This window comes from Zootoca vivipara, chromosome 9 (assembly GCF_965207765.1).
Source record: "Zootoca vivipara chromosome 9, rZooViv2.hap1.1, whole genome shotgun sequence".
NCBI classification, from domain to species: domain Eukaryota; kingdom Metazoa; phylum Chordata; class Lepidosauria; order Squamata; family Lacertidae; genus Zootoca; species Zootoca vivipara.
In genome coordinates, this window is record NC_142592.1 from 41,318,521 (window position 1) to 41,444,622 (window position 126,102).

The 126,102-nt window shown below is 43.7% G+C and overlaps 7 protein-coding genes across 14 annotated transcripts; 3 read left to right on the forward strand and 4 right to left on the reverse strand.

Annotated features, from left to right (window-relative positions):
• Positions 1–1,892: 1,892 nt before the first annotated feature.
• MEI1 (meiotic double-stranded break formation protein 1) lies at positions 1,893–33,652 on the reverse strand. Its single transcript, XM_088676612.1, has 26 exons — positions 33,241–33,652; positions 32,294–32,424; positions 30,292–30,406; positions 29,673–29,789; positions 28,358–28,457; positions 27,640–27,774; positions 27,229–27,343; positions 25,940–26,031; positions 23,500–23,641; positions 22,159–22,270; positions 20,600–20,660; positions 20,190–20,287; positions 18,514–18,688; positions 18,263–18,410; positions 16,809–17,093; positions 15,385–15,550; positions 14,170–14,274; positions 13,305–13,415; positions 11,599–11,780; positions 10,252–10,333; positions 8,928–9,118; positions 7,737–7,818; positions 6,316–6,422; positions 4,707–4,838; positions 3,362–3,471; positions 1,893–2,119 (listed from the first exon to the last, which is right to left on the reverse strand). Exons 1-26 carry the CDS (start codon positions 33,527–33,529, stop codon positions 2,074–2,076), a joined length of 3,429 nt encoding a protein of 1,142 aa, XP_088532738.1. The 5' UTR covers positions 33,530–33,652; the 3' UTR covers positions 1,893–2,073.
• Positions 33,653–34,658: 1,006 nt separating this feature from the next.
• On the reverse strand, positions 34,659–39,867 carry LOC148684612 (meiosis inhibitor protein 1-like). Its single transcript, XM_088676613.1, has 5 exons — positions 39,608–39,867; positions 38,585–38,708; positions 37,330–37,380; positions 35,187–35,260; positions 34,659–34,900 (listed from the first exon to the last, which is right to left on the reverse strand). The coding sequence occupies exons 1-5, from the start codon at positions 39,743–39,745 to the stop codon at positions 34,778–34,780; spliced, it is 510 nt and encodes a 169-aa protein (XP_088532739.1). The 5' UTR covers positions 39,746–39,867; the 3' UTR covers positions 34,659–34,777.
• Positions 39,868–40,982: 1,115 nt separating this feature from the next.
• SNU13 (small nuclear ribonucleoprotein 13) lies at positions 40,983–44,567 on the forward strand. Its single transcript, XM_035127670.3, has 3 exons — positions 40,983–41,087; positions 42,491–42,611; positions 43,842–44,567. Exons 1-3 carry the CDS (start codon positions 41,085–41,087, stop codon positions 44,102–44,104), a joined length of 387 nt encoding a protein of 128 aa, XP_034983561.1. The 5' UTR covers positions 40,983–41,084; the 3' UTR covers positions 44,105–44,567.
• A 557-nt stretch (positions 44,568–45,124) lies between these two features.
• On the reverse strand, positions 45,125–75,284 carry XRCC6 (X-ray repair cross complementing 6). Of its 8 annotated transcripts, none has more exons than XM_088676615.1 (14): positions 75,136–75,282; positions 59,205–59,223; positions 58,696–58,789; positions 56,773–56,885; positions 55,135–55,273; positions 53,115–53,369; positions 52,199–52,382; positions 51,754–51,940; positions 50,377–50,545; positions 49,266–49,427; positions 47,859–47,988; positions 47,629–47,729; positions 45,756–45,869; positions 45,125–45,536 (listed from the first exon to the last, which is right to left on the reverse strand). In XM_088676615.1, exons 3-14 carry the CDS (start codon positions 58,772–58,774, stop codon positions 45,334–45,336), a joined length of 1,836 nt encoding a protein of 611 aa, XP_088532741.1. In that variant the 5' UTR covers positions 58,775–58,789; positions 59,205–59,223; positions 75,136–75,282; the 3' UTR covers positions 45,125–45,333. The 8 variants fall into 8 exon arrangements, with proteins under 8 accessions (XP_088532741.1, XP_034983553.1, XP_034983558.1 ...); XM_035127662.3 differs by lacking the exon at positions 75,136–75,282 and adding an exon at positions 60,843–61,012; XM_035127667.3 differs by lacking the exon at positions 75,136–75,282 and adding an exon at positions 60,843–60,994 and having other exon boundaries at positions 45,125–45,533.
• On the forward strand, positions 62,208–73,066 carry DESI1 (desumoylating isopeptidase 1). Its single transcript, XM_035127668.3, has 6 exons — positions 62,208–62,585; positions 65,866–65,887; positions 66,328–66,397; positions 67,700–67,809; positions 68,441–68,563; positions 70,059–73,066. The coding sequence occupies exons 1-6, from the start codon at positions 62,495–62,497 to the stop codon at positions 70,150–70,152; spliced, it is 510 nt and encodes a 169-aa protein (XP_034983559.1). The 5' UTR covers positions 62,208–62,494; the 3' UTR covers positions 70,153–73,066.
• Positions 75,285–79,518: 4,234 nt separating the features above from the next.
• Positions 79,519–94,862, forward strand: PMM1 (phosphomannomutase 1). The gene is made up of 8 exons (XM_035128346.3): positions 79,519–80,094; positions 84,042–84,159; positions 85,988–86,064; positions 86,829–86,920; positions 87,976–88,075; positions 88,413–88,488; positions 89,894–90,009; positions 93,808–94,862. Exons 1-8 carry the CDS (start codon positions 80,020–80,022, stop codon positions 93,928–93,930), a joined length of 777 nt encoding a protein of 258 aa, XP_034984237.1. The 5' UTR covers positions 79,519–80,019; the 3' UTR covers positions 93,931–94,862.
• Positions 94,863–99,222: 4,360 nt separating this feature from the next.
• Positions 99,223–114,882, reverse strand: CSDC2 (cold shock domain containing C2). Its single transcript, XM_035128440.3, has 4 exons — positions 114,794–114,882; positions 105,759–106,002; positions 104,808–104,930; positions 99,223–104,565 (listed from the first exon to the last, which is right to left on the reverse strand). The coding sequence occupies exons 2-4, from the start codon at positions 105,932–105,934 to the stop codon at positions 104,403–104,405; spliced, it is 462 nt and encodes a 153-aa protein (XP_034984331.1). The 5' UTR covers positions 105,935–106,002; positions 114,794–114,882; the 3' UTR covers positions 99,223–104,402.
• Between the last annotated feature and the right edge of the window lie 11,220 nt (positions 114,883–126,102).

A 126,102-nucleotide genomic window follows, 5' to 3' on the forward strand; every position in this document is an offset into this window, starting at 1 on the left:
GGTCCAGTCGTGACCGACTCTGAGGTTGCGGCACTCACCTCGCATTATTGGCCGAGAGAGCCGGCATACAGCTTCCAGTTCATATGGCCAGCATAACAAAGCCGCTTCTGGCGAACCAGAGCAGCACACGGAAATGCCGTTTACCTTCCCGCTTGGAGCGATACCTATTTATCTACTTGCACTTTGATGTGCTTTCGAACTGCTAGGTTGGCAGGAGCTGCGACCAAGCAACAGGAGCTCACCCCGTCACAGGGATTCGAACCGCCGACCTTCTGATCAGCAAGCCCTAGGGCGGCTCTGTGGTTTAACCCACAGCGCCACCCGCGTCCCTCTACTACAATAGCCATACGCTATTCTCTCAATGGACAAATCCCCATTTTTTCAAAAAAAACCACTTTCTCACATTCTTGGTAATGTTGATCTTCTCAAGTTCAGAACCATGGAACACGAATAACTGCTTGATTCTTCTAAAAAGGTTTTTCTTATGCTAATTCTGCCTTACGTCAAGTCGGCAATTGGACCGTCTAACTCAGCAACCGGATCCCCTCCAGATGCTGCTAGACTCCATCTCCCCTCAGCCCCAGCAAACATAGCCATTAGTGAGGGATGATGGGAATTGTAGTCCAACATATGAGGGGCACCAGATTTTACAAACTTGTCTACACTGACTTGCAACAGCTGCCCAGGGGCTCAGACTGGTCTCTCCTAACCCTACCTGGAGATGCCAGAGGTTGAACCTTGGAGCTTTGGCATGCAAAGGATTTCTACCAATGAGCTACAGGCCTTTCTTCTATCCTGTATATTCATGTCCTTCTTGCTGAACTCTCCATTTTCAGTTGATCAGTACAGCTAGGATTCACATTCCTCTATAGTCAAGCCCACCATTCTGGTTAATTTTATTTCCTTAATAGACTACTCTTGTATGTTTCTTGTTGGCTTCCTGCTTCTATTCTTAGCCCTCTTCTGCTGTTATCTGTTCTATTTCCCACTTGCCATTCATATTGTTTCACTCCTTGATACTGCCTAATTCTCTAGTTTTCACTTGACCAGTCTCTTTGTTACACTTAAGATTACCCTTCGAGTTGCACCTGTGGCCTTTTCTCTTGCCGCTCTGTGCCGTGAAAGTGCCCTTCCACTTAGCAGCAGGCATGCCTCCCCTGATCATCCTTCCTTTCCTTTATATTACCTCCCTTTCCTTACAGTGTGTCTTGTCTTTGATTAGGTTGTAAGCCTTTGGTTGTATTGTAAACATATGGGCAGTGGCTGTTTCACTCCTGCCTTTTTTGTATACTGGTTTTAGAGATTTTATACATACAGGTAACCTATATAACTCCTGAAGCATCAGGCAATAATATTTTGTTAAATGAAAGGCAGAACATCCTTTCAACATATTAAAAAATGCTACAATAAGCACAATTTGAGCAACACAATGTGGGTGCATCCTATTACGATCTATCACTATAGATTTTCCCAGTAGTCACATTTAAGAATCAGCCCTTAGAGGCAAGATTTCAGAGAATGCTCAGCTATTGTACCAAAAGGGTTGAGAGCATTGTTACTGTTGCTATTGCCAACCGGGAGTGTGTGTGTGTGTGTATGTGTATGTGTGTGTAAATAACAAATGAGTGCTGACTTTGAATTCGGCTAGATATGGTAAAACCCTTCATCCACAACTTTCTCTTAACATGGTATCATTTCGCATTAACCAAAACAATGATTCATGGCACCTGAATATTAAGAAGGTGATGCGTAAAGTAGCAAAATAGATTATTTAGTGAGGTCAAGCACTTAGGGAATTTATCAGAAGTGCCTGCGAATTCTTTTCTTTATCAGTGCTGAAAACAACTCTGAAATGCATGCTTCGCTTAACACATTTCGAAGGCAGACAAAAAAAAGATTTTAAGTTTTTAATTTACAAGTTTAAACATAAACTACTGACTAGATTACAAAATCACTCCTGTAGGCTTTAATCACTTGTATTATATTCCTTTAAGCCTTTGGCTGGTAAGAAATTATAACGGCAAGTTGCTTTATCCATTATGTTCTCTGCTCAGTAATGTTTGCCTTCTCATTTCAGTCTCTGATATGTGAGAGAGAAACTGCCACTCCTCCAAGACATCTGAATTCAAAGGCTTGAGTGAAAGAATAAAGTGTTGAAAGGATAATATGCTGCTTAGAAAATGTATTCATTTATTCTTTCCCCTAAAACTCTGAGATATTTGCCATATGAACACATGTTGGCAAGGGAGCAGAAAATATCTTAAAGTTAAAGTTGCTCAGAAGTTTTGAATGTATTCTAAATCTATCCTATACACAGTACTTTGATGTCCAGAAAACACTTATGGAGTGTTTACACTCCATATCCATCCGCACTTGGGGTGTGTGCATCAGGAGAACCCCTGGAACAGCTGTACAAGGTGAAGAGAGGGGGGTGGTTGCATCTGGCAAGCTGACAAGCATGCCCTGACTGAACAGTCAACATAGCATGATGTTCAATTCCTCCCTGTGTTTTTTCCCCAAGCGCATTATTTGTGCTAAGGCAGGCATGGCCAAACTTGGCCCTCCAGATGCTTTGGGACTACAACTCCCATCATCCCTAGCTAACAGGACCAGTGGTCAGGTATGATGGGAATTGTAGTCCCCAAACATCTGGAGGGCCAAGTTTGGCCTTGCCTGTGCTAAGGCAACAGAACCCATTAATCCATTTAAACTGCACAAACCCAAAGTTCCAGTATGCACTTCAATTGCTCATGCAAAAAAGTAATCTGGAGGCACCCATGGACATTCTGCACAATGCCACAAAACCGACTCCCTGTTCTTCATTGCAAACATTACTAGTTAGAGCAGGCACCCCCAAACTTCAGCCCTCCAGATGTTTTGGACTACAATTCCCATCTTCCCCGACCACTGGTCCTGTTAGCTAGGGATCATGGGAGTTGTAGGCCAAAACATCTGGAGGGCCACAGTTTGGGGATTCCTGAGTTAGAGCACTGCTTTGTTTGCAATCTACTCCGAACAATGAAGAATATTAATGGAACAATGAGGAAGGCAAACAGCAAGCTTTTGCCTGCCTTCAGAGTTGCCTTTTTCAAAACCGGACTTTATACTTTATTTAGGACTTAAGTAATTAAAGTAAACTGGACCCTTTATATCTAATGCTGACTGCTTTACATCCTACTGTCTGAGTGCAAGTGCTGAAAAGGCAAAAGGCACTTTTGACAGGGTTTTCTTTTTACCTTTTTGAAAATATATTCATACTCTTCCCTGTGGATGGCACAAAATAGCCGGTCTAGTCTCAGCCTCTCAGACCTACACAGATGGCGGCCCTAGTAACTTCGCACACATCCTGCTGAAAGGATACATCATGCCTGGAAAGGTCGGCTGACTCCTGCTTGTTGATGGGAGGCTCTCCAGCAAGGTCTGAACAGATGCTGCTTGAGTTGAATCCACCTGACATTTTCCACTTTGAAGCTTACATAAAAGTGAAAGGTATTACAGAAATAATTAACAGGTTTGTTTCTTCCTATCTCCCTTTCCTTCATTTCCTACAATAGCAATAAAAGCTAAAGGCATAGCCATATGTCAGCTTTCCATGCTGGCTTAGTGCTATAGTACTGAACCAGAGGAACAAAGGTTGCATGGAAAGAGCACTTCTGTAAATTAAGGAATAAGTAACTGTAGATGGAATCTAACATTAGTCATACTCAGAGGAGACCAATGAAATTAATTGACTTAATCAGGCATCCCCAAACTTCGGCCCTCCAGATGTTTTGGACTACAATTCCCATCTTCCCTGGCCACTGGTCCTGTTAGCTAGGGATCATGGGAGTTGTAGGCCAAAACATCTGGAGGGCCGCAGTTTGGGGATGCCTGGACTTAAGTTACCAAACCCTCTGCAATCTGCTGCCTGAAGCAAGTGGCTTTTGCTAAAGCTGTTAGAACCATTTCAGAATCACCATGCAGTGTACTCTCATTGAGCAATTACTGCATCTTATTTAAGGTATTTATTTTTACCTTCCTAATGAATATCCTAGGGCAGTTTACAATACCAGTTAAGAAAACTGCTGTTATCTTTTTTAAAAAAATTAATATTTTAATTTGATTTTAAAAAGCATAAACATACAACAAATAACAGTTACGAATCCAAATATCGAGATTGCTCTGAATCTCCTAACTTCCCCCCATCCCTTCCATGGGTCCTAACTATATTATTTACAACTGCATATCAATACTTATCCAAAATTTTAATCCTTCTAAATTATCCATACATACTATTACTTTACAAGTGTGGTTAAAATCCTGCTAACGTTTTAACCTGCTTGCAGTGGTCTTGGAAATAAATTATAAACATTTTCCATTCCTTGTTAAAGTTCTTATCTTCTTGACTTCTGAGCTTCCCAGTTAATCTTGCCATTTCGGCATAGTCCATCAACTTGGTTTGCCTTTCAAGAAAACTGCTATTATCAAGGATGTTCTATCATTTCACAGCACAGTTCTCATAGAAAATGACCTGAAAGAGCAAAATGGGCCTTACCTTCAGGTCATTTTCTGTGAGGGCTGTACAGTATTGTGAAATGACCTTCCAATAATGATGATGATGATGATGGCAGCAGCAACAATAACAACAACAACCCATAACAACCATTCTTATGATATCACTCTCAAGTTACTGCTTATTGTTACTAGATCATTTCCAAAGGGCTCACCTGAACAAGAAAGGAGCGAAGTGCACTGACTGTGACATCAGAAAGTTCTGGCAGTTTAGTACTAGCTGCTTCTTCAAGTATGCGGCCAATTTCAATTGGAGAAATAATTCTAGTGCTCTGAAACCTTATAAACTTTAAAACATAGTAATGAAAGTTAATTTATTTTCTCGTGGCATGGAGTTCCATAGTTCAGCTTTCGTCAAGTATGATACAAACCCTGGCTCCACAGCAGGGGTGCCAACTTGAATAAAATATTGTGGGGGCCCAGGTAAACCCCACCTGCATAACTGATCACACACAGTTTGAATGGGAATGCCCATCAACTTTGTGGGGGCTGGCCCCCTCAAATATTTTATTGTGGGAGCCAAAGCCCCCACGGCCCCTAGGAATTGGCTCCTATGCTCCAGAGGTATCATAAAACAACCCCATTTTTTTGGCAGAACTTGCTGAGCCTGAGATGTCAGGGATGAAGAATTGGCTGTGACCCTTCAGGTCTTGTTGAACTCCCATAAGCCTCAGCTAGCATGGACAGTGGTCAGGGATGATGGGAATTTGAATCCAGCAACATCTGGAGGGTCAACAGGTTCCTTAACCCTGGTCCGGGGGGGGGGTATCTTTCCTTCCTGTTCACAAAATCCCCAACTTTTTTTTAAAAAAAATGTTTTTTATTTAAATACGGCTAAGTGGGTCTCCAATTTTGACTCGAGCAAGAGCACTGGGGAAGCGGCGCTTAATCCTGCCTACTTCAACATTTCCCTGGTGGAAAACTCCACTCGCACACTGAAGCTGCTTTTGCTTTTCTGGAGTGGAAGACACACTATAGAGAGCTGGCGGGGGGAGATTTTGATCAAGGAAAGAGTGCAGAGTAAAGGGACAAATAACTTCTCTCCAGTGCCACAGCTCTGATCAGAATAAGAGCTAACCACAACTATATCTGATTGTTTTTGTTTGATTTTAAAATCAGGAAATTCAATTATTTATACCTGTTTTGGCCCTAACAAACACTACAGGGCTACAGAATTTGCCTGTATGTTGCCCATTTTTAATGTACACAGCATAAATACCTGCAGATACACTGTGTTCTTTAACAATATACAGTGGAACCTCGGTTTACGAACACCTCGGTTTACGAATTTTCGGTTTACGAACGCCGCGGACCCATCTGGAATGGATTAATTCACTTTCCATTACTTTCAATGGGAAAGTTCGCTTCTGTTTATGAACGCTTCAGTTTATGAACAGACTTCCGTAACCAATAACACCCATGCTTCGGGTTAAGTACGCTTCAGGTTGAGTACTCCGCGGACCCATCTGGAACGGATTAATCCACTTTCCATTACTTTCAATGGGAAAGTTCGCTTCAGTTTATGAACGCTTCAGTTTATGAACAGACTTCCGTAACCAATTACACCCATGCTTCGGGTTAAGTACGCTTCAGGTTGAGTACTCCGCGGACCCATCTGGAACGGATTCATCCACTTTCCATTACTTTCAATGGGAAAGTTCGCTTCAGTTCATGAACAGACTTCCGGAACCAATTGTGTTCATAAACCGAGGTACCACTGTACTAGAAACTTTCAGGATAGCAGTTTATAGCCCCCATACTCACCAAAGCAACTAGTCTTAGAATTTCTGGGTGAAGAAATGAATTATCGACACTATCCAGGAGTGAGATCAGCAGGAATTTATTCCATGGTTGTGAGACAATATGGGATGCTAGAAATGTAGAAAGCAATCGCAGTTAGCTTTTAAAAAAACAACCGAGTGGAAAACATTCTAGCTAAAGATACTTATTCATAAGGAATGAAACTTCCTTGAAGTCATCAAAAAGAATTTCCGGAGATAAAATTTACTATTGCACCTCCCTGCCCCCCCTCCCGCAAAAAATATTGCTGGTAATAATTTAAACTCTTACCTAATTCATTCATTCACAACAAAAATGTACTGGAGTAGTGAAGCAGGGAAAAGAAATAATAATTTCAGGGAAGGCAAGGTCTAGGAAAGTGACTATGTTATCATTATTGAGCTTAGACCCCTGGAATATTATCTATGTGAAATATAGTATGAAAGTTGTTCAATAAAGCTACTTTTACCTCACTGCTGAATATACCATTATAAACGCCACATGACACCACCTTAATACTGAACAAGCTTTTTCACAGTGGTCATTGACACACCATTTCAAATCCACCTAAATGAAACCTTCCATAAAACTCTTCCCTACACCAGTGTACAATCCATATCAGTGTTATTTTGCACTTTTTGCTTGCTTCTGGTGGGTCACATGACACACCTCCCTACCTGTAGTTATTTAATAGGCATGCAGAGGTGCATGTGTTTGCCTTCAAGGAGGAAAAGGGGGAAAGCACATCACATTTTAAGCATAAATGACTGTCTGCACAGGTGCACATGCACTTTAACTGAGTAAAACGAAAACATCTTTCAAATACCACCCACTTCCTCGTGCAATTAAAACTAATTACAGTGGTGGATGTCATGGAATTGAGTGATAAGGAACAACGCCATGATCACTGAGCAACAACTGCATTTGCAAAAAGTACAGGAATATCTTCGGATAGGAGCTTTGGTGCAGATTGTGCCCAGGTGCTTTTCTAACCCAATTGTCAGAGACACCCTTATGCTGCTGGTTACCATTAATCCATAGAATAATTTACCAAACACTCTCTGTCCTAGTAATGCACCTTTTTGCTTGGTAAAGGCTGACCAGAACGTATCCTGTTGGGTCTGACCCAGACTGCCATATAGGCAAGAGAGTTTGCAATGTTTTCTTGGGAACTGAATGAGATTCCTAGAACTGGAAACTTACATTTTGCTTTTCCATTATGTAGAGGGCATTCTCAACCACCTAACACTCTGAGGCAAAGCAAGAAACACTCCGGAAAATGAGAGGGCAGCTCCTTCCCTCCCCTGCTACAAAAAAATATCTCTCCTGCAACTGGTGAAGATGCAGACAATCACAGCAAAGCAAAGGAATGAAGTGAACACATATAAGGATTCTGAAAGGGGTACCAGTGATCGGGTTCCTTGAATACAGGTATTCCAACAAGACTTCAAGACAGCCAATAACTGTTTGAGATAGCAAAAGGTCCTTCTGCAAATATAAAGGAAAGGGTGAGGGCATGAATCATTGCCACCAAATCCCACAACAAAACTACTTATTAGGTTAGAATTGATGTAGAAGTGGCTCCCTACCCCCATTCCACTATCAAAAGAATGCAAAATTTTGCTCAGATAACTCTTAAGATTGCATGACAGCCTCTATAGTAAGGTAGCAGAAGTAAGCTGTTGCTAGTTAGGGACTTAAGCTGTATGAAGCTACAGTACAGTACTTAAAAGACAAAGTCCTGGGATCTACCGTATTTTTCACTCCATAAGACGCACCTGACCAAAAGACGCACCTAATTTTTAGAGGAGGAAAGGGGAAGCCCTGGTTTTTGGGATTGGCTCAAAGTTGTGCAGCTTCTTTTGCAAATGGGAAAAGCCCCAATTTTTTGAGCATCAGCTCACAGTTGTGCAGGTTTTTTTGCAAAGGGGGAAAGCTCCATTTTTGAGGATCAGCTCAAAGTTGTTGAGCTTACCTACCTTGCAAGGGGGGGGGAATCCTGTTTTTATGGGTTCAACTCACAGTTCTGCAGCTTCTTTAGGAAAGGAAAGGGAGCCATTTCTACAGTTTCCAGACAGATAATCTAATCAGCCAGTCACATATCAGCTGGGGAAACACAACAATGGATGCCTGGGCAAGGGGCCGGGGCCAGGAAGGGAGCTAGCGTCTCTTATCTCCCTCCCTGATCTCTTGCAATTAGCTGCTGAGCGGGTTCCTTTAAACACCCTCCTTCCCTCTTGTTAGCCCTTAGCTCTTTCTTTTAAAAAAACAACAACAACCAAGCACGATCTGCTTTTCACCCCTGGGCAATTGGCTCCAGGGACCATGCATTCGCTCCATAAAGCACACAACATTTCCTCTTACTTTTTAGGAGGAAAAAAGTGTGTCTTATGAAGCGAAAAATACGGTATATTTATTCTACACTGGAAATTAAATAATGACCCCAAAAGCCTCTCAATAATGAAACAGTTCAGTTCTACAAACAAGGACAGTGGGTGAAACGGCAGTGGACTGTATGCCTTCTCCTCTGTGTTTGAAATAGATCAACAGTGTTGCTGATGGCAAAATGGTTTCAGTTATTATCACTAGACTTCTACCTGGAGTAGGAGGTTCTGTAGACGGATAACCAAGGGCACTACATGCCGCATGGCTACTGGGCACAGAGAGGCATCCTCTTTTGACTGTGGCAGTTTATTCCCATGTTCATCTGTAGACCGGACAGCAAACTTCACAAAGGAGGAACAGAGGTTCTGCCTAAAGAAGGCTCTCAGAAACTGAAGGATGCTGACTGGGTATAAAACCATCTATTAGTACTTTACATCCATACCATTAGCAACAAAGATTTACTATTCTAGCATTATGACAATTGTATTTGCTAGTTACCCTTCTTACAGGTAGCTCTAAGCAACTTACGTACATTGTCCAATCCTACATGTGCAGAGCATGTTTAGCACAGCCTTCCCAAGGAATATGTAAGAAGAAAAAGAAGAAAAATCCCCCAAAATCTCAAAAACACACTCTTTCCTGTCCTAAACATATTTTATACCTCTTTTTGAATCTACTGTTCTCTGGCCTATCAGGCCTCTGCATGTGAATGCCTGGATTAATCTTTTCATTTTGTTTTGGGAAAGAAGATAGGTTAGCTGACTTATTTTCTGGAATAGTGTTGCATAAACTTTAGAGAGGCAATTAAACCCATATGAAGGCATCAGTTCAATTCTAATATATGCAGGGTTAATTTCAAGTACTTTTATTCAATTTGATTTGATTATAAAGGGAAAAAATTGCATCTGAAAATGACATAAAACCCATTTTAATGATTGACCTTCTCAGAAAATAAAAATTAATGTTTGAAAGTCTCCCCCCCCCCTCATCTTTTATTTAGTGATCTATAGTGTATTCAAATGTTGCTATGATCTTCAAGCCACTTGGGGTCCAGTGAATGGCCTGGGAGCATTTGATGATGCAGCACTGTTGAAGTGTGTGTAAATTTGATCAGTGCTCAGGCAGACAACCACTGAGAACAGTCTGGGATGTTGAAACAGAATAACAGGTCAAAGGGGAGGAAAATCCAAGTCTCCTCCGTTTTTTGCTTAATAATATACAGTTTCATGTTCGAGAGGGGGGGGGGATGTTCCATATTTACTTATGAATGTTCACCATTATATTAAACCAATAAATTTAATAATAATAACGACATACAGTTTCATGTAGGAATTGAGCAACCCCTGCATATAGATAAGATGCCCTGATCCTGCCCACATAAATAAATTGGGAAACCACAAAGGACTGCAGCTTCCCAGCGATTTCTACATTAGGCCAGATTTATGACATTTCTTTGCAAAAGTGACTTCTGTTTTTATAAATTCTGAAGCAACCTTTAGTGCTCTCTTAGCTGATGCTGGCAAATATGCAGCCTACCAAAGAACAGTGTGGGTTTCTTCCTCTTGAAGGCAAGTGCGCTGAAGACCTGGTCCACGTCAAGGCAGATAATATGATCAACCTTTCAGAAATGAATCAGAAAATGTTTGGTGATGGGAGCCACTGGAGTGAAGGAAGCAGCCGGGCTGCTAATTTTCTTTGTCCAGCCGTCTATTACCAACACCTCAAAAGACACTGGATCTGCAGCTCATTAAATGTATTCCCAGTATTATTCACTTATGGAATTAAACAGAGCTTCCATGACTTCTAAGGGATTATAGACAGAATGAGGGAACACAGGCAGTCAGCTATGCAAATCTGCTTTTGAGTCATCCTCATTATTAACACTCTGGTAAAATGAATGAGGCTAATCATTTACTAAACTGCTGTTTCCCCTTCAGAGGATTAGGGAACGGCACAACATTAGCTCACATTCATGAGTTTTAGACACATCCATCTATCTATTCTGAACATTTTGTGCTTGCCAAAACTGAGGGAACAACATCAAACAACTACAGGAGACCATCAGGAATTATCCTAATTCACACACAGGATAAGCTAAAGTTTAAGTTCTGAATATGATATCAATGCAGTGACCTTATATCACCTGTTTCTAAGCCATTCATGTAATGCCTCATTTACATATAATACCTCTCTATCTTACGGAATAAAATGGTTTGGGACTTGAAATGCTGGTTTTGCCATTGGGCTAAATTATTCCCAGGCTAGGGGATGATAAACTATGTCTTTGTTCATTATTAAGCCAAGATAGGAACCAGGTCTTTGCTATACACCAATCCCTTCACAGCGTAAACAATAAAACCAGCATGAGTGCTATTACATACACATCCTGTCTGTGGGTATTTGGTTTGCCACTGTGGGAACAGGAAGTTAGACCAGATAGATCTCTGGTCTCATCTAGCAACACTCATCTTACATTCTCGAGTCTCCAATTAACCATGGTTTCCTGTTTCATTTGAACTGGGAAACTATTAATCCTAAACCTTAATTTGAAGTTTGTTTAAGTCCTGGGTAGTTTCAAAACTCACAACCATCATTTTCGATGAAAAAGAAAACAATGGCTAGTTAGAGACCTCCTGGTTTGATTGATCAAATTGCAAAGAGGGGAGCAAAGGGCTGCCTATGCAGACCAAAGGCTAATTATTATCTCAGCTTAATAAACCAATATGAACTTTCAGACTGGGACTACAGTTAATTAATACAATAGATTTAGGGAACCAATAATAAGAAGTTAATAATGCTTAAACTTTGTGCATTGTGCCTATGAATAAAAGCAGTAATTTTTATTTGTACTTTCTAATGCACAAGTTTTACAGTATTTCTAACCTCTGTATTGTAAATATGTTGTTGAGTCAAGAGAGAAGAAATCAGCAGCCAAGCAGAGCAGAGAAGTGCTTCACTGGATGAGGGCAAAGCAGGTTCAGAAGAACAGGCTGGCAACCAAGTGAGATGGATAATTTTCTCAAGTAGCTCTAGCAAAGGTGTGTTGGAAAATAACATAGCCACCACTGTAAAGGAAGAAAGGGTCTAACAAGCCATGTGAAACAGGCGCAGCAGAAAGGCAGTAGCTACGGTACCAAGAACACCAGGAAGGGCCAGTCATGAGCAGCTACTGAAATTAAAGGGCACCGTCCTTTTCTGCCCCAAGTCCACCACAACCCTGAGATTCTTGGACTATCAAATAATATATTTTAACTACATGCGTATTACCTTTACTAACCAATGTAATACCGAACGATGCTTGTTAAGTACAAATAGGCTCTTGATTATATATATACATGTGACTGTCCTCCCCCTTTTTTGCACAAGAGAGGCAAACAAAATATTCAGAATTTTTAATGCCAGTGAAGGAACAAATGCCCCAGCATGTCAGAAAATTGATGTTCAATGTCCACCCCGTGTCCCTTACAAGGGCTCCTGTAGATTTGCATCATGTAGTGGAAATCACAATTAAGTTTGTGCTCTATACCTATTTTAAATAGAAAGTAACTTAATGAGATATATGTGCAAAATGAACAAGTAGGAGAGAGGTCTTTTTAAATAGCCTTTTCTCCTGTCATGCCATGTCTTTAGCAGTCCTCATAGTTACATGTTGAAAGACGGAGGTTCTGGCATCTGCACTGCATTCAAAGAAAGGCCCCAGGCACAGCCTCTAAGAAGGATATCCCCCTCCTGCCTTCCATCACAACCAGCTGCCTACAGCATATTCATTCCACTTCTTCACTTTGGGGGAGGGATTTATGCTGGGTGGGAAGTTGGGTGTGTGGCTGGACCTTCAGTAGCTTCCATACTTTCTTGCTAAACTGCAGCGACTTGGCTAAATAATCTCATCAGAGGCTGCAGCCCTCCCACCGCTCCTGCCATGTATTTGGCCATATGGAACATGCTCCTCATTGTGTGGGGGCAGGTTTCCTGAAGGTGCGATGCCCCTCCCTTCTTCTCTCTCCTCCCACCCTGTCACTGGCAGGGAATGGGGGAGGGGACTCCAGGAACTTCCCACTCCTTCTGCTTCCCTCAAGCTTTTACAAGATGGAGCCCTGGGGCCTCCTCCTTTCTTCTCTGCACATGGCTCCAACACCTATAGGGTTGCCAGACTCAATAGAGGACAGGACTTCTGTGCCTTTAATTGCCCTGCTCTCTTTTGAGTCTGGAAACCTTAAAGAGAAACCAGCAGACCCTTTGCTTGGAAATTAAACAAAGGGTCTGCTGGTTTCTCTTTAAGGTTTCCAGACTCAAAAGAGAGCAGGGCAATTAAAGGCACAGAAGTCCTGTCCTCTATTGAGTCTGGCAACCCTAAACACCTACTAGTATGGACCAGAGAAACTGTGATTTCAGACAAGGGGGACAAACTCAGTTTGCACATGTGTATACTACAGTGGCTGAATTCAAATGGGGAAAATGTAGATTCAAACAGCAACAGTGCTCCAGTAGGGACAGGCCTGAGATCTGCGGGTATAGGGCAGTACACAAATTTAATTAATAATAAGGTTGAAGGGGGAGTGGGCAGTTAGAATCCATTTTTCACTTTTTACCTGTTTTCTGGCTGGCTGGTGTTGTCTGCTGAAGGCTCCAATACAGGTAGTTGAGGGACGGGTGCAGAATTTCATGGTCTGTTGGGCTGCATTTTCCAGACAAATTGCTGACTGTGTGATAGAAATCCTCAATATAATTTTCATCTTTTTTCAAATTCCAATATGCTAAATATTTGGGGGGGGGGGAGGCTCGATACGAAAACAGCTACACCTGCTCAGACCGCCAGTCAAATTAGCGTGCAATGCAATTCACAGACTCTGACAAAATCCATCTGGCTTCAAAGCAGAACACAAGAAATCCTGAAATAAATATTGCCACAGCTGTGCATCATAATTACTGTAGGATATATGTTACAACTCCTCACCAGCATACATTTTGGAGGTTAAAGCAGGATACTGTTGCTACCATCAGAAACACTACAGGGAATGTAGAAAACCGGGCGAAAGCTGACACATAGCCAGAGTGGCCTAGTGGTTAGAATGTTGGACTAGGATCTGTGAAACCAGCAGGGAGAACCACGTATGCCACTTTGAGCTCCTTGGAGAAAAAAGTGGGAAATAAATGCAATAATAAATAAATCTATAAATCTTCCAGGGAGCTCAGAGTGGCTCAGAGTTATTTATCCCTATTTTATCCTTACAGAAAGCTCCCTGAGATTAGACAAATAGATAAATGTCTCACCCAAAGTCACCCAGTGAGTTTAGTCCCTGAATGGGAATTTGAACCTGAATTTCTTTTACCCTAATCTGGCACTCTAGCCACAACACCACACTGTAGCTATTAGGCCCGTCAACTAAGATGCACCAGATAAAATATTCTCATCTCTAAACCAAAGATCCAGACTGAACAAATTCAGAAGCTCACCCAGATGAAGCAATCTGAAATCTGTGCTGTCCAGCTCTCTTTCAGTCGCATGCCTGAGTTGAACCAGGAAGAGGAGGTTCAATAAAAGGGGCTGGGCCTGGTTGACTAAAAAGAAACATAAAAGAAAATTACTTAATGGCCTCTAGACAACAAAAACTGATAAAACAAACAAGTGCTGCAGGAACTATCTTCTGTGTACATGGTGAACACCTTCTTTGTCAGAGACAGAAACCAATTTTTTTAATCTGGAGAGCTAACGAGTCATTATGTCCTTTTAGAAGCAGTGAAAAGCTATAATTAAAGTAACAGGATGCCGTGGGCTGTCCTAAACAACATGTACCATTTCAAATCAGAACGTGAGACTGACTCTAAGGCTGTGTTGCATTACAGCAGAGGGTCAGCTGATTTTGCATCAGAAGGACGCTGATATACACTAACATATGGCATGCTGCATATCAGATGATCAAGGATGCACAGTGATCAACATGTTTTGCCCTGCAAACAGATGTGCTCTTAGTAAAGACTTCAATGTCTGCCCTGAATCAAACATAGTGCTGGCCCAACTGATGGGTGTAAAACATGTTTGTTTGATAAAAACTGTGTCAGTGCTAATTCATCACATATCTGACAATTCCTATCCCAATCAAGAAGGAAGAACCATGTAGTATAATGGAGGAAGAGCCACCACTTATTTCACAACAGGGATGATGACGTCATGTCCAGGGGCACCATTTATGAACCCTCTGTGTGGCAAATAGTAGGCTTTTCTCAGAGAGAGAAACCCACCAAATAAGCAAATTAGGTGAAGAGACATTAGCAGGCATGGCTAAGGGTTAAACTTGCAGTTATGGTTTGAAAAATTCCCAAATTCCTCTGTTAGATTTCCCTAAAATATTGTCTTGCTCTGACACATAGGAACAGGGAAATACTTGACCCAAGATTTCCTGTGGGCAGCATTTAAATTACAGTGGTACCTCAGGTTAAGTACTTAATTGGTTCAGGAAGTCCGTACTTAACCTGAAGCGTACTTAACCTGAAGCGAACTTTCCCATTAAAAGTAATGGAAGGTGGATTGATCCGTTCCAGATGGGTCTGTGGAGTACTTAAATTGAAAGTACTCAACCTGAAGCGTACTTAACCCGAGGTATGACTGTACTTGAGGGTATTTGGTACCCAACCACAGCTTCCTGCACTTAAGGCAGGTCTGTCACTCACCTTGCAAAATACTGGAATTGTTTTCTACAAGAAGATTCTGCAGAATCTGTAGAAATTGGCTTCGAAGAAGGTCACAGACGTGGACATTTTCATCTATTTTCAGGAAGGCCTTCAGGGTAATGAGGACTTTGTGGGCTACTTCATTGGTGCCAACGCAGACTAGATCCTGAGAAGAAAAGCAGATCAGGCCCAGTTTAAGTGGATGTTGCTGCTGCTGCTGCTGCTCTCTATGGTTATGGCACAGAGACTGATCTGGACCTCTACTTAGAAGCCAAATTCCAAAATCTTCAAGCTATCATACTAACCTGGATGCATGACACATCATAGCAATGCAGATATTCAAATGAAGTACTTTTTTAATCAACAGGTTGTGCTACAATTAAAGTCTGAATTACAAAAATAATTCTTGTAGCCTAACTATTTAAAATGAAAGCCAAGGTGCAGTCAAGCACAGCCCCCACCCACCAGGAGAAAACTGGGTGGCTCTGCTGCGATGCAGTCAAATTAGCGACACATCTTAAAACCATTAAGATCAAAATTATTTGTATGTTTGTATAATGCACAATTAAGGTCATTAGAATGTGTTTCTTGTCTGTTGAAGCCAGTAGCACAAACAAGGGCCTGACTGGATGAAGAGGAGTGATGGGAGGCACCCAGGGACGGCTGTGGGCAGTATTTCTACATTCCAGGGGGTTGGAATAAATGACCCCCCCCCAGGGTCCCTTCCAAATCTACAATTCTATGATTCTATCTCATAAGTGTTATTAGGTTTTTAAGAAGGAAAAAGGACTGATTTATATTCTATTCGTGTCAGCTAAAATATGAATAGCCTGTAATTGGAAAAAGGAGGAAGACCCCCAAATAATAACTTGGAAAGTTGAGCACTGATTAAACTGGCTAAGTTAATTTACTGGACTAAAGATGGAGAAAGACAAGGAAGAAGAATTAAAAGGGTTTTTTTGTAGATATGAAAGGAATTCCAGTTTGAGGAATATTAATTAAATTTATGGAATACTAAATTCTAATAAGTATGGATAATATTGCATGTATGAAAGGCTTTATAACATTATTGTGTATCAATATTTGCAAGTATTTTGGTATGACTTTTTTTAACAACAAAAAACAAAGTTATGGCTAGATCTGTTAAGAGTGTTGATGCTGCAAACCCTTCCATCTTATGTTCAGCCTGTATGTACAAATAAAACCATACATCACAAACACCACAGTCTCCAATGAACGTCATTCTAAGTAAACAAAACCTGAGGCATGCTTCTTTTCTGCTTTAAATGTGTGTGATATTTAATGATGGTGATGGTGATGATGATGAAAACGAACAGATTTTCCAACACATGGAATCCATGTAGGCAATCTAAGTATTTCTACAAGGCGATCTTGTATTGATTTTTTAAAAAAATATCACATACCAGCAAGACAAGTAAAGTACTGGGATTGCCCTTCAGCATGCAAAGCAAACTGTTAAAGTTGTTTAAGGAGTCAGAAAAGCCAGCAGAGAGTCTTTTGTCGGTATCTTCAGATTCAGTGTGGCTGTAGTCTTCACAGGAAAGCCATAGATGAAGGATGCGGTGACCAAATCTTCCCATAAATTCAGGATAGCGTAAAAAAAAATTGAGGAGCAGAGGATGATGGACATACACCAGGCTCAGATCAGATATACTATCCAGGATCCTCCTTATAGCAGAGAGCGAAGCCTGGATTTGGAAAGTTGGAAGGGGAAATAAGAAAAGTCAAAACAAGCCTAGGGCTTGCCGATCAGAAGGTTGGTGGTTCGAATCCCCGCGATGGGGTGAGCTCCCGTTGCTCAGTCCCAGCTCCTGCCAACCTAGCAGTTCGAAAGCACGTCAAAGTGCAAGTAATAGGTACCACTACAGCGGGAAGGTAAACGGCATTTCCATGCGCTGCTCTGGTTTGCCAGAAGCGGCTTAGTCATGCTGGCCACATGACCTGGAAGCTGTACGCCGGCTCCCTCGGCCAATAACGCGAGATGAGCGCCGCAACCCCAGAGTCGGTCACGACTGGACCTAATGGTCAGGGGTCCCTTTACCTTTACCTTTTACATTTATAGTCCCTCTTATGAGGAACATAATCCTCCTAAAAGTCATTATAACAGGAAGAATTTCAACATTATATTCATCTATACAAGGGGAATAGTACTATGAAAGCATATTGAAGTCAACAGCTTCACAAACAGACAGTACCATTTTCATTAATAAATATCATCACATGCACATTTCTTTAAAAATTAAAAACTGCCTCCTATAATACTTTGAATACTAGAACCAAAGTAAACAGCTATGTATTTTCCAAATATAAACAGCACATTCTGGATACAATTTATGACAGTACTGTACTTGTGGGTGGGGACAATCCTCTCACTATCTTTTTGCAAAGGCTTGCCTCGTTTCTTTTAGTGTTTTTGGTGCCTCCTGTACACTCGTTTTACACTCTCACTTCTGAATGTGTTACTACAGCACTGGAACAGGTATCTAACACAGTAGACATCCAATACTGTATTCCTGTACTGTCTCACTATTCCACAAACGTATTCAGGAGGCGTTTTCTCCTTGCTAGATGGGTCCTACACTACAACACTACACAAAACCAGAAGACGAGTACAAATCCAGATGTATTTACAAAAATAATAATAATTCCAAAATGAATGATGGCTATTCTCCTATAGCAAGGCTACTTTCTCATGAGAAAGTAGATGAGATATTGTGCTGCTGGTGCTGTATCCTGGATACTAGTACTAAGGGAACAAAACAGTGACTTTTAATTGTCTGGAAAGGAACATCAATAACAAACTTTCAGAAATGTGACGGTGTAGTTTCTAAAAGCTGCTCTTGGAAGCAGTGATTACCAAGTCTAAAGCTTCGGTCTTGTCTTGACAGATTGCCAGAAGGTACAAAACAGCTTTGAAGACATATGGGGGTGGACAGTCTCCTTGGTCTTGGATTGACAGGAGGAAACTTCTTATAGCTGAGAAAAGCTCTGTTTCTGGAACAAATCTGAGAGCAAGAGGGTTTGATTTTGGTTTGTTTTTTAAGTTAAGTGGATTGATCTCACCTACTGATCCCACCCCCCACCCCCCGTTCCAGTCACTTCACTTACTTGTCTCCTTGACTAAAAGCAAAGTAGAAAAGAAGCAGGAGACTATACTGGTGACTACGAAGAGTTTCATCTAAACAGAAAGATTCTGGGGTCTCAGATAAGAGGCTGAGGCTTTCCTGTATCCCGAAGTTCAACTGTGGCAGACTCTTTTGCAAAAGTTCTGATAGGTCATGCACTAAAAATAAAGGCAATCAGAAAAGGGCATGAAAATGGCAGCAGCACACAAACACAAAATAAAAAGCTGGGGGGCACAGAAGCCCAATGTCTGTTTACCCCCCTACCCCCAAAAGAAATATTGATAATACACTGGTACCACTGGTTACGAACTTAATTCGTTCCGGAGGTCTGTTCTTAACCTGAGTTACCACTTTAGCTAATGGGGCCTCCCGTTGCCACTGCGCCACCAGCACGTAATTTCTGTTCTCATCCTGAGGTAAAGTTCTTAACCAGAGGTACTACTTCTGGGTTAGCGGAGTCTGTAACCCAAAGTCTTTAAAACCCAAGGTGTTTGTAACCCGAGGTACCACTGTAATAGTCCATGCTTCTCTCATATTGCCCTTCTATTCCACCTTACTCCACAAAAGAGACAGGAACATAAAATATGCTCCTTGGCTCATGCTATCTTATATGAGACCACTGGCCAGAAAGTGATTACATTCAATTGTTTTAAAGATTTGGTGGGGGGGGGATGGGCCATGCAGGTGTTGCAAGGCTGTGTACACACACCCTGCTTACTCTGCATTGAGTGTGCTCCCATCATTGGTTTGGGAAGCGATGGGCTTTTGGTCACAATCCCATATCTGTCCTGTATCTATCCTGTTGATTCTTAAGAAATACTACATTTTGATGTGTTTTCCTCCAAACCGGCTTCAATCCAAATGGAGAAAAAGAATGACCTAGCTTCACTTTAAGCTAGCAATGTACAGGTGAAACTCGGGAAATTAGAATATCATTGAAAAGTGCATTTATTTCAGTAATGCAACTTAAAAGGTGAAACCAATACAGTGGTACCTCAACAACTGAACGAGTCAACTTCCGAAGGTTTCGACTTCCAAAGTAGACAACCCCGGAAGTCATTTCGCAGCGCGCGCATTCTGCGCCTGCGCAAAACGGCATGCGTGGTCAGCGCATGCGCAGAAGCGGCGCTTCGACAACCAAATACTTCGACTTACGAAGACGGCCGCGGAATGGATCGTCTTCGTAAGTCGAGGTACCACTGTATATGAGATAGATGCATGACATGCAAAGCAAGATATGTCAAGCCTTTATTTGTTGTAATTGTAATTATTTGTCGTTAGGCGGGTCATTTATAAATGGAATGTAATTAATGAAATGTAATAGCAATGTTTATTTTTGTATTATTGTAACTATTTGTTTTATTACTTTGGAATTTCCAAAAGAAAGTGATCGTAAAAATTAAAAGAAAAAGAAAAAGTTATAAGTTGCATTACTGAAATAAATGCACTTTTCAATGATATTCAAATTTTCCGAGTTTCACCTGTATACACAGCGTAAATCTTTTTATATTGCCAGCATGCTAATGTCACTGTAGGTAGCCAACTCAAAGAGCACATCTTCCCCAAACCTTTTGCCACCATTTCTGTTCCCAGACCCAGCTGTTTGCTGCCAGGTTCAAAGACACACCACACACAAAGAAATCACTTTATCAAACTTGCCCTCTTGGGAAGAATCCTCCAGCTTCTTTGAGGATGAATGAAGATTGAGGCATATGCTATGCAGGAAGCTTGAACAAGCATGATTCAAACCAGGATTACTTGAAAGAGAAAATAAATTATGCAAAATGAGAAACTGGAGGTGCAGACTTGGTCAAGACACCATCTCTAGTTTATTAATATCATTAGCTTTGAAGTCACCAAGCCTTAAGGCAGTAGTTAATTGTAGGCTTTATTTGCCATTTCCAGAACATCCAAAATTAACCTGTCTGCTCTATGAAAATCATAAATCTCATGTCTAGGGGTCAACATTACAAATCTATTAGAATGTCTAGAGGTTAACATGGGGAATGAAGAGAAATGTTTTAAGAGATCTGAGCGTGAGAATTAGTTTTACTATCCCAATTTAATACCTTTGTGCAGTGCAGAATTTGGCCTTCAGCTCCAGGTTCAGTTGGATGAAAGATGAAGATGCTAGAGGGAAGGATAACTGTGCTCACACAAAATGTTTGAGTTAGGATTTTCAATGATACAATCTTAAGAGAATCTGAAGAGTACCTAGCTAAGCCTTACACAAGCCAAGGCAACAATAATTTCAAGGCTCTGAATATTCTAAAGGATTCTCTACATACTAAACATGATTTCATGTCTCACGATGTCTCGCTGACATTTACAAGCGTCATTAGAGATGATTCCAGAGTTGCCACTATGGAATTATTTACTTTTTATGGGGCATTTACATGATACTGTCATCAAATTGTTGTCCTTCTGCATTTTCCTCATGCTCCTTGTTTCTTCCTCAGATCATGGATAATCCAAATTTATGGTAGAGCCAAACAGTACCGTAGTCTCTGCAGGTACGGGTACTCCTCTGCCTTTTTAAAGGTGTGGTTCTGAAGTGCACAGTGACGTATTCAGGTGAGCCTGTCCACAAGCACCTACATTTTGGCTTGACTTCATTGTTACCTTTCCAACTGGCCCCATGGAGGGCTTGTCTACACTTCCACTTGTCCTGCCGTTTCCCTCGAGGAAACCAACATTTTTTTTCTGCTGAATTAAAACAAACATCAGCTGGGCTTTCTGTGGATTGAGGTTTACTCCAATTCAGCGGTATACAGTGGGTTTTCCTGGGGAAAGTGGTGGGACAAATGGAAAATAGCTTGTGCCCATGCATGGAAAGCACGGGACAAGTGGAAAACCTAATGGACCCCTGCTTTCCACTCACGGGACAAGCAGAAGTGTGGATGAGCCTTTAATCAAATCATTCTTAACAGATTTTTAAAAATTTGTTTGTGCAAATAGTGCTTAAATGAAAAGGCATTTTATCACATCTTTAAAATGTTTAAAGACATGATGCCCTTCCAGAGGGCACAATTTTACCATCATGGTATTATTAATTAATTAGTTTTAAACTTAGAATAGAATTGTAAAGTCGTACAGACACCAAGGGTCATCTAGTACAACCCCCTGCAATGCAGTTTGTCTGCCTCTTTAAAAAATGATTAAATAAATCATGCAAGAACACTTTTAAAAAGTGTATTTGTACAAATTAAATAGAATATAAAAAATGGCTATGATTTTTAACTCAATTTCCCATCCTTTCCTCCAAGGTTTTGTCAAATTCACTAGTGTGGATGGAACAAAGCAGTATGTACACAAACATACAAAGTGCTATATCCCCTGAAGTGTGATAGCTAAATTTCAATTCTGCATGTAGCTTACAGCAGAAGACCAATTATTGGGGAGAACTGAGCCACCAACCTGGAGGCACTCTAGGTACAGAAGAACACTTCCATTTTGATTGGAGAACGAGACATTTCAAAAACACATCTACTCTAATAGAGGCTTCGTTAATGTTATGGGTTCTTACTGAGCTTTATGCCATATTAACATTCAGCAGCAACGAATTATACAGCTTAATAATATACTTCTGAAAGAAATATAGAAAATAGCCTCTTCCAGTTTTTCTTACCCAGCTTCATGGAGAATCTCTTACATGAGTCTGGCATAACACTGAATAAGATGTTGAGGATCGAAATTAAGACTTCCATGAGAGCTGGGTGGACAGCTCTTTCTGAAAATTTCTGCAGGGAAAGGGGACAAATATACTTTCACTCTTACAGAAAGAAATAACATGCAACTCAGATAAGACATGAGGAAATCTTTTTAATAGGCCTGACAAGTTTGATAACTCCAAACCACAGGGCATGGTCTAATAGAAAGCTCCTGTCCAAAAACAGCTTGTAACAAGAATCTAGATCTACAATAACTTCTGACAATAGCCTTAATTTAATCTTTGGAAAGGGACGCAGGTGGCGCTGTGGTCTAAACCAGAGCCTCTTGGGCTTGCCGATCAGAAGGTTGGCAGTTTGAATCTCCACGACGGGGTGAGCTCCCGTTGCTCGGTCCCAGCTCCTGTCAACCTAGCAATTAGAAAGCATGCCAAAAAATTGCAAGTAGATAAATAGGTACCGCTCCGGCAGGAGGGTAGAAAAATAGAAATACTTTATTGTCACTGTACCACTTGTTTACAGTGAGATTAAACAAGCCAGCCCCCCCCCCCCCAATCTCTTAGTGCGCTGCTCTGGTTTCAGTGTTCCATTGCACCAGAAGTGGCTTAGTCATGCTGGCCACATGACCCGGAAAAACTGTCAGCGGACAAACACCGGCTCTCGGCCTGTAAAGCGAGATGAGCGCCGGAACCCCAGAGTCGTCTGCGACTGGGCTTAACTGTCAGGAGTCCTTTACCTTTACCTTTTTAATCTTTGGATGCTCCTCTTTATTCCCCACATACCTAATAATTGGGGCAGGACGTAGAGGGAAGGGCACAGCAGCACTGCCTCCACTGGCCAGTCTCTTCTGCATGGGGCACAAACTCCATCATGCTCACTTTCCTAGTACTTGTGTACTCAGGTCATGCTAAGGCATCTAGTTAGCTGCTGTGAGAACACTCGGTGTTCCTTGCTTCCATATACAGTGGTGCCTCGCTTAACGAATGCCCTGCTTAACGAAATTTCCGCTTAACGAAAGGATTTTTCGAGCGGAGGTTGCCTCACTAGACAAATTCGTTTTATAAAAAATTCGTCTAGCGAATTGCGGTTTCCCATCGGAATGCATTGAAATTCAATTAATGCGCTCCTATGGGCAAAAAAAAAAAAATCAAAAAAAATTCAATGCATTCCTATGGGATTCGCTAGACGAATTTTTCGTTATAAGAAAAGACCCGTGGAACGAATTAAATTCGTCTAGTGAGGCACCACTGTAAACATATGTGAACCACTTGATGCTAGGGTGGGGTAAAAGGAAACCCTACCATGACTATGGGAATGCAAAGAGAGTCAGAGATCCTCAGCAGAAACTCGGAAAAGCTTTTCAGTGTATCTTCGTTCTCCGAGTTGGGAGCAGTGAAAGAATTCTCCTGAGCCACAGGGTCGTTCTGTGATTCCACAGCTAATCTAGAAATACACACAGGACTGTCAGACAGACAGAAGCTATTGCATCATGTTTCTACGGCATCCTGGCTGGACCTAAACTCTGACGCTGTGGCAAGAATTGTTGTTGTTTAGTCGTTTAGTCGTGTCCGACTCTTCGTGACCCCATGGACCATAGCACGCCAGGCACTCCTGTCTTGCACTGCCTCCCGCAGTTTGGTCAAACTCATGTTCGTAGCTTCAAGAATACTGTCCAACCATCTCGTCCTCTGTCGCCCCCCTTCTCCTAGTGCCCTCAATCTTTCCCAACATCAGGGTCTTTTCCAGGGAGTCTTCTCTTCTCATGAGGTGGCAAGAATATTGATCTTGAATGTGTAAAAACACAGGTTCAATCTCTTCTCTGGTATTAATGGCCACTCAGAGAGCTTTATGCCAGCAGAACCCTTCTCACGTCTTCAAAATGTGTTCATCAAACTCATGAAAGGGGAAAGAAACCAAGACTGTGCCTAGTGTCCCCTCCAAAGTTCTGCACATTCAGCAGAAGACAGAGCTCTACAGACACGCAGTTGTATATTAGCCATATATTTGTAAGCACAGAGTTCCATTCACATCTTCCACTGAACATGTAAAGGACAGGGCCACCAGGTATGTTCCTGCCTCACTTCCCATGCACTTTGAAGAGGTGAGTATGACTCCTGCACTCAACCCTCCCTAAATTCCAGAGTTGTTACAAATATAATCTTAAGGATACTGCTATGAACTTTTGGGAAGATGGGTAGAGTGTAAACACAGCACAACCAACAAATAAATGGTGCTTCTTTGGGTGCGGCAGCCTACTTTGAAAGGCCCCACTGGGTTCCACTCCCCACCCCTGGTGGCTTACTGGTAGGCCTATTTTTAGCACATACAAAGAGTAAATCTCCAATACATCAGCCTTTGAGTTACTTGAATGTAGAAGAGCAAAGCAGGAAACCCTAGTTCATACCCTTTTAATCATACCGTGTTTCCCACATTTTAAGACACCGTCTTATATTTATTTTACTCAAGAAAATAAGCCTATGGCTTATTTTCGGGGGGTGTCTTGGTTTTTTTTTATTAAGCAATCTATTTTTTATTAAGCAATCTTGGTTTTTTTTTTTTAAAAAAAGCAATCCTTCCACGCGGAAGGAGAGTACCGAGCCAGCAGCAGCAACGCTGGCCGCTGCAATAGGAGGCAGGCGCCTGGAACCAGCGATTGCTGCAGCCCCAACAAAGCGCGCAGCAGCGCCACTCGGTTCGAGGCAGTGGGACCCAGCAGTCTCATCCTCGTCCTCTCACTGCTGTTGCTGCTGCTAGCCCCTGGGGGCCGCGGAGGCGGCTGGGCAGTGACAGCTGGAGCCCAGCTGGGCAGCAGCAGCAGCAGGAGGAGGACGGAGGCAGGCGCCCAAAAGCGGCGGCGAGGCTGGCTGGCTGGCGGAGGAGGTGGTGGAGGTGGAAAAAGGGAGGCGGGTGGAGCCACCGCTGCAGCCCTTGTGGGAGCCGCCTGGCCGGCTGCTGGCTGGAGGGGTGCATACCCGAGCGGGAGCCGCCGCTGCCGTTGCCGGAGGAGGAGGAGCCTCCCGCTGCCGTTGCTACGCCGGAGGAGGAGGAGGGAGGCGCATCGCGGCCAGGCGCACACAAGGAAGGCCGGCCAAAGGGAGCCCGCAGCCGCTCAACAGCACCTTGGCTCCGCTGGGCTTAGCTTCTCTGCCTTGCAGCCGGCTGTGGCTGCCGCCGCCGCCGCCGCCTATTGTCACGGGAGAGGCAGGGAGCGAGCAAAAGAGGGCGCGCGCTGGCCCAGAAGGAGGAGAAAAGGTGCAGGCGGGGAGAGATGGGCGCCCCAAAGCGCCCTGACCATTGGATGTATTCGCTGCCTCCCAGGGTCGAAAAGGAAAGCACCAGTAGCCCCAATAGGAAAGACAGGCCTGCTCCAGAGGGGCAGGAAGAGGCTTCCCCCCCCCTCTCCCTGTGCGCTCAGCAGGCGGTGGAGAAATCAGCTGAGAGGCGCGTTTTCCCCCCACGCCTGTCGCTGGTTCGCTGGCTCCCTGAGCACCCAGGAGGGGCTGAGGAGGTGACAGGAACAATGGTGGCTTACTTTCGGGGTACGTCTTACTTATCTTACTTCTAGAAAAACCCTCCCATGGCTTACTTTCTGACTACGTATTAAAAAAGGGGAAACACGGTATCCTCAGTCAGAGAGGCAAGCTTTGTGCATCTCCCCTACAATTTCAAAAAGTCGTGAACAAATTGCTATCTGATCTCTCTTAAATGTTCTTAGGCCAAAGACAGACAGAGCTTCCTCACCTACAAGCATTTCTGAAGCTTTCTAAAGCACTCTGCAGGAACTGTCCCTGCTGTGAAACTGTTTTGTTCTGATGTCTGCTGCCTGGTTGACCCTGTGACATTGAGATGAGAGAAAAAGACTTTCTTATGGACCTTCTACTTCATGCCACCAGAATATCAAGTTAAATTAACAATTGCAGTCACCAAACGTTAGCTTGAAAAGCCCTCTAATTGTCTGAAACACTAAGGCTGCTCATCCATTTCTTCTCTTTTGCTATCATGAGTCACTGTTAATTTTTGCTCAGCAGATGCACCAGCTTCTTGTACTGAAAAAGGCAGAAGAGAATTTCCCTCTTTTCTAGTCAACAATAAATAACAATAGAAGTTTTCGTAACTCCCAAGTGTTTGGGTTACAGCACATTATAGATAAAAGTAGCAATTCTATCACACTATAAAAACAGGAGAGAATAAAACTAAGTTCTCCTAGAGATTAGCCTCTTTCTGTTTTAATGTCATTGCAAACTGACCCCTTGATTCTGAAAATGTGCCTCTGCACTGCACATATACTTGCAATACTTGCGTAATGTCTCTGCAACATGCACATAAAGTCACATTTTGTGAATTGCTCATCCTATCCTAAGTACATGTGTGGTATTGCAATTAAGGTTGCAATATTTACACATCTACTGTAGAGGAACTCCAACTGAACTCTGTAAACGATACTTCCAAGTAAATACAAATAGGATTTGGCTGCACATGTTCACAATGTTCTGGAAAGCAGGTAAACATCAGGTGCATGTTCAGAGGGTGTCACTCATTCTTGTATTTTGGAACGACAAGAATTTGTTTCTTCTCCATCAAGACACTTTGTAACCGTCTCTGCGATCCCCAGTATAGTACTCCTGACTTTGGGCTACATTATAAGGCAAAAATTTATTCATTTCTCTATTTATATATTTTAAACTTTGTTGAAAACACGTTTTGCCGTCCCATTATTTGGACCAGCTTTCTTTTAAATGCCTGCTGTTTGCAAGTACGTTACCAGGTTAGTCCTATGAGGAAATCCAAGTGGAAAATTCAGTCCCAAATATCAAAAAGATTCAAAGAACACCCTTCGGAAAGGAGTGCGGCAGATCAACTATCTCAAGCATAGCAACAAGTTTGCTAACATGAGAGGAGGGTTTTTCATGGGAAGGACTGCCAGAATCCCACCATTGTTTGGGGGGGGGAGCATAAAGAGAGGACTTCATCACACATCTGGCCCACATTACCTGCCAATCAGAATAAAAACACAACAGTAAATGACTAACCATGAGCCTCCTATTAAGAATTGGCAGTGGAAGATCACTACACCGCTTTAATACACCTTCAACCAGCTTCTGTAACTCTTTGTATAGTACGGGTGGGATGGTCACATGATCCTTTCTGCAGCAAAAAGAGTAAGACAAGATAGGTTATCAGGCGTCACCGTTTCCCGGGGACAGCCCCCGGATTTACAAACCAGTCCCTTGACAAAATCCATCTATTTAGTAGGAAGTTGAAAAGTGTCCCTGGATTCATTGAAAAAAATCTGGTAACCTTAAAGTAATTTGGAAGCAAACCTCAGGGGAGACAGGGCTAACATGGCGGTCCAGACGTCAGCAAAATCAAGAGTGCAAGAAAGGACTAACCTGGCCGTCCAGCTACCAAAAAAAAAGTTCACCAAATTGTTTGCTACATACCTCAATATTGCAGCTACAGCTTTCACAGCTTCAGCTGCTACTTCAAGAACAGGACAGTTTAAAGCCTCTAGAAGAACACTAACTGCATCTTTAAAGACAGATGTATTTGTAAATAATTTGATTTCTGCTGGCTGCCTGAAAAAGAAGAAATGCAGATCAAATCTTTAAATCATAGCCTCCTATGGAATGGCTGTCACATGCACACCAGTATAGCAATAAATTCTTTATCGGTTACTGCTCAGTTGGGATTTGGTCTTAAGCTTTAAATTATATTATTGGTAACAGTTTCTCAATAATAATCCTAAACTTGCTTTGTATGAACAACATGAAGGCCTTTGCTACAAAATACATACAGGAACAAACAGTTAAGCTGTGACTTCATTGCCAAAATTGCACATTTATTTATTTAGTGAATCGCTTCACATAAAACATAGCAAAGCAATTTAACAATAAACACAGCAACAATAAATATTTGTGCATGTATATACAGTATACAATTCCATGTCTAATACAAATGGAGACCGGGATAAAAAAAATCCACTTAAAAAAAAATCACAAGCAAGCTAGTGGACAGTGTGTTATCGCTTATGAGAATATACCCTGGATACATCCCTTTCACCTAAAACCTCCCCCCCCCCCAAAAAAAAATCATTCATGGAAGGTGCTCCCCCACTAATTTTGCAAATTAAAGACAACCTAGAACTTTGAAATCTCTTACCATTTTAAAATTTCAGTAAAAAGCAGAAGCCCCTGCTTTTGCAATTCCACATTATTGAGATGCAAGATTTCTTTCAGGCTCCTTAAAACAGGTTCAATGCCTGGAATAAAGTCAAAAATATTTAAGGAAGCCCCAATCCATGAAGGGGGTTCCTATAGTGAAGTAGAAAGGTGGAAAGATTTGGGCGACTTATTTCCTGAACATCAAGTGATAGAGGATGTTTGGGCTCACTTTAGCGCATCACCACAGATGTGAAGTAATTTGAGCATGCTGTTTTATAGAAGTGAGTCGTGGGCAATATCCGCCCTCACCCCTCCCCTCAGGTGGGCGGGGTTTGCGACACCCGCGCGGGGCTTACCTGGCTGGTACCACCCACCTGTGTGAGTTGGCCTATGACCCATCACCCGGCCAGGTAGGACAAAGGACGCCTGGCCGGAGGGGGCGGAGTAAGGCCGAAGAAAGGAGGCTGAGCACGGTGGACAAGCCTCTTTGTTCTTTCTTCCTGCTAGAGTCAGGAGCAATGCCTCAACCGTCAGGAGCAATGCTCAACACCTTCCACATGCCGCCAGGAGCAATGCCTCAACACCTTCCACATGCACTGCATCACAAGGATTTGGGGTAGCACATGGCAGGGACAGAATTTCTAACAAAGTTGTGTTCTCCCAAGCCCACATTCCCAACATGTTCACCATCCTGTCTCAATGATGTCTAAGCTGCCTTGATCATCAGAATGGAAGACGGCAGGATTTGCAAGGTCGTGTTCTCGGTCAGGTTTGGTTCCCCATTTTGCAGGGGATGGAAACTTTAATTACCGTACTCAATTATTTTCTCAATCTGGGTTACCCTTCCTTCCCCCCCCCCAGTCCTTTTACAGAGAAGTGGCATTATCTTGCTATAAAAGTGAAAAGAAAATAATGAAAGGAAAGCCACAGGGAACCAAAGCCGAGCAATTAAGGGGCAATTCATCACCTGTCTCCCAGTTATGCTGAACAGGACAAAATAAATGATCAGAACAGGTAGCTTTTGATTAAAGACATTGCAGCTTTTAAAAAGCCTTAGTAGTACTTGTGGAGTTGCAGTTGTATTACACTGCAGAACAACAGCCACAAACAAATTTCGAAAACTCATGGAAGGACAACGAACAAAACCCTAGAATGGAATGATTGGACAATGACATCATCTGGATTCTCTGAAAAGTTAATGAGCAAAGAATGATGAGAGAACAATGGGTGGCAATTGCAGGCAAAATGGCTAGTGTGGAAATATTGAATGACATGGCAGCAACTCCATCAGGCTGTGGAGAATGGTGATTTACCATAGACAGTGTGACACTTGGAAAAGAAAAGCTGTTCCTCAGTTAGCAGCAGCAGGCAGCAATAAATTGACCAGATGAGAATTTCGCTCATGCAGAAGAGACACTCAAACAGGAACTCTGCAAACAAAAATAAAAATAAATGTATTCTAGCATCAGTTGAGCCCAACACAACTACTCCCAAAAGGAGGGAAAATAAAAAACACAAAAGAAGTAAATGTTAACTTAAAACTCTGCCACATCTTGAAAGTACCAGGGGGAGAGGTGAGTGCTGAACCCTGCCAACTCCCTGCGAAGGAGAAAGAAAGGCGAAAAAAGATTATTACTGACATGACTGCTGCGCAAGTTGCAACTCTGCTGCTACAATTATTTCAACTGTTTTTAATGGGGGTGGGGGGTTTCTTGTTGTTGTTTGTTTACTCTAGTAACCTCTAGGTTAGATTACTGCAAAGTGTTATTCATGGGACATAAAATTCTCCTTATACTTAAAATTTCTAGTTTACATCACTCTGAAGTATTATTGGTTAACAGTGCTGCAATAGCTGCAACTATTCCAAACATACGGTACCGTGATAACCTGCAAAGTGGCAAACAATAACCAACAGCACATTCTTTTTGTTACCTGGGATATCGGCACTGATAAAGGCAGGACCATATGTTGTTGGAGAATGCACTAGTACAGCAGCCATACACTGAGCACTTGCTACCTGTAATACCTCATCTCTAGACAATAACAGCTGTGAAAAACATAAGACCAGGTATTAAAAGAGCCATTGTTACACTAAAATACTGCAGCATTAGAAAACATGTGTTGACCAAATGCAAATCAGAACAAGAATAATAATTTAAGCTAAAAAGAAATGCTACTGTCATAGAGCCACACTAAGCTAAACCATGGTTTAGCATTCAAATATTTATTTTAAAAATTATTCTTAACTATTCAGATGTCTTGATTCGCATGTCACACTGTGCATGGGGTGGACAAACTTTTTGGCTCTGCTGGCCAGATCTTGATCAGGCTGTGCCTCGTGGGCCAAATTTGACACGAGGTAGGATCACCTACCTGTCAATCGTCCGATATCACCTCAAAAACTGGAAGATGCTGCTAAAATGAAGAGGATTTTTTCTACATTTTAGCAGCTGCTTCACTTAAAACTCTTGGGGTCATTTTGCTGCTGCAAACTATAGCTCTTGGCTTAGTTCTCCCAAACACACTACAAGTTTAAAAAAAAAATGACAGACCTTGGTTACAATTCATGGTTAATCTAGTGACCTAAACCACAAGCCCGAATTTGGACCATGGCTTAGCTCAGTACAACACAGCAGCAAGAAAACTGGGGGAAAGCAAACCAACCACAAACGCCTCTCTAGGAGCCCACACACTCATGCATTTACACTAAACCATGGTTAGGCTTACTCTGGCATGCAAACCAAACCATCTGAATATATTTCATTTCTAAATTGAACAGAGAAAATAGTGTGTCACTGGTATGAGCTTTCATGTGCATGCACACATCTTCAGATACATACACAAGAAAGCTCATACCAATGACAAACTTAGTTGGTCTCTAAGGTGCTACTGCAATGAATTTTTTTAATTTTGTTTCAACTACGACAGACCAACATGGATACCTCCCTGTAACTAGAGAAAATAGTGTTACAATAATCACAAAACTATGGGCAAATACTTGTAAATCAAACAGCTGTATATGCTGTGTCTAGTAATCATAATGGGCGTCGTCCATTGTATTGTTACACACTACCCCAATCTATGTGCGGTGCAAGGTTCTAGGGGTCCAGGCGCTTACCCAGGGTTTGTGTTTCCTTTGGAAATGAGGCACAACAGAGACTGTAGTGTCTTCATGATATATGGTTTATTGACACATATATATTACCTGAGTCTACAACGGAGGGGCTTCCAGCATTACACTCCATGATGGTTCGATTTCTCCCATTGCTGCTTAGTCTATTTCTCCCAGTCTATGCTTAGACTGCCCTGCCCGACCGCCCCCCGCCCCCAGCTTCACAGGCTGACCCCTTTCCCCCTTGATCACACCACAAGGAACTGAAATTCTAGAAAACCTCGAAAAATAGCACTGTCTTCTGGCTAACAATCTCAAAGCTCAGGGAGGGGCTCCCCCAATTTGCTGGCTTGCACAGTCTTTGCTTTGATGATGGCCCACCTCCCTATCTTTGTTCTCTGCTGATGACCCATCTCTCAAGCACAGAAAAACTAGTTTGGCCTGTATTTTGACATGGATAAATTCAGCATCTGGCAGCCCATCTTAATACTCCAAGCATTGATTAAACCCCAACACTTACTAAATCCAAGAGTTATGGGTGTCTTGCACCCACAAACTCATAACGGTATTATGAAAATGACCCCATGGGCAACCAGGAAAAAGCATTCCCACCCATTCTCTCAGAATACATTTAGATATAGCATAGCACCTTTAATTTTCCTCTACAACACAAGGTATTCACTAATACCTATGTTTGGGGAATATGTAACAAAAACTTGCCATTAAGCAAGTTCAGCATTCATCATTAATGCGTCAACTCCGAATAATAACAAACCTGGCACCAGATATTAGGAGGATGGGTTAAATCTTTTTAGCAATTACCTTCTTGATCATTAAAGGTAATGGACTTTCTTGCTCAAACAACTCTGGGCTTGCAGAATCTGCTCCTTTTCCTGAATTACTCATAATAACTGAAACAAACTTATCATATTTCAGTAGCTGCTTTAGCAAACCTGCAATAGAGCAAGGGGAAAGAAAATGAGAAACTAACAAAACAAGAGATATTTAAACATCACATCATTGGGTTCTGAAACGTCTTTATGATTCCAATTCTATTGTTGCTGTACTACCAAACAATATTTTTACCACTCTATAAGCAATATTGTATTTTCTATACAGATATCTACATCAGATTATTTATTTTCGATTTTCCATCAGAAAAGCAAAAAGCCACTGTCCCTCAACATTTTTTTTCTGGCTCTGTAAAGTCAAACTGACTCCTGATATTGCCTGGAACAGATGGTTAGCTGTAAAGGAGTTAAATTCCAAATCTCCTGCCCCCTTCCCCACTTAAAAAAACCAACTTTTTTATTTTGCTAACAGGGCAGCTGGGCATTCTACAAAGTGCAGGGCCAGCAAGAACCCAGCCATTCACCAACTTAATATGCCATAGATCTAAATTTGCATATATACATATAAAAATCAATCAATTCCACTTTTATTGCTTAAAATTTGACCATAAGAGTATAGCACAGCATATTCAAATTTGTGTTAGGTGCCTGGCCTTGAGGGGGGTTGGGGGGGGTTGGTTTTGAAAAAAAACTAGCAACATGCCTGCACATGGGATCAGAATCTGAAAGGCAAATTAAATCTTTATGTGAATGATAAAAGAGACTGGATTTTATGTGAATGATAAAAGAGACTGGATTTTAAAATTGCTTTCTTCCACTTTCTATTCCAAAGCATTCCAGAATGAAAGGCATTACTAGCAGCATTTGTGAAAACATCCCAAGCTCTTCCCCTCCTATTCCACTGATTGAGCACCTTACCCATACAGTTAACTTGCAGCTCCTTGGTCTGTGAATTCTTTAGAGTAGTCAGAAAGAGGCCACACAGCCTCTCTGTGAAATGAACAAACAGCCTCTCTGCAGCACTGGGGACAGAGTATAGCTTGCCATAAAGATAACATACAGCAGCCTTTATGCTTTCATTTGGGTACATCAAACCTGTAGCCAGATGCTCCATCATGTTACATGCAGAGAGAACAGAAAAGGCAATTGTAAAAAGAGAAAACACTGATAACTTTGTCAATTGTGGGCTGGCCAACAGGGCCATCATTTAAGGAAGACAGAGGAGACAGTCACCCTCATCCTGACTTTCATGCAATTATTCCTCATGAGCACCCTTATCCCCAGAAAGCTCATTAGTTCTGTGTGCTGAGCAAACTGATTTTTTTAAAAGTTAACTGAGCCTACGTACTACATCTGCACATCGAGGTACAAATCCCTTTGCTTAAAAAACGCACAAACAACAATTTGGATTCTTGATAACTGGTAACATAGCTAATATGAAATATCAAAATAAACACAATGTATGTATGTATGTATGTATGTATGTATGTATGTATGTATGTTTAACCTCTGGGTTTTTTCACAATTTAACCTTGCACCTTATTGAATCTTTCCTCCATACACAAATGGGGACCCTACTGGCTTGTGAAATGGGAGTCTTACAAAAGCCAATACTCAGCTATTTCCAAATACTGTACCTAGCAGATGACCAAAACCCTAATCATCTCCAAGTCATCCTTGATGTAAGGTCATCCCACAGTTGTGCTGCTTCCATTCTTTTCATTTTTACTACCTCACATGCTGCCCTTAGTCTAAGTTCCTGGATCTTTTTATTGCCTCTGCAGACACAGACCTGTAAGTCAACCAAGCTAACTACTCTCAGCTTAGAGTTTTGCCATGTTTCCAGTTGTTGTGTCCCAGCAGCTTGGTATTGCTGCTGCTTATCATGTTACACTTGTGTGCCTCTCCTTCTCTAGTTCACCCAGTGTCTGCACATATAGGCATGCACAAAACATTCTCCTTCACCAAAACGTTGTCTGGATTTGTTCATTTGGATACTTATTCAAAATTGAAACAGGCTGATCTACTATTCCAGTCTCACAAAGACTGCTCATGTCCAGTTTCAATACACCTTATTTGTGGATCTTGACATAAGCTTGTGGTTTTTCCTCATACAGGGAAATTGAAAGTATTTTTGGACTCATTTGTTGAATGAGTCACTATTAGCTATATGGAAAGGCTTCCTATTAAAGCACAAAATGTTTTATGCCCCTTAAAGATATGCCCCTTAAAGACTAAACATTCATTTCCACTTACCGTAGTTAAATTTACAAGGCTGACCCTGACCTCTCCAAAAAAGAACAGGTAGTCTTGTGAATGAATGGCTTTCATGAGCTTTGCCGAGATTACATTTTAGTCTCCTTGTTTGCTGCCACAACTTTTTTTAGGAGCATTTAAAAAGACATATACCGGTAAACTCTCACCTTCACAGGAGTTCTTAGTTCCAACATTGCATTTACTTGTAATACTTACTGTGTTCAACCACCCATACATCAGCAAAAATTGGAATGGAGTCTGCCAGTTTTCCAAGAAGAATAAACATGGGCAAGCTGCTTCTTGTGGCAGCTACCTTGCATAACTATAGTGGGGGCAAACAAGTGAAAAATCAAAGCAGTGAGAAAATGTCCTTACATTTATTAAAAACAACAACAGACAATTCAGCGGACTATCTTTTTGAAAATGTTCTTTACTTCACAGATACAGTCCCACTGCAACTTGAATGGCAGGGTCCATATAGCATGCTTTGAACTTGCTATTCAGAAGGTAGTGCCCTCACACCACCCCCCGCAGAGCCATACTGAATGTGCATAAGTAGGGGTGGGAATCTGTACATTTGAAGCAGCAAGGAAATAATCTGTACCAACCTCTTTCTGACATTCATCCAATAGATAGTGCAGGTATCGCTCCAACTTCAGTCCTACTACCAGCAGTACCAAAACTGAACACAAGGGGGGGGGAAAGGTTAGGCACAATACATTTCTCACTTGCTTTTACTGTACAGTAATAGGTTTTGCTGTGACTACTGTCTACGGGTCCCAGCAGTTTTGTGTCTGTCCTTCTGCTTTCCCCCGAGAAACCCTCTGTTTACCACTAAATTGGAACAAACTGCAATCCACAGAAAACCCGATTGTCATTGGTTCCGATTCAGCGCTAAACCGCGGGTTTTCGAGAAGGGCAAATGAAGTGTGGATGAGCCCTACAGCTGGCATAATTACATAATAAAATATTGAACCCCACCTGCCTCACCAGCCTTTCCAGTGCAGCTCTTCCCTACAGAGCATTTGCCTGGAAGGAGTGGAGAAGATGTGGCCTCCTTATCAGAGAAAATGGCATCTTGCGCTTTCCCTTTAACTCAAGCACTACATCATAAGGTCATACATGATAACAGAAAGGAAGTCAACAGTGATGTGTCATATTTATAATGAAGAGAAATCAAGAAATAGCAAATCCCTACACACAACCAGAGCAATAGAGGTCCTGATGTCAGCAAATCTCTTAAGTGAATGATTTTTCAGGCTTAGGTGAGGGCAAAACTGTTTTCTCATAAATATACTCTAGGCTCTCTCCTCCACATATCAGAGCAGAACAGAGAGAGAGAAATACAACTCAGGAATCATAAATTAATTTGTCAGGTATTCATATCGCATGTGTTTCAGTTCCTCAACACCCACCAACTGAGACGTATTTTCTTGGCTCACAATCATTGCACAGTGATCCTATTCCATCTGTTCTACCAAAAAATAAGCTCATGGAAAACCTTGGCTTTGTTAAGAAGAGTGCAGCAGATGGTTCATATGAAGCTGGTAAATCATTTTCCTAGTATGCATAAATAGTATTAATGTAATTTTGATTCAAGAATTGGGTGTGTTCTTTGAATTCCAGTAACTGAGACCTACAGTCAACCTCCTTAGGTTCTTTGCTAAACTACACTTGAGAGAAGAAAGCCACTTTAGAGTGTGCTCCACTTACTTATTTGATGCCAATTCACCTGATATAACAATTTGAATTCCAACCCAATTCAAGAATGGATTGGACTGGCGGGTTCAAGGGTCTTCCTCAAACTCGGCCCTCCAGATGTTTTGAGACTACAATTCCCATCATCCCTGACCACTGGTCCTGCTAGCTAGGGATCATGGGAGTTGTAGGCCAAAAACATCTGGAGGGCCGAGTTTGAGGAACCCTGGTCATGACAATATCTGTACTGAGTCGTTTTCTATTGAAATCTGTATCATAGAATTGCAGAGTTGGAAGGGGTCCTGACATGTAAACTCTGCCCTAACCATAGCTACTACTACAGAAATATTTAATTTCCATACTTATTTTCTCAGAAGACTGTATGAAAATCTTAAAAGCTGAGTTACTCTCTACACCAGGCATCCCCAAACTTCGGCCCTCCAGATGTTTTGGACTACAATTCCCATCTTCCCCAACCACTGGTCCTGTTAGCTAGGGATCATGGGAGTTGTAGGCCAAAACATCTGGAGGGCCGCAGTTTGGGGATGCCTGCTCTACACAGTGCAACCTTAAGCGTGTTTACTCAGATTAACAAACACTGTTTGATAAAACTTACTCTGAAGAAAGTGAGTTTAGGATTGCAACCTTTATGAAATTTCTCATTTCATTTGGATTGGAGCTTTGTATGCTGATAAAAAAAGCTAATACAATTTTGACCTAAAAATAATAATTGCTTCCCTTAAAGGTAAAGGGACCCCTGACCATTAGGTCCAGTCGTGACCAACTCTGGAGTTGCGGCGCTCATCTCGCTTTACTGGCCGAGGGAGCCGGTGTACAGCTTCGGGGTCATGTGGCCAGCATGACTAAGCCGCTTCTGGCGAGCCAGAGCAGCACACGGAAACGCCGTTTACCTTCCCGCTGGAGCAGTACCTATTAATCTACTTGCACTGCGTGCTTTTGAACTGCTAGGTTGGCAGGAGCTGGGACCGAGCAACAGGCGCTCACCCCGTCGCGCTTCCCTTACCCAACAGCAATTCACCATTTGCTTCTCACCTTCAATGAGTAAATCCAGTACACTGCCGTCTTCCACAGTTTGCAATATCTCTGTTAAGATCAACCCACAGATTAATCACAATTATTTTTTGTAATCTATTCTGGGGCTCCCATCTGTAACAAAACTGAACTTCCTTCTAAGTAATCATACACAGGATCGTGCTGCAGGGCTGGGAAATTTTTATGAAGATCATAGGGGCAGAGGAGAAAGAGAGGTTCTTCTAGCATTATCACATTTCCCCCTTTTGGTAACCCTATTCTAGGTGTCATGAACCTAGGCTTCTGGTCAGGAGTCACAGCTCTTGAGTAGCAGGAAACAATATACCGGTAAATCAGCTGGGGGAGTTTAGGATGTGGTATACCTGAGGGTTAGAATTGCACACAGGGTCAGCCTTTTAATGAGGCAATATGAAGCAGTTCTGCTTCAGCTGGCAAGATCCACAGGGGCAGCAGATCCAACCACCCAACAGATCAACTACCGCTGCTGCTGAAGAAAAGAGAAGTGGCTGTGTCTATGGCTTCCAGCCTCACTGATGTGGAGCAAAGGAAATGAAATGAATATATTTGGCACCAGCTTGGCTGCAGGAACTGCCAGGAGGCACACAAGGCGCCATCCAATTATCTTAGGGACTCCACTCCAGATTTGTGTAGTGTTTACTCCATAGACTTTTCTTCTCCCAGAGACTGCAAGGCAGTGGGGATGGATTTCTCCTCAGGGATTACTCCCGAAGCCATTTTCATGAATGAGTATAACCAGGGGTGTACAGCAACCACAATATTTACTAGCACATGTATCGTTCCAATTTGATTCATTATTAAGGTGCAAATCTGATCTGTTAAATCCAAAGCTCTGTTTCACCCCTGTTGACTTTAGTGGGAAATGCAAAAATGGCTATAATTTTTCTTTCTCATTATGTAAGTAGATGAAATTAACAGGGAGAAAATGTGTCCCTCTAAACTTCAACATCCCTCCCCAAATCCCTGTGATTGGAGTGCACTTGGAAAATAATTCATTGTGGTTAAAAGTTAGACCAACAGTTGTTATTTACCAGGGGCAGAGGAAAATAATAAGACATGTTAAACACAATCACACATTTAACATTCTAGTTTGGCCTTTCCATCAGCTCATAATCTTAGCCTCCATGGTACATCATAGTGGAATAAAATACTTGCTTCCAATCTTCTATCCCAGAAAAGCCATAAGTAATACTTCTATACCAGTTACATTCACCAAGTTAGTATGCTTTTCTCTTACCAAACAAAGTTGCTATGAAATGAGCACATACTCTTTCGTCTTGTGCAAGCAATGGCATGACCAGGGTTGCATGCCGAATCAGAACATCCCGAAGGCAGGAAAGCACATGTTTCTTGCGTACCAGCTAATTAGAAAAGAAAACTATGTTATTTATTGAGAAAAATAAGCAAAGCTTAAAGCCTTGTGTGCCAACCTGTACTGGAAGTTTTTGAATTCACTCTTAATTTCCTCCTAGAATGAAACACAGGATATAAAACTCCTTGTGCCTTTTACCCCCATAACCGTTATAGATCCCTTCCTGGGTCCTCCACAATCCACTCATCCAGCTCCACCACCTGCTACGCCCCGCTTTCTTACTTAATTGTAAGCCTCTTTGTAATAATAATAATAATTTATTATTTATTATTTACACCCCACCCATCTGGCCGGGTCTCCCCTGCCACTCTGGGCGGCTTCCAACACACATCAAAATACATTTTAAAATGGTAAAGCCTATTGTATGTACAGGTGAAACTTGGAAAATTAGAATATCGTCGAAAAGTGTTTTATTTCCGTAATGCAACTTTTTATTTTTATTTTTACAAATGCTTTCTTTTGGAAATTCCACAGTAATAAAACAAATAGTTACAATAATACAAAAAGAAACATCGCTATTACATTTCATTAATTACATTCCATTTATAATTGACCCGCCTAACGACAAATAATTACAATTTCAACAAATAAAGACTTGGCATATCTTGCTTTGCATGTCATGCATCTATCTCATTTATTGGTTTCAACTTTTAAGTTGCATTACTGAAATAAATGCACTTTTCGACGATATTCTAATTTTCCAAGTTTCACCTGTACATGGCGCCATCATCATTACTGTAACAAATGTTAAGAGTAAACAGGAGGCCTTGCATTGCAGATAGGTCAGAGCCCCAAAATAGAGGGCACACAGACCACCGGGAAGGTAAGGCAAGAGGCAAGGGAGAATGAGGGCTGCTGGCTGGGTGCCTCAGAGACGGGCACACCCACCGAGGCCCCGCCATCCTGGAGCGTCTCAATGGCGCACGCCAAGCAAAGCGGAGAAGGCGGCAGCTCCAGGAGCCAGCGGGGGTCGTGCCGCGGGTGGAACCGCTCGCAGACAAGGAGTTCCGCCACCGCCGCCTCCATCCCTTCCCTGCTCTCCTTCCCTCTCTCGGATACCGGCGAGAGATTTGGCGGCAAAAGTTTGCGCAGGCGCAGTGCCTGCCGCGCATCGCCGTCCGAAGGAGCAGCGCCTGCCGCGGAATCTGTAGCGCTTCCGAGGCTGCCGTCTGGTGTCTTCGCGGACTTGAACTGCCCGGCGATGGAGCCATCCTGCGGAATGGAATGATTATTTGCAGCACAGGTTGATCATTTTCTTAAAAGGTGGTGGGGTGCTGGGGTGTGGGTGTGTTTTAGTTCTATGTGTTGAAAAAACTGCTTAGAATTCCTACGCTTGGAAGAACGTGGCGTGTAAATCCTGCACGCCAGTAAAATGCACCAGAAACAAGGCGTGCCTTGCCACGCGATCCTAAGCATGCCTTCTCAGAAATCCCAAGGAGCGCGTTGTGCTTTATTCCCTAACGACCACTTAAGGAGTGGAAGTCCCATTGAACTCGGCGGGTCTTTCTTCATGCTAACTGCATAGAATTGCACTGTCAAGTGAATTGGACCTTAAGGATTGCATCCATATGTGCGCATTTGGGCAGGATTCTAAACTAATCCTCTAGAATTCCCCGAAAGCACTGTAACTGAGTGGTTAAGTACCTGCTTTGTAGGCAGGGAGTCCACTCCCAGGTTCAATCTCGGGCACTTCCATGTCGAATTATCCTTCTGGAAGCCTGAAAACTCGACGCCGCTCGGTGTAAGTAATCCTCGACTTAGGTGATCGATGATCTAATTTAGCATAAGGCAGCTTCCACCGGCCTCATGGTCTGTAAATTCAGGTTAAACTATTCCTGGCAACCTGATGTAATTTTGAGGACGAGAGTCACACCTGTTTTAATTTCTGTCTCCCCGCTGCCAACTGCACAGGAGTGGGGAACAGGTAAAACCTAAATTCGAATCAAAGCACATTGTGGATGGACCAGGCACTAACATAGTTGTACTCTTGGCTGGCTCAAAACAACCACCGGATCAAATTCATTAAACGCCTTTATGGAGGAGGCGATCCCGCTGGGCTCCATGGGATTTACTCCCTGGTGGATGTGCATAAGATTGCCGCATCCCCTCTTAGGTCCGGTCCAGTTCCTGAGAGTTTCTTTCGCAGTCCGCCAACGCTAGATGTCGCAATGGCGAGGTTGCGGGGGTTCATTTTTTTTCTTCCTGCGCGGTGTTTCCTGCCCTTCCCCCCGCGACGTCACTTCCAAGAGCGCGCGCGTCTTCCTTGCGTTTGAGAACGTTGCGAGGCTCTTCCTCCGTGAAGCTTTCGGGCCGAGAGGATCGATCCAGAGCTAGGCGCTTGGAGTGGTTCTTCTGCTTCGCAGAAATGGTGAGTGGACTCGGGGCGAGGCGGGCGGCGCACGCGGGGCTCGTGAAAGGCCTCTCGGGCGTACGCCGGGACCCCGCTTTCTGTCTGCGCTGGGGGGGGGGTCGCTGAGGACGCCGAGCTGGCTGTACTGGCGGGGGGCGAGGGGTTACCCGTGGAAATGTCACGCGTGGGGAATGAGGGAGAGGCTTCCCCGGAATGGCCTGCCCCTTTCCTGTGAAGGGGGGGGAGTGCCACGTGCGAAGCAAAGAAGCCTCGGCGTCACTCACAAGGCGGCTGCTTTTTTAATGTTTTATTTAAGTTGATGCGCTTTTTTTAAGTAGCACTGATTTATTGGAGAAACTTGGTCGTCACTCGTGCCGCTTGGAAGCGCCTTTGTAGTCATGTTAGGGAGGCCTGTGCTTCATCTTAGCACCCACGTGCTCCTACTGCCTCGCTTCTCCGGTTGACTTCCGCTCTTTTTATTCCGCCCCTCCCCACCACCAACCATCTCATGATCATGCACGTAAGGATCAAGGCTTTACCACCACCAACCCCCATAGGAGCCCCGTGTGAGGTTAGGCCAGTGGTTTTCAACCAGTGTGCTGTGGCACCCTGGGGTGCCTTGAATGATGGTCAGGGGTGCTGTGGACAACACTGGCCTCTGTCCCTCTTCCCTCCCTCCCTCAGATGCGTCTCTGCCTCCCAAAGGCCTGCACAGCTGGCTGCTAGCTCCACAGGCGAATGGTGCCTCTGGGAGGCACCTCTCTGGGATGGGGGCATAGCTGTCAAGTTTTCCCTTTTCTTGCAAGGAAGCCTATTCAGCATAAGGAAATTTCCCTTTAAAAAAGGGAGAACTTGACAGCTATGGGTGGGGGTGCAGCTCAAAGACCAGAGGCGGCGGTGGCGGCAGCTGCCCAGAGGACTCCTAAGGAGAGGAGGCTGAGGAAACACGCCGCAAGGGAGGGTGTTCAAAAAAGGGTGAGAGGCTGCCAGCTCTGCAGGCAAGGGGTGACCTGAGCCCCACAGGGGTGCCACAGAAAGATGTAGTTGGTTAAGGGCGCCATGGAGTCAAAAAGGTTGAAAACCTCTGGGTTGGGCAGATTGCATGTGGCTGACCCATGACCCAAGGATTGTCAGCTAGTTTCATGGCTGAATAAGTACTTAGACTCTGTGTGGGTTCTGTGGCCAGTATGTATTTTGCCTTTTCTCCTCATTGGCTTGAGAGAAGCTGGAAAAATTGACTACCCGAACAGTGAAAAGTTCTTTTGAACCAGGTGTGGCCCTTCTCACATTAACCTAGCAGTTGTAGGAACTCGCAAACTTATAGAACTATCTTAGGTTACACAGAAAGAGGTAACTGTTACAGCAAATGCCTGGAAGAAGAGAAATTGTTACCTGTACCTTGATTCTGTTTCTTTCTATAGACTGAGGCAGAAGTGAATCCTAAAGCTTATCCACTAGCTGATGCTCAGCTCACCAAGACACTGCTTGATCTTGTACAGCAGTCCTGTAACTACAAACAGCTACGCAAAGGAGCCAATGAAGGTGAGATTGGGTTGAGTTTGTACCATTAATTGCCCATTCTTGTAGAGCAGGGGTTGGCAAGGTTTACCTTGCCTGAGCCAGTTCACTCCAGCGGAGATCCCTCCATGGGCCAGATCGCACGCGTGCAATTTCTGGCACCACGGAAGTGAGTCCCCGTGTTGCACTGCGCCGGTTTAGCACACCACACGGGGACTCGCCAAGCGGGTGGCTCAGTTCAGGGGCGGCTCATGGGCCGGTTAAACGACCCCCGTGGGACGCTTGTGGCCCATGGGCCTTAGATTGCCGACCCCTGTTCTGGAGTATTAGGTTTGCATTGTTGCTTGTGGAAAAAGTAGTTCATATTTTGCCTAAATATGCCCCTATACACCTCTACCTATTCTGTGGTTGTCATCCTGGCCATGGTGATTTGATTAACGGTAACTTGCTACTATCAGTCCAGACACCCTGACCTTTCTTACTCACTATTCTGAAAATTTGGGGCAGTAGTGGGAAGGTTATCACAAATAAGCATTCTTAGTTGGGGAGATTGCTTTGTTCATGTAACATTAGCAAGGAGCAGACATTGCCTTTGTTGTCTTCAGAATATGGGGACCTTTGCATACTAAAGTCATTGCTACCGGTAGTTGGATGGATCTTTGCAGTCATCTAGTATTGGCTTGTATGCCACTCAAGTTAGTGAAAGGAAATCCAATTATAAATCTTATATTGAGCACTAAGAGCTGAGGGCTATTCAAGTGTTTAAGTCACATTTTGAACTCTTGTCCAAACTGAAAAAACAATCCTACATCTGAGGATTGTTTTTTGCCTATTTTATTTCCACCACCTTCAATTGCTCTCTCATTGAATACCTGTATTGAGTGCATAATGTTGCAGCTATAGAATATTTTGGTTCCCCACCCCCAACATGGGTCAGGCTTCAAAGAGCCACATGACTAATTCTATCCACCCAACTTTGGGCTTGGATTTCCCAAGCTAGTAAGGACTACTCGCAGAAGCTTCAAAAGTGATGTATATCTGCCTTAAAATTCAAGTGGGCAAATGGGAGTTTTAGGATCCACCCAAAAGTTCTTTGAATCCCTGGCGTGTCTTTGACAAGTAACTGAAACTTAAAACCTTTTATATTGGATTTGCTCCCTTACTGTTGAAACTAGCTGCTTGTTTGATTTTACTGAGTGAGTCCTGGCAAAGTGAGGAAATGGAGTTTTCATTGTACCAATTTCTTTTCCACAGCCACTAAAACTTTGAACAGAGGCATTGCTGAATTCATTGTAATGGCTGCAGATGCAGAGCCCCTTGAGATCATCCTTCACCTCCCACTGCTTTGTGAGGACAAGAATGTGCCCTATGTGTTTGTGCGCTCCAAGCAGGCCCTGGGGCGGGCATGTGGTGTTTCTCGGCCAGTCATTGCCTGTTCAATTACTATCAAAGAAGGCTCACAGCTAAAGCCACAGATTCAGTCTGTCCAACAAGCTATCGAGAGACTATTGGTCTAAATCTTATCAGACCACTCACTTACTAAACTAAAATAACTCTGTGAAAGATGAGTCTTGTCACTTGTACAATGTTTACTACTGTTTTTGTTTTCTACCAGATCTCCCTTCTGCCTGTCTCCATTACACTTGCCATTTAGATGTTTAACAAGAGAATGCCCAGTCTTTTGTTTTAAATTCTTCATTCTGATGCAACTCTCCCCAGTGGAATTTTAGTTAGCCTATCCTTTTCGGCAATAAACAAATTTCATTTGCAGAAGATTAGGCTGAAGATTTGCAAATACAAAACATATGACCTCATTCTGGTCAATATGATGTTTCACCCATTGATGGTATACATCTTTCAAATACTAGTCCTAATACAGCTTGATAGAACACTGGTAGAAATAAAGGGCAGATGAAATAATATTGTCAAAGGCAGTGACTTTAACTTTTTATATATATTAAAAATACAATTATGTTTGTATGTTGTGTGATCTGAGTCTTTTGTCTGGTTTAAAATATTTGCTGGATGGCCCGAATATAACTGGATGACTAAAGCATTAGTCACTATGTTTTATATGGGACCAAGTTCCTATGAATATAAGCTATCAATGTTTGCGTCTTCTGCAAGAGGGAAGAAATAATTCATCAGGTGGTAGTGACCTGGATAAATTCTTCTTCATGAAAACAATCCCCAGCGGCTTCAAACAGACTGGGGGTGGGGAACCTTTTTCAGCTCCAGGGCTGATTCCCTTCTCGGCTGAGAGCCATGTGCCACTGGTAGGTGAGTCCAGAGTGGAAAGTATAATAATAATGATAATAATTGCCATAAAGGCAAGGGCTGAGGGACATACGGTACATGGTCAGCCAGACCTTTCTAAGCATCGTGTCAGCCTCCTTGGGCCACAACAACTGAAACTGATCCCATATAATTTGACTGTGCTGTGGCCACTTCTCCACTGAATCTTCAGCATCAGGTTCTGCTCACTATATGTTTATGAAACAGCAAAAGAAACAGAAAAAGAAAAGCAGGGACAGATATGCAAAACAAGCTTATTTATTAAGGCAAGTTTTTGTTAAGTCTAGAAACAGGTGGGGAGAATGAAGCATTTTCCCATTAATAAATCCTCATTATTACAGAGTCATAACCTCTCAAGAAAAAATAATTCCCTGCTCCCTTTGATCTATGGCTATAAAGATGCTGCACCCCTTTTGTCAAAATCTTAGGGAGGAGACTGAGCACAGAACACTCAGTGCCCACTAAAATATTCAGTCACAGCATCTAAGAGTTCTTGCTTCTTTGTTCCTGCTGTCAGCTTGTAATTCCTGCACACTTCCTTTAAAACTGGCACAGTCAGTTTACCCAAAGTGCCTTTTTGAACATGATTCCTCAGGTCTTCTTCAGAGATTTCGATCTTTGCTTTCTTTTCTGGTGGTAGGGTACCATCCCCTGCTGGAAAGAGATTTTTGGATTAATTATGTGTTTCCAATATCTTGTTATAAATAAAATACATCTTATACAGCCATTACAATATATCCTGCAAAAGTACACTGACAGTGTCAAGACAGTCTCCTCCCTAGCCCATGATAATCCAACCACAATCTGGTGTGATTGAGCAGGGAATGAACTTGGAGGATGTAACCACCTCTTTGGGTTCTGTTGCAATCCTACCTTGTTTACGCTTTGTGGTTTTCCCATCTGGATCATAGCCTGGAGGGTAAACTAGTTGTTTGAACTCTTCTCCAAGATTACCCAGTCTGCAATCCATCACCTCAACCTTGGGCACTGGAGAAAAGGGGGGAAATGTCTGCATACCATACCTCAGAAAAGCAAAAATATCAAATATACAGAAATAATGGTTCTACAGAGGAAACATACAAAACACTGAGCTTAAGGGTAAAGGGACCCCTGACCATTAGATCCAGTCGTGACCGACTCTGGGGTTGCGGTACTCATCTCGCATTATTGGCCAAGGCAGCCGGCGTACAGCTTCCAGGTCATGTGGCCAGCATGACAAAGCCGCTTCTGGCAAACCAGAGCAGCACACGGAAACGCCGTTTACCTTCCCGCTGTAGCGGTACCTATTTAACTTGCACTTTGACGTGCTTTCGAACTGCTAGGTTGGCAGGAGCTGGGACTGAACAACGGGAGCTCACCCCGTCGCGGGGATTCGAACCGCCGACCTTCTGATCGGCAAGCCCTAGGCTCTGTGGTTTAACCCCACCGAGCTTTAAGGTAGATAGTTCAAAAGCACAGGTGAAATGAATACAAATTATGAAACCATTTTAATTTGGAAAACGACGTTGTCTTAAGACAAAAGTGAGCCACAATGAAATGGGGAAGCAAAAAGCTAGAAAATACTGGAAAGGTTAAAGAGGTCCTTAATTTTTGCTTCAGTCTTCATGAACTAATAATCAGGTCTGTTAGCAAAAATGGTGCTTACACTGATAAGGAAGGAACCATAGATCACAGAATACAGTTGTAGGAGTCCCACAAGGGTCATCTAGTCCAACTCCCTGCAATGCAGGAATCTTTCGCCCAATGTGGGCTCAAACCCATGGCCCTGATTCCAAAACCTCAAGAAATCGGGACGTCTAAGGCCCATTTTTATGAGATCCTGATTATTTCATGCAGTCAAAAATAAGATTCAAAACTGAATTTTAGCTATCAATTTATGACATGAAGGGCACGTTGTTGTTCTTATGTAGTCTTTACCCCCAAGGGTGAATTGAGACAAACATATTCTCATTCAAACGTATTCTCACATTCACCAATTCTTTCCCCAACACACAGGCCCACAACCTTCCCCACTCACTATTATTAATAATAATATTACAGTTGACATCTCTCCCCACCCACCCCTCTCTCTGACATGCACATGCATTTCAACGTCCCCAGCACTCCAGATTCCCTCAGAGCTTGACAACAAACTTGGCTGCATTGGGATTACTGGAGAGTAGAGGTTTCAACCTCTCTCCCTACTCATCCCAATGATCCGAAATGCATGCAGTCCCAATACTGCTTAGGGCTAATAGCAGCATGTGCCAGTATCTTGGCTGCATGGTGTGCAATCCCAATGGAGTCAAAATTGCTATATCCATGTGTTGCTTAGCAGCACAGAAGGTGGGCGGAACCTTTGGCCTCCAGGTGTTGCTGACATGCAACTTCCATCAGCTCCAGAGAACACGGCCAATGGACGTTGGATGATGGAAGTTGTGGCTCAGCCATTTCTGGAGGACCAAAGATTCCACACACCAGCAGGATGGGAACACCTTTCTTTCCCCCACCATACAGTTGATGGTTAATCTGTCAGGTAGTGGTGAAAAAATGAACACGGCTCCCCAGGGTCTCATGTAAGCCACAGTTTACCCACATTTGCTTCAACGGCAACTCGCTTTAGTATAAAACCTGTAATTTTTTGTATGATGTGCATCGCAAACATACAATTGGATTAAACAGCTCATTGCTTGTTTATTAAATAGTGGGAAATTCCAGAGACTGCAACAGGAAAAATGTCAAACTACACTCACTAAATTAGTCTTACCTGTCAGATCTTCAGCTTTTTCAGGTTCCAGTAAGTCCAGAGCCAAGGCCTCCAGGTTCATATAGTGCTGCTGTAAAACTGGATTCTCAAAGCTCTCACTCCTGTTGAAATCCCAAGATAAAGTGTCAATGAGCCACTATCCAGAAATAGAGACAGCACCACTGGGTTGTCCAAGAACTGTTTGCTGGGCACATGAGCATTAATCCTACCTTGCTCCCATCTCTACTCACCTGTACTTGAACCGAAGCTTCTGAACTATTTCCTTCATTTTGCTTACTTGTTCTTGATTAGCTGGGAGCTTCTCTGTAAAGTCAACTTTCCGTTTGTCGTCCGCAAAAGGTAGGAAAATTAGATGAAACCCTAAATAGAGGGAACGAATATATAAATGAGAGAAATTAGATACTCAAAAATGCTTCCTGTCCCCAAATGCTCAGATCTCTGACAAATGATCTTCAGATCTGAAGTCACATTATCATTAGGGTTGCCACTTAGATTAAAATCAACATGTGAATGCTTGATTACTAACTAAAACTACCAATTATGAACTAGTTGTTTCGAGTGTCAGTGAATGGGAACGTTTTGAAGACAACAGAATAATTTGTCAGAATAATGACATAATGTGCAAAAGACATTAACAGAGGCAGACCAGAAAAAAGCTACAGCATGTCTAAATTTATTTTATTAGAAACATCTCGGGATAAGACATCTTTAAATACCCATAGTGAGCAATAAGCCAGGAAATATCTAATAAAGTACATTTTACTTTATTATGTTATACTACTTAACCAAAGAGTAAAATGTATTTCACCCCACAGGCAATTAAGGATTATTTTTTTTACTGTTATTGATAAACATTTCTGGTCTGCATTCTGGTTTTGCTCTAAAACTAGTCCACAAATAACAGTATCTCATGATAGAGATGCCATCATCTCAGCTAGAAGAGAGAATTTCCTGTTCTGAGAAACATCATATAGGCTAGGAAGAAGATCTCAGCAGCTTCTAAGATGTAGCTTATGGAAGTTTGCAAGGTGAAACAGGCAGAGCCAAGATCCCCAAAACATAGAGACTTTGAAGGAGTTTGGGGAAAGGAAAGACTGGAGGCTGACTAGGATCTTTGCCTGGCCCAAAAATCTGTTATTGAGAGTTAAGAGTAACTTCCAAAATAGGGTACTATTGGGTGGCAGGCAGGACTGTCTGCACTGAGTGTAGAAATTGGTATTCGGATTACCTTACAGAAGCAGAAATATTCTCACTAAGGCATCTCTGGGTCCAGTCTTGTTAAGTCTGGAGGAACTAACCTGATGCAATTAAATAGTGGGATATTGAAATGAACCCAAAAATTATCTTGTGTACTATTGATTACCTATCTGTAGGAGATGATGAGATACCCTTAATGAATTCATCAGAAGCAGCCAAAGTAATCCAAACCATACACTGGAAACTATATAAGACACCAGTGCATAAAAAGTAATGCTAATATTCTACAAGATGGGGAATAAATCTATAGCCACTCCATGCTGCTCATAAAAGTATAAACCTCCGCTCCTTAAATTAGATGGCAGAAAAAACTTCAGGCAGTGGTAGAGCAACACCACACCAGCCATCTGCAAGACAGCAATGCCAACAACTCCAGTTACCTGAGGGGGCCACCTGCACATTCTGCTCATCCAACTCTTCTTCCTGAGGAACCAGGGCTATAAACCGAGGAGGAGTGTTCCGACGGGGTGTGTACCTGCATATGGCCATCACCCCTTTCTCCAGACACTTTGTCAGCAGGGCATTAAATAACGTGGTGCTTCCTAAAAGCAAAAATCCATGCTTGTTACTTTAATGAAACAACTCTGGTGGCTCAAAACACATCTGAAATAATTACATCAAGCTTCTGCAGAGGAATATATGCAACTATATCTCTCTGTGTGTGGCTGGTTACCATGCATAGCTGTCAGGTTTTCCCTTTTCTCGCGAGGAAGCCTATTCAGCATAAGGGAATTTCCCTTAAAAAAAAGGGAGAACTTGACAGCTATGTTACCATGGTTTTGGGACAGAAAGGTATAGTTTCTGGCTTTTTTGTAAATGTGCTTCTTTTGTAGATGGTAGCAATAACCAACTCAACAGTTTAGTCCGGGGGGGGGGGCAGAAGCCCGAGAGAGGGCAATGTCCATGGCAACCTCTTTTTAAGTTTTGGAATTTTCTCCCCAGAGGTATGCCTGGCACCTTCATTATGTAGTTTCCATTGCATGCTAAAGACACACCTCTTTCCCCACCCTATTCTTTTAATGGTTTTTGTTTTGGAATCATTTTAACATTGTACTTTTAAACCACTGTAACCCACCCTGGGACCTTGTGGTGAAGGGCAACAAATTAAATACCGTAAACATAGTTATGTATTTGATTACTTATCCATCCTCCAGGATGTTATCTCAAGGTGCCAGGGTGGGTGTTGGGAGTCGACCAAGCTACTTGCTGTTAGATGACTATTGTCCTGCTCCATGAGATTTAACCTGTGCAGCCACAAGGTTTCATCCTGAGTGCTTTTAACATATATATAATGTTTGGTACTTTGGAATGCAACATTATCAATATGCTAATGGCACTGAACCTAATCCTGTACTGTACCCTGACTAGTATGGGTCCAGAAAGTCGACCTCGTAGCATCATCCCCCATTTTCATGTTTGAAATCCTGCTCTGCACAATGAAATTTCACTGTCAAAATACAAGGCAAACTATCTTTCCCACAATAGGCTTACCACTAATCAAAGACTCTTCGGGATAGATGAACTGGGCAGGCCTGACGTGATGGTGTTGTTTCAACATTACCAGGGGCTTGAAGCCAATCAGATACAAGCCTTGTGGATCAAACCTTTTTGCTTCTTCCGTCTCCTCTTTCTCCAGCACAATCTGACGGTTCCCATAGATCTACAAAAAGGGAGCAGGGGGAAGAAAAGTATATAGAAAAATAACAAGCCTCGGGCCCAAGTGAAGTAAAATACAGTATAGGTCTAGTGTTAGTGGAAACATAATCATGCCGCATAGAGTCTAGCACATCTGAAGTTACACTGTAGAAAGTCAGCAAAAAGATCTATGGCAAGCCTCTGGGTGAAATCATTCTTGTCTCACTCACTAAGAGTAATTTTATCAGACAGCTACTCCTGTTTTTATCCACATACTGTAAATCAGGGATGGCTAACCTCTTGATCTCCAGGTGTTGCTGAACTGCTACAACCCCCATCATCCCTGGCTCCTGGCCATGCAGGCTGGGGCTGATGGGAGATGCACTCAAACAACATCTGGAGGACCACAGGTTAGTCACTCCTATTTCAAAAGCTCCCATTTGCAGTGGTTTCCCTCTCTTTGCACCTCAGGGTGGGAATAGCTATTCCAGGGGTTCTCAAATTTAGGCTGGCTTTGGTAGCCAGCCAAAATTTTGACCCTTCCCCAACATTCTCCCAGCTGATTCTCAACTCGAGGGAGCCTCAGGCTTAGATCACTTTCAAAAAGCAGCCGTCTGGGGACAATCTCTGGTTCTCCTGCACAATTCCAGGCTCAAGAGGAGAGCCAGAGGTTGTCCATGATGCGCAGGACCTCTGAGGTCCTTGGAACTAGAACCACAATACTGTATAAACAAAATGGTCATGCAGCAAAACCATTCATATGAACACACATTTGTTAAATGCTTGCCAAAAACGTTTTTGCAACATGAGCCACCTGATCTGCAACATATAGCCTTAGCTTTATTCCTTGTGGAGGCCATTTATTTGCATGCTACTTCCATTAAAACAAAAACAAAAAACTAGCTGGCTGTCCTTTCAAGACTTTGGAAATTAGTGAGAACTAACTGCCAAAAGACAGAAAGTTATGCTTGAAGAAAATGGAAAATTAGAGAAAATGCTTAAAACAATTGCCAGTGTATGACACAATACGGCCCAATTATTTGCAAATAATTATTTATAAAATTATTCCTCTACTTTCGTACCCCAATCCAGAAGTCTGTTGGGAAAAGGGAAGAAAAATCAGTACATATATAATCTATGATGTTTCTTCCATTTTTTAAAATGGGCTTGCAAATTCTGCCAATGGGAAATGGGGGAGAGGAGACTGAGTAAATCATTCTCAAAGTACCTTACCTGAGCCCTCTTGGTGTCACTTGGGAGAAGCAAACTACCCGTCTGTCGGTTAAAGGTTCGAGTTTTTGTTTTCACTGGCTCATTGGTTTCTCTGTAAAGTCTCACTGGTGGCTGCTTGACAGCTTTCTGCACTAAGTTGAAAATGCCAACAGAAAGAGCCACATCTTTTCCCAGATACAAATTCAGCCTGCCAAGAATCAACAAATACAGATTTAAGCCTTCTAGATCCTGTACTGTCTTTCAGTTTCTACTTTAAAGAGATAAAAGCATATGAAAACATTCCAAAACATCACAAAGGAAACTTTCCACAACTTAGCATTAACAGTTATGTACTTTAACATAACTGTTAAGTGATTGGCATTTATTGAGAGGAAGTATTTTCTCCAAAATCTCTCTTGACCACTACCCCACAAAAGGAGAATTTAATTTTTTTCTCAATACACACCTGACTAAAGCTCGCTTCCTGGTCTCTTTTGCTCGTACTTTCTTCATGAGGTCTTCTAGCTTCCCAGACTCATCAAACTGGACTCCCAAGTCCTCATCTTCTGCTGTATTAATTATATCCCTGTAGAACAAGGAGATATCAAACCCCCCAGGCTTCTTCAAGTGCATTAAGTCAAGGTAGATACCTGGAGTCAAAACAGAATTGGAGCAATATAGATTACCAATTTCCTATAATTTTACAGGTTTTCTTTTTGCAAAATAGCTTAAACAGTCCCAGAACGAAGCACAGGGGTCAGGAAAGGAGCATGAAGCATGCGTGCCGCCTTAACTGAGAGGGCCTTGGCTGTGTGACATCGATGTGCCATACACGTGACATCATTGTACTCTGTGGTGTGTGTGCATGATGTCGGCTGCCAAAGAAATATGGACGAGGTCCCTCTGACTTGGGATTTGGAGGGGCCTTGGTCCCCACAGCTCCGCATACTTGGTACCCGTGGCATGAAGCAAAGAATATAGAGTTCATACTAGCAAGGGTCAATGCACACCTTCATTCTCCATTAACCTGCTTTCAAACTCAGCCACCAATCACATTCTGCACTGTGCTAAACAGCTTAAAAGAAGCTGAATGCACAAGCAAGTTCAAATACCCACTCATCCATAAAGCTTTCAAGTGGGTGACCTTGGCCTAGTCACTATCCCTTAGAGTCAGACTAACCTAACTCACAGAGTTGTAAGAATACAGGAGGGTGCGGCAGAACCACGCATGCCTCCATCAATTTCTTGAAAGAAAGGTGGGAGAGAAATGTAATAAATGATTGTGCCCTAAGATTACTTATAACAAATAGCATTGGGAACCAGTTTTGCAAACACTGTTTAGTCCACTAAGAGGCGGCACCATTTCAGTTTGTGGTACTGACCTGTCTCTCGAAGGTCAGCAGCTTTGGTCCTAGCAAATTTGGCATTCATGCTGTCTTGACCGTGAGGATTATCTTCATTGGTGAACAGCATGATCCTTTTGTGGCTCATTTTGAGGCGGACATCACTGAAGAGGTTAGAGCAAACCCAGAATGCCTCACCTAGTGAGTAGCCAGCACTATGGCCAAAGGATTTGTGGAAGAGCACTCTCCCTTCCTCTCCATTGTACTTGGCCAGCTCTAACACTCGTTTTGCCCCTTAAAAAAAGAACAGAAAATGAATGACTACAGTTCAGTGTTGTCCTACAAAACACAAACAAAAGAGCACTACTCTTTTAAGCCATGATATGCCAGAATTTGCAAATCTTTCAGTAGCTTGTCTATGAAGTTTCTCGTCCAACTTATGAAAAGAGATCAAGTGTTCAGTGTAGCAGTTCTCTGTGTGCAACAAGGGCTACTGCCTTTTCTTAGTTGCTCATGAAACTTGGCTCAAAACTGGAACAAGCCTGAAATTGCAAGTTTGGCTAGGTGAAGCTTGAAGATATCAGAGAGGAACGAAGTAACTTCAACATTTGGTGATAGACCTTATCCACAAAAAACTTTTTGAGTATTTTGGAAGAAACAACAAAATATCTAAATGGATGGCTGAATAGCATTTGGTTACCCATGTTGATTATGGTTTTAATTAAATCTAGAGTTAAACTTTGGAATCATTAGAACTATATACATTTTTTGAAACTGGACTAAGCTGTAGTTTCTGAGATATGAGATTTCCTATGCAGCTACCTGCAGAACCTAATGCCATAATAAACACAAAAACCTATGGGTGAGATTGAGCATAGTATGAATCTGCTACAAAGGATTGGGGAACTCTCTGTAGCAGGTTTTGGGGGTGCACAGTGGGCTGGAGGGAGACGTGAAACCAGAGGTCCCATTGCACAAGTGGATTTCCACTTTGCAAGGAGGAGTTACTGTAGAACTATTCTGGTTTGAATAATGGCTGCATTAGGTAAAGGTAAAGGGGCCCCTGACCATCAGGTCCAGTCGCGTCCGACTCTGGGATTGCAGCGATCATCTCGCTCTATAGGCTGAGGGAGCCGGAGTTTGTCCGCAGACAGCTTCCGGCTCATGTGGCCAGCATGACAAAGCTGCTTCTGGCGAACCAGAGCAGCGCACGGAAATGCCGTTTACCTTCCCGCCGGAGCGGTCCCTATTTATCTACTTGCACTTTGATGTGCTTTTGAGCTGGGACTGAGCAACGGGAGCTCACCCTGTTGCAGGGATTCGAACCACTGACCTTCTGATCAGCAAGCCCTAGACTCTGTGGTTTAACCCACAGCGCCACCTGGGTCCCTATGGCTGCATTACACTTAACCTATTAGCCCAGGCATCCCCAAACTGCGGCCCTCGAGATGTTTTGGCCTACAACTCCCATGATACCTAGCTAGCAGGACCAATGGTCAGGGAAGATGGGAATTGTAGTCCAAAACATCCGGAGGGCCGAAGTTTGGGGATGCCTGTATTAGCTAGTTTCTTTATGGCTTCTAACATTAGTTTACTGAAATGGATTTTGCACTGTAGCTTGCAAGTGTCTGAAGCTACATGTCAAGCCGTGTGGCACACGCCAAAGATTCCACAAATGGGTTGATGGGGGCATACTAAATATGGAGCAAGCCGCTACAACACAATTACTTCACTACAGACTGAACTCTGACATGAGCAGTACCTTAGATTGTCACCAACTGCAAAAGCCACTTGAGTTGATACTGGTTTAGAAAATTGTATCTTAAACAAATATGGGAATGGGGGGGGGAGCAGACAGCCATAGGGAGGAGCTCTTCCTCCAGTTGTGACTATTATCAAGTATTTATAAAGCATCAACACTGGCAGAATTTAAGTATTTTAAAAGCATCAACCGTAAGCATTGTGCAGAATAAAACAGTGGGCCACCTCTGCTACTCAAAGTACCATGCCTCATTCCTGTATTCTTCCTTCACAGTTACACATATTATTATATATTTACCTGGATTGTCCAAATCCTGAAGAACATAAATGTGTTTAAAATCCACAGAATTCTTATGTTTCTCAGTACCATAAAACACAACACCAAGAAGGTCCCGGTCATGGCTGATGATCTTGTTTGTGTACACATTCTTAATGCACTGGTAAAAAAAGTTCAAGTGAGTTAGGAAAAGAGAGGGAAAGGACCACCGAAGAAAACAGCATTTACACATCAAAGATGGTGTTAAAACATCTAGAAATACTTCCAAGACTGCCACAGTGCTTTAAGACATTTACGCCCTACCTCCACAGGACATTTATAGATGAGAGAATCTAGAAGATGTTCAACACTGAATTGGCCCATCTAGCTCAGTGCTGTCTACATTGACTGGTAGTGACTCTCCAGAGTTTCATAGCAGAGTCTTTCCCAGCACTTCCGGGAGATGCCATAAATTTAGCTGTGGCCCTTTTAGATGCAAAGCATGTGTTCCACCACTGATCAATGGCCTTCCGCTCCATTCTATCTTGTTGGTATTCTCAGAATTGTGTTGGACTGCAATCCTACACACACTTACATGGAAGCAAGGCAACTGGACACAGGCGGGCCTCACTCCTGAACCAATATATGCAAGATTTCATTTCTTTTAATTTTTTTGGTCTCACACTTTGATTTTTGCAGAACCAAGGTCCATCCATTTTTAAGCAGGGATAAACTGTTTGGGCCTAAGGGCTGCATTCACCCACAGTCAACCCTCCAGGGAGCTGCTTACCAGTAGTGGATGTAGCCACCCACACTCTCACAACTGCACACTCACAGTCCACACCTCAGCTGATCACTGCAGATCAGCTAAAGTGGGGGGGGGGTTATAATTCCCTCTGCACTGATGAAATAATCATTCTGATTCATGGGGAGTGGGGGGTGGGTTGCATCCCCCATCAGGGCACTAGGCTGGGCAGAGTTTGAATCTTCTTTGCTCACCTTAGAACTGTTCTACTTTATTTATTTTTTCCCTTTTGCCACTACCACCAGAATTGTTGGGGGTTTTGGTGAACACATCAGCAACTAACATTTAGAACGTATAATAAACTGGCAAAAGCAGTGGGAAAGGAGAGAATCAGCAGCTTCTAGAAGTGTTCCATTTGCAAACCCAGGGATGGAGAGGGATTTTCAAGACTGCGTAAAATTGTGCTGAATAGCACTCGGGAAAGTGCCCCAGTACCACAAGATACAGAACTCAGGAACTATGCTTAGACTAAAGTATGTATTTTTTATTGTACCGTAGCACAGCACAGGGACAATGCAATTGCTTGCTTTTCAAGTGTTTAAACTCTCCCATAGATGAAGACAGAAGACAACCATTTCCAGAGAATGTTGCTCTGCTTCCAGATTTGGTTTTTAATTTTAAGAACACAACTTTCATCTAAATTTCTACAAACTGAAAAGTACTTAACAGAAAAGTAGAACTCAGCATGACTTTAGTCTCTCTGCATAAAATGTATTTCATTATCCTACAGAAAATGGAGTAATATGGCAACTGACAAAACATAAAACAGAACTGACAGCTAGTTCTATCAGGTTATACTACTGCTGCTCCAACACGTTTAAGGAACTTTCAAAACATACAATATGTAATATTAAATTTCTGAAGGGTCATCCTACCTGGATCGTCATATCAAAAGGAGTCAAATCACCATTATCATAGGAATCAAACATGGCTTTTGAGGCATCCACTAAGAAAACCAAGGTATCCCGACCTGCATATTTATATTCTCCTACAGAGGGGAAAAAAAGTCAAACCCTGCATGCAAATCATTGTCATTTCACTCAATTGTTGTATTTACTATGTTGCCTTATTACAACTCACACATTCTTTAGACTATGCACAATTAACCTTGGTCTTATGTAGAGATGTAAAATTTCTGGAAATTTTGAAGCTCAGAAAAAAGCCCAGTTTTTTCCAGTTTTTTGGGGGTGGGGAACGGAAATTTTCGGAAAAATTGAAAAAAATGCTACATTAGCACCTTTTTTCTTTTCCAGATTGAAGGTCATTCTGTTCTTTAAAAACATAAAATATAACTATTGACAATTTTAATGGGCATAAAATTATCACAACTAGCATATTAAACATATAGTGTATCCAAACAATTATTACAAACAGAATTTACTTTTAAAATAATATTTATTTGTATTTGTAACAAATGGAGCAACAATCTCCTGAACTGTTTACTAGTTTATGTGGAACAAAACAAACTCCACAAAACAATTTTTAAGAATCCAGAAGTAACAATTATTCATATTTCCTCTTCACAGTATTTTAAAAAACATTCTCATAAAAAGAACGGTAGAAAGAAGTGGGACTAAGTTTCAATGAATGGGCATGAAATTTAATCAGAATCATTTTCTGAGCTGTAATGATCTTCCAGTGCTTTGAGGCCTAGTGAAGAGGAACTGAACCAATGCATACTACACGCGTGCAAAAACAAAACTGAAACCTTTTTCTTTTCTGGTGACAACAGCACCTCCTAAAGGAAGAAATGTATCTTGTTCTTGCATTGGAGAGTTCAGTTTGTAACCTTGGACTTGCTTGTCCTCACAGAAATTAGAATAATCTGATACCATGCATATTTTTTTAAAAATTATTTATAAAATATTTGAACCCCTTTATCTTAAAATATTTCATTCATCATGTTAAAATAAAACATTCCATAATCTATTTTTTATTTTTGCAATATTTCTATTTTGGGGGGGGGGGAAACAAAAAAGGCTTCAGGGAAAAAACAGAAAAAACCCGTCCCCCCCTCGAATTTTTCCGGGGTTTTTTTCCGGGCCTTCACATCTCTAGCCTTATGTAGAAGAAAGGGTATGCATTTGTACAGCCATGATGGGCTAAGAGATGACTGCTTTTTCTCAATAGGCTGCCTGCACCATGGCTCATCATGCCTTTCACTGGCATTGCAGTGGTCAGTGTGTTTGTCTTACCAAGACACTGCATACAGCAGCTCACTCTAAGAGCACGTAAAGTGACATCAGCCTTTTGCAGACAGTGCTCTCATGCTTTCACCTACCTCTGTACCCACAAAGGCTAAGTACTTGCCTTCTTAAAAAAGCAAAAGCATCCCGGGTTTCTTAGCATCCTACACCGGTAATCAAGAGTAGCAAAATGTTATAAGTATGCCACAAAGTGTTTCACATAAAGAAATGCCAGTTGAACTACTGGATCAGCTGTACTGGTTCCCAGAAATTTTCAGTATTGATGTGCTAGATTAGCTGCAAGCTAAAATAGCTTCAACTCATCTATAATAAATAATTAGCCCACATAAGCCTTTAGACCCGTGGTTCCCAACACCAGGGGGGCAATTTGATTTTTAAGGAGGGCAATTTGAGAATGAGTTATTAACAGTGAATGGCCTTTTAGGCTTCCTCCACATGAATAGGAATACACTTTTTTAAATAATAAGAATTATTATTATTAATAATAAGAATTATTATATTTCACGGGGGTGGCGATCAGGATTTTAGAGATGCTTAGGTGGGGCATGGCCAAAAAAAGGTTGGGAACCACTGCTTTAGACCAATTCTTACCAATTGTTTCAACATCTTCATTTTGTTCCTCTTCTTCTTCACCTTCCTCATTTTTGTAGTATGATAGCCAGTCTGCCATGGCTTTCACGTTGTGCTAAGAATAATGAACAAAGAAGGCAGATATACTATATTACATGTTCTTCCAGGCATCCCCTAAAATCATGACTTTGAAAGGATAAACAGTGGGTGAGAGAAGAGGAATGCTGTTGCTTTTTTTCAAGCTGGCAGTCTTACACAGCTGCTTTTCAGCAAACACAAAAAAGTCCTCAGGCTGTTCTTGTATCTCCCACACATAACATTCTGGCCCTGTCTGGCATCCCCAAACCCCATCTCGTATCACAAGGCTCTCTCAACAGCAGCCCATGTTATAACCTTTCCTGTGACACATGGAATAAAATGAGTTATGAATGGAATATGATTACATCTGTGTCAAATTTACAGTTAAAATACAACACTACATACAGCACTACTGCAGGGAGGTAATTTGAAGCTTGAAAAAAGTCACTTACCTATCAGTAAATAAGTGGTCTGCCATAGAGAGAGAGAAAAGGAAAAAATTCAAGTAAGCTCTGTTGTATTCATTTAACCAGCACATTAATTTTTACAGTGGCATGGTAAGAAACTGGCATATGTTGAAAAATAAATCAGACATGTGTGAAGAATCACAACTATTATTTTAAGCCAGTTTTAGACTCATCACATTGTTAAATACAATGACAGCTGCGGGGAGGGGGACTCAGGAGAAACATATTGTTGCCCACCACTCCAATCTCCAAGCAGGACGAGATCCTAGTGGTTTCCAATGCTGTGCCCAGGGTTAATGTTTCCCTTTGGAAATGAGGCACAGCGGAGATTGTGGTGTCTTTATGATATATGGTTTATTTACACATATATACAGTGGTACCTTGGTTCCCGAACTCAATCTGTTCTGGAAGTCCGTTTGACTTCCAAAACGTTCTCAAACCAAGGCACAGCTTCTGATTGGCTGATTAGCCCCAGAAACAATGCTGACAGCCAAAACAGACATTTGGCTTCCAAAAAGCATTTGCAAACCGGAACACTTACTTCCGGGTTTGCGAAGTTCGGGAGCTGATTTGTTCGGGAGCCAAGCCGTTCAGGAACCAAGGTACCACTGTATAACCAGAGCCTACAATTGAGGGTTTCACTGTATTAATACCCCCAGAGGATATTGCTTCTCCTATAGCTATAGATTTGGTTTCTTGCAGAAATTAACAATGGCTTTCTCCCTGCCTTTTCCAGCCTGCAACCTTTTTCTTCTCTAGTCTATGTCACAACACAGCCAACTCCCAACTCTGGCTTTTGTCCCTCTAACTCAGGGGTCAGCAACATTTTTCAGCCATGGGCTGGTCCACCGTCCCTCAGACCATGTGGTGGGCCAGACTAATTTTTGGGGGGGGAGGGGGGATGAACGAATTCGTATGCCCCACAAATAACCCCGAGGTACACTTTAAATAAAAGCACACATTCTACTCATGTAAAAACACCAGGCAGACCCCACAAATAACCCAGAGATCCATTTGAAATAAAAGGACACATTCTACTCTTGTAAAAACACCCCGATTCCCGGACCGTCCGTGGGCCGGATTTAGAAGGCGGTTGGGTAGCATCCAGCCCACGGGCCTTAGGTTGCCTACCCCTGTTCTAACTCACTGAGAGCTGGAGGAAGTGCCCCCACCCATTTGTCCACTGGCACAGAGCCTCCTCTCCATTGCTTTCTTAATGGCTCATCATCTTTCCTTCGTTCTCTTAATAGCCCGACACCCAGGCAATTTCCTCATGTGGAAGCCGGCCGGCCTTCTATTTAAACCCTTGCTGGATCCAGGAGTTCAGGAGGCTTGATTAAAATCTGACACATACTGGATCCAGGAATTTAGGGAAGTCTGGCATCCCCAAACACAAGACAATATGCACGTGTGTGTGTGTGTGTGTGTGTGTGTGTGTGTGTGTGTGTGTGTGAACAAGACCTGGGGCAGAAATCAGAGAATAAGGAGCTTCCTTAAGATCCCGCAAAGCAGTCCGTTCCCAACCCACCGCCACTAAGTGCACCAGCTCGGGGGCGGCGCCCCCCTCAGACATGGAAAGGCTGCACCGCAGCAGCAACCAGCAGGCGCGAAAACTGCAGCTACCTGAGTTTCCCCGAGCGCCTCTTTTCCTCCCCGACACCTTCCTAGCTCCGGAATCTGTCAGTCACGCCTAACCCCCTCCCCTAACAGCGCATTTGTCCAATGGGGAGGGGAAAGTAGACTATGTCTTATCCTAAACCCGCCCGCCGTAGCCCTCCATCAAAACTCACCATAGACTTTAAAAAGGAGAGATTCACACTGGCTTCTCAACTTCGGGCTCCCTTACAGCTTGTTCTCCTTCCCCCGCCCCGTCCCGCCCCCACTTAAGATTGCATATAGCCCTTCAAAATAAAATGATTGTCTCGGGGAGTTTCGCTTAGCTGAGACTGGGAAGCAGCGAACCACCCACAAAACCAAAAGTAGCAGCAAACGCGAGTGTCCTGCCTGCCCTTTCAAACATGTCTCTTTGGAGGGGGATCCTATTCCTATCTACCCACAGTTAAGTCCTATTGAGTTCAGTGGGACCTACTCGCGGGTAAGTCTGCATCGGGTTGCAGCCTAAAAGTTTTAAAACATTTTAAAACGCAACGCTTGCAGCGTGCAAGGCTTCTACAACTTGAGCGCCGAATTTGAGCTGAAAGGGCAAAACTTGCTCTTCCTGTAGCTTGAAATGTGTCTTGCATGAGTTTTCTGAATGAAAAAACTAAGCCTTCTAAAATCCGCTCTCTAACTTGCAATAATCCTGAAGGTTTATGTGTTTTTTTAAAATTTTGTCCGTTGTATCTTGCTTTAACTTAAGCCGCTTGGAGACCTAGATGGTAAAAAGCTGAGGTGTAATTTTTTTTGTAAAGAAAGGAAGAATAGCAAGAAGTGAAGGGCCACAAACCACTCTCGCAGACCCAGCGGGCCCTCCCGATATGCAACATGAAATGTAACGGCCTACTTGGCAATTAACAACTCTAAAAAGCAACAACACACATCGTAATACGAAATAAATGAGGAAGAACATGAACCCCTGTTTTTGCCGCTACGTGAAATCCTACGGTACACTTATTCATTGTTTTCCGTGAGCTGTGCGCCTGGGGAAGGGGGGAAAGAGCCTAAAGGAACCAGGAATATCCATGTTCGGACAATGGAATTCGTTACTCTCATCTTTCCTATTTCTAAGGAATAGTTGGCAGCCTCAAGTTTGCTCGTAGGTCCTTTACCTCCCAGTTACATCAAGTCATGCCCTCACCCCACCTCTGCGTAAAGTAACCCCGCCCACCAGTCACTATGCAACCTGTTACTGCTCGGGAATGGCTATACACTCCGCCCTTCCCCCCGCTTCCTAACCAATAGCCCCGAAGAACTCTGGTCACATTGTCCTCGTTGATGCCCGCCCACATGGAACCAAACCACGCTCGCCCCTGGCCCCGCCCACCGGCTGCCTAGCGCCGTTCCATCATAGAGGCGCCGTGACTGGCAACCTGGATTCGCCTTGTGGGGGCGGCGCATGCGTGCGGCGAACGCTCCCTTCCCCGCTACCCTCCTCCCATCTTCTCTATCCCCTTCTGTCAGTTGGCTATCACCCGCCGCAGGAGCAGGAGCCGGGCCGGCTGGGCTCCCCGTTTTCCCGGCCCCCCGCCCACTAAACACCACTACCACTGGCCTCGGCAAAGAGCTTCCTTCCCCGTTGCCCCTCCGTCCTCTTTCTGTCGCCCTCCGCCAATGTCATGGACTCGCCCCCGATGCTGCACCCGGTGAAGCTCTATGTTTACGACCTGTCCAAGGGCATGGCTCGACGCCTCAGCCCCATCATGCTCGGTAAGAGGAGCCCCGGGGGTGGGATGGAGAGACGACCCCGTCGCCTCGGTTTCTGTCAGATGATGCCTGGGGTGGGTGGAGAGGAAGCCATTGCCCTCCTCGTGTTATTGGGGAAGGGGGTGGCTGATGGCTCAAATGGGAGGGGGCGGGCAGGGGTCCTACAGCCCTTCGCCGGGGTGGGGGGTGGGTGGGGAAGAAGGTGATATGGGTCTTGATCCTTAACCGCCGTCTGTGTTACATTGATCCTTAACGGGCGCCCTCCTCCTCCCCCGCCCCCTGCACACATACGTTACGTAAGAGGCTTCTTCGGGGCTTGGAGGGTGACCCGAAGTAACAGGGAAAGTGGTAATTTTACCTGTTCGCAATCCGAACAACCTTCTCTGTTTTCTCGTCCCAAAGGGGAGGTAGAGGGCTGGATGCACAACTCAAAGGTGGAGGGTAGACAGGGGTTACGTTAAGGAACAGCAGCAACTATACCCTTTCAACGTACAGTATCAGGAATGATATGCTGTATCTGCACACACCTCCAGCGTACGCCCGCCGCCCCCCCCCCCAGTACGAATCACACTTGTCTTGTCCCTGTGCAGTGACATATTAACTGTCTGAATATCCATTAGGTCCATAAGCATGGAAACCTTTTGTTGCAGAAGTACTATCCATTTTGGTCTTAATTCATGGAGGAGAAAGCTAGCAGAGGAAGGAGGACTGTTCTTAGTACTGCACAGAACTGTTAGGGGTTTGTGTTTGGAAAGGGCTGCTGGTCTAAATCGTTTACTTCCTTGTATTAAGCAGTTCTAGATGCTTAGTCATAACGGATCTAACAAGCCTAGAATACTTTAACTACTTTGCTATGAGTGATGCTTTTTATGTGGTTTAACTAAGAAAAGAATATAGGAGCAAAGCATTGGACTGCCTTATGAAATATATAGTGTTGTGAGAATATGCTTCTTTTATCACATTCTTAGCTCTTCCTCCTATTTTTTACTTAAATGTCTATCTCTGAAAGTTGTCCAGGACACCAAACACCAAAGCAGTAAACTACAGTTAAAAATAAACTAAAAACATATGTAAAAGACTTATCGAAACATGTAAAGCATACCTACACGGCTTGTAATTGCAAGGTTACAAAGAACAGTATTTCTAAGCCATCAAATGCCTAAGTAAACAGGAATGGTTTTTAAGTCTTCCTGAATGTTAGCAGTGAGGGAAACAGGCAAAACACATCAGGGAGGGCATTTCATAAAGGGGAAACAGCCACCCAAAATGCCCTGTCATGGGTCATTCCCAACAAGGCAGCACCATCTTCAAGGGCAGCCCCACACTGCAGTAGTCAAGGCAGGAAGTCAGCAGAGCATGGACAACTGAGTCCAGGCTATCCAGGAACAGCCATGGGCATATGCATTCATAGACAAAGAAGCTACTTGAGACTCCAGTGACAGGTTAGAGTCCAGGAGTTCTCTAGGCTATGAACCTGTGCCTTCAGGGAGAGTGCAACCCCTCACAGAACAAGTTGTCCACCTAGTTTTTGGACTTCAGAAAAGGAGAAAAACAGAAACTGCTCACCCCACAGCACCTCCATCTTAGCAGGATTCAGCCTCAGTTTATTGGCCCTCAACACTACCCAGACACAAGTGTCCAACATTTCTAGAGAGAATTCCTAGACACTTTCAGAAACAACCTGAAGAATATCACACAACCTGAAAGTAGAGTGTGATTGCTTTTTGATATTGAAGTAAGGGTGTGCAAAGTTACCATAAATTACTCCTTCAGGCATATGCCTGTATGCAGAGGAAGGCTCACATACAAAAAGCAACATATGTATTTTATACTTTTCTGAAGATGAACATTGTTCTGCAATTCCATTACAAGATTTACATTTCACTGCAAAATTTCTGTTCGACAATAGGTCTGTCATGAGTTAAGAGAGGCAGGGGAGTTAAAGGACAACATTACAGAGATAGAAGCTTTTCATTTATACTGTGCATACAGACTAGAAGTTTAGAATAATAGTTTGCATCCTAAAATGAGTTAACTTAATGAAGCTCACTGAAGGAAATCTCCACATCTGAGTTTGCACTGTCACTATGAGCAAGGAAAGTTTCACAACAGATTATCCATTTAACCTGCATGGAATATAAGTACCTCCCACACTGAACTCTATTCTACTTAAGGCTGGGCTTTTGCTTTTGTACTGCAGACTTATGCAAGTTATTCCGCATTCTTTCCCAAAAAACAGGGGAAGTATATTTGTATGTGATAAATACAATAATTCCTTTTCCCAATAAATCTAGATTAAATGTAGCCACTAGGAAACTGAATGAGAACTGATTCACACAAATGATTCCAATTTAATTTATATTGTTTCAGCTATCTCTGTCTCTACCATCAAGCTAGTAGTACAAGTATACTAAAGCTAAATCTGCAGCCTCATGTATGTTGACACCTACTATGAAGTGCACAGGCACAGGACTGAAGCCTCAGCAATATGTAGGGAATTGGGCAGGGGAGAATATTACTGGGATTTCCCCAGGTTAGACTTTTTAAAAAATGTACTTTCACTGTTGTATTTAAACTTCATGCATTTTGAAGGTTAATATTAAAGATACAAAAACTCTATACTGTTTGGTTAGAAGTGAATACAAAAAAGAGAGAAATAAATACTTTGTCGATTTACATGATTTGTACTATAAGAAAGATTAACATTTACAATAAATCATCATGATAGGGTTTTACACATTATACTTCACAGCCTACCCTTGTCCCCAGGTCCCACCCATAATTTCTCTAGTACCGGTAATTGTCATTCTAAGCAGAAGTGAGAAGAACCACCTTTCAGAAGTTTACAAAAAGTTGCTCTGCCTGGTTATCTGGACATTCATATGCACTGCAGGCCAGTAACTATTTGCAAGCCTGGCAAATCTGTAGTCTAATACAGTAGTTATAGGACCTTTTGCATCACGTCTCATCTTCTGAGCTGTTTGTAAAGTAAAACATGTTGCTTTCAGGAATTAGCACTGTGTCCTATTCAGAAAGTCTGAATTCTTCCCCTGTAATCATAAAACCCAGGGGTTAGAGCACAAGCTATTCCTAATTCCATCAACTACCAACTTGTGGGTGGGGGAGAACACTATTTTTCCTGCTTTTTCTTTTAGAAAAGCACTGTTATGAATTTACGTGTAAGTGTATTGTAGGGAAATGTGAATTAGTAGCCATGGAAAGTGAGTAACAGATTGCAACATGCAAACTGAGTTGCTGATTATAGTTTTCTTTTTATATGCAGGTAAGCAGCTGGATGGCATTTGGTGAGTAGCTAGACTTAACATTAATTGGTGTTTTCATACCATAAAACATTTCCACAATTATGTGCTACACAAACTATTTCATGAGTGTTCAGGAAAGTAGCAACACCAAATTAGGTAGGCCACGTTATTAGGTGCTTTGCATGGTCCTTTCAATGCTGGATGGGGGTGCCTCACTTTTTGGAGTAAGGGCTCATTCACACACTTTCTAGGCAATTTGATTAGAGACTCATTATTTTCACAATTTGTAAGGACAGAAAATGCTGTCTGAAATTAGGTAAAGATCTGGGGTTTTTTTGTTTTTCAATAGTCTTCCTAAACAGATTGATATAGGACTATATGAGGCTAGAGGCTGCAGGTAACTTTTAGACTTGGTCATGTTCAATCTCTGGTGTATCTCACTACTTATATGTTTCTACCTGTCCTGTTTCCACCCCCTTCAGGCACACTTCCATAGTTGTTCACAGGGATGAGTTCTTCTATGGTAGTGGTGGGATCGCCAGTTGTCCACCTGTAAGTCTTGGAACTTCTTTTCTATACCTACTTTTTCCTCTCTTATTTTTCCCAATATTTTTTGTTGATCTATTTCTGTATCCCATTCAGAAAAATAGCAAGTAACTGGAATATTTAGTGCATTATGGCCAGCTCTCAAACATCCAGTACATCATGCTCTAAAGCAAGGGTGGGGAAGCTCCAGCTTGCAGGCTCCTCAGTTGGCTTGAGATGCAATTTCAGCCAAGATACACCCACTTGCCCTACACCTGGTTATATAGGACGTCAGGTAAAGATGAGGCTTTAAACGAAAGGGACTAGCAGGCATTGCTGAACAGCCTTTTTCACAGCGCTTCCCAAGCGCCCAACAGTCAGTTGATTGGCAGAACTTCAGAAATGCTGTTCAAGGTACTTTACAAGCCCAGTGCTTAGCACATGGAAATCACTCCACAAGGGGCAGCATAAGCTTCCTTTGGAAAGAAAGAAAAATGTGCAATTTTTAAAAGGAGCATTTATTTTATTTCCAAAGGAAATTGTTGTATTCAAAGCACTTCAAACAGCCTTCGCTGCAGAGGAGATGGTCCAGTTTTAGGAGCATTTCCATCTCTGCAGAGACTTCAAAGTGACTCCCTCTAATCAAAAATCAGCTGACTGTTAATTAGAAGGAGCTTATTTCAAGGTGCTCCCAGTGCCAATCATTGGCACTGAAGGGATATATTGAAAAGAGGCTGTTCTAACTGTTGATCAGCTAATCGTTTTTTTAACAGCAACTTTCTTTTAACTTTGACATGTGCCAGTCACCTGAAGTCTTTATTATGTCAGGTGATTGACAGGTAGATGGTCCAACCCACCTATTAAAGTTGGTCCATGGTTGGGGGAAGATAAGTACCGTTATCTAGGCCATCAACAGGATCCAGTTCCCCACCCCCGCTCTAAACTATTTATTCAATCAAACTTGGTGTAATTTTAATGTACAATGAAACTGAAATGCTTTCCTCTCATAGCTGATACTGAGGTCCTAAGCCCCCCTTAATCCACAAATTTTAAAGCTGATTGGTAAGCAACAAAGCAGAGTAGGAATCAAATTTGGTTTATCTTTTTCCTTCTGTTCACCACCTCCAGACTGAGTATGTGCAAGAGTCCTTCTGGAACTTGACTGCTATAAGCTCTTACTAGTGTTTTGGGAAATATGGTAATTGATGTGAGCAATTTTTTTCGGGGGGGGGGAGGGATGCAGAAATATTTCAGCATTATATATTCCCCATAGGAGACTGGTAAATTGTTCTTGATTTCTGAATATCCTCCTGCATATACACTTCACAGGGTGGGACTCTGCTTGGGCCCCCAGACTCTATTGTAGACCTGGGATGCTCAGAAGTTTCAGAAGAGCTGTTCTTGGAATACTTGTCCTCATTGGGTGAATCTATATTCCGGTGAGAGAATGCTGCTTTCTTTCTATTTTAATATTCTGGTGACTGCATGTAATTCCTGTTGAAAGGGATGCCCGTGTACCCCTTCGTGCCAAGCTGCTTCACTATTGAGTTATGGTTAGTTTAATATAGAATTGTCTCATAATCTTAGAATGGTAAGTGAGTTCTAAATAGTTTCTGTACTTCAGTACACAACTGAGATCAACTGCACGTAGATTGAAGTCCCAACACTCTTTGTGTACTAAAAAGTTATTTAGAGAAGAAAGGATTTTTAGTGGAGAAGCAGTTGGGGGATGGAATGCTTAACTCATTTCCTGCTTGTAGCCTTTCCATTCTAGATTCCCAAATAGGCAAATATACATTCGGAAGCAATTGAAGAGAGGCCAGTTTGGTGTGAAGTTGCAAAGCAGGAAACAGGTTAAATATCACCTCTAGCTTCTCCATTTGCCATTCCCCCTGCATAGCTGCTCTTAACACAGGTCTGAGTGTTATGGGGTGAATTAGCTTTACACACACACACACACACACACACACACACGAGTGTATATTTTCCTATAATCCCTCTAAAAGAGGTCGGTCTTGCTATATTCATTCATTATTATTCTCTCTGAAATTCTTTTTCTTGGGGTCACAGAGGAGAGGCTTATAACCTTTTTGACCATAACTGCAATACATTCAGCAATGAAGTGGCACAATTCTTGACAGGGAGGAAGATCCCTTCCTACATCACTGACCTTCCATCTGAAGTTCTTGCAACGTAAGTAGAGTCCTCTTTTTTATTACATCCATATCATTGATGCCAAATTTAACAGACATGGTTTTTCAGGAATACTGAGGACATGGCACAGATTTTACTAGCTTGGAATATAGATATATCTTTCAGACTGATTTCCAACCAAATGACACTAAGATCTAAGCTATGATAAACACCCTTTCCCCCAAAAAAGCAGTCTGCAACTGAAAAAGCAACTGCAGGGCACCATTCCAGAACATGTTCCCGATCAATATTGGGAGTCTGTGTGGGTTTCCTCCATGGCTTCTGTTTGCCCCAGAGGTGATGTTTGCAATAAACAGCGCTTTCAGGGAAGGTTATTTGTCACAGGAAACCAGGGCAAGGCCTTAATCTGGTTAAGGTCCTTGTGGCTGCTTTTTCATCAAAATAAAATAAAAGTGGCTGGTTCAAGCATGCTTCTAAAAAGCATGCTTATTGTAACATGTTGTTTAAGCCTAAGAGGGGTACTGTTTCATCTCAGTTAATGTAATTCTCCAAAGAGCCATCACAACTTTTAGGACTTTGGCTATTTTTATAAAACAAGCAAGCTGTAGGGGCAGATGGCAGAGAAACAATAGTAAGTGCTCTTACCAAAGTTATTTTTGAAGTGACTTACTCAAAACTCTGTGCAAACAGAGGACTTCTTTGGACATGAAACTTGTTGGAACATGTGGTTGTTACTTGCATTAGTTAGGAGTATTGTCAGTTTTCAGTCCTGTCTGCTTTGGGCTGGACTAGCTCATGAGCATTACAAGCATTGCATTGCTTTGAAAAATACATCTGTAGAGGGTTCAGTGGGTTGCACACCCTGTTATGTGTCTAGCCCCATCTAAAACATAGCGATGGAAAGTAGATGCAGCATGCAGTTTGAAACAAATATCCCCCAATATGGCTTGCAATATGGGAGAATGTTGGAACACAATTCTCAGCCTATTACATTGCCAGCTGTGGCACAAATGGAGAGGTGTGACACCCAGTACCTGTTGCAGTGGAGACTGGGGCATAACTTTTGGCTCATAGCAACATGCAGCTTATGTTCCGTGCTCCAGCAGCCAATACTACACTGCAAGCAACCCTGGGGCTCTGCAGTGTGGGATGGCAACATGTTTTTGAGTAAATGCACACCAACCCAGACATTTCTACCGCTACAACCAAGAGGCACAGATTGCCCACCCCCTGCCCTAAAGGTGGACTTGACAAAGAAATGCTTATGTGCTGCTGTACTTCCAGGTGTTACAAGTGAGGCCTGTGCTGATCTCCTTTACACTCCATCTGATTTGCCGATGGATGAAATAGTGGCATGGGCTCGGCTCAGCTCATGTATCGTTTTATAGGAACATCCTTAGTAGTTTGCCTTCATTCTTCTCTATAAGCAGCTTTGTTTTTAATTTTAGTTGAGAACCCGTTCGTGTTCAGAGTGCTTGGAAAACTTAAACTCTCTCTTCCCCAACCATCCCTTATGTCTTTCTTGTGGCTTCAGACCTTTTGGACAAGCTCTTCGACCTCTCCTCGACTCTATTCAGATCCAGCCACCTGGAGGAAATAATTTCAGCAGGCATAATGGACAGAGCTAGCATACCTGGTGGAAAGTGCCTCAATTTACCATGGCATTTACTTTTTAAACTCCAGCGTACCAGATTCCTATCTTATCATTTATGCCAGCGTTAACAGCAAGATGGTGCACCAGACTTTCCAGGGAGAGCATTTACTGGATTGCATGTGATACAATGCTACCGGGGGAAAATGGTCATAAAGTCAAATAGCGTATTTACTTACTAAATTTGTTTTTGTCTTGGTTATGTTTGGGTGCTTTTGAAATATCCCTTGCTGAGAAAGTGGAGATTAGGAAACCCATTGCACAACTTAAGTAATGTGAGTGGCACTGAGTATGCTAGTCTAAGCCATTCCTCGCAAGACTTGCTTATTTCTATTACCCTTGTTAGTGTATTTCTGGCAGAAATAACCCAAAAGGTGTGAGTCTTGCAACACTGAAGTTCCTAATACTAACTCAGTGCTAAGCTTGAATGTTCTTTTAATTCTTTTGTAGGGGGGGGAGCTAAAAACAGTCACTGTAAACTAATTTCTGTCTTAATTTGATAATATAGGTTAGCTCCTTTATGGCAGTAATCTCTACGGTAAACTACTGAATTGAGTTCTAATTCTGGGTATGAGTGACTGCAAGACATTCAAGTCTTGCAATACCTAAACTGGACTGGAGACTGTGTATGTTCTCTCCAGTGTCAGGTGAGATCATTCCCGCAAATCATTTTTAGCCCTATGTGAAGAAAAATGTGTTAGAACTGGGATCTCTATAAACAGAAAAGTCTGTTTAATTACATACCTGCTATCACAATTATTTCTTTAATGGGCTGTTAATTGCTAAATAATAGCTGCTCTGGAACAAAGTCCAAAATCAATATTATCACCCACTATTTAAGGAAGAGGGAACTTGTTTCTCAAACTAGACATGTCTTAAGAACATGATTGAAAAATATCTGTTTGGACTGACCATGTCATGTTTGTTCAGTGGTGAAGAACTTTTCCCACACCATGGTCTCAATCTGGATCAGGAGCCCCTGCTGCTGCTTTTGCAAACAGAGGCACGGTTGATCTAAGTACATTTCTGAACCATCTCCTTAAAAGTCACATATAGTCCAAAACATTGTGTCTTCCAGATTTTTTGAAGATTATATTTGGAGGGTCATCTATTCAGGAACAAAAGCAAAAGGATCATTCTTTCCTCTCCTTTTCTCTTCTCTCTCAAGGCTTTTGGAGCAATAGCTGCTACCATTTGAAAATGCCCTGTCTGCCTAATAAAGGCCTTCTCCAAATTCAGCATGATCAATTCATTATCAATTCATTATTGAATATCAATCAACTCTGAAAGGTCTATGCTCTTTCTGTTTTTAACAATAGGCTGATTCCCACCCACCACCCCCAATAACTAATGCTCTTGAAAGAAGCACAGTGGAAAGCTATAATTTTCTGTTCAGACATGGCAGGAAGAGGGGGACTGTTAATGCTCAGTCATAATAATCACATGTACAGTACCCTAAAATACAGCAGTATTCAATAATTTGTTAATTAAAACCCTAAACAAGCAGCTAGATTACCATTTGAGAATATAGTGTGTATGCCTTTAGGTTGATGCAGCAGGAAAGGCTGTTCTCTTGCCCCATGCCACCACCATTCATCTATTCCCTGGTATGAAATTCTTCCAGTGACAGGTAATAAAGGAAGGGATGAAGAGAATGGTGAAGGAATTGGGTAACCTCCTCTGCTGCTTCAGAACCTTTGGACAAGATCTCCAGATTGCCACCTGGCAACCTCATGTTTTCTGCTGGTAGCATTTTAAACCTGTTTTGATGACCATTTCTATGTGTAAAGTAGGGTAGCAGTAAATCTGGTCCTGAATGTTCTTTCAATAGATCATCTTCTGCTTGTAAAAACACACTTGTCTCCCCTCATTTATTGCAGTGGATGGGGGTTTGTGGTAGGAAAGAAGAACAGCAAGTCTATTAACCATTAAAAAACCATCCTGCTGAAGGTTGCCAGAGCACTGAACAACTCTATGCTTAAGTTTTTTCCTTCCATTTCTACAACCACAACCAAAGCTTATTTATTTCCTACTTAAGTCCATAGAGTTCAATGGAACATACTTTGTAGTAAGCATGTTTTAGGTTTTCAGCTTGAGAAATGCCAGCAGTTCGTCTTTACCTTTGTGTATCATAAGCATTCCTTCTATTCCTTCCTACATGCCATTCTCCAGCTGACTGGTGCATCTGGCCAGATGCAGAAGTGGAATAAGTCCTGGAACTTACTTGACCACCCTAATCTAAGCACTTTCCTTCCCACAACTTTAGGAATGTGCAGTGTGATCTGGTGTATGTTTACTCAGAAGTAAATCCCACTGATTTCAATGGGCCTTACTCCCAAGCAAGTACATATATGATTGCAGCTTTGGACATCTTCACTGGGACTGAAAGTAGTTGATGCCTCTTGCATTATGGAACCTAATTTGTCCCCTGCTGCTGTTTCCAGTAAAGAGATGAGCCTGTTTTTCTGTTCTGTAATGTGTATGGGCTCTTTCTTCACTTGTGTGCAATAATGATTAGAGCCTCTGCATCTAGGGAAGTTCTAGAAGAAGCTGCATTTTAGGACATAAATTATCCAGTTGTATCTTCTACCAGTTAACATGGTTGAGTATGGATATTCCATAGTCAAGGGCTTGTTTTAAACCGATTAGACAGGACAGCCATGTTCACACCTAGCATTCCACTCAGTCCCATGTATTTATAAAAAAATGAAACATGTATATGTGTGTAAATGGATAGATACACTTCCAGCCTAAACTGGCTGACAGTGGGCAGGGGAACCTGAATCCGCTCTTGTATGAGAGCAGAGTCTTGGTCCAAGTGATGGATCTGTCATTTCTGGGGATTCCGTTTTGCCATTTTATAATTAAAATAAAGCCTTTGCCAGAAATGAGTTTGGTCTCTCGTTTTTTTTGTTTTGTTTTGTTTTATCATCACTGTTCCTGTTTACCTTGATAAATAATAGTCTGGAATGGTACTGTATTATACAAGTCATAGCATTTATTAACATAATTATTAACACACACACCCTCCCGTCACCCTAAGGTCCCAGGGTGGGTTGCAGTATTAAAAACAATATTAAAAACAAATCAAACAAACAGTTTAGGGAAAAGAGCAGGGGTAGAACCTACTCCTCCCATCATCTCTGGCCATTGGCCATACCATCTGGGACTGATGAGATTATCTAGGCCTTCTTAATAGGAAGATGCTTGTCTGGAAAAGGGGCCTCAGAAGCCTGAGATAGAAAAAGATTCCACGACTCGGAAGGTAGCTATAGCTCCTAATTGTTTCCCATCATTTGCAGAAGAGGCACAATTAGAATGAATTATGAAGAGCAAATACATGCAAATGTAACACGACAGTGCAGAACTTGGGGTATTTTAGCTCTGAATTTGGTGCATGCGTACATACATGCGGAATAACCCAAAGCCTTAGAATCTAAGGCTTGGACTAAGGGAGCTGAAGTTCCAATCTCATCATATCCTTCGTAAAATATTCCTGATGCACATAAGATGCCACAGTGGAGGAATACAGTGCTCTTCTAGCCAATATAAAAATGGTATGAAAGCTGTGTAAAGAGCTACATCCAAAAAGATTGAGTGAAGCAGAAAGATTATGACTGACCAGAAGATGAATGTAATATTAGCAATAAATTTGTCACAACTATGCCGGCTTTTAAAACCCCAGCTAGGTAGAATGTCAATTCATTTCTTATATTACCATTAGGTGGCACTAGCAGGTGCCTGTTCTTAGTTCTTCAGACCTTTAACATAACCTTGGGTTACAAACACTTCGGGTAACAAACTCCGCTAACCCAGTAGTAGTACCTCGGGTTAAGAACTTTGTCCCAGGATGAGAATGGAAAGCGGCAGCAGGACGCCCCATTAGCGAAAGCGCACCTCAGGTTAAAAATGGTTTCAGGTTAAGAACGGACCTCTGGAACAAATTAAGTTCGTAACCCGAGGTACCACTGTATTGGGCCTTACACACGTCTGCATGGGAACATACTTTATCCCTACTTTTAATAAGGAAAAGTAGCTTCAGCTCCTCCCACCATGTGACATCATGTGCACCACACACATGATATCATACACGCGCACTGGGCTCTCCCAATGTTGGGCAGAACCCGGCGCACCTGGTGGGTGGTTAAACCTTTCCACAGATGCCCTTTTTCTACTGCCAACCACCCTCCGGCCTACTATCTGCTTAGACCAGAAGTAGCTAATGTGTAAATGGACCCCTGGCTCACGTTGGGCTATAATTCACATCATCCCTGACATGGTGGCTGGAGCTGATGGGAGTTCAACAAGCTTTGGAGGGCCAAAAGTTCCCCATCCCACTGCACCGCTGATTCCATTTCTGTCCTGCTTGTAGGCAAGAGACTAGAAGGACTGGTCCCTCAAATGATTTAATCTAATCAAACTACATTTACCCACTGCCTCTCCTGATGTACATGCTTTAGACAGACGGAGTTCTCTCTCAGTGGCTTCATATAGATTTTTAAATAGCACAGAATATTTGTGAGGCCCACAGCAAAATGCTATGCAGTTGTTCACTGCACCATTGTGCCTCCTACTCCTAATTCATATGGCTAGCTCATGAGGACACAATGATAAATGAAATCAAAACCCACTGAGAGGTTCAGCAGAATCAACAATTGCATTCCCTCTGTCTCTATCCCAGAATAGGGATATCAGGAACGACCAACACCCAAAAGGGTATTAGTGACCAGCTGATAATTATTAACTTCCTCAAGGTTAGAGAGGTCTTTTAAAGGAATGGTGGGGCTACTGCTTCCTTCAAGCGGTATTAGCTTGTGTTGTTGCTTTTCCTCTGAAGCCCAAAGCTCATTTCCCCTGCCACTGGCATTGTATTGCCTAAAGTTAGCTTCTCCCAGATAATATCTGCCCATATTATGATCTCTGGTCACAGCAGGAGGTGCAAATCAAATATCAAACTCACCTCTCAGCTTCTGTTCTCTCTTGAACACCAGAGAATTATGGTTGTGATCAAAGGCAGGACAAAAACCATATCACCTTCATGCATCCTTGCACAAGTTCAGCCTTGGTAAAGGTAGTAAGATGGCTGTGCATTTCTCTCTCCTAGGTTACAGAGGAGCAAAGGGATCCTGACTTTCTCACTTAGCGGCTGTATAGTGTTGACGCATCCAGAATCACTCGGGACTGTGGCTGGCTTTTTGCCAAGCTCAGCTTCATTAAGGAGCAATAGCAAATATCCACAGAGAGAGTTATAATGGCCATGCTGCACCCTTTCCAAATTTAGTAACTCTGAACCTGGTTCCTTAGTGCTCAGCCTTCATTTCTCATATATCTGTCAGAGTGAGATTCCTTAGGCAAAAAGAAAAAGTTCTGTGGGGAAAAATAGGGGCATCCCAAAATCTTTCAGCACCCTTAACAAAGTACAGCTCCTAGGATTCTTTGAGGGAAGCCAAAATTGTTAAAGTGGTATCATAGTACAGTACTTTAACTTTATGCTGCGGATATGGCCTGGCAATAAAAATAGAATAAAGGTAAAGAGCTAACAATTTGCTGCCCTCTCATGAAACTCAAGATCAGCTGCTTAAAATAGCTGGTTCACAATGCCTAGTGGTCCAGTTTTGCCTGTGGCCCATACTTGTTCTTTAAAATCTTTTATTTATTCAACTTTGGTATTTTCTTAACACACATACTTCAGATAAATTTTAAATAGTTCCTTAATGGACACAGTTTCCTGATGAAGTGCTATCACTAGATTTTTGAACTGAAATGTCTGCTTAATTTTGAACTTTGAGTAATTCTGTTCCTGCACCCACACATGGGATGCCTTTGCGCTATTATCATTCTAATAACTTCCCACTTGCAGCACCACAGACTGAGTGACTGCCTTTGGTCATGCCACCAGTTTGAAGCAAGTCAAGCCTCAATACCCTTCTGTAAAATAAATTGGAAAGATAAAACTTAGCTTAGCCAATCTAGCCTTTAAAAAAACAACCATATACAGGGCAGCACTAAAAGGTACGTAGCAGAAACAGATAAAGGGGGACTTACGGTATTTTTATTTATTTCATAAAATTGATATACCGCTTGATTGTAGAAAACCTCAAAGCAGTTAACAATACGTTTTTGTGGACTAACATCTGTAGGAACCCTGCTACAATTCACAGCTTGGCCTATCCCAACTACACAATTGCTTGGGCACGGCAACATTTTATTTTAAATGCAGCAGTGAAGGAGCTTGGAATCATAAAAGCATGCTCCAGAATACATTGCAGAAAATGATGTGCATCACCCAGCCAAGAGGTGGACTCCGACCCTCTGAAGTTGCATGTGACCCTGGAATGATCCTCTAGAGCTATGCATGTAGCTAAACATTCTGTTCCTTCTCTGGCCACTTCCAAAACCATAACACAGAAGAGGGATGACAGGTGAAAGATATCACACTAGCCTGAGCACTTGGAAATCATGGCTGGTACTGAGCGTTAATGCCTCCTCTCTTGAGGCAATGTGCTCTGTGCCGCATTCCCCATCCGAACCAAGATCCCTGTTGGGATCCAAAAGGGAATATGGTGACCATTCATGCTTTTTAAAAAGTTTCAAAATAATGTCCCAATAACTTAAGCTTAGGGCATCCAAAATATAGTGCTTTCTGTTGCATGGCTATCATTACTTCTCCAGCAATTATTATTCAGGAGGAAAATGTATTTATGTTTTATTCTATAATACATCAGTGCTATTTAATCTTTAACAAGTTCTTTAAATTATAGCTCACCATAATTTCAATGAGTTACCGCAGCTGCCTTCTAAAGCCAAATATTTTGCCAGGTCTGGGAGAAGGATAAATACATTATAATAATGCCTGCATTGAGCAAGGCTAGCACTTGTGACAACTGACAACTGTTCTGTTTGAGCAATTCGTTGCCACAACTCCGACACAGTCATATTTGATTTATCATTTGCATCCAAATGTGATGATTGATGGCTTCAGGCTCATCCCAGCATTCAGGACAAATAAACAAATGTAATCATGCCATGCAGCTATCAGGCATAGACAGATTACTTCATTGTTATCTGAGAGAGTGAACTGTCATATCTTTCCTATGATTTCACCAGTTCTATCAGCATGAATTAACTATTATTGCAAACAATATGCCCAGCCCTGAAGGCAGGAAGCATTTCAGCATCATTTGGGTTGGAATCCTATACCTCTATTTGAAATCGGCTGGACCTACTTCAGTTTGATAGCTTCCAGATTGCTCTATCAGTCTACCTGTTTTTTCCTCAGTATTTAGATGTTAAGGCAGATTGGAATGCTGTTCTAGAATACTAGAATTTTAGAAGTTTTGCTCTCCATCCCTGTGGTATATTGTTATGGGTTTGCAGTGGGTGGGGGATGATCCCCTAAAATTCCTGGGTGCCATGTTCTCCACATAATTTCCGAAATTGATCAATGGATTTAGCAACACCTAAAAAATAACTCAAGCCAACTTCGTCAGGAGATTGGCTGAGAGAGGTGCCATCAAAGAACAAAACAGGTGGTGGGAAAGTCATTACCCTTACAAAAGGCACCCAGTGGTGTGTTAATTAGCAAAGGACAATAGCAGAGTTGGGAGGGGGAGGTTGCCAGAGTTACAGGGGGCATGTTGTCACCACAGGAAAAAGTGCCCCTTTTGCATGAGACTTGGGTTGCCTTTTAGCAAGGGTTTTGGTCAGGCTTTCTCAACCTCAGCCCTCCAGATGTTTTGAGACTACAATTCCCATCACCCCTGACCACTGGTCTTGCTAGCTAGAGATAATGGGAGTTGTAGGCCAAAAACATCTGGAGGGCCAAGGTTGAGGAAGCCTGGTTTTAGTGAACTAGAAGGGTGGGGCCAGATGCGATGCAAGCTGATGGACAATCTGTGTAGCGGAGACATAGATATGGCATTCTGCCTGCTTTTTAATCCAAAGCTGTGCTGCTGTGGGGAGCAAGCGCCTCTTGAGATGTGATGCACAGAACCCTCTCTTCATCCAGACAGGTTTAAATATGTGTAAACAAATCATATTTCAAAAAGAGACCACAGTCTACACTGTGCCTCATTTTCCCCAAAGGAAACACAAACCCTGGTTAAGTGTCAAAACCCATGGAATCTCATAATGCTTGGCAGAGATCAGGGTGGCTGGTAAAAATATATCGTCTGATACTGTGAGCAAAGAACCAGTTGAATGAAGATTCAACCAGCCAACAAGTATACATGGAATAAGGGAGGCCATTTGTCCTTTGCTTCAGGAAGCAAAATGTTCAGGGCCAGCTCTGATCATGTCCCTAATTGCATCAGGGTGAAATTTAGTGTGAAACCTTCCAGCAGCCACCTAATGCAATGACTAATGCAATAAATAAACAAAGAAAGGGGATGTGCTGTTTGTTATGGCATGACAATGTCAAAGTAAGTAGCAGTAAAGTGGAAGTTGACAGTTCTTATCAAATATGGTTGGGTGAGTGGATAGGATAAAGGTCATGTACAGACATGGCGGACGCGGGTGGCACTGTGGGTTAAACTACAGAGCCTACGGCTTGCCGATCAGAAGGTTGGCAGTTTGAATCCCCGCGGCGGGGTGAGCTCCCGTTGCTCAGTCCCAGCTGCTGCCAACCTAGCAGTTTGAAAGCATGCAGTGCAAGTAGATAAATAGGTACTGCTCCGGAGGGAAGGTAAACAGCGTTTCCGTGCACAGCTCTGGTTCGCCAGAAGTGGCTTAGTCATGCTGGCCACATGACCTTGAAGCTGTACACCGGCTCCCTCGGCCAATAATGCAAGATGAGCACCACAACCCGAGTCAGTCACGACTGGACCTAATGGTCAGGGGTCCCTTTACCTTTACCGACGTGAAAAACTGATATAAATACTGATATAAATATGGGTTCGTTTTTTTCTACTGTGCGAGTCAGTTTGGGACTTTTTGGAGAAGGGGCTAGGCAACCAAGAAATAAAATATATACTTTTTAAAAAATTCACAGGAGTCTCACTATTTCCAGAATAACAATGAACAGGCTAGTAAAGTGGAACAAGCAGAGCAACTCTGCATTACCAATGCACAGTAATTTAACTATTTTATCTTAAAGAACACAAAACTAACATTCACAAAGGGCACTCCACACTTCAGTGATAAGTATCAGTGGAAGACGGATAAAACCCAGACAGGATCTAGTGCCATGCAGAATCTGCTTTGGGCTACAACTTCCAACAACCCCACCTCGGATGGCCATGCTGGGATTGGTGGAAGTTGTAGCCCAAAAATCTGGAGAGCACAGAGTTGGAGGAGAAGGCTGCCATAGACTTATATCCCGCCTTTTCCCCTGACAGGGACTCGAGGCTGAAAACATAGAATTCCTCGTCGTGGCAGTGTTTTTGTTCTGTGTTCCGCGTCGGTTTTTTCTCCTTGCTAAAACGCGATGGCGGGAAAACCAAGTCGACTATGGCAACACGTTAAGAGAAGTACCGCGGGCGTCCCTTACACCGCCGGCGCCGCCGCCGGAGGGAAACGGCGGGAATCTTTGCCCGGCTCTGCGTCGTTTTCCTCGGGAAGGGCGAGGCAAGCCCAGCCGAGGGAGCCGCGCCGAGGTCCCGCCGAGCGAGCCGGCCTGCCCTTGGCGCCCAGGTCCCTCCGCCCCACAGCGGGTGTACGTGTTGCCAGGCCGGTTTACACGAGTCACATGGGCAGCCCTTCGCGCCGCAGTTGGGTCGCCTTCGGGCCGCCGCCTCCCTCCCGCCTTCTTCCCGCCTCCCTGCCAACTGCAGCCTAGTCTCTGCAAAGGAGCCGGAGCCGCCGCCGCCGAGGAGGAGGGAGGGAGGGAAGGAGTCCCGCGGCTGCAATGGCTGCCACCGGGAGCCGGGAGCGGATCCTGTGCCTCTTCGACGTGGATGGGACCCTCACCCCGCCTCGCCAGGTAGTGTATCCCCACCCCCACCCCGTTCCTTCCCCGCTTCGAGGGCGCGTCTGGGTCGCCCTTGGGCGATCTTTGGAATGAATGGAGAGACCCCACGCCGGAGTCACGGCTTTCCTGCGCCCGGATGACTGGACGGCTGCGGTCGGGTTCTGGCGCTTTAGCGGGCAGAGCTGGTGCCTGGATCGGAGTCCGGAGTCCGGACTCATCTCGCCCAATCCCGGCAGAGGGGAAGGCAAGAGCGACGCTCCTCCTCGCCCCCCTCTTCTTCTCCTTCTTGCAACCGGTTACGAAAGAGTTCAACCGCGGGCCAAGAGGTCCGTCAGGATGCAGACAGGCTGCCGGGTCAGGTCTGGGCTTCGCTGCAGGGCATCTCCGCTGGACGGTTACGTAAGAATGGTGCGCATTGGACCGGACCGCCGACGTGCATCTGCAATATTGCAGCACTTAACAGCGCGATCCTCTGCAGGTCTCTTCGGAAGGAAGTCTCGCTGTGTTCAGTGGGGTTTGCTTCCTAGCAAGAGTGTCGGAGCGAGGGCTGCAGTCTTAGCGCAGCTGGACACGTTGGGAGCAACTTTTGAGCAGACATAGGCTTGAGCTATTGGTTTCCACAAACTGGTCAGCTACCGGTAGGAAGCTCACAAGCAAGGCAGAATTACTTGCTTCTTGGTCCTAGGATCTGGAACTTGGAGGCAGGGATGCCAACAGTATTTCCTGTATGCTGTATGTGGGTTGGGTCCTTGCATTGGCAAGAACTGCTGCTTAATCGCAGTGGCATAGCATAATCACAGTGACATAAACAGGGGCTATTGCCCTGGATGCAAAATTCTTAGGGGTGCAAAATTTCATAAGAGAAAGAAAGTAGTAGTATTAGTAGTTTTTTTTAAAAAAAGCAGATTCTTCTCCTCCATCCAGTGTCAGACCGGCAGCAACAATAGCAAGCTTCTCTTATTTTTTCCCCTGATGCTCTGGGAGGCTCCCTTTCCAAGTCCTACCTGGGAACAGACAGCTTTTCTTCCTCTGGTTGCTCAACAAAAGTGATTAAAAGACTTTAGCAACAGTTGTTTATTTTCCTAATAAGGCTTACAGTGTTGACTCCACAGTTTGCTTTCTAACTTTTTAAAATAGATGTCTGGTTGACTATTAAAAACAAACAAACCAAAGCTAAGAGTTTTGGGTCCCTGCTGGCTTGGAGACCAGTACATATGTTCAGACTGTAGTTGCACACAAGTGCAGGAAAGCCTTAGCAGTTGATTATGTCCAATGTAGAAACTGGTCTTCAGTTTTAAGCCTTTCCACCTCCTCAAACTGCAAGGTGGATGTGCTAGGCAATTAGAACACATTAGGGCTCCTTGCTGAGAAAAACAAATGTGTCCTTTAATCAACTTTAATTGTTACTGTTCTTTGGAAGGATGAGAAAAAAAATTTAAAAGAAAGCCACCTCAAAGTATTGACCACTGGGCTGGATCCAACGTACTGCACATGGAAGTAAATAAAAGAGCTCCTAGTGTTGTTCATCTAAGAACAGTTGTGCAGTGCCAGATTGGTAGGTTGAATAGCAGCCCTTAAGCTTCTCTTATGCAACCTCTTGCCCATGTGTCAGATTGTTTCATGTCTGTTTCACAAGATTCTAGCTCAAAGGGTAAAGTAGCACTTCCTTGAGCAGAAGACACGTTCAACACATCAAATAAAAAGATTTGATGCATTCCATTAAATTTTAAGCAAAATAATGCATTAAACTGCATTGATATGCCCAAATTTGCTGAACTGAGCTGAGAGAACGTATCACATTTTGGTCCAATGTGTATAGAAATAAGCTGCAAGACTCATCCAAAATTTAACGTGTCTAAAACTCAGGCCCCCTTTGAGCTTGAGGCTCAGGCCAAATTACCCTCCTGGCACTATCCCCCTCCACCTCTGATTGGCCCCGGAGGCAGCAAATTTAGTATTTATGGAGTCCAGGACCAGGTGGACTGTGATTGACATTGCACATACACAAGAAAGCAAGCTTAACACTTTTTGGAAATTGGGAGATGGGTGGTTGAGGTGCTAAGTTCATGGGATGTTCTTAACCTACAGGACATCTCAGAGGAGGGCTCAGATTGCATGTACGCCAAGGTTCAGGAAGGACCTAACTGGTCCACTTGGACGGCAGACTAAAGAAATTGTGTGGGGTGGTTCTGTATCACAACAACCTGGAAGACCCACAGGATTCACCTGATGCGGCACATTGCAGGGAAATACTGATCATATCAGCCAAGCTGTCAGTCAGAGAAGCTTGCCATTATTGATATTCTCATTGGAGAACTAGTAAGCTCTTAAGGCAACTCCAGAGCACAGTTAGACAGCTGTTGCCACTCACCATTCACAAGTATATGATACTATAATCACTGTCAGCCCAAACCATTTGGCTGCCTGAAGTGCAAATGGTGCCCTACCCACTAAGGATAAACCTGTAGCCCTCCAGACGTTGTTTGACTCAAACTCCAGTCATCCATGATCACTGGCTACAACATCTGGAGAGAGACAAGTCCCTGAACACTGCTTTAAGTCTTGCTGCAGCTTTGGGACATCAGTTGCTGCCTTCATCTGTTCCTTCATAATGCTGTTCCCTCAAATTTATTTATTTTTAGATTCACTGGGTGTTAAAATCCTAGTGAGAAAAAAACCAAGGAGACAACCTGAATATTATTTGCCTTGTGACCACAATGTTGATTTACTCAGATTCTAGTCTTATCTCTCTTGGAGGGGCATAGGGCATGTTGAGAAGTGTTGGATTTGGCGCACTACAGGCGGTTTGCTTCGCTGTGGATGAGAGAGTATGTCCAAGCAACTCTGAAGGGTTGGCAGAGTGGCTTCCTTTGCATGCAGATCACGTGAGCTCTCATTGCTCTGTTGACAATGCCTTTGAATTAGACCAGCCTGCCCCTTAAGTGTTTGGTTGTTCATTTAACCATCTAATGTTTTAATTGTGGCAGGATGCTGGTGCCGTGTGGATTTTGCAAAGTAAGAGACATAAATGAGATGCAGGTGGTGTTTTTAAAAGTCTGCTACTGCCGTAGCTAAACTCATTTGCAAAACATGCTAGATGACAAGTGTGTGTGTTTGTGTGTGTGTTTTAAATTGACTCTTGTAGGTGCTGAAGAATATATGGTTTTGTTCCCAACAGCTAGAGGTTGGATCATTAAGAGATTCCTTGCCTTTTTGCTTTGAAGTGATGGGTGAATTTTCACCAGTGTAAATAAATGTAACAGTTCAGTTCACAAGAGTTCCTTATGATAGTCAGTGGCAGGGTTGGCTCCAGGTCTGAGAGGGGACTCTGGGCAAAAGTGTCCTCTGGCAGGCCCCCTCCTCTTGTCAGTGGGTCCTGGTGGGCTTATCTGGCTATGGTGCAGTGCTTCAAGTAGCAGTGGGCAACTGTATCTAGCAACATTTTCTGTTTCCCACAGTGCCTCCTAGGTCTGGGGAATTGTGGGAACTTAAAAAGATGGCTGTATCCAACCACCTGGCACTCAGTGCCAGATCAGAAGAGGGGGCAAGGCAGGACAGGCATCAACAGTGGACCTTGTTGTGGCGCTGGGGCCCTGGCAGCTGCCCAAGGATGCCAGCTGCTGAGATGCTAGCCCTTTACAATGAAAGTACAACTGTTCCTTTTGACAAATAACAGAGAAATCTCAATTGTTTCGGGGGTGGGATGGGGTGTAGCAAACTTCAATATGTGTTTGGAATCAGATCTAAATTGTCACATTATTTTTAACATGCACTGCAGTTTCCATTCCAGCTAAATCTTTTTTTAAATCACATATTAAACAACTAATTGATTAACCACTTTGACCATTCAGTTAATATTTTTAGCCACAGGAGTAGGAATTGTAGTTCATCCACATCTGGAAGGCCTGAGGTTCCCCACATCTGCCAATAACTACCACTCTTTCTCTTTTTCCCTCCAGAAAATTAAGCCTGAAGTAGCTGAGTTTCTTCAAGAGCTGCGTACAAGAGTGTTAATTGGGGTAGTGGGTGGCTCAGACTACGCCAAGATAGCTGAGCAGCTGGGAGAAGGAGATGAAGGTGAGCAATACACACTTCTGCTCTCTAAGTGCTTTTGTTTAATGGAAGCCTATCCAACAACCTGCTGCAAAATCAAGCATTCATAGCAGTCCTATTGGTGAACACATGGGTGGGCAAATGGACACATGCAGAGGAAAGCACATGGCACGGCTGCTGTGGACTGCACCATTTCAGACTGCAGGGGTGGGGATCATGTGACTCCATGCACCTCCATCCTTTTTCAAGGAAAGCTAGTTTGGGGAGAAGTTTGGGCCTAAACTTCACCCAAACAAGCCACACCTGAAGAATTTTGTTTTATGTGCAGAGGCAGTGGTACAGCCTGGGAAGGAATATCCATGTGCTCTTTCTGCACACCGGAATCAAACCTAACGCAGTCGTGGCATTTCTATGCTACTGTAACATAACTTGACTGCAGATCCACAAAGCCAAACTCAGTATTGGAAGGCTCCAAATAGTCCTTGGAAGCTCAGCATGTTCTCCTGTGGCTTCGGACTGGTGGGAAGTGGAATCAGCTCTGGCCTTCGAAAGTGGGTTAACTGGCCTCCAGAGCCACATGGACAGGACAGGCACCTGTAGCCTGTCTCTTTCTTACTCCCTATATCTGCAGCATTACACACTGCACTTTCAGGTCAGGATTTCCAAGACATCTCATTATATCCTAAATCCATAAGGGGTGGATTTAAATTGGCCCAATGCAGTTTCGGCATCCTCTTGATCAGGTCCAACAAGAGCTGTGCCTGACTTATTCCAATGCAGGTACATCACGAGGGAAGACAGATGAAGGTCCCAGCAGAGAAAGCAGGAACAGCAGCACAGCAAAGAGGGAGGTACTATGGGGAAAGGCGGAGATGGGGACAGAGCCAAGGGGATCATGGGATATTTGTTTGGTACAAACATAGAAACAGGGATCCAGAAAACTGCAGGCACTTGCAATGCAGCGCCGTATGGAATAGAAGCAGCTTCCAGAAATGCAGAGAAGGAAGCCACCAGCTGATCCACCTGTAGTATTTATACTGCAAACAGTCAATCCTATCTGGCCTGCAATAATCCTAAGAAGGTTGGAGGGCATCCTACAGTAAATGGCATCGTGACTTCATTCACAGCCCATGTTTCCAGACGTAGCTGGTGGGGTTCCTCTGAGCCCGTGGTCCTAAGTGCAAGACTTGCACCCATTCGCAGAAGTAAAGCAGAACGGTTGTTCCATGCCTTTGCATTCCCCTCCATTGCCACTTCCCCCAGTAACAAAGAATGACATCAGATTCTAAAACCTTCCTTCTAGACTAGAGAAAAGGTGAGATAACCTAATGTTCCCTTAAACGGAAAGTGAACTGCAGATTCAGCATTGGCCTTTTTATCACTGCTGGGAAAGGCCAGTGTGAAATAACCTGTGGCTGCAGATCTGTGCACATTTGCTTGCAAGTAAGCTTCATTGAACACAGAGATACGTGCTTCTGAGTAAACAAGCTCAGAGTTGCACTCTGAGTTACTGAGACTTCGTTCCAAATGGGAAAGGGGGGGAGGCCAGACAAAGAGAGCATGGGCAGGCACAATTCAGCTTTGTTGCTGTGTCTGTGAGATGATTGAGTTCTCACTCAGCAACTTGCACACCTTCATCTGTAAAATGGGAGCATCACTATTTTCAGGGCACCTCAAATAAAGCTTTGCTGAAGTGTCAGAATAAAACCACAGAGATCCTGCGATTCAGCATCCACTTCCCTTGCAGCCCCTATCCACCTGACTGATTGATATTTCTCTCTCACCTTCATTTCCCTTCCTTCACTTCTTCTCCTCAACATCCTTTTTGCCCCTACAAATCTATTCCCCACAGTTATCGGCAAGTTTGATTACGTCTTTGCAGAAAATGGCACCGTGCAGTACAAGAACGGGCAACTGGTCTCCAAGCAGGTAGGCCCCGCGGCTTTGTGCTCTGCCACCAAGGCTGCAAATTTCCTCCTCCTCTCGCCCTCCTTCCCTGCCATATCTCTCAGAGAGAGATGATGGTATCCAAACCCTCTCAGGGTATCTGGCTCTGATAGGTCAGTACTTTATTGAGGAAGGGTTTCCCTTCCCCCCCCCTCCAAAGAAGGAGGCAAAACTTTGAAGTAATGCTTGAATAATTTTAATTTGTGAAGGAATATGCCCAGCATCTTTCTGGCATTTTGACACCTTCAGGAGCACTCAGAAATGACAATAAAGATTGTGTAAAGAGTACTCAACGCTTTAGTCCCTGAGAGGACACAACATCTCCTCACAGGAGCAACTGGATAATCTGTTGCTCCTGGCTCTTCCCATAGCAGGAAGGCCCCTCCCAGGCCTTATATAAATGCATGTAGAGTTGGAAGGGATCCCAAGGGTCATCTACTCCAACCCCCTGCGATGCAGGAATGTGGACATCTAATCCTTGTTATGATTTCTTTTAGTGCAAGGTGATGTGTCAAAAACATGTTGAGTACATTACAGCACAAAATAAAATTCTAAAGCAACGTTTTGAATCTTCACTTTTTCCCTTTATTTACTAGTCCTTTTGGTGCTGCCCCTCTCTTTTCATGTTTGTTCCATTCAACATATAAAACAACATTGCCTGTTCTGACGTTCACAATGTGGGTGGATTTGGTAAGAGAATTGCACTCTGTTGGCTCAGTGTGACCTTTGGCTTTTTTTTTTTAAAGGCTATCCAGAACCATCTTGGGGAAGAACTTCTGCAGGATCTGATCAACTTCTGCCTCAACTACATGGCACTTCTAAAGCTGCCCAAAAAACGGTAATGGTCCTTTCTTATTCAAGGGCATGCAGACTCTGGCTTGTCTCCTTAAGGAAGTGTCCTAGTCCCATTGTTCAGGAAGTGCCCCAATTTCTCCAGAGAGACTTTTTAGGACAAGCATGTCACTTCGAGCTTGGGGAGGGGCTTTCCTTCCTTAAGTTAACCTATCAAAGGATTCAGGTCTCTCTTTTTATTTTCCAGATACTATGTGAGTATTTAGAACCACAAAGTTGATAATCCAGCCCTCCCAACTAAAACAAAGAACCTTAATCTTCAAATAATATATAACAGAATACAGAAACCTGTTTTATTGAATACCTGAAAGGGAAATATCCATAATTTCTTTCAGCACTTTATTTCACTGCATAACTGTTCTTAGAGTTGGGTAACATGTTAAGAAGAAATTCCTTCCTTTCTGGAGTTTAAACTCATTGCCCTGTTATTCACTATACTGGCTAACTAGTTGCTATGGTTTCCCCACTTTTTCCAATATCCTTCTATATATTTGTAAAGAGTCCGTGTTTAGAACAGAATGAAAGCCACTCTGTGTGCAGCTGATTTAACTTAGCCTTCATAGATGTTGTGTCTTGTGAGTACCACTTTCCAAAAAAACAGGTTAACCTCGACTCAGTTTATGTTCTTTTGCTACACTATAATGCTGTGCCCAACATTGCAAACACACTGCATGGGAATTTTGCATCCTGAATAAATGAAACATTAAAGAGTGGTATTCTAGGCATTTATTTCTAATAGCTCCAGCTCTTGTGGGGGGGGGGGGAATCACCCTGGAAGAAATAAGATGCGATAGGTAAGGGCCATGAGGAATCTCTTATGAAAAGTTGCATGCCACACACCATAAGCAAGGTTGAGGTTCCTCTTCTTGAGATTAGTTTGACCTTGTGTTGTATCACGGCGGGAAGATTCTGCTTGACTTCATGTTAAAGAAATCATGAGGCTGTGCAACAGAATTGTCCATTTTTTTTTTACAACCACTCAAGTTTCTCCTTCTCTCAAGTTTCTCCTTCTCTCTTCCCCTTAAATAAAAAAATTCTCAGGGGGACGTTTATTGAATTTCGCAATGGAATGCTGAACATCTCTCCTATTGGTCGAAGCTGCACTTTGGAAGAACGAATAGAGTTTTCAGAACTGGACAAGGTAAATAATGAGCATTAGGCTCCAAGTGTATTTGTGGCACACTGGAGCCTGTTAGAACCCCAGGGTGCTGTGTTGTGCTGTGCTGTGCTGTGCTGTGCTGTGTGTTTTCCCTAAGAATTAAGCTTGTTGCTAGGGTACCTTGCTTGTAAGCTGGAGCTAAATAGGAATATTATTCTGCCTGGTCACAGTTCTTGAAAGAAATTGCAAGGCACAAACGCAAAATACTGGGTTTCATGGGGGAAAGTGGGATCTGACAAGGATCAAAGTAATTGAGGGGGATGTTTCCTTATTCCTCTTCAGTCCTCTCTCACTTGTTTTCTGTTCATCTCCTTTACAGAAAGAGAGGATTCGAGAGAAGTTTGTAGCTGCCCTGCAGAGGGAGTTTGCTGGCAAAGGCCTGCGGTTTTCCCGAGGTGAGAGTTTTCTTAGTCCTTTCTTCTTTTGAGAGGAATGGATAGGAAAAACAATTGATTTTGTATTCAAGAAGAATATGCATATATTCTTGTTTTGGCTGTGTTGTGCTTTTGTGTACACACATTCATTATTCTTGTGCTAGAAACAGACAAAAAAATTTTTTAAGTGACTTTGGGTGCTTGGTACAATTAGTTTTGGAGTCTTGGAAAAGCAACATACCTAGCATTGTGTATGTTTAAAAAGCTGAGTAAGTGCTTTGTTACAGGTCTTAAAAGAGGTTTCCCTGTGTTGATCCCTGTCTGCGATGAGTTTCTTTTCCACACTATTCTGAAACCCCCAAAAGTTTTTAGACATAACCCCCATTTAGTTGAGTGAAACATACCGGTACTGTACTTCCAAGTTAGTGTGCTTGGAAGGACTGCTGTTTTAACTGAGGGATCACTTTCTTTACCAAGAATTGCCAGGATCAGAGCATGGTCTGTGGCTAGCAGCGCTCTGCCTAATATCCCAGTGGTCTGGCAGCAATGCACTGTTTTGGGTGTAGCCCTATCCATTTGTTAGCCCTCTGTGCTCCTGCCCCCCCCCATCCCAAGTATGTGTGCCCCCTTCACTGCCACCCCTCTGACCTCTACGTGTTCAGCAGCAGACTGGAGGGGGAAATGGCTGTACTCGTAAACCTGAAATTGTGCCTAATCATGTGTGCATCCTTCGTGTGGCTAACATGTGACTAGGAGTACAGTGCTGGCAATAGTGGGCTCTTTGTCCCTTACTAGGGGGCTGGCAGGTGGCCATATTTCCTTTATTTGTGGTGGGGGCAGTTGCTATTGGAGCTGTTCCACCAGCATGCCAGAATAATTTATCTGGAATACAGATGTAGTACTGCCAAAGTGACAGTGAATGAGGTCTCATGGCAAAAGTCCTTTGCTCTGCCCTGCAGTGATCCAAATGCTAGGACCAATCTGCATTTTACATTCGTCCCACAGTTAACAGACTCTCCTTTCCCTGCCCAGCCGTACTTCGAAGACAAGAACACTTTAGAAGAGGGTTCCCTGCCAACCCTCCAGCCAAAAAGCTTGAGAGCCACCCTTCCCCCTTATATTTTTTTCTAAGAAGCTCCTGCTCCTCACACTTCCCCAGCCAACAGTTTGTTGTTTGTGCCTTTGGCTGATGGGGCCTTGCTGACGCCATTCAGTCCCATTGCCATAGAAACAGCAGCTACTGAATTAATGTGTCAGAGAGGCAGGCAGGCAGGCAGGCAGCCATGGTGCATGACCATCTATCACGGAACAATTTATTCTATGAAAGCCATTTGCACCTGAGGTGTTGAGGGGAGATCTTTTTTCCTGCAAGCCTCCACCTTCAGTCTGTTTCGCTTAATTCCATCACGCTTTCCCCCTCTGGCAGGTGGGATGATCAGCTTTGACGTCTTCCCTGAGGGCTGGGACAAGCGCTATTGCCTCGACGTCCTTGAGGATGAGAGATTTGACACCATCCATTTCTTTGGGAATGAGACAAGTCCAGTAAGTAAATCTGACCAAACCCCTGTTCTTTGACAAGGGGCCAAGCCCTGTGTGGGATCGAGGAAGATAAAGTTGTCCATATCTAAACTGGCAGGCTCTCCGCAGAGCTACGTTGCATTAAAATAACCAGCAAGACTCCCATTTCCACCGTGGCTCAACTGTGTCTTTTCTACAATGTTTAAAGGGTGTTTGTGTATTTCAAAACATATGGTAAATAGACCTGGGGACCATGGCTGAAAGCCTGTTTTCAGATGTGCAAATGCCGTTTGGATGTTTCAGAAAATACACAACTGATGTGTGATGGGAGCATTGGCTGTGAGGTTCGAAGTGGCTCTCATTCGCATTTTCCAGCCTTACAGGTTGGTACCTGGACTGCATGAAAGCAAGTATAAACTAACAGTGCCCTCTTCCGGTGACGGGAAAATGCAAATACAGTACATCTGTTAAGGTGCCATTTCATTTCAGTGTCTCTTAAGGGGATTTGTCTGCGCAGAAGCTTTCCGAGGAAGGAGAAAAGGAAGTGGGCAACTCATCATGAATCTTACAGTGCAGATAATGCAGCCCGCACTTCAGCCCTTACGTAATTGCTTTCAGGTGCATTGTGGACACATTCTGGTTACCGTATCTGGTGTGGGTGCTTTGCAGAGATTGGATTCACCAATTAAGCACAGCCAACCCTCTTTTTTATTTTTTTTATTATTATTTTTTAAAAAACCTGCACACAGAAACACTTATATAAAGCATGCTTGAAATAGTCTGGTTCATTGGCTCTCCTCCCTCCCTGTCAGCATCTGTTTACTAAAGGTCATGTGAGGTCACGACTACTGATGCATGAGAGGGGAAAATCAATACCATGTGCAGCAGCATCACTTCAGATTAGGTTTTACATGAAGTCAGGTCCCACAATTAAATACTTTAATTTACAAATTCTGCATAACTAGGGTCTGCAGTCCCTTGGGTATGCAGAAACCACCTAATCTGATCGGCACCACACAACCCAAGTTCAGGATTAGAAGGGGGCAGGAGAGGGAGGAAGATATTCTTTCCAGGGCTCAATAAATATAGTGCTTTCCAGAACAGGGCCGGCTCTAGGGGTAGGTTGGGTGGCGCAGGGCGCCGGGTTAGCAGGGGGGCGCGCGGAAACCACCAGCTGCCGGAAGAAGCGGGGCGGGGGCACCAGAGCGATCTGCGCACCAGGGCGCCAGGGCGCCTGACCTGCTTAAGACCTGTTCCAGAAGCAGTGGTTTTTGTGTCTCACTGCCCAGCTCTGCATTATTTTCAATTCCTTGCTGGTTTCAGATGGCTTGAGCCTCCTGGCACATACACTTTACAGCATGGGTAGGCAAACTAAGGGCCACGGGCCAGATCAGGCCTAATTGCCTTCTGGATCCGGCCTGCAGACAGTCCGGGAATCGCCACATGGATCAGCAGCGCGCGTGTTCTTTCCCTCTCCCTCACACGGTGGCAGCGGTGCCTCCTCCCTCCCTCCTCCTGGCTTCTCCCTGCCCTGCCTAGAGGAGAAAGGGGGCTGGTCTTTGTTGGTGCCAGCAGCAGCACTCGAGCGGCCACCATTTTAAGCAGCCCCTCTCCAGAGTCCTTTCGCGTGCCGTTCATCGTCCCGCTGCCACGGCCAGCCCCTGCCCCTCACAAGACACAGGTAAGCAGCCACCGGGGCTCGTGGTGCTCTTGCATCATATTTTTTCCTTCAAAATATATTCCAGCCCCCCACAAGGTCTGAGGGACAGTGGACCGGCCCCCTGCTGAAAAAGTTTGCTGACCCCTGCTTTACAGGAAGGGTGATGATCCTGAGACTCTCCAGATGTTGCTGGATTCCAGCTCTCATTGGCCCCAGTTGCAGGGCCGTCTTGAGCATATCCGGCGCCGTGGTGCGAAGATCCCTCCGGCACCCCCCCAAAGAGGGGAAAAGGGAGGCTCCCCACCCCCCCCCCAAAAAAACAACTTAAGCCAAACCTGAGGAGGACAGGCGGCCTCCGCCTCAACGAAGTCTCTCAGGCGTCCCTCACAAGCAGCGCCACTGCCGCCTCAGTTCCAAAGGCTCCCTCCGCGCCTGTCCCACCAGCACCATCCCCACAGTCCGTGGGGGGCCGGCAGGCGGCAAGGGGCCTCGGCTGAGCAGCAGCCACGCCGGCCATTCAGCGGGCGTGGAAGACGGGGCTTGGGAGTGCTTGGCAGCCTCTTCGCAGCGGCCCAGGGTGGCGGTTTCTTGGGGCCGAGGGGGCAAGGAGCTGGGCAGAAACCATTCCAACGTGGGGGGGGGCTGAGGGAAGCGAGCAGAGCGGGTGTGAGGGAGGCTGCCGTGTCTCTGCACTCCTTGCAGAAGCCCCCCACGGGCAGCTACTCCCTGACGGCGAGCTCCCCTTTTCTGGGGCTGGAGCCCTCCCGCCGGCAGTGGAGCGCCATGAAGCCAGCGGGGAGAGCCCCAGACTGCAGGAAGGCATCCGAGCCTTCCCACCAACAGGGATGACCCTGGCGCTGCGTTTTCATTGGTAGAACTGCTGCCATGTGGCGTTGCCTCTACCAATGAAACGCAGCGCCGGGGTGAGGGATGATCCTGGCGCTGCAGAGCGGAACAGGGTCCTAGTGCCCCTGCTCCGCTCGCTTACCTCCCTGCTCTCCCCTGAGCGGCGCGGTGTGCAGGAGGAGGGAAAAGGGAGGCCGCCGAGCAACGCCCCCACTTGCTGGGGTGCCCCTCAGCGCCCAGGCACCCCGCGCCACTAGGGCCAATGGGCGAACCGGCCCTGCCCAGTTGGCTAGTGGCCAATGGTCACTGGTCACAGGTGATGAGAATTGTAGTGCAAAAATAACTAGTCCATCATTGCATCTTCACCATGGCCAATCAGATGTCTAAGGGAAGTGGGATCCAAGTGCAACAGCATTATGCTCACTTGGGATTCCCAGCAACTGGTATAACGCTATCCATTTTGGGGGTGAAGGTGTGGTATACATGCCTTGAAGTAGATAAATAAATCTGAGGTCTGGCAGAGGGACTCATATTCTGCCTTACTGGGGGGTGGAAATTGGATGGTGGTGATGATGATGGGAAGAAGAAGAAGAAGAAGAAGAAGAAGAAGAAGAAGAAGAAGAAGAAGAAGAAGAAGAAGAAGAATTTATACCCCGCTGATCTGGCTGGGTTTCCCCAGCCACTCTGGGCAGCTCCCAACAGAATATTAAAAACACGATAAAACATCAAACATTAAAAACTGCCTTCAGATGTCTTCTAAAAGTCAGATAGCTGTTTATTCCCTTGACATCTGATGGAAGGGTGTTCCACATGGCTGGTGCCACCACTGAGAAGGCCCTCAGCCTGGTTCCCTGCAACCTCACTTCTTGCAGGGAGGGAACCCCCAGAAGGCCCTCGGCGCTGGACCTCAGTGTCTGAGTTGAACGATGGGGGTGGAGACGCTCCTTCAGGTATACTGGGCCGAGGCCATTTAGGGCTTTAAAGGTCAGCACCAACACTTTGAATTGTGTGTTTTTCAAGTATAGTAAGGCTGCAACTTACAGAGGGAATACACCTAAAGCCAAAATTGTGTATAGTCCAAACACATTGGGTTCAATGCCAGGTAAGATTGCCAAAGTCTTTTTTCCTGGTCACCCACTCCCTTTCTGCTCCCCTTTTATTATTATTTTTTTAATGCCAAGCACATTGAATGTGCACATGTTAAATGTGCCCAGGTTGTGGACTTACTGTAGTCTATACTTGCCTGCTCATTTTAACCACCACCTCCAGCATCTTAATTCTAAGCAGCCAATGGTAAAGATTCTTCTTATCCTTAGGGTGGGAATGACTATGAAATCTATGACGACCCTCGCACGGTGGGGCACAGCATCCAGTCTCCCCAAGACACAGTCCGGAGGTGCCAGGAGATCTTCTTTCCAGAGACAGTGAATGAATCTTGACCTGTGGTGTCCCTGCTGCTCTCGATCACTCGGACGAACCCTCACTCACATTAGGAAAGCACCTTTCGGATCCTTTCAGGACTTGCTGAGGCCCAAGGTCAAAATGCACTTTGGAAATGGGAGTTGGAGTGTCAGAATGGGAGGGAGATGATGAAAGCTCTTCATCAGTTGTGCCACCAAACGAGGTAAAGTGTTGTTTATGTTTAAAGTGAAACCTGTATTCTAGTTAAGGCTTTTTTCCTTTCTTATTTGGAAGCTAGTAATCACCCTTCCCCACAGATTCACCCAAATGAACCTACTGTATTTTTGAGATGATGATTATAATGATTGAAATAATTTATATACCCCCTTCCATTTCTAGAAGAAATGCCAAGGCGATATTTTTGAGATGAATCTCACAAAGACACTAAAGTTATATTTAAAAGGGAGCAGGGCCTGTAGTGTTACAAGTACAAGACCTGTCAAGTATTTTCATATTCTTGAACCATCAATGTGGTTGGCAAATTATTTTTGAGAGCCTTTTTAATGTGCGAAAGGAGAGCGTAACCTGAATGATAAATAATGGGCCCCTCCTAGCAGAGTGAGGTTTGGTTTGGTTTTTGAGACATTGGCACATGGCTATTGTGCCAGAATGTGGATGGGATATGCTCTTCACACCCATTGAAAGCAATGCAGTATGGATGCTGGCATCCACACCGAGATGCACATCTCATTTATGCCTGTGCTTCCTGATCTAGCAAGTGATACCTGTACAGAAACTTTCTGCTGCACACAGATCTCCAGCGCTTGATCAGGCTGAACAACAGTGCTGAGTTGTGCATCTTTAAACAGATTTCAGCTGTGTTAGTTGGATGACCTATGAGCAACGTTAGGGATTGTGCTGTTGTAAAGAACTTTGTGACAAAGGCAACATGTTCATTTAGCCCCCAAAATAAAGAGTATTAAAGACAAGTGGGGCCTTCAACAAAATGTTGCAATGTGGAGAGTTCCTGTTCAGTGCCCTCCCCCCGGATATTCCATTCCATCCTCAGAAAGCATTCTGTGGCCCCTGAGCACCTTCAGGCTTCAGCAGTTATTTTGGGTGGTGGTTGTTTTCCTTAAGTATCCACTGTTCTTGAGCTCTTCCCAAACCTGCAGCTATCTCCCTCTTCTGTATATGTGGTGTTTTGTCTACATAAACAATGGCACTCGCACTGAAAATAGGGAGAATGATGGTTTGAGCATAGGGCAACAGAAGGACCAAGTTCTAATGCATTCACACATTCATAAATCCAGATGGATTAAACCAGGTTTATGAATGAGGAAACGTTTACAGCTGTAGCTTTAATATCATTCCTGATTAGTCATCAGATTGCGATGTAGATTTCCTTCTAGACTTGTCTGAATAAGAATCTAAAGTTCAGATTTACTAAATGTTTGAATGTGAAATTAGCTATAAACTACTGAGACTAGCCAAACTGTAGCAAACGTTGCTACTGGTTATTGTTTCCATAAGCATATATTCTATTTTAAATTACCTTCAGTGTAGACAGAGCAGCAGCCTTCATTACTGTAGTCTCCAAACCCTAGATTTTTATATTTAACACAGAAATATTTTCTTTAGTTTCCAGAGGGGTAATGGTGTTAGTCTATTGCAGCAAAAGCAGAGACTAAAGATTTGCCTGTTTCTACCACAGCAAGTTGCCTTTAGATAAAAATAGTGATAAGAGTGATGGTTAATTGCAAAAGGTTCTTCCTCTATTGGTGACTTCCTATTAGATACTGTCAGAGTACAATTATATATGCCAGGGCTGGGCGATACATCAATATATTGTCCAAAACCCATTTGAAGGCCATATGGTGATATCAATTTCATAAATCACAAATCATGTTGTGTGTTCGGACTGGATGATATATCATCCAAAACTGGTTTGAAGTCCATTTCATGGTATTAGTTTGATAATTTTTCACCTGGCAAAATATAATGAACCATGGTGTGTGTGTGTGTGTTGCTATGCAAAAATCATGATGTTAACTCTGTGGCTCAGCTCTTCCCTGCCTCCTGCAGGGAGCAGCAAATCACAAGAGCAGTCGCTGGCAAAAATCACGATGGGGGAAAAACTGTGAAGCCAACCAACGCCTCTACATAGCTCCATCCTTATTTCAGACATTGTGATATATTGGTATATCACAATGTTTAGCTGTGGCTATATCACGATGTTGAAAACCAGATTATCGCCCAGCCCTAATATATGCATTTCACATACTGTGCCACAGTAAGATTGAGTTGCTTCATGCTGCTTACTTTTCATTAAAAACAAAAACAAAAAACAGTTCCTAGCTCTCATGGTTCCATGCACAGTGTTGTGAATTTGGAAGCAAAGCCTTCCAAGCAGTAAAAAAAACCACAGAACTGGATGCTATGGCTTGACTTTCCTTTCTATCTGTTAAGTTGCCCCTCTGGTCATTGTCTTGTCTGCCCTTTGTATCCTATTCCCTTCTACACTTGTCCTCATCATTCTCTTTCACCCCAGTCAAAAAATATCTCAACATTTTCCAATAAGCCAACAATGTATTTCACTCGGAGCCAGTTATGGGTTGATCATTTGCATATTTACAAATTTATGCCGATGAAGATTTTTTGTCAGTGCCAATAGATCAAGGGTACAGAAGCTGTGACTTGACTATAATTCCCATCACCAATGACCACTTCAGGTTTGGACACTGGGAGTCCAGCTATATCTCAAGGGGAAGAGGTTCTTTCACCCATGAAGGACATCCAGTCCATAGCACATCTGAGCAGGGCGTAAGGAGGACACAGGTAGAGTGTATGTGCCCTTTAAACAACAGGTAAATCAATTCAGTATACCTGCTGTCCTACAAGGCTGTCCCCTCCAAGATTCCTGAAAGGAGGAAAGCACAAAAAAGATTAATGGAGAAAGGGCACGACCCTTTTATTATGTACTCCTCACTAGAAGATAGCCATCTACACTCCATAGGTCTCAGAAACTGTGTCTGTACTCTCACCCTCTGCCTCAAGGCAGGCTGTGTGCTTTGTATGGCACTGCAGATCAGAGCTTGTACAGTTCAACTGAAACTCCAGGGGAAAAAAGTGACAGCTGTAGTTGTCAGGGCAGGACAGCCTCTTATGAGTAGAAAATAGGCTGCCCTATTCCCTCCCCTACTCAGTGGAACATGGAGCTCTCCAAAGTGAATGTTCATATTACGTAGCTCATAATATCATCTGCAATGAATGCTTCCAGCTACTTTCATATGAATATGAACGCAAGGTTTGTTTATATACAACACACTAGTGTAGGACTCATAGCTGTCAAGCTTTCCCTTTTCTCACGAGGAAGCCGATTCAGCATAAGGGAATTTCCCTTTAAAAAAAGGGACAACTTGACAGGACTTGGTAGGACTGCAGCTTGCTACCTGCATGAATGGATATTTGGAAATAAAGGGTAGCAAGGAGGGAGTTTATCTTAGGTGATTGTCACTGCCTGGTGCCCTCCAGGACTGACAGCCTTGCAGCTACCAAAATCAAATGTAGCTGATGGACACTGGCGTTTAAAACAGAGGACACCAGGCTGGAGAAGTCTGGTTTGTAAAGTTGCATCAATGATGTTTTCACCTAGTACTGTGTCTACTTGTCTGCATCTTCACTTGTGCCTGGTTTAACTCTGTTTTGAAGAGATTACTCCTCCTTTCCCCTTTTACCCACCACCTCTTTTCAGCAGGAGATATTTAAATGACTCTTACAGGAAGGAACTGATTCCGACACAGAGCGACTGCGTTTTTTAGAATGGACAAAAAGAAAAAAGAAAAGGCAACATTCAGTTAATGAGAAATGTATCCTTATTTAAATTTTATGTGAAAACCAGATGTCTACTACTGACCAATTTGTGGGTTTTTGCTCACAGGCAGCTGTTCATATATATATTTTCAATGCATCACAAACAGGCAGCTGAGCTCCTACACCCAGGCTTATATGCTTTGTAGTTCAATATTGTAACTTAATGTGGAACTAAATACTAATAATAATGAAGGCACAGGAAATCAATACTATTTGTTTTTGTTATTTCTGGTCAATTTGCATTTGCTCAAATTCAAACAAACAAAAGCACAAACAGTAACAACTTGGCAGCTTATTTTGACCAACCATCTACAGTATCTGTGAAGGTCACAGATACAATTCCCTCACAGAGCCTTATCCAGCCTGGATTATGTTGGACTTCAGTCAGCCCCAATCCCTATGGCCAATTGCCAAGGATAATGGTGTTTTAGTCCGAAACATCTAGAGGTCACCAGCTTGGGGGAAGCTGCCCTAACATTTCCACATAAAAGCTCGTGATGGGAGGGAGAGAAACACTTTGCCTGAAACTTTGAAAAGCTACTGTCTTCAAAATAGCCCATCCTGTGCTAGATGATTACATGTATGGCTGTTGTCCTCTTAAACCAGGCATCCCCAAACTGCGGCCCTCCAGATGTTTTGGCCTACAACTCCCATGATCCCTAGCTAACAGGACCAGTGGTCAGGGATGATGGGAATTGTAGTCTCAAAATGTCTGGAGGACTGAGTTTGAGGAAGCCTGCCTTAGACCATATTGACAACATACATTCAAAGTACTGATACCACAGCTTCCCCCAAAGAATTATGGGAGCTGCAGTTTGCTAAGGGTGTTGAGAGTTGTTGGGAGGCCTCTCTTCCCCTCACAATTCCCAGAGTTCCTTTGGAGAGGGATTATGGCACTACAGCTTCCAGAACTCTTTGGGGGAAGCAGTGAATGTTTCAAGTGATATTGTGCTTTGCATGTATGGTGTGAACGTGGCCTAACTGCAGGAGGGGCAGATGCACACATGCTGCCCTCATCCCCTCCAACACTAGAGTTTCTGCTTGAGCAGGGAGGTCTGCAAAGGGATTGTGGGAACCCTACACAAGTGGGGCTCCCAATCACAAGGAGGCTTGCGAGTGCCTTTAGTGGAATGTATTTACAATCCCAATTAGATCTTCCACCAAACAGGAGGTGGTCAGACATAGAACAGCCCCACACCTCCTACATGATTAGACATCAGTGCCTGAAGAGGACTTTAGATGTGAGGTGAGTCCTTACATATTTCCTAAGGTGCCATCTGGGCAGAGTATATGGCCCATGGTGGTCAGTCTTTCCACCTGTCTTGAACAGGACAGTCAGACACCTGAAGACTAGCCACCCAATTCAATTCCCTAGATCCAGATTTTGTGACGTCATTCTGGTATCATCTGTACCAAAGAACCACCCTATAAAGGAAAAACGCAAAAACAGGAGAGACTTGTGGGAAAGTCACTTTAATGGTTTATTGCCGGTGTTACAAAGGTCAACACGGGGTCAGACAGGCAAGGACCACACCAAAAGTTGTAAAAACACAGACACGCCATAGGTAACAAAGATTATTTCAGAAAGAATCAAAAGCTTTCCCAGAGAGAAGATGCCATTTTGTGGCACTTCCACTGCTATTGCACCTTCAAGGGGAGGGGCAGAGGCGAGGAGCTGCTGGTGTTTAATGTAAGCAGAACAGCAGCAGGAAGTCCCTCTGGCTGTCACAGGAAGCAGGTCACACACAGGGGTCTGGATGCACCATGGGAAATGGCTTCCTTTTCCTGCTTCGTTCCTCCATTGGGCTGTTTGTTCACCTTGGGAGGGAACAACTAAAACATGTTCCTTCCCCAGTGTCTATGCCTATGTCAAAAGCACATGCATCTGAGTTTTAAAGGCCTTTAAAATAAACACCTCACTCCTCTCATTTTATCTCGATTACAGAGGTGAAGCCCCTCTGTACAATTTGGCTCCAAGACACATAGTTTTGGATGTTGTCCTTTTAGTCCAAGGAGGACACAGAAACAGATTAGAACTTGGAAAGAACTAGTCTCAGAAGCAAGAGAAAACCAACACCCTCCCTAGAATGTAGTTGGCAGCCATTTTTAGTGCTATTTCGACACCACATGGTTGTGTTTGCAATAGTATGCTACAGATTTAGAAAATTCACATTGTCAGAGTTTCCAGGTTGTTCCTTCAACATATAGGTACAAGGAGGTGGTGTCATCGTTTTTGGTTCCCTGTATGTGGAAAGTAGCACATCAGGGGTGGGTTAGGTCAGAACCTCTCAACAATGCACTCTTTTCTAGATGTAGGGTTTATATTCAAAAATATACCTGCAATGCTTAGTCTGTTCCAGAAAGACTCATGATTTCGTTTAACCTGTAGATGAACCCAAAACCATTCTAGACATATCCATCTGACCATGTGCTCCTTCTGGAGGGCCAGTCCTCATTTCATTTAGAAACCAAAGCCCACATACTTAACTGGAAGCTACTCAAGTCACATCTACACCATACACTTTCCTCCAAGGAATCCTGGGAAATGCAGTCCCCTCCTCACAGAGCTACAATGCCAAGTACCCTTAAACTACACTTCTCGGGATTCTTTGGGGGAAGCCATGTGCTTTTAAGTGTATGGTGTGGATATAACCCCAGTGTTCTAACAGGACTACATTTAATCTTCCAGCATTGTCAGCACACATGGAGGGAAATACTCCCCTCTTTGGGCATCTGCACAGACTTTCCTGTGATCATGGGTTGACACTGTATAGTGGTACCTCAAGTTAGAAATGCTTCAGGTTACGCGTTTTCAGGTTACGGACCACTGGAAACCCGGAAGTACCGGAAAGGGTTACTTCCAGGTTTTTCCGCTCACACATGCGCAGAAACACCAAATCGCATCATGTGCGTGCGCAGACGCAATGCTGCAGTTTACGAATGCTGTGGGTTGCGGGTGTGCCTCCGTCACGGATTACGTCCGCAACCTGAGGTTCCACTGTAGTGCTAAACTGAGAACATGAGAAGTGCTCCTGGAAAGGAAGAAAAAAGTGTGATGTTATAATGCTAGAGAACACCAGGATGCCATTATACACCTGTTTCTTGCAGAGTATGCAGTCTATGCTGGCTGCACAGTCATACTCCAGCACCCAACTGTGCAAATTCTGCACCACCTGTGGGAAACCTTTGGGCCCTCCAGATGTTGCTGAACTACAGCTCCCCCGTCCTTCGCCATGCTTGGTAGGGCTGAAGGGAGTTGTAGTTCTGCAACATCTGGAGGGTCAAAGGTTCCTCACCTCTGCTCTATACTGTAGAGCAACTGTATCTCCGGCTGTTTTTGGACCACAAGGTTGGGAAACGCTGCTATAGAGGACCAACGTCACTGAAGTCCCAGAGATGTGAACCACAGAGGACCGGTGTGCATTAAACAGCCACACACCACACATGAAAGCCTCTGAAGACGCACCGCAAGTACAAAAAGCATTCTTTTTGTACCAGTCTCATTCTCACGATTCCAGCATACTTTGGGCTCTATCTACCAGGCTCCTTCCAACTCTCAAATTAAGCCTCTCACGTGCATACTTGCCACTTAATCACCCCTCTTAGCTCCTACAACAGTGGTGTGTACACTTCTAGTGCATCATACAAAAGTTTCACGATGCATGTTCAGCCCCTCTGCAAGGTCAAGCAACATCCGATATGATATTGCCCAAGAAGCTTTAGACTTACCAGTTTACTGTTCAGAATGAGGTTAGCAACTGATTGACACCATGCAAATTCCTAACATGCACACCCTATCCTGGGAATTTTTTTTCTACTCAGAACATCTATTAGAAATCAGGCTTGTGCTTTAGACATGACCCTGTATATCCTGGGGAGAGAAGTAAAATTTGGGGAAGGCTGGACAAGAACCAAAACATAACTAGATACAATGCCACTAGAGCCCATTATCAATTACTGGCCCATGAATCTTGTGATTGATACACGATTCCTCCATCTCTTGTGCACATGACCCTCATTAACTACAGAACTAGGGACACAGAGGGCCATCAAAATGTACAGGTTAGGATAATAGTAGGAAGAGTAGGAGAACGTCCAAACATCCATCTTGAGGAAACATGATCTGCAACATTCAGAAACGCAAACACATGCAGACAATACTAAAGCCTACATCTCTGGAGATGCAGAAAATCAAAATGCTATTCTCAAAGCAAACATCCACGGCCAAGAACCACCATACATTGCCCAAGAGCATAAAACAGATGCGTCACAGAGGCTCTGTTCTGTTTCAAATGTTAAAATAGATTATTCTTCTAGCAAAAACGCTTTCATCTGCAGTATTGTTTTTAATTGCATTATTTTTAAGCAAGACAAATGTCTTGGGGAGGGGATTTACATTTTAATACATGTGGGAAATGTAATGTCAGCAGGGTAATAGTCTAATAGCGAAGACTTAGAAGTCAACCTCTCCCAACTTATTATCTTCTGTTTGAAACCAATAGGAAAACGATACATGTATTGATTCTTCTGGCATTACATTATGTTGCAAATTAAGACACTGCACTGCCATCAGAGAGTGCAGCTGCATTTACTTTAGGAGTAACAGGATGGGGGACGGGGGCAGAGAGAGAATCTCAGTAGTTAAGGCAGGAAGACCATGACTATGTCTGAGCAGGGCTTGTATGTCTGTACCATAAACGCCTTACCACCACATCACTGCTATCAAGAAATCTGGAAAGTGAAACAAGCTGGGAATGAGATACAGAGCACAACTGGGGCCTTCTGGAACAAACCACTGCTACGTACAGGAGAGCATAGAGTCCAATTAGAATGGAAGAACTTAAAGTGACAGGTCAAGTATTATTTGCAGATTTTCAATTGGTTTGTGTAATCCAATGCAAGAAGATTCCAATCTTAGACTTTGTAGGAACATATTTTGCAACACTGAAAAGGATGTCTAGCCTTCCGTTAACTGGCTATGCTTAAGGCAGGGGTAACCAGCATAGTGCCTCCAGGTGTTCTGAACCACAACTCCCATCAGCCCTGGCCATTGGCCATGCTGGCTGAGGCTGCTGAGAGTGGTAGTCCACAACAACTAAAGGGTACCCTCTTGTGTACCTCTAGTCTGAGCAAATGATCACCTTACCCTGAGAAAACCTGTTCTAGTGTCCATACATATTTATTCTCTTTCCCGGCTCCCCCGTTTCTGATTTCTGTTCTTATAAAAAGCCACTGGCAAGAATCTGCCAAAGGGGGAAAGATTTCAACAGAATTTAAATGAAGACTCCTTGCAACATAGCATTCAGAATGATCTGCTATTGAAGTAAACCCGTATCAATGGCACAGAGAACAACAGACCAGCATTTTTCACAATAATGTGTATTCATCATTTAACTGAAGGATTAGGTACCTAAACTGCCGCATAATACCAAAGAATTTAATACTCAGAGCTTCTGGCACAAAGTAACTCGCATCATGCCTTGGACAAATAGAAGCAGCACAGGATCTGACATTTCCAAGACAGCTTATGATCGCAAGTTCACATTGATGATCATGCCCAGTGCCCAGTTAACCGCAAATCCCCAACCCCTGAATTCTTGTCTCCTGGTTCAGTCAGGGGACTGAGTAAGAAAAGTAATTTATTTTATGCCATATCAGAAAGATCTGACAAATTCAGTTGTGGATACCACTCAAGAGAGGGACTTCATGTATCTTGATAGTTTTCAGAAACTGCTTCTTCAGTGATGCATTCTACTTGCTCTCTACTTGCTCAACATCCTTGAGATACTAGACATCCAACTTGCAATTATGTGTGTGTGCGTGGGTGGTGTTGGGGTGGGGGAGAAGCAGCACCTGTCACCAAACCAGTAATCTGGTTGCCAAAGTTTGCCTAGCTGTGGTAGCCAAACCACTGATCTCAACAGACAACAAGAGCGACATCAGTGGACTTAGGGAGAGGAGTGCAAGTCATGTGGTCCCTTACACAGGGCAAGGTGGCTGGGTAGGGGTAGGGGGACAAGATGGGACAAAAAGCACATACCTACATGTGTCTCTGAAGATGGCACAATCTGTGTGGGGCTCTGGGAGACACTGTCTTCAGGCAATGTGCAATTGTCTCCCCCTACAAAATATTACTGCATCTCTTAATACCTGCTCTGGCTGGGAAGAACAACAGAGCTTAATGCAAACTTCCCTGGATGGACTGCCTGGACCAGCCCGTTGAAAAAGCAATGGGATAATTTGTTAAACGGAGCAGCACAATAGATAAGACTTTTGTTAATGCATTTAAGGTAGCAGCGAGACAAATACCAGTCTGCCTTTCTGGATAAACACACACCAAATAAAAAAACCCAGAGCTCTTCCTTTGCCTATTCAGGTACAATTATGAGCTCATGAGACATAGGAGAAAATCCACCCAGCAACCCTTTTCCACTTCCTGCTTCCCATTTTGGAAAAAAAGCACAGCTACAAACCAAAAGGTAAATCTTAGAAAAGACAACATAAATGCCAACATGTCACACTGCAAACAAGAATTGCCAGCCTGGGCTCTCTCCCATTGCTCCAGCAGTTCCACCACCCACCACACCATTCAACCCCACCTCCTCGGTGGGGTTGTCCTGCAGGCTCAAAAAGAAGTTTACGATCCAATTATTTGGCCAGACCACGTTTCATGCTTTGTGTGTGGAGCTAAATGGGTAAGCACCACCTCCACAGCCTGGAACTTCTGGTTCTTTGGTGGGATGGGGCAGATTTTGTATGTGACCTCATCTCCTTCTACTGGAACATATTCCCCCTCGATGCTGAAAAAGAGAAAATAAACAACATCTCAGCAGTTTCTTAATTTTCTGTTTAATTCATCATCGTTATTATTAATAAATCTATCAACATCCAGGTTAACAGGGCTCCTTCATAAATGTGTACTTACAATGATACTGTTGACACAAGTAGGGTTTGGGAGAGAGACAGGAGCAGTGACTCTTCAGACATGAGATACTTGCATCATAACATAAGATGTTAAAGGCTCTGCAGCCATGGAACTTACTCAGACACATGTACAAATATGTCCTCTGTGCCACTCTCTGGGGTGATGAAGCCGTGGCCCTGGGAGCGTGAAAACTGCTTACATACACCCTTGTAGACAGGACCAGCGGAAGCACGAGCCGTCCTAGGAAGAAAAAAGAGTTTTGAGACTCAGTCTGAACCACACTGGCATTTCCAGCCAGGAAAATGTTCATGTGTTACCTTTCTACACAACCTCACGGTTTCAAGGCTCCCATTTCCCCCCACAGTCCAGACTATAGCTGGAACAAAATTTTATACAAATTTAGCAAAGCCTCAAAAAAAATTTGAAATCTGACAGAGGATATCATTTTTTAAAAAAACTTACATTAAAAAGCAACTTGCACAATCTAACATCTCTCAATTCAACAACCACCATAGCTAGGAATGTTGGGGAAAGTTTGAATTAGAAGAGTGGTAAGGTGGTAAGAGTGAATTAGAATTGGTAAGGAAACTCTTACTTTGCTTTAGAGTTCTTCCCCCCCCCCCCCGAGAAATGTACTCTAATCCAGATGCGTAAGGTTCCTCAAAGCCTCACAGGTCGTACAATTGATGGGCTCCAAGAAAGGGTAGCATTGCTCATGAACTGCAAGATTAATAGTTTGTGCCAATGACTGCTCAGAAGACTCTGGGGTATGAATACAAAATGATTCAATAGGACTATTTGACTGGGAATTAACCGAAGTTATCAGAAAACAGTGTCATCGTGGTCTGCTCACACCACCACTTTCCATCAAAGTCTGAAAGAACTCTGTCATAACTCAACCACAATCAAATAATGTGTACAATTCAGAACAAACTCAATTCCTCCTCTCCCCAAGCCTCCTTGTCCTGGTATATTCCACATGGTCAAAGTCTAATTGTTAACCAATTTTAGAATGAAAAAAAATGACCCTGGTGATTCCTAGTTTAGTGGCACAGTCTGGCTACTTACGCAGAGTATGTCCTGGTTCTTTTTGTGGGAAGTGGGCTGGGTAAGTCTCGAAGAAGGTGGGCACCTCTCTCACAGATCCGGCTTCCCTCTCTGTTAAAAGGGAAAATTGGCCACACAGGTGACTTTGGAGAGTGGAGAGGTGGCACAGTGGCCTGAGAAGTCTGGTCAGATGACATGGTGTGGCTGTCCTCTGGTATGTCAACAGGAAAGAGGTGATCAACAACTCTCAGCCTTTGGGATCAACCTGTCATGAAAACAGAAAAACAAGAGTCTTAAGTAATGGAAAAGCTGATTGACAGTGGTGCCACCAGCACGTCTGTGGGCTCAAAGACAATGGTCTATGGAGACTTCCACAGCAGCATTCCAGGCTACTTAAAAACTTGTGTCCATGTCGTCATTAGCTCAGAGAGGAATAAATAGTTCTAACTAGTTGACTGAGCAACTGTGCAGCCTGGGGCTGAAAAGGCAGCCAGATGGAGCTTCTGGAATCATAACCAACTGCCTAATGGAGGGGTAGCCAGTGTGTGTTGGACTCCCAACTCCATCAACCCCAGCAAACATGGTCAACGAGTCAGGAGAATGGGAGCTGGAGTCCAGCTATGTCTGGCGGGCACCAATTTGGCTACTCCTTGTAGAAAGCCTGCAATGCTGAAGAGGCACAGATCAGCCCAACCTCAGAGACCATTTTAATGTCACTTCTAAAAGAGATAAAAACGCTGCAGCTCAGTTTGGATAATTACATTCCATCACACAATGCTACCTTTCGGCACTTCCTATGACATTTCAGGTCTGTCTCTTTTGACCACCACATTGCAAAAAGAAAAGAAAAGCCCCCCCCCCCTTTAGATGCAGTTGCAACACAGATGCTTCAGGCTTATTTAACCATATTAATTATCCACACAGAACTGTGCAGATAATTAAAAGGTGGCTGCATGACGTCCATGGCTCCAGTATTATCCTCCAAATATATAGCTTGTTAATCTTTGGTGGGATTTATAACATCATTTGCTTTCTCTCCTTTTGCTACGTGAGCTGTCACTTCAAGGCTAAAGGAATTATTTCTGCAAGTGATCTCACAAGCCCAAATCATCTACACTTCCCGTGCTCCCCTGTGGTCCCCCCCAGTCCACCCTGCCGTGAAAAACGGAAGGATGCTGCAGGCACTGTGATGCTACAGTAACAGCAATACAATACGTGGCCAGGAAAAGAAAGGTAACTAGGTAGGTATAGGGGTGTGCATGAGACACAGAGGGAGAGGAAAACCAGCTGACTCAAAGAGCACGAACCTGTCACTAAGCCAAAAGAATGGGGATTTAAGCGCTCAGCTATTTGGTTAGCAGCAGGCGCCTATTTACTTGCATTCCTTCTCACTCGCCAAAATGGGTGTTTACATAATGCTATAGTAGAACACAGAGAAATCATGCAAGCTTCCTAACCAGGGGACAGGACTAAATTAGGGCACCAAAAGACAACAGATTCACGGGAACAACTCCTGGCCAACTCAAAAACTAGTCCCTATAGCAATAGGGGAAGAAGGCAACAAAATACACTCATTTTAGAGTGAAATGCTTTCCCACTGACCTTAAGTATTTAACCACTCAGTTTAAGACTAGCCGCAGAGCCAAAGGCAAGGAAGGGAAGCCCTCTAATATCCAGGAGTAGAGCTGAGGGCAATTTGCTGTACTAAGGCTTCCAACACTCAATAGTTTAAACAAGGAAGTAAAATCGCAAGTCCAAAATTGTTCTGTGATAAGCTGGCCTTGTACTAATTTCTTATCAGCCTCCCTGTTTGTTGCTTGTAAATTATTGATGTTAACTGGATTTATTTATTTTTAAAGACTATATCCAGCTCCTTTCACCATCTAGGTCTCAAAGCAGATTACAATGACAAAGTATTCCATATTAAAAATGTAAAACATAAATTAAAATTAAATTTACGGTTGCCTTTGACCAATTCTTTATGCAACTCTATTGATCAGTTTTGTCTCAGAAGAATATCTGATCAGTTAACAGAGTTATACTTCATACTCAGGTTAGCACAGGGCATGGCTCAGAAGTGAAGTAGAATTAGCTGCACTTCCAAGCCAGAGTGTCGGGACTGAGCTTCAATCTGTTGGCCCTCATCCAGACCATTACTGTTCCCAAGCACTGATTCAGCACCTGAGTCAGATGAAAAGGAGAAAAAGAGATGGATGCCACTGAAATATTGATGGCACCTCACTTGGAATATCTAGATGACCTCACTCACTAGTTTCATATGAAATGTTAAAATAGCATGGAAGCTGAAACCCTATGGGACCCCATGGTGTAACTGCCTGGGCTGTTCCTGAGCCCAGTCTTCTGGAATTATCTATTTGACCACAACCATTACAGAGGAATGCCACACACACACACACACACACACACACACACACACACACCACCAACATGGACAGCTTACATAGAATGATACAGTGGTATCAAAGTCACCAAGAGATCCAGTAGAATCGGCAAGGTCACACTCTCCTGTTCAGTGGCGGACTTTGGGCTCTCAAATTTCAGCAGCGCCCTGTGTGATGCTCAAATTCAGCACAAACCCACCCACCCCTGCTTCTTGCCCTCCATTCTACATCATTGTTGCAGTGCCAGCAACCAGTGCAGCCAAACCGGTCACAGTACCCTAAAGCCACCTCTGCCCAGTCCTTCTGCCATATGTCATCCATCATGGTGACCAAGGGTATTTCAGCGCCAAACACAGGCCTAAGGCCAGATAACCTCCAGTCTGCAAACATAATTTGGCTCACCAAGCTTCCCTATTTAGCCTAAACCAGGGTTTCCCAAAATTGGGTCTTCAGCTGTTTTTGGACCACAACTTCCATCATCCTTAGCTAGAAGGACCAGTAGCCAGGAACAATGGGAACTATAGTCCAAGAACAGCCGGAGATTCACGTTTGGAAACCCTGGGCCTAAACTATACCCACTTCTATCCACCTGTCTATCACCTGATGTCATAAGGCATCAAGCACAGAACAGATAAACCCACAGGGTCAAGCTGCAGAGATGCAGAGGAAGAATTAGGAAAGAAGCAATGTTTCCTTTCTAGCTGCTGGTAGAGTTAAGCACTATATTTGAATGTGACAACAGAGAAAGGTGGCGGATTCAAAAAGTACCAAAATCTGTCAGCAGCTGGAAAGGAGAATCAGAGTGCACCTGGAGTGCACTCCTCTTAATCCTTCATGTGAAATCAAGTCACTTGACATCACTGGACATAAAAGGACTGACAGGTGGGTAGGCCTACCCACCAGGAACTAGCTAGTGCAGTGTAAGAGGTTTGCTCTCCGCTCAGCAGGGATGGGAGAAAATATGCCAGAAGCTGTGTTTCATCTTTAAGAGTCGTCATCCTAATTCAACTTTAGGCCCACTAGTCCTTTTCCAGAAGAAAGGATGAGTGCCATGGATACCTAGGAACTGGATGTATATGGTCACTAGCCATTCTCTGGTTCACAGGAAGTGGAATGGCTTTCCACTGTGGGTGTTGTAGGCCCATATACTGTAGCCCTACTGGAACAGAGGAGCCTGGCGGGTAGTCAGAAGTCATCCCTCAAGAGATATCCATCATTATGTTCTATGGGTGCGATTTCACTCTCTGTATATTCATAGCCAATGGATTAAACGGCAGGCTAGTAGGATGAAAAGAAGTAACACTTGGCATCAGTAACTACAGTACTTTGCAGCTTTAGAAAGCAGCAGAACTATTTCATTAATCCCTTGAAATCACACTGTCTTGCAGTAAGTCTGCTAACAGGCCTACTATAATAGGAAATTCAGAAGAAATGCGAGAGGAGGTAAAAGAATGTAGAAGATCAAACTTTGGCGTCCAAATAATATATTTTTGTTTTGTCCCATACCAAACTTCATTTCCCTGTTCAAAAACCCTTGAACTACTGTTAACAAAATACATTTTACAGCAGCTCTTTCCAGGGTGCCAAGATGACAAGAACCACCGTTGTGGGTGGAACAAAAGAGTACCTCAAGGTGGAGAACCTGTGGCCCTCTAGATGTTGATGGACTACAGCTCCCCTCATCCCTGACCGTTGGCCATGCTGGCAAGGGCTAATGGAAGCTGTAGTGCAGCAACACCTGGAGGACCACACAGAGGCCTGGTCTACATGATCTAGCATTCTGTCCCTCAACCAGATGCTCTGGGAAACTCACAGATAAGGCATGATGGCAACCAGCTATAAAGGCCTAGGGCACACCACACGCATTACCAGTCTTCATCATGAAACAACCACCACAGATTCTACCCCCAAAAAATGTCTGTTTCAAGACGAGTCCTGCCAACTATGCAAGGCCTCCTGAGCTTTTTCAGGTGTTACAATTAATAAAAGGTGAAAAGTAAGAATAGGACATGGCAGCAGAGGCCTGTGATATATGGCACAAGCATTGCCCCGCCCACCTCAGCCTACTCTCAACCAGTGCCCCCATCTTCATAGTTACAACCAGTCCACTGGGTGGCAGCAGCCAACAACCTCCTCCTCCTCCTCCAGGTTCAAAATTAGCAGGGACCTAGGCGCATTTTGCTCCTAAAGATTCTCCATTTGTGAGCACCTCAAAAAGTCTGGGTGCCATTTTTTGTGCCTGGCTGACACTCAAGAATTACTGAAATGTATGTGATCTGAAGCCTCGAAGTATATGTTAAGCATAGGCAACGAACACCAAATTAAACATGTATTAACAATGTCTGCTAAAAATGTGGTGTGAATAATGTGTCACTTGCGTGAATTGCGCATTAGTTCATGCTTATCAAAATAATAAATTAAAAGTATTGCCGACCCCTGACCCCCAGTTTGGCAACTAGACATTATGTTTTGGCGCCTAACAACCCAGGTCCCAGAAGCCGTTTGGCTCCTAGTTTTTCTATCCCAGTTTCTAACACTGCTCCTCCATCTCCTCCTTAGTCCCAGTGGAAGTGCCTTACATAGAGAACAGCCCCAGACTCACCCCAGCCCTGCCACCACTGCAGCAGGCAGGGCAAATCTCTCAGATGGCACTTTTCGCTAAACTACTACAGTACATACACATTTGATTAACATTAGCTGTCCCGCAGACCAATCCCTTCTTTCCTCTCAGGCCCCTCATCTTTAAATCCCATAATTATCCTTTTTACATACCTGAAATATCTTGTCAGACTGAAGGGAATCCAACTGCCCAGAAAGCACACTCATGTTTCATTGCTCAGAACCACCACCACCACCACCACCCCATCTAATACTAAGATGCAAGAGTGGTGTATCAATGCATACGTTCTTTTGAAACAAGTGTGTGTACATATACTGTTGTTGTTTAGTCGTTTAGTCGTGTCCGACTCTTCATGACCCCAGTGACCAGAGCACGCCAGGCACTCCTGTCTTGCACTGCCTCCCGCAGTTTGGTCAAACTCATGTTCGTAGCTTCGAGAACACTGTCCAACCATCTTGTCCTCTGACGTCCCCTTCTCCTAGTGCCCTCAATCTTTCCCAACATCAGGGTCTTTTCCAAGGAGTCTTCTCTTCTCATGAGGTGGCCAAAGTATTGGAGCCTCAGCTTCACGATCTGTCCTTCCAGGGAGCACTCAGGGCTGATTTCCTTCAGAATGGATAGGTTTGATCTTCTTGCAGTCCATGGGACTCTCAAGAGTCTCCTCCAGCACCATAATTCAAATATACTGTACTCACACAAAATCTGAGGCTAAAAGAGGGCCTTCTCCCACCTGAAAGATTCCCATCTTCTTTCTCAGAGGCTAACCTTTCTCAGAGGCTAACCACCCCTATGCATCTAAGGTGGGGAATATTTTCCCCCATCGAGGGCCATGTTCCCTTGGAGTAATCTGTCACAGGCCACGTACCATCAGTGAAATTTCAGTGCCAGAAGCTGGGAGGGCTGGAACAAAAAGTGAAAAGGGCCAGAGGTCCTCTCACCTATTTTGTGTGTCTCTTTCTATCACTCCTTTCTTCATTTTCTCTTCCTTGCCACTATTAAATTAGACTAAGGGCCACATTAAATTAGACCAAAGGCAACAGATTGCTTGCTCCTGCTATACACATCTACAGTATTTAGATGCAACCCCACTGTGGTGTTACTTCTGAACTTACTTCCAAGCATTGCATCTTAAACTAGTTATCCGCAATTGCATTTTTAAGTGGAAATTGATTGAAGTCTTTCCGGTTCCTGCCCCTTTCAGAGATACACAGACACATTCGGCTCTTGGTATCCATCAAGTGTCCTCAATATTCTATGCAAGACATCATAAAACTACTATTTTTCTTAAGGCAAGAACTGAGTGTTCATTTATGCAGGGTGTTTGTGGAAGCCTCTCCCTTTCCACCAAATAAACACGCATACTTATTCTTAGCACCTTCCCATATATAGCCACACCTAAAACTTTAGAGAGGGAGAACCCATGAAGGAGATAGAAAACAAAGTATGCTTTCTTGGCTTGCAAGCCTCCAGAAATAGAGGAACCCCAAACTTGTGTAGGCAGACAGTGTTGCTCTGTCCTACAGGCAGGCTTGCAATCTAAATTGTGGTTATAGATCTGGGCAGGGCCAGAGGCTAAGAGACTGAAGCTATGTGGACGTAGCCAGGATTTTTTGTGGGGTGGCAAGTCTTTTGTTAAGGGGGCAGAATCTCAGCTATGTATTTTTATTAATTGGGGGGGGGCAGATGCCCCTCTGCCCATGTCCACATTAGCAGCTTGAAGCTCATCAAGGTCATGTCTCCCCTCTACTTTTCAAGTCATTTTTTTTAATGTTGCTTTTCACTCCTGAGAAAAAGGTGAGGATGCCTTCTTTACCCAATGTGCATCACCGGATTTGTCTTCCCTGCACCTAACTCCAATTCCTGGGAGCTGTCACATGCTCAACAGCTGCCTGAAGTGTACAACTCCTCAGTCTAACCACAGCTTCCGTTTTCTAATTGACTGGAAGCTGGTTTGAGAGAGAGCACGTCAAACAACAGTATTTCTCAATAAACTACAGGATACCTATGGATTGTGACTAATAACATGTGTACTCTACTTCAAACAATAGCAGTGGGAGAGAGATGGAGTCAATTTATGCACATGCTGAGCTCCAGAACAGGAAGTTCCCATGTTCTTGCTTTTGCCATGAACTCACCAGGCCAGAGGGCTTTTCACTCGATCACTGTGCAGACAGCAAATGGGCACAAAAGGAGCCGGATTGTGGCGTCAATGCCCACTCCCAATTTTCATGTACTAGACCATACAGTTCCTATGGATACACAGATTGTACATGGAGCTAGAAACCCCAAAAGAGGGAAGGTGAACCCGTGGCCTTGAGATATTGTTGGACTCTTAACTACCATCCACCACAGCCAGGGTTGATAGGACTTGCACTCCAACATCCAAAAGGTTGCGTATGCCCCATCCTAGAAACAAACCATAGTCCCTGACCACACATGCAGTTTGTACATGCACTGGGACCATACACGTGAACTAATAAACATGATTTTGTACCACAACTAGTTTATTAGGCCCATAGTCATAGAATTAAACAGAGTACCATTTTTAACATGCCCATCTTAAAAGCACACCGCCCAAGAGGTTTGCTATAACATATTGATTATTCTTAACAGACTACAAGCAGCCATAAACACTTAAATCAGGCTTCCTCAAACTTGGCCCTCCAGCTGTTTCAAGACTACAATTCCCATTATACCTGACCACTGGTCCTGCTAGCTAGGGATCACGGGAGTTGTAGGCCAAAAACATCTGGAGGGCCAACTTTGAGGAAGCCTGACTTAAATAAACCACATTCATAAAGAGGGTCTGAATCCTTTCCTCCAGGTTACAGATTTCCAGGTTACCTGTAACCAGGTTACAGGTTACATTTATTCTCTCTCCAATACTGTTCTCCATAGACTTGTATCTAGCAGGTTTTTTTTTAAAAAAACAACAACATACAAAGGCTATCTAGCCAATGCTCATAAAAGCCTATTTCCTTCCAAGACTGGTGATAATGGTGTCATGCAATTGAGAACATTAATCTACTCATTCATTTCCAGACAGATAACTCTTCAGTGAAAAAGAACTACAACAAGAAATAAATTTTAAATAACTATAACCCCCCCAAAAAAATTGGGTTACGTCCTTCAAGGCCTCAAACCCCTTATCTAAAAACAGCCAGTCTCATCCCTCTGGTGGAGCTCTGGTTAAGCAGTCACATTTACAAGAGGCCGATTATCCAATGAGATTCAAGTGCCATCTTTATGATCGGAATACAGAAGCATCCTTGGAACTGGGAAACAAGATATTTGGGTGGGGGTGGGAGAGAGAAAAGAAGAAAGGCAGCGGAGCGGAGAAAGGCAGGACCAAAAAAGGGGTGGGGACTCCAAACAACCATAGCACCTTCTGATAGCTTCATCAAAAGCCATGCAAACCAAATACTGTACTACTTTAGGTTGTTGGGGTTTTTTTGTAGGGCTATCACTAAGCTTCAGTTATTGCTTTCACATTAGTCCTTTCTTTGACTTGCTGCCGTGTCCATTATAACTTGTTAGGTGCCAAAGCAGATTTAAACACACACACACACACACACACACACACACACACACACACACACACACACACCTTCCTGACCAGATCCCTCATCCCTTGGAATAGGAATCGAGAAAGGCGACCCCAGCCTTCGGTTGCAAAGCAAAGCTACCATACAGGCAGGCAGCTATTCGCCATCACCACCTGCACGGAAAACATCTTTCCCCACAGCCATTCGCCCCAGCTGAAATCGCCCGGCGCGCGCAGACGGGACACGCCTCTCCGCTCCCAGCGCCAGAGGACCTTCTCTCCCCACCCGGGAGCCACGACACAAAAGAGTTAAGCGAATCACCCCACGCCGAGACCATTCGGCAGCCGGCTCCATCACCTTCCTCGCGCCTCCTCGGCGTGGCCTCTCCCATGTGTCCCCTTCCACCCTCGTCTGAAGCCCGCGGGACCTCCCTCCCCGCCTCCGGCGCCAATCCACAAAGCATCCCTGCGCGCCCGCGGAGCAAGTTACCTTGCGGCCAACGGCGCTCCTTCTGCTGCAAGGCTTCTGCTCGCTCCGCTCCCTGCTCGCTCTCCTCCCTCTTCACGAGCAGCCTTCTGGTGGATTTTAAACACGGGGGAGGGAGGCCGTGACACGCACCCACACGCCTTCCTCCTCCTGACGTCAGGGCGATGATGGGAGAGCAGCGAGGGAGGCAGGTGGGAGGGATTCGGAGGGGGAACTTCTGCTCCGCACTTTAAAGAGACACGGAGGGGGAAAGGAAACTGGGTTATCTGCAATGGACGCTGGTTCACAACGACGAGGAACCGCCATGTCTGGGGGTCCATGTGAAAATGTCTCCACAGTGGTACCTAAGGGTGCAATACTTTTTTTCTTTTTTGGAGGGAGCACCCGGATATGAACCAGCTAAGGATGTAATACTAATTGTCCATCCAGATCCAGCAGTGCCCTGACCCTGTTACTCCCGAAGGAAATATCTGTCAGAGGTAATCCTTTTTCTACAGGTGAGAGCGTTAATATGAAGAGTCTTGTCGTGCATGGCTAGCAAGCTGCACTAGCTAATACATGGCTCTTAAGAGGGGTAGGGAAAACTCTGTTTTTATTTATTTTAAAATTTGTATCCCACCTTCCCTCCAAGGAACTCGAGGTGGTGGACATAGTTCTCCTCCTCCCCGTTTTATCCTCACAACAACCCTGTGAGGTGGGTTCAGCTAAGAGACTGGCTCAAGGCCACCCTGTTCTGTTTTGTAGCTGGCCACCATGGGATCCTCCGTACTACACCATGTTCCTTTGTTGTTTCTATTGCCTTTTCACACACTCAAAGGCAGCACACAAAAGCAGATGGAACAATACACTCACACCCAAAAAGCTGCCCTGCAAAAACCGGTGACATTAAACACCCCAGGCAAGTGATCATCTAATTCAGTGTTTCCCAACCTTGTGCCTCCAGCTGTTTTCGGACTACAATTCCCATCATTCCTGACCACTGGTCTTGCTAGCTAGGGATGATGGGAGTTGTAGTCCCAAAACATCTGGAGGCACAAGGTTGGGAAACACTGATCTAATTAAATCAAATACTAGCTGCCTGAAAAGATGCATTTTGCACCCTCTCTGGGATTTAGTTCTGCGCCCAGGGGCTTCCTGTTTCATAGAGCAGGCTTTCCGAAGTCCAGTTTCAGGAAACCCCCAGGAGCTTTCATTGCCTGTCACACCAGACAGTCCCACCTTCTTTGCAGACAGCTTGAACAGTTGACCTCATGGCTATTATTACATCATCTTGGTTTTTTGTACTCTTTGTCATCATCCCCCCACTTTGTGTAACATCTTGCCTGACAAAGAGTTATGGAGAATTCAAAAGCTTGCAACATTTCTGTGACACTTTGGTTCGTCCCAATAAAGATCTTGCCTTATTGTAGTTGGGACTGGTTTTCCCCCCTTATGGACCAACACATTACCAAGTACAAAGAAGAATGGAGGTGCTTGCAAAACCCCAGGGTTTTGGGCAGGTCAACTTGACTCGCAGAAGTGATATATGGCTGCACCTGCATAAGTACTCTGGTCACCATACAGATATGTTAATCAAAGACTGGTGTAACAGAGGCCTGAGCTACTGCAGATGTGAAGCTACGGTAGGCTCTAAATTTCATTGACCTCAGTGGGGCAGCCAAGACTAGCATGGATGGCCAGATGCAACAGCACACAGGGGTCTTGCACCTTTAATTGTTGCATAGAAGAGGGAATGTCAGCAGGCGTGGTTTGCATAGAAAGCTACAGCTTCTGCAATTCCTGCTTCTATGCAACAATTAAAGGTGCAGGAGCTCTGTTGCATCTGACCACCCTAGCCAGAACTGCGTGTCATTATTGCTATCAACCTTGCATGACAAACTACACCGGCTGAGGTTCCCTCTTTCTACACAATTATTAAAGGTGTAGGAGCCCAGTCTGCTTTTCATCTATGAAATAGTCATGCCTGGGATCCTACATAGCTGTGATAGGCTTGTATTCAACCAACTTTTATTCAAAGAGATTAATGGCTATTAATAACTTAGATCCCTTAAGTTTAGTGGATCTAATCCTCTATAATAAAGTGCAAGTGTCTCTGCGTCCAGTCCCTGTGTCCGTGGGATTGCGCTACTGCGCATGTGCCTCACGGACAGCCGTTGGGACTTGGAGCGCAGAGACGGAGCGCGTTGGCCGGCACGTAAGGGAGCTCAGCCTCTCGGTGTTCGGAGCAGCTCTCGCGAGAGAATCCAGAGGACGTGCGAGATAGCCCCGTGTCTCCACACAGGCGCACTCGCGAGGCCGTTTACTTCTCGCGTGGACTTACTTCTAAGCGGCAGCGGCCGTTACAAGTGGCGGCGGGTGAGCAATGTCAGCTCTGCGCATGTCCCCGAGGTTGCTAGAGCAACAGGTCTGTTCTAGCACCCGTTAATTTAACGGGCTTCATGACTAGTATGAGTATAAGTTCCTGAATTGCAGGGAGTTGGACTAGATGACCCTTGGAGTACCTTCCAGCTCTTCAATTCTATGATATGCATGTGTTTTTTCTTGAACCAACGCTCCCCTCCTGGGATTTCCAGCAATTGGCATTCAGAGAGATACTGCCTCTAGCCATGGAGGGGCAGAGTATAGCCATCATAGCTAGTAGCTAAAAAGGTAAAGGGGCCCCTAACCATCAGGTCCAGTCATGTCCGACTCTGGGGTTGTGGTGCTCATCTCACTCTATAGGCTGAGGGAGCCAGCATTTGTCCGCAGACAGCTTCCAGGTCATGTGGCCAGCATGACAAAGCTGCTTCTGGCAAACCAGAGCAGTGCATGGAAACGCCGTTTACCTTCCCACCAGCAGGCCCTATTTATCTACCTGCACTTTGATGTGCTTACGAACTGCTAGGTGGGCAGGAGCGGGGACCGAGCAACGGGAGCTCACCCCGTTGCAGGGATTCGAACCACCGACCTTCTGATCAGCAAGCCCTAGACTCTGTGGTTTAACCCACAGCGCCACCTGGGTCTACTGATAGCTTTATCCTCCATTGGTTTGTTTAATCCCCATTTAAAGCCATCCAAGTTCATGGCCATCACTGCCTCCTGGTCCACAGTTTAACTACGTTCTTGCGAAGAAGCATTTTTAAAAATGTGTTCTGAATCTTCCAACACTCAGCTTCGTTGGATGTCCAACGAAGTGTTATGCGAGAGGGAGAAAAACTTTTTATCTATCCACTTTCTCCTTGCTGGGCCTGATTTTATACATTTCTGCCGTGTCACCTCTTACTTGCCTTTTATCTAAACTAAAAAGCCCAAGGGGATTTTTTTAGTGAGGCTTATCCCTTAGATGAGTTGGACAATCATGCTCAGGAAAAACACCTGAACAGGGATGTTGTTGGCTCATTATGGAACCATGTCCATTGGGTGGGCAACTCAGGCTATCATTGGAGCTTAAGGTTATGTAGTGCTTTAAATTTGTCTGCTATGGGCACTAAAAGTCCTGTCATCTGTCTTCCCATGACTCCTGGTACATAATGTTGCATATGAAAGCAGAGAGAAAGCAGATGACAGGGCTGTGTGTTTATTGATAGATGATGAATTAATAGATTATGTTACTTTATAAAATACTGGTCCATCTTGCAGCGACTGAGCAAGCTGATCAGGCGTCTGGGGCGCCACCGCCTGGGGGCGCAGGGCCAGCCGCCCGCAGGGGCACCGCAGGGCCTCAAAGGAGTCTGCCTGCCTCCTCCCACTCAGCCACCCTACAGCTGAGGGGGTGACAACAGCGGACTGTTCGGGGCAGCGCGGAGGCTGTGGGTGCTCAACCACCGCATCACTCCCAGGAGAGACGTGTGTCTTGGGCATGCTGCAGGCCCTGCGGTGAGTGCCACCCACCATTTTATCACTCCCAGGAGTGGGGACACCCATGGCAGGCTGCACCTACCACACACCCCTTGCTACGCCCCTGCCATCTATTATTGTCTACTCTGATATGGCAGTTCTCCAGGGTTCCAGGCAGAAGTCTTCCCATCATAATGATTTTTTTTCAAATTTTAGATAGCAGTGAACTTGGAACCTTCTGCATGCAAAATATCAAACTGAGCTGTGGCCCTTCAGAGAGACAGTCTCTTCTCTCACTGCTTGGGAAACTTTTAAGCCAACAGACAGGTTCTCTAGGTTGCAACCTGGCGTCCCTGATGCATCTCTGTTACTTTGTTCTAAAAGACAAGCCATATCCTGTGTGGAGCTGATCTCTGAGGCTTCCGTTTGGCAGTACGCCCTCACAATTGCTTGCCCTCAGCAGTGTGTTTTGTTTGCATCTGTTATTGCAATTTCTCACAGAAGCTTCAATTAGGGGAGATTGCTAGGCACCACATACACAAAGGAAGGCTGGTCCTGATGCCAGGAAGTTCACATTCACAAGGGACTGGAGCTGAGACCTGAATGCAAATGCTCTCAATTGAAGGTTGGGGAGATGCTGTTTTAGACCCAGTGGGTGAATCCTCTACCAAAGGGAATCAGCCCATTCCTTCTTTTGTATGGCTGAACAGCTGCCCCTCTCTCCTTCTTCACTCCTACATTTGATGCATAATCAATGAGAAACAAATGCCAGTAATGGGGAGCCCAATTCCTTCCCAGGTGTAATTAATAAGGTGGCATATTTCTGCAATATTAAATGCTGGTGTTTATTTCATGGTGGGCATTGGCATATGTCACAGGGACCGGTCCAAATAACATGCTTTTCTGAGTCAGAATAAGTACCAAATAAATAAAGAGCCAAATAAACGATGGCTTCTTTGTGAATTGGGTTCAAATCTACTACAGAGCTAAAACTAGTTTGTGCAAAATGATTAGGTACATAATTGCAGATATAAATGCTACTTTTGAGAAATAAAGGGACATAAAGGTAAAGGGACCCCTGACCATTAGGTCCAGTCATGACCGACTCTGGGGTTGTGGCGCTCATCTCGCTCTATTGGCCGAGGGAGCCGGCATACAGCCTCCAGGTCATGTGGTCAGCATGACTAAGCCACTTCTGGCGAACCAGAGCAGCGCACGGAAACGCAATTTACCTTCCCACTGGAGTGGTACCTTTTTATCAACTTGCACTTTGACGTGCTTTCGAACTGCTAGGTGGGCAGGAGCAGGGACCGAGCAACGGGAGCTCACCCCGTAATGGGGATTTGAACTACCGACCTTCTGATCAGCAAGCCCTAGGCTCTGTGGTTTAACCCACAGCGCCACCCACGTCCCTATAAAGGGACATACATAGCCCCAAATTTAAAAAATCAATAATGCCTAAATGTATTTTTGTTTACCCCAGAAAATTCCTAAAGGTCTTGTTCATTGGTTTATTTGGAACATTTTTAGCCCATTTTGCAACCCCTTAGGATTCCCAGAGTGACTAATGGTGAAAACAGTAATTAAATCAGTTCAGATAAAAATAGAAATGCTATAACAAAATTAAAAACATCAGAACAACAAAACTGATGTTAAAACAAGATAATTCCAGAGCTAAGCAGATATTTTAGAAAGACATATAAAAGTCCTGAGCAAATAAAAAGGTGTTAACCTGGCACCAAAAGGCCACCAGGTTTGGCACCACACAAAACTTCCAGAGGCAGGTGCCACCAGTGAAATGCTTTATCTCTTGGGTCTCCATCCGCCAGCTCACCTCTGAAGGTAAGCAGTTCCCAAAAACGTCCTGTGAAAATGACCAAGTTTCCAGACAGTCATCTGGGAGTAAGCAGTCCGGGATGTGCACACCGTCACTAAGTTACATAGGGCTTTAAAGGTCAAAATCAGCATTTTGATCTGTGCCTGGAAATAGATTGGGAACCAGTACAGCTGCTTTAAAACCAACAAGATGTGTTCCAAATACCCAGTTGTGGTCAGTACTCTAGGCTAGCTGCAGTGTTTTGTGCCAACTGAATTTCCTAAACAGTTTTCAAAGGCAGCCTAATGCAAAATGCATTAATGTTATCTAAATGGGGACACTACTAGAGCATGAATAACTGGCCAGACTATTTCTGTCCAGGAGACAGTGGTGTGATCTGAAGCTAAACAAGCCTAGGCTTGGCTGGTATCTGAAAGGAAACCAGCCTGAGGACCCTCTGTAAACAGATCTGGGCTTGGGGGGGAATCTTTTATTTATTTAAGAACATTTATATACCACTTGGTTGTAAATATATAGGCCTGCTATATTCCCCAAAATGAAGAGTTGTTGAGCTTTTCTGGGGGGTGGGGAATAAAATGTTGGGGCTTTTCTTAGATTTTGAAGAAATTATTTATAAAAATAGCACAACTTGCCATACGTCCGGGTTTTCTGCCCAGACGCCATTTTTCTGAGTGATTCCTGAACATATGGCAGCCCTTAAATAGAAGACAATGCTGAAAATAGGTATTTGTAATATATGTATACAGTGCTTTTTCTGGGGGTACGCAGGGGTACGCATACCCCTAACCATTTTGTGAATCTAAGTTTTGCCTCATTGAGGGACTTTATTTCAATATGAGCAGGAAAATGAGAGTACCCCTAAGAAATTTGTTTTTAGCAGGTATCAAAAAGAACTCATCAAAGGCACTTACTTGATGTTGATAGGCAGGGAGCTTCAAAGTGTGGGAGCTGCCAAACTGAAAGACTCATTTTTTTACAACTGCAGAACAAATATTTTGTGGAACCTCTAACTGTGTCAGTTCCATGGGGATATAATATAAATATTGTAAATAAGGCCTTCTTGGCATGTCTTTCCTTTGCATATATTTGATGTGTTTATTTTTAAAAATACACACATCTAACATTTAACCGAGACAATAGTGATGCTGTTTGCACTCAACTTTCATTCCCCCTGTAGTTTTCCTAACGCTGTCCTATCTGCTCTGATTATAGATAAAAAGAAATCTATTTCTGGTCTGTCCAGCTTGCAGAATGTTTTTTGAAAAACAACAACAACAACCACTCAGCTGCTTAGAACTGGATGCTTTTATGTTTTGCATAATCAGCTGTGCAACTGAGAGAAACTTTGCTGATAAATTCTGTTTCTTTGGATCCTAGTTAAGCTGCCAGATTCTGCAACACCATGGGTCACGCATGTTCCAGGTGATGAGAGCCATGCAGATTTCTAACCCCCACCTCTGCAAAGCCATAAACTTATATGCTTACGTGTTCCAGTCATGCGAAAATATGTCACAGTGCTTTAAACAGAAATATTCATTTTGGGAGCTGATGACGCAGTATGCAGTTTTCTGGAGAATGCTGTTAATGGGATTGCTGCATTCTTTGATTTATTTTGTTTTTTAGAAATGTAATTTGTGGGAGGGAGATGGGACTTTTCCAAGTATGATGCTGATAGTTGTTCCTTTTGAGTGCTTTTCTGGTACATTGCTTTTCACCCTTGCTGAAGGAGATTCTGCTTGGTGAGATAAAAAGCTTTTGTCTGAAAGGAATTAATGATAAATAATTTAATTTTTAGAAAGGAGACGGGTGCTTTTGAGACAGCCATGGCCAGTCACAGAAGCCTTGAAGGTCTCTAGACGGCTAGTTGTGAGTGCAGAGAACAGCATAGCACATTGTATGAGGAGAACCAACAGAGTGGATCCTGAAGGGAAGCCATTTTGTTAGTCAAATTTAGAAACCAGAGAACAATGACTTAATTCCCCATGTGTTACCCTGATTGTTGCTATTATAATGACCCTCATTATCATGAAATGTTTGTAAAACTGCCTAATACAATTAGGCATTGTAGAAAGGTGAAAGCAAGTTCCCAATGCAAATAAATACAAAACAAGAGTGTGTGTGTATAATTAATGATTAATTTAATGCCTATGGAATGTGTTTACTGTTATACTGGGCCATTATGGTAAAGTGGAACCATTTTTGGGAGTTGAGTGGCTCAGCTACTGATTTTAGACAGGCTCGAGGCTTTTTTTTCTTAATAGCTTTGATATTTTACTTTCTAACCCAAGGTAATATGAAATCTCAGAATTTGCAGTCACTGGCAATCTCTTTGTGAGGCTTCTGTAAATCACTGTGATACATTTAACTGACTCTAGGATCCCCTGTTAGCAGAAACAATTCCTTAATGGATTTTATAAACATATAAGACCTTATACTGAGACAGACTATTGGTCCATATGGCCAAGTACTGTTTAATCTGACTGACAAAGCTTCCGTAGAGTCTTGGTCAGTCTTTCATATTTTCAGACTCCCTGCTGTATCACAAGAAATATGTGGTAACATGCATTTTATACCAAAATTATTTATCTCAGTTTTTATGCCCCTCTGGGGTTGACATCATAACTCATCCAGGATCCCTGATAGCTGGTCAGTCAAGCTGCATCATCTGAGCAGCTCAAGAGTGCTGAATTTTTTTAAAAAAATGTGCAGTAGCTGCTTCCATTTTTATAACCAGGATGTGGGAGGAGGAGTAGGAGTTTGGATTTGATATCCCATTTTATCACTACCCAAAGGAGTCTCAAAGCGGCTAACATTCTCCTTTCCCTTCCTCCTCCACAACAAACACTCTGTGAGGTGAGTGGGGCTGGGAGACTTCAGAGAAGTGTGACTAGCCCAAGAGACACCAATAAATTTATAACAGCATGTTCTCACCATTATAGTTCTATGGCCCAGCATGAAGAGCAGGCAACCAGCCACAAATCCTTTTAACAGGGAAAGCTTATTTAGAATTTGTTAAGTAAAATAATGGGCAGTAGAGGGACAGGCAGGGGAGATCAAACAGGGTAACAAAAGTGCCCATTTGAAGCAAGGCAAGGAAGGAAGGAAGGAAGGAAAGAAGGAAGGGAGGGAGGGAGGGAGGGAGGGTAAAGTGCAAGTGAATGTCTCTTGCAAGAAAATAACAAAGGGAGTGGCTAAATGGATGGGGGCAGAAGAGAACCTGAAATAAAAGAAAGGGTTCTTGAATATCCTGACAGGGAGAGTGCTCCAGTTGGAGTACAGACTTTACCAAAGGTGTAATGGGCTTTGAAGAAACTCGATCTCAGGACGCAAGGGAGAAACGTGCTAAGTAGAAGGCACGCTTGGCAAATCAACACCGTGATCAACTCCCGCCTGGAAACCAATGTCCCCACTGTGGAAGGTCGTGTGGATCCAGAATTGGCCTCCACAGTCACTTACGGACTCATTGTTAAAATCGTGTTTATGGAAGACAATCTTACTCGGCTACGAATGATCGCCAAAGAAGAAGAATGGAGCTCTCAGGACCTGGAAAAGGGGCTCCTGAGGAGAATAATGGGATACAATAAAGGGGGTATTGGGGGTGATGACTGGGGAGGGACTGAAAAAGAGAATGAGAATTGGTGAGGAAGTTCGGAGGGAAATGTGAGGGAGGGTTGACATGCCAAATGGAGTTTGGGGAAAGAATATCCTGAGGAGGATATTTAACATGGACAAGGAAGAGGTGGAGGGGAAGAGAGGCAGGAGATGCCCTGAAGAGAATTATTAAAGGACAGTGGAAATAATGAGGATGGGTGACAGGGGAGAATGAAGGACCATGGACATGAACATTATAAATACAGAATTCGGTAATATAAGGGTCCAGTCTTATAGGTCAGGGAAAGTCTGGGCAAAAAGGTCTGTCTTTACAAGATTTTACACTTTGATCTGCAGTGGAAGGTGAGAGGCAGCAGCTGCCTCCTGGGGTTGAGTAGGGAAGGCAGCGGACGCTGCCTTGCTGCGCCCTCAGCGCGCTCGGAGGACTTGGACACAGCGCCGAGGGCAGAGGGGGCTCGCCCTTGGCAGCCGGCCGCCTCCCGGCAGCCCTTGCGCACTGCGAAAGTCTGGCGAAGCACGCGTGTTGCAGCATGGGGGAGGGCGGGAAGCTGATACGGGAGGTGCCGCGTCCAACCTCCACCTCTTCCGTGGCAACAGCAGGTGCGGGCTGTATGCGGCGGGGCGCCGCGACTTGAGCCGGCATGCAAGGAAAGGGGAAGCTGCCGGCAAAGTCACGCAACTCCCCCACTCGCTGGGGCGCCCCTGAGAGGCTGACGCCCTGGCGCAACGCGCCAGTAGCCCCAATAGGAAGGACGGCTCTGCTTCCATATATAGTATATATACATACTGTTAATTACAAAATACAGCAATTATACAGCATGGGGGTATTATGTCAATTCTTATGTTCAGTCAGAATACACAATTAACTTTTTTTGGGTAATGTTCTTCATTGTTTTTTCAGACAGAGGAACTGGGATTCATGGTGGCTGATTTGAAATCTGTCAGTTTATCTTATTTTGGAATGCAAAAAGGTTTGTTTTTTTCCTCAACCAGGTAATCCCTCCTCCATTTTTTCAAGCTACTTGATAATACAAAGTTTGGGGAAGATTCCTTCCTGGTGCCACTTGAGGTGCATTCTGTTTTCTTCATGTAGAACCTGAGAAGCATTTTGTGAGAAGAGGAACATGGAGTGACATACTATGAAAGTAAGCAGCCATTTTATCCAGTATTGCAGGCACCATTTCTTCCTTAGCATGTAAAGTAGATGGAGGCACTTCTGACACATTGGATTAGCAGTCTGGAAAACAACAATCTGGTTCTTTAGTCTTGGAAATGCCAATAAAGAAAGCTGTGACAGGAAGAGGGATTTGGCCCTTCTTCATAATGCTGCCAATCTCCCTTTGGTCTGTTCTGTACTGTGTTGTACAAACAGGCAGCCACATTAAAGTGCTATTGGCACAAGTCCTGACCAAATGAATGGGCCTTGTGCTGTCCAAATGGTCTCCAGATTGCAGTTTGCAAGAAGGTTGGGATGGTTACAGTGCAACAGGAATCAATTCAGCTGCCCTTCCTTAATCCTTTACTATGTTCCTGAGAAAGAAAATGGCTGCTATTATTCTGAGTTTGGTGAGGTGGGTGGGCTATATTCTGCTGTGCAAAACAGGCCAAGTCCCATTGAAATATACTGGAAGAGCATAGTCACACATCTAAATAAGACGAGAGCTGGATATAACGGAGGAATTTATATAACCATGACTGCTTCCTGTATTAGGCAGCAATCGTTCCAATATTCCTGTCAGAAAAGCCTTATCTATCCCTCTCTGGGTGCTGCATTTATGTACAGAAAGCCTAGAATATGTAGCCATGCTGTTTCCTGCTCTCCAGTGGCCAATCCAGGAAACGGTGTCACCCTTTTTCATTTCAAATATATACAGTACAAGACTGGAATGAAGTACAGTATGAGGCTCTTGCACCAGCTATATGGGCAAGATTGCTACTGCAACATTAGAAGGCTACAATTCTGCTGACCTGAAGTGAGAACAGCAACATTAGTGACTTTATAGCACCTGAGTGTATATTTGGCATTTCTGCACATGCAGCATGAATA

Coding starts and splice junctions, on each gene's coding strand:
- MEI1 (XM_088676612.1), bottom strand. CDS start 33,529: ATGATGGCCCTGTTGGCCAGCCCACAATTGACAAAGTTATCAGTGTTT. Junction 17,094..18,262: donor AGACCGAAGCTTTAGACTTG/GTAATCACTGCT, acceptor TTCCAAATCCAG/GCTTCGCTCTCTGCTATAAG. Junction 4,839..6,315: donor TTCTAAGACTAGTTGCTTTG/GTGAGTATGGGG, acceptor TATGTTTTAAAG/TTTATAAGGTTTCAGAGCAC.
- LOC148684612 (XM_088676613.1), bottom strand. CDS start 39,745: ATGGAGGCGGCGGTGGCGGAACTCCTTGTCTGCGAGCGGTTCCACCCG. Junction 35,261..37,329: donor ACTGGATTTACTCATTGAAG/GTGAGAAGCAAA, acceptor CCTTGTGTTCAG/TTTTGGTACTGCTGGTAGTA. Junction 34,901..35,186: donor TGGATGAATGTCAGAAAGAG/GTTGGTACAGAT, acceptor CCCCCACTATAG/TTATGCAAGGTAGCTGCCAC.
- SNU13 (XM_035127670.3), top strand. Junction 42,612..43,841: donor ACGCAAAGGAGCCAATGAAG/GTGAGATTGGGT, acceptor TCTTTTCCACAG/CCACTAAAACTTTGAACAGA.
- XRCC6 (XM_035127665.3), bottom strand. CDS start 58,774: ATGGCAGACTGGCTATCATACTACAAAAATGAGGAAGGTGAAGAAGAA. Junction 55,274..56,772: donor CTTTTGATATGACGATCCAG/GTAGGATGACCC, acceptor TTTTTTTACCAG/TGCATTAAGAATGTGTACAC. Junction 47,989..49,265: donor TGTGCAGGTGGCCCCCTCAG/GTAACTGGAGTT, acceptor CCCTCTATTTAG/GGTTTCATCTAATTTTCCTA.
- DESI1 (XM_035127668.3), top strand. CDS start 62,495: ATGGACTCGCCCCCGATGCTGCACCCGGTGAAGCTCTATGTTTACGAC. Junction 65,888..66,327: donor AAGCAGCTGGATGGCATTTG/GTGAGTAGCTAG, acceptor CACCCCCTTCAG/GCACACTTCCATAGTTGTTC. Junction 68,564..70,058: donor CCATCTGAAGTTCTTGCAAC/GTAAGTAGAGTC, acceptor TTGTGGCTTCAG/ACCTTTTGGACAAGCTCTTC.
- PMM1 (XM_035128346.3), top strand. CDS start 80,020: ATGGCTGCCACCGGGAGCCGGGAGCGGATCCTGTGCCTCTTCGACGTG. Junction 80,095..84,041: donor CCCTCACCCCGCCTCGCCAG/GTAGTGTATCCC, acceptor TTTTCCCTCCAG/AAAATTAAGCCTGAAGTAGC. Junction 84,160..85,987: donor GCTGGGAGAAGGAGATGAAG/GTGAGCAATACA, acceptor TATTCCCCACAG/TTATCGGCAAGTTTGATTAC.
- CSDC2 (XM_035128440.3), bottom strand. CDS start 105,934: ATGTCATCTGACCAGACTTCTCAGGCCACTGTGCCACCTCTCCACTCT. Junction 104,931..105,758: donor AGAACCAGGACATACTCTGC/GTAAGTAGCCAG, acceptor TTTTCTTCCTAG/GACGGCTCGTGCTTCCGCTG. Junction 104,566..104,807: donor ATATTTGTACATGTGTCTGA/GTAAGTTCCATG, acceptor TCTCTTTTTCAG/CATCGAGGGGGAATATGTTC.